This window comes from Hyaena hyaena, unplaced genomic scaffold (genome assembly GCF_003009895.1).
Source record: "Hyaena hyaena isolate Hyena2069 unplaced genomic scaffold, ASM300989v1 scaffold_704, whole genome shotgun sequence".
Lineage (NCBI taxonomy): Eukaryota > Metazoa > Chordata > Mammalia > Carnivora > Hyaenidae > Hyaena > Hyaena hyaena.
The window spans coordinates 459,288-581,183 of NW_024081336.1; the positions used below are offsets into that span (position 1 = coordinate 459,288).

At 35.4% G+C, this 121,896-nt stretch overlaps 1 protein-coding gene and 2 pseudogenes across 1 annotated transcript; all 3 read right to left on the reverse strand.

Annotated features, from left to right (window-relative positions):
* Positions 1–6,201: 6,201 nt before the first annotated feature.
* LOC120220528 lies at positions 6,202–6,472 on the reverse strand (annotated as a pseudogene).
* A 9,720-nt stretch (positions 6,473–16,192) lies between these two features.
* Positions 16,193–17,764, reverse strand: LOC120220529 (annotated as a pseudogene).
* Positions 17,765–59,953: 42,189 nt separating this feature from the next.
* Positions 59,954–120,408, reverse strand: ABCD2 (ATP binding cassette subfamily D member 2). Its single transcript, XM_039217665.1, has 10 exons — positions 119,470–120,408; positions 117,492–117,672; positions 107,218–107,339; positions 103,818–103,986; positions 103,075–103,169; positions 98,667–98,812; positions 77,536–77,681; positions 71,249–71,333; positions 65,745–65,870; positions 59,954–60,351 (listed from the first exon to the last, which is right to left on the reverse strand). Exons 1-10 carry the CDS (start codon positions 120,406–120,408, stop codon positions 60,132–60,134), a joined length of 2,229 nt encoding a protein of 742 aa, XP_039073596.1. The 3' UTR covers positions 59,954–60,131.
* Positions 120,409–121,896: the final 1,488 nt, after the last annotated feature.

The window sequence follows — 121,896 nt, forward strand, 5'->3', positions numbered from 1 at the left end:
TTTAAGCATAACAAATTCCATATAACACTTGCCATTTTACCAACAAAGTTCAGTGGTTTGTTCTTATTCTTGTCCATGCTGCTTTTGCTGTTTTAATCATTGGTAGATAGCAGTTGCTTCCTGAGGGGCTGAGAAGTAACAACAGACATTTGAGCCTTTGTATTTGGAGAGAACTCTTTTGTTTAGTCCAGAAGCCCTAAAGGTTCCCAGGCATCAGTCAAAAGGGGTGTTTCCCAACCCTGAGTGACACCTGAATACATGTCATTCACAACAAAAGGAGAGTTTCACTGTGTGCGGGCAGGAGATTAAACAGAGAGTCTTTTCAGAAATGAACAGAAGTACCTGCAATTTGGAGTTCAATTCATTTAACCTGTTACCAGAAGTCTGCTAATTTTCTTTCTTGTTTTCTGTTCCAAGTCATATCTGCAACAACTGTGACAAGAATAATTAAAATCAGCCATTGCTTCTATCTTCTTGATCATCTATCCAAACTCCTGTAATTATTCTTATAAAAATGCATAGCTTGAGTTTTGTTAATGATGACATTTTGAGCTGCATAGGGAGTTAGTGATATTATTTTTCAAAGTTTTACTTTTGAACTTAGATAAATATATTAAAGGTGTATAGTTATAAAAAATATTCACAGCAAAAAAAAAAAACCTTACAAATGAAACTATAAGGGAAGTCTGCATAAAAATATACAACTAAGAACTAAGTATGAAAAAGATTTTCAAAATTGTTATAGGAAATCTGTACAGAATAGAGTGAGGAAGCTGAACTGGATAACTTCTGCGTTGATGCTCTATAACATTTTTTCAGCTCTAGAAAACATAGGGTTCAGCCTATGTAAAGGGATAGTTGAGATTTATACACATAAAAAGTTATAAGGAAAACATCAGCTCAGAATATAACTAAAAAGTACAAAATGTGCTTCTTTGTGTGTGTTTGGAAGAGGAGGAGTGTTAACTAGAGATTATAAAAAAATATCGGTAGGTCATGGGGGTTTATTGGACAGAGCTGTAGATGCTGGCAGGAAACTGGTTACCCAAAGCCTTGAGGTTGAAACCAAGATCAGAATCTGATCTGTCTGACCCAAACTGGATGATATCTGGGAAGTTAAATCTGATTATGTCACACCCAAGCTTACATTTCTTTTATCATTCCTCACTGTCTACAAAGTGAGTCCAAACCCCATTACAAAGTCCTATGATGCCCTTCATGTTCTGAACATAAGTTACCTCACTACATTTATCTTCTAACCCTAAGAAAATCCACACTCCAGATTTGCCTCATGCTCTCTCCATGCTGTGTTCTTTTTATTCTTCCATATCTGTCCTGTATGGTTTTTTCTGTGTGTTTTCTTCATCTCACTTAACCATCTTGCAAACTTCTATTCATCAAACTCAGACTCAGTGGCTTCTTGAATTAGGAGGTTTTCTATACTCCTAGAGATAACATTCCCTCTTCCATTATTTTGTGACATTGTTCACAAAATAGATTAGGAATTATAGATATTTCTCCCCTGATAGTTGAAGCTACTCAAACTGAAAGACCACCTCATATTTATGTTTGTATGTGAATTGGTTAAGAATCCAAGTCATCTGATAGAAAGAGATCTATATTAATATTCATAACACTTCATCTTAAAAAATAAATATCTGAGAAATTAGATTAATCCATGGGAAACTGAATTTATAATTTGGATTCTGTAGAAGTATGTCTCAAAGGTGTGCCCTGCTATCTTCTGCCAGTCTAACAGCACAATCACTCCTCATTATAAAAATCTAATTTGCAGTGATGTTATGGGCAAATTACATAATGGAGTTGTAATTTATAATTTATTCTTTTTTTCCCAGCTTCCTTGAGATATAATTGACATATAACATTGTGTAAGTTTGAGGTTTATGATGTGATCATTTGATACATGTGTATATTGCAAAATGTTTACCACAATAAAATTACTTAACACATTCTTTACCTTACATAATTACCATAATATTGTAGTGTTCAAATTATTTGAGAATATTCAATTACAATAAAAAGGCAAGAAAACAAATAATATGAGTAAAACTCATAAAAGAGTGTAAAGCATAAATAGTAAGTAAACTATCAAGTTATGATATATAGTTTAAGTCTACAGAATGTAAGTGTAGTAGCGAGTAAACAAGTAGCATGTAAAACACAGGCAAAGTTAAAATATATATATTAAATATCAAGAATGAATTACTAATCTTTAACATACACCAAAAATAGATAAAATTGATAGAAATTGTGATGGAAAAAAGTATTAAAGACAGAAAAAAAGCATTAAGACCAGTTCATGATCATGACAACTTCTAGATAATAATACCACACATAATAATCCCATTCTGGTCCCGCATGTTCTTTTCTCAATCCAAGAGACACAAATAGTGACTCAACAAGCTAATTGGCCTAGTTTTCTGATAGAACAAATGTGTATCATTGCCCTACACACATCCCATCTGTGGGTGCCTTGTTCAAATCTCAACTATGATTCTTGTAATCACATTGTAAACCAGGAGATCTAATGCATCTGAGAGGGACACAGGACATATGAACTTTGCATAAGGGATTCAGATCATATACTATTCTCACTCACAACCTTTTCTAAGTGTATTAACATAATCAACCTCTTTTTTATGATTTCGGGCTGATGTCTTTCAATGATTTAATAAAACTATAATTTGAGCATCTTAATTTTGTCAGTAAGTCCTTCTGTTCCATGGGCCCTGAGATAGCTTGGTCAGTAGTATACTTGGAGACTACCATCACATCAAGATAATTCCCCATTAAAACTGTAGATTCTACTGGATTTGTTGGAATCACATAGATTGTTAAAAGACTAAGTAAAAGAGTAAATGACACAGCCAAGAAAATGATCTTTTCAATCAAGAATAAAATATTTATGCTAGCTAAATAATCATAAAACATTAAACCAAAGTCATTGTGATTGAGGAAATAATTTCCCTGTTACGTACTATTAAGAGCTATGAGCCCTATTGAAAGCAGTCAAAAGAGAAATGGTAGAGTGGAATTGGTGAATCCCTAATCTGGGGAGCAAAACATGAACTCTAATCTGGCTTCTGTCAATTCTTTCATGGGAGACTTACTTGAGTTGCTTAACTTTTCTGAGTGGTGGTTTCCTCATATGACAAATAAAAAAAAAAATCCAAGAAGGTATTTTGTAGATGTGATTAACATTTACGATTAGTTGACTTTGAGTAAAGAAGATTACACTTTATGGAACAAAAATAAACACCTAGATCAACGGAACAGATAGAAAGCCCCCCCAAACCCATGAATATATGGTCAATTAATCTTTGACAAAAGAGGCAAAAATATGTAACAGGAAAAAGATAGACTTCTTCCACAAATAGTTTTGGAAAAATTGGACAGCCACATGCAAAAGAATGAAACTGGACCAGTTTCTTATACCATACACAGGAATGAATTCAAAATGGATTAAATATGGGGCACCTGGGTGGCTCAGTCAGTTGAGTGTCCGACTTTGGTTCAGATCATGATCTCACGGTTCGTGGGTTCGAGCCCTGCGTTGGGCTCTGTGCTGACAGCCAGCTCAGAGCCTGGAGCCTGCTTCAGATTCTGTATCTCCCTCTCTCTCTGACCCTCCCCTGCTCACGCTCTCTCTCTCTCTCAGAAATAAATAAAATATTAAAATTTTAAAGTGGATTAAATACCTAAATGTGAGACCTGAAACCATAAAAATCCTAGAGGAGAGCACAGGCAGTCATTTCTTTGAAATTGGCTATAGGAATATTTTTCTAGAATTGTCTTCTAAGGCAAAAGAGATAAAAACAAATATAAACTATTGGAACTGTGTCAAAATAAAGTTTTTGCACAGTGAAGGAAACAACAAAACTAAAAGACAACCTACTGAACAGGAAAAGATATTTGCAAATGACATATCTGATAAAAAAGTTCATATCCAAAATACATAAAGAACTCATACAACTCAACACCCAAAAAAGCAAATAATTCAATTTAAAATGGGCAGAAGACATGAACGGACATTTCTCCAAAGAAGACATACAGTTGGCCAACAGGCACATGAAGAGATGCTCAACATCACTCATCATCAGGGAAATGCAAATTAAAACCACCTCACACCTGTCAGAATGGCTAAAATAAAAAACACAGGAAACAAGTGTTGACAAGGATGTGGGGAAAAAGGAACCCTCATGTACTGTTGGTAGGAAGGCAAACTGGTACAGCCACTTTGGAAAACAATATGGAAGCACCTCAAAAATTAAAAATAGAACTGCTCTATGATCCAGTAATCATACTACTGGGTAAGAAGACAAAAACACTAATTCAAAAGGATATATTCCCTCCTATGTTTATTGCAGCATTATTTACAATAGTCAAGATATGGAAGCAGCTCAAGTATCCATCTGTTGATGAATGAATATAGAAACAGTAGTATATATATACAATAGAGTATTATTTAGCCAAAAAAAAAAAAATGAAATCTTGCTATTTGCAACAACATGGGTAGAACTAGAGAGTATAATGCTAACGGAAATAAGTAAGTCAGAGAAAGACAAACACCATATGATTTCACTCATTTGTGGAATTTAAGAAACAAAACCAAGGAACAAAATGGGGGAAAGGAGAGAGGGACAAACTAAGAAATAGACTCTTAACTATAGATGACAAACTGATGGTCATCAGAGGAGAGGTGGGTGGGAGGGTGGGCGAAAGAAATGAAGAGGATTAAGAGTATACTCACCAGGATGAGGACCAAGTAATGTATAGAACTGTTGAATCACTCACCATATTGTACACATGAAACTAATATAACACTGTATGTTAACTATACTGGAATTAAAATGTTAAACTTCTACAAAAGAAAAAAAAGATTATACTTGATGATGTGGGTGGGCTTTACCCAATAAATTGAAGGCCATGAGAGTAAAAACCAAGACTTCTCTGAAAAGAAAGAATTCTACCTCAAGACATCAAAGTCCTGCCTGAGTTTCTAGCCTGTCAATCTGTCCTACAAATTTTAAGCTTGCCATCCCCCATAATTGTATATGCCAATTCCTTAACCTAAATCTACCTACCTACATCTATCTATCTATCTATCTATCTATCTATCTATCTATCCATCCATCCTCAACTAGTCTGTTTTTCTGGAGAACCCTAACTGATACACATTTCCTACTTCTATACCACAGAAATAGGAAAGTAATTTGAAAACTTCAAAGCGCTATGCCAATTTAAAGTATTATTATCCCATGCAGTGCCCAGGTGGCTCAGTCAGTTAAGCATCTGGCTTCAGCTCAGGTCATGATCTCATGGTTTTTGAGTTCCAGCCCTGCATCGAGCTCTGTGCTGACTGCCCAGAGTCTGGAGCCTGCTTTGGTTTCTGTGTCTCCCTCTCTGCCCCTCCCCTCCTCATGCATTGTGTCCGTCTCTCAAAAATAAAGTATTAGTATCCCAAATGTAACTCAGCTCTGTATTTTATTTTATTTTATTTTACTTATTTTAAATTAAATTTAATTTTATTTACTGTTTATTTATTTTTGAGAGAGAGACAGAGCATGAGTGTGGGAGTGGAATAGAAGAAGGCTCCAGGCTCTGAGTTGTGAGCACAGAGTCTGACACCGGGCTAGAACCCACAAACTGCAATATCATAACTTGAGCTAAAGTCAGACAGTTAACCAACTGAGCCACCCAGGTGCCCCTCAAGTATGTATTTTATTTTATTTTATTTTATTTTATTTTATTTTATTTTATCTTATTATTTTATTTTTTTGAAAGCCACTGACTTTATCGATTTAAAAAAATTTACAAGCACAGTGATTGTTTTGCCAAAAAAAAAAAAAAAAAAAAAGAGCCAAACAGCATAAAACAGAACAGAGGTGGGGGTGGGGGTGGGAGTGGGGGTCAGGTAAGGCCGGGAATCCACTCTGAGAAGCTGGTAATTGTTGACATGAAACTGGCAGGGGAAGGAAAGGGGAGATTCATGCAAAGGCGAGAATTTCAAAAAAAGTTGAGATGGTAAGGGAGAGAACTCCCAAAAGACCTTGGAGTACACCGGAGGCTGAGTACGACAACAGCAATCTCTTCCTTTGTGGACGACGGGAGGAGTCCCCTCGCAGCTGCAAACTCTGGAAACTCCATGCTGGGGCTGGGGGCTGGGGTCCCCAGAAAGCCTCACAAGAAGGCGTAGCACCGCTCTCGGAGGCACCCGAAGCAGTCCTGGGACTGCTCGGCCTTGGCACCGCATGTATCCTTCAGCCATTCCCGGAAGCGGTCTTCCTCTTTCTTGAGCACCAGAAACTGGCCAAGGACTACATAGGCCTTTTCAAAGCCCCTTTCCTTCAGCTTCTTGCCCAAGACTTCACCAATCCGGGCCAGGCTCCCCCACTGGCTTTACCCCCATGGGCTCGGCCACGAAGTCGCGGTGCTCTGGGGAGGTTGTCATCTTGATCAGGTTAATTGACAGCTCGCGCTCCCGTAAGGGGCTCCTCCTGCCACCCAGCAGCTCCGAGCGATCAAATATGTACCTTAAATTAATGACTGCAAATGTATCTACTATATGTTTCTGAAAAGTTTTTCTTGTAAAAGTATGCCTTAACTGATAGTTTGAGCAGAAATGCCAGTTTTCAAAAGGGAAGACAGTGAGGAGTATATGAATGATCCCTGTGAACGACTGTTTTAATTACTTATTTTGTGAATCTTAATAACATAGGTGAAAAGGGGGAAGAACAGTGTCATGCTCTATTGCTCCTCATCATTCAATCTAGTTGAGTAAATCATCTATTTTCATTTTAACATAAAGCTTTTGGTCTCAAAGCTTTCAGTAAAAATGAAATTTTACATTATTCATTTAATCTAAAAATATACAGAACCTTTCCTCAATACCACCATAATTCCCAGTTCTTCTCTTTGCTCTTTGTCCCACCATAAAACTTACCATTTTGGTTAGTCCAGTCCAGACAAGTAGGGATTGCTCCACCTGGTGAGTATGTCCTCAAATAAAAGCTCAACTATGAATTCTACTGTTTGTTCTGCTGAGTTCACCATGAGCACGTTACTCTTCCACCATCAGTTGGTAATCCAGCTGATCACCCACTTAGCATTATCCAAGCAAGTCATTGTGCAACATGCCTCTGCTATCATCACACCTCCACTTTCCATAAGCCTCATATCAGAGTTAGTCTTATTACTGTAGAAACAGCTCGTTTTGCATTATAAGCAATCTTTCTCGTTTATGAGACTTGGCTCAATGATTTTAGCTTTACTCCAAAACTTAAACCACCTTTAAAGGGAAAGTTTCACAAGCAGTAAATGTTTAAAAATACAATTCAGAATTGGAAAGCTATTCCCAAATGAGCATTTCTTAAATTATTTGTAGCAGTAGCCTCAGTAGATGAAGTAATTGGTCTTGGTGCTGTACAGTGATCATGTGAAAAAGAATAATCCATACCAGAATGTTTATGTTCTGATAGAGTCATTTAAGAAAATTCAACCTAACAATCATACCTCATTATTCATTGATTTTAAAAGAATATATATTCTTGAGACACCTGGGTGCCTCAGTTGGTTAAACATCTGACTTTGGCTCAGGTCATATCTCACAGTTCATGAGTATGAGCTCCATGTCGGACTCTGTGCTGACAGCTTGGAGCCTGGAGCCTGCTTTGGATTCTGTATCTCCCTTTCTGTCTGCTCTTCCCCTGCTCATGTGCTGTCTCTCTCTCTCTCTCAAAAATAAACATTACAAAAATTTTTAAAAAGAATATGTATTCTTTTTGTATATCCCAGAATCTATGGGCAATAAAGAACAGTTTTATCTATTAGACTTGCTTACAGATGTAATAAAATTAAAAAAAAAAACACAAATTGTGTTCAGAGTAAATATTAACTTGAGTGAACTTGCACAGTTAAGAGTTAAAACATAATTTTCTTCTCTAATCTTTATAAAACACTCATTAACTTAGAGTTATGATAAAAATGAAATGTCTATTTACTCTGTTGGGAACAATAATAAAAAAATTCTAAAAGTCTTTTTTTTCTATCTTTGTTCTTGGGCCTTATTTCTCAATATCCTTCCTTAAATTAGCAAGCCTGTTAGTGTCACATCTCAAAAGATGTTATTTCTCATCAAACTTATCCTGTAAAGTATATTCTTCTGAGTAAAGTCTTGATAAACCTTGAAAATCTTGCTGCAGACAGAAAATCTTAAATTTTAATCTCTAGAAATGTTTAAAATATTAACTCTGCCTAAATTCTAATGAGTCTTCTTTAATTATGCGTTATTTTTAAAATTCTCTAAAAACTGTCAAGATAAATTGAGATCTCCTCTCCATTTTGCTATGTGGCCTTATCCTCAGTATTCTTCTCTCCAAAGAGCTCGTTACTCAAAACGGAAAATATAAAGATAGCAACAAGAACTGTTATACCTGGGTAATTTTGCCCAGATAGTTGCAGGGTATTGTTGGTTTTGTTTTGCTTTTACAAATTCCTGGAAATCTGAAGTTTCTGGATTATGTATGAATTGCTAGAATTAAAATCTATAAGAACAGGGGCCATGTTCTTCCCTGTTCCATCATTCCACACAGAGATCTGGAAATTAGAGAGTGAAGTAAAAGGAAAGAATATATATATATTTTTAATAATTATTTTGGGTCCACTGGTGGTTCAGTTGGTTGAGCGCTGACTTCGACTCGGGACATGATCTCTCGGTTCATGGGTTTGAGCCCCGCATCGGGCTCTGTGCTGACAGCTCAGAGCCTAGAGCCTGCTGCAGATTCTGTGTCTCCCCTCCCCTGCTCATGCTCTGTCTCTGTCTCTAAAAATATATAAACATTAAAAAATAATAATAAATAAATAATAAATTATTTTTTATAATAGAAATTTTTTATTTTGTTTTGTTTTATTTTATTTATTTATTTTGAGAGAGAGGGTGGGAGAGAGAGATTGAATTCCAAGCAGGTTCTTCACTGGCAGCATGAAGCCTGACTTAAGTCTTGAACTTGCAAACTATGAGATCATGACCTGAGTTGAAACCAAGAGCCAGTAAGTAGTAGCTTAACCAGCTGAGCCACCCAGGCATTCCTCGAATTTTTTTTTTTTTTTTTTTATCAAAACCTGCTCTGATTCTGTATGAAGGCCTAGAACTCATAGACCACCTCTATCTTAACTTCCATTGCCTATCCTATAGGACATCTCCAGAGTCATAGATTATAGGAGGGTGCTTCCGTAAAATGTATTCACTTCTCTTTCTCTTTTTTTTTAAATGCTTATTTATTTTTGAGAGAGAGACAGAGAGAGAGAGAGAGAGGCAGAGAGAGAGAGACACAGAAACAAAGAAGGTCCAGGGCTCTGAGCCTCATGAATCGTGAGATCATGACCTGAGTCAAAGTCATACATTTAACTGACTAAGCCACACAGGTGCCCCCATTTCTCTTGATTTCTTTTTAGCTGTGCTCCTAAGGAACTTCAATATATTGATTAAGAGTATGAGGTTCTAGGGGCGCCTGGGTGGCTTAGTCGGTTAAGCGTCTGACTTTCGCTTAGGTCATGATCTGGCGGTTCGTGGGTTCGAGCCCCGCGTCGGGCTCTGTGCTGACTGCCAGCTCAGAGCCTGGAGCCTGTTTCAGAGTCTGCGTTTCCCTCTCTCTCTCTGACCCTCCCCTGCTCACGCTGTTTCTCTCTCTCCCTCTCCTAGAAATAAATAAAAAAAATAAAAATATTAAAAAAAAAAAAAAGAGTATGAGGTTCTAGAGTTGATAGACCCAAGTTTCAATACAGCTTTGTCCTTTATTGCAAGTGTGACCTCAAGCAAGTTACTAAACTTCCCTCTATTCAATTTACCCATTTGTAAAATAATAATCCTTATTCCAGAGATGATTAAATGAGATAATTCATCTAAAACATTTAGTGCTAGTTGACACCATGGAAATCAATCAATAAACTTAAGTATTATCATTATTATTACTACTGCTATAATTATATTTTTTTAACTTATTACAAACTCCATGAGAGCAATAATCATTCTTTTTTAAGCCTTGTATCTCCAGTACTTAGCATAGTATTTAATATGTGTTTTTTAACTGAACTGCTTTGATACTCTTCTTTTCTCCTGATTGGGCATGGGGTAGGTAAGAGATAATATATAATATTCTTAGCTGATGAATCATGAACAGTGATTGCCTGATCTATATTTCTAAACTAAAACTCAAATGCCCAAATTTTAAAGGGGGAGGAAGATTGGCTTATAACTTTAAACTGAGAATAGTGAAATTTGAGCAAAAGCTAATGAGGTTACTTGAATGTTTGTGTTCTGCTTTTTCCTTGCATATGCTGCTTGGTTTTTAAAACCAACACAGGTGGGTTGCCTACCTGGCTCCGTCGGTAGAGCATGCGACTCGGTCTGGGTCATAAAAGCAACACAGATAAAGAAAGAGATGACCAAAAAGAGAGGAGAAAGTGCCAGAGCAACAAGAAATTTAGTTACCATATTTCACCCTATTATTGTTATGTTGAGGGAATATTCCAGTTGTCTGTTTACAAAGCAAGTTCCCCCACCCACATGGAAAAAGTCTGGTGATTCTTCAACTGTGGCTAAATGCCTACCTTTCCATATTACCTGCAAGAAGTTTCCAAGAAGGCTTCCTTAAGGGAACTCACCATGTAAATGTATGATGAGAAGAAAAATTGTAAGATCATTAGGGCTTCCTCCTCATTGAGAAATTCTTGCTAAGTAAATCTTTATCTGTGTGTTTTTTAAAACATGCATGGTTTTTAAAAAAATTTTAATGTTTATTTACTTTTGAAAGATAGAGTATGAGCAGGGGAAAGGCAGAGAGAGAGGGAGACAGAATCTGAAGCAAGTTCCAGGCTCTGAGCTGTCAGCACAGAACTCAATGTGGGGCTCAAACACATGAACCACGAGATTACGACCTGAGCCGAAGTCGGACACTCAATCAGTTGAGACTCCCAGGTGCCCCTGTGTGTCTGCATGTTTTACACAGCATACACCTTGCTTTAGGAAGCACCATAAGTAGGGGCAGATAGTGCTATTTTTCATTTGGAATACACTGGAATGTTGGTTTTTCAAAATTCCTCATGCAGCATAATAAAAGGATTTAAAATGTCATATATAGGCCACTTTGAGTACTTCTCTTGGTGCTGTCAGCACAGAAATCAACTGATAAAATGATTCCACCAGACAAGGTGAGGCCTATTAAAACATTACATCATTCTGTATACAGCGAGCCAAGGAAGGATCTTCTCATATGGCACCTCCATGAGGAGCTTGTCCAGTGAACATTTCAGTGACGCAAGTGGTTATGATTCTACTTTTGCTTGAGAAAATACTTTGTAAGTTACTCATCCTGCTCTTAGGAAATTTAGACATATATAGTGAGCTCCACAAAACACTTGCGATCACCAAACCCAGCCCTCTTATTTTTGAAGTTTATCCAAGACCAAACTGGTAGAAAACTGGCACTAAAACCCAGGTCTCCTTTTCACTACCTCACACTGATTCCTAGTTATTTAATGTAAAAGTAAGTAATTTTATTTTAGGAACATTCTTCTGTTCCTTCTGTAGTATAATTAAGGATGTATTTCCAAACAATGATTCTCATGCCAGAAAGTCCCTCGATTTCATATTTATGTTCTTGACGTTATCTATTTAATTTTGTAAGATATAAAAGTAAAACATTTAGAATTTCTCCCTTCCAATCACTTCTCGGTCTTTTGGCTAAGATCGGGTGTAGAATTTCTCTCTTCCAGAGAAATTGTAACTTGGTAAATATGTATTACATTTAAGTTTTTCAAAATAGTAAAACTAAGTGAAATTAGTGCCACTCAGTGAAATGTCAGTAATTCATTTTGGGAATAGACCTAAACACCCATATTTTTTAGTTTTTAAAAAATTTTTTTAAATGTTTTATTTATTTCTTAGAGAGAGAGAGAGACAGAGTGAGCAGGGGAGGGTCGGAGAGAGAGGGAGATACAGAATCTGAAACAGGCTCCAGGCTCTGAGCTAGCTGTCAGCATAGAGCCCAACGCGGGGCTTGAACCTACAAACAGTGAGATCATGACCTGAGCCAAAGTCAGAGGCTTAACGTCAGACTGAGCCACCCAGGTGCCCCTATAGTTTTTTTTTTTCTTTGAAGCTTATTTATTTATTTGTTTATTTGAAGGTGTGGAGCAGAGAGAGGGAGAGAAGTTTGTTAAGCAAGCTCCATGCTGTCAGTGCAGAGTCCAACACGGGGCTTAATCATGAGATCAAGACCTGAGCCAAAATCAAGACTCTTAACCAACTGAGCCACCCAGGCACCCAAGATTTTTTAAAAATTTTTTTTAACGTTTATTCATTTTTGAGAGACAGAGCATGAGCAGGGGAGGGGGAGAGAGAGAGGAAGACACAGAATGTGAAGCAGGCACCAGGCTCTGAGCTGTCAGCACAGAGCCCGATGCAGAACTTGAACTCACAAATCATGAGATCATGACCTGGGCCAATGTCAGACACCCAACCGACTGAGCTACCCAGGTGCCCCAAACGTATTCTCTTTCTTTTGAAAGTCTCTAGGACTCTTCACTTAGAAACAAAATTTGACTACTCAGCCTAAAAGACAAAATCTCAATGAAAAAATCTTCCAGGGAATTGTCTTTGTGCTTAGCCATCATCAGACAAGTTCTTAGAATAATACCAAGACCTAGACTACCTCATATTCCTGTAACCTAGAGTGACAACTACAGGGTTTTTAAATTTGAATTTAAACCCTAACTCTGCCACTTAACAATAGCTCTATCACCTTAGGCAAATTAAGGAACCTTGCAGTGCCACTGTTTGCTTCTGCGTTAAGATGATAATTCCTACCTTTCAGTGGTGTTGTAATGACTGGATAAAGCAATATATATATAAACTGCCTCCAGAGAATGCCTAAGACATAGTAGGATCTGAATAAATGGTACTACTTGCATTATTACCCCTCAAACAAGAATCATTCCTGCCTTCTAATTCTTTCAGTACTTACAGATTCTCATATTTTAAATGACCAAAACTAATGCTGATCACTAGGTGGTCATATTTTCTCAGTATAACTTTGTAGGCTAATTTATCTCCCTGTTTAATTTTTGTGTGTAACCCATAGTTATCACATTTCTGGCATGTACTTATTATGGTAAGACTTTCCAGCTTAGTGCTTTCCCTCTCTAGAAGACCAGAACCCTTAATTATGCACTTTTCCCCTAGCCACATAGCCAGGGATTTAGAGCTCCTTAAGAAGATTAATTAAAACTGCTGCCATTCCTGCAGCAAAGCTTCTTTTACTTTGGACTGCTGAACTGAGGGTTAAGTATTTTATCCCAGAGCAAATCAATAGCAACACTGGATGTGGAAGCCAACAAGCTAGATTACCAGCCCTTTGTCCCACTGAAAGAACATCTCCGTTGACTGATTTTCTCTTCTGTGGGATTTCCACAATACCTTAGTGAGAATCTGCCTAGAGACAAGAGCACCTTCCTGTACTGTGATATGATGTATCCGCACACTCACAGACAATTCCCCATTGATCTTAACTGTACAAAAGGGAAGCCTGGCACACTGCTTAAGAAGGGCAAGTCAACCTAATTAACAATTGCACTTACTCCCAGCTTTTTTACATCAATAGTGCTTTGTCTATGTTGCTTAGCCCTTGAATACTTATGGGTGGGTTTCCTGCTTACAAATAACTAGCCAATATTTACCTAACTTAGGCTTATTAGATAATTTAATTTTGTCTATTTTTCCAGATCATTGGTGTAATAAGTAGTCTGGCCCAAATGTCAATTATTGCTTGCTCCTTGACACATAAATGAAAATACCTCCATATTCTTTGGTATACAGCATTATATTTTTTGTTTCCTCATGGAAACTGAAAGCAAGTCAAAATATATCCTTTTATTAAGAAATGTTTTGTGCTTTGCTTTCATAATATAGTTTTGGGCCAAAGCTCAGACTGAATTTACCTTATAAACCAATCTCTAAAATTATGAATTTAGTGTTTTAAAAGTTGATTGTCATTAATCAGAGTGGTAGAGAAGAGATTTTAGTAAACAAAAAGTCTCAAAATTATCAAGTATAGCATGTATAACATAAGATACATGCAAGTATTACCTAGAATGTGTGTGTGTGTGTGTGTGTGTGTGTGTGTAAAAGAAACTGCAGAGGTAAATTTTGAATTAAAGCAAAATTTAATCCTAATGTATAGACTGCTTATAAAGATATCTTACCCATGAGAGGTTATATACCATTTTTATGGCATTTTGATTTGGGCTCTTCAATAATTAAAAATATGTTCCCCTCAATATGAGCTCAATTATTAAATACGTTATTTTAAAAATGGAAAACACAAAGAGAAAAATAAATCATAGGTTGTACTGTTCAACCACCATTATGTGCTACCTCAAATCTTCAACTTGATAAGCACCTTTGCTTTACAAAATCCTTCAAACATTCCAATATTTATATCTTCAGTTTTAGAATAAAAACGAAAATGTAATTGAAAAATAACAGAGTTTATGCTTAGCAATTTGGAGATTTTGGATTACTCATTCTAATATGTCAATTTCAGTTCATCATGTTAGTCCATATTTAATAATAAGCCTGTAGAATTCCTACGGCTGTTTATTCCTTGTGATGAAATTCAAGATAGATTGTACCAGAAACAGTTTTCTTAACTATTCATAAATATTGAAGGTAAGAAAAAAGGATGGAGCTGAAGTAGAGTTCTTTACAGCTCATGTTTCTTGTCATCTAATGCTGGCAAACTGACAACATTATCCAAGAGCATGGTTCTCTAGTAAGTAAACCATGTTCAGATATGTTTCCCAGTTTAATACAAATACATGTATTCAGAAGAGGAAATTGGTTTGTTGATATGTCCCAGGCAGATTGTTTCCTGTTTTGGAAATCACTGTGCTCAGTTATTCAGAGCTGAGATGATTCTATTCATCCTCCATAAGGGGAGGCCAGCTCAGTGCAAATGATTTCAAATATTTCAGTACAATTAAAGCTCAAGTTGTAAGATTCACTGGATACCTAAATATAAAACATTTGTTTTTTTCCTATAAATTAAAAATGTTTATTTTTTATATGCTATGATATTTTATTTTTTTCCATACTTTGTCAAAAGAACTTGGAGTTTCTATTTCAATTTCCATTTAGGCAATCAATTTTATGAAATCCCTTCTGGTAAGATGAGATGTAATTTTATAGTTATAGGAAACTCTTAGCTACTCCCATTAGTAGAGGCAAAAAGTTTTTGGAAATTACATATTTGCCAGTAACTCCATTTTTCCCGATCACATTTTCCATATAACCTGCTACTAACAAGTAAAGTAATTGATATAAATTTTATATTACTCCCAAATTTTACTATGTTAATCATGTTGTACACCCAACACTCTAAACTCCCTTCCTTTGGTACATGTACCATACACTTTCCTTCCTTCTTTCTTTCTTTCTTTCTTTTTTTTTTTCCTGTATAACTTTTGCCCTGGCCACCTGTTTAAAGTAGGAGTTTGCAAAAGCATTACCACCTCCAGTTCCAGTGATTGGACCAAGCCAGGCTGATAACAGGCATTCCCAAGATGTTTTCTAATTTAGTAGGGAAGGGACCAGATGAAAGGAGGTATTTGTTAACTAAATGTACTAATTTAGGATTTATTTGTGATCATTTATTATTTAGTGTTTTTATAAAATGATTTAAAAATTCCTCCTTACATAACAAAAATAGAGTGTAACCTGTTGTTATATTTGGATCTGATAATAATATGGAGTTTAGCAATTTTTAGGTAGCTAAACATGTTTTATTCTATCACTGCTTTTTAAAAATTACTGAAGTACAGTTGACACACACTGTTATATTAGTTTCAGGTGTGAAACATAGTGATTCAGCAATTCTATACAATGCTTAATGCTGACCATGATAAGTGTAGTTTTCCATACAATGTTATTCTACTATTACAATATTTTTTGCTGCTAAATTATTGTTTCCATTTGGTCCTTGACTTGATAGGACTTCAAGGTGGGTAAAAAGCTACCTAGTGGCTGCAGAGAGAGGCTTAGGCATAAGCCCTGGCACCAGAGGGATGTGAGAGGGGTCCCTCAAAGGCTTCTGGGCTTTGGAAGCTCCTCGTCATGCTAGAAGGTGAGCCTTTTCGAGAGATACTTGCCCAGCCCAGCCTGGTGGCCAGCTGGCCTGTGGAGGTTAATCAGATAGTTATCCATCTTCTTGATGAGTTTCACCTCCTGATCTAGGAAGTGGTTCTCCAGGAAGTTTCAGAGGTAGAGGTCTGTGTGGCAGAACCCAGGCCATGCATATCCAAAGAGCCTGGTTCAGGTTCTTCTCCAGGATCACGGCGGCTTCCATGGTGTCCAGGGTTTTATGGCACTCATCTTAGGATGGCTTCTGTATGTCCTGGAAGAGGGAGCAGTTGCAGCACTGGTTTTGCACCTTCAAGTGATATTTAGCTCCCTTGCACTTCTCCTCAACCAACTCGTAGCTGAAGTGGCTCACTCTCTCCAGAGCCACATTGTTGCTGTGGAAATAGAAGCCCAGAGAGAGGTAGGTGTGGGAGGCCAGCAGATGCATGCTGACCAGGTGTTTGACAGTGTTTCCCATGTTGGTGAAATAGTTCTGACAAATATGGGAGCTCAAGGATGATCAGTAATAAGGAGCTATACTCAAAATAGGGTGTTGGCTGGTCCCAGTCCCAGACTGGCTGAGAACATGGCTCGATAGTTTGTGACTGGAAAAAAGTTTGGAGGCTGCTCAGAGGCTGATAGAAGGGACATTCCTGGGTCTGTTCTGTCCAAATACTGTTAAAGTAAGAAACAGATTCACAGGACTGTGGACACACTGCCTATTATAGTATTATTGACTATATCCTCTATGATGATCTTTTTTTCAAAGTTTATTTATTTTGAGAGAGAGAGAGAGAAAGAACAAGTGGGGGAGGGGCAGAGAGAGAGGGGGACAGAGGATCTGAAGTGGGCTCTGTGCTGACGGCAGAGAGTCCAATATGGGGCCTGAACTCACAAACCTTGAGATCATGACTTGAGCAGAAGTTGGATGCTTAACCAACTGAGCCACCCAGGCGCCCCCTCTCTTGTCCTGTACTTTTCATCCCCATGACTTACTTATTTTATAACTGTAAGCCTGTACTTCCCAATCCCCATCACCTATTTTGCCCATCCCCCCACCTACCAGTCACTAGTTTGTTCTCTGTATTTAAGTTTGTATTTAAGTCTCCTTTTGTTTTTCATTTGTTTGTTTTGTTTCTTAGATTCCACATATAAGTGAAATCATATGGTATTCGTCATTCTCTGTCTGTCTTACTTTACTTTGCGTAATACCCTCTAGGTCCATCCATGTTGTTGGAAATGACAAGATCTCATCATTTTTTATCACTGAGTAATATTTCATTGTATATACATATATATACACATCTTTTTTATCCATTCATCTATCAGTGGGCAGTTGGGTTGCTATCATATCTTGGCTATTGTAAATAATGCTATAATAAATATAGAGGTACAAGTATGTTTTTGAATTTGTGTTTTCATTCTCTTTTGGTAAGTACCAAGTAGTGGAATTACTGGATCATATGGGATTTCTACTTTAATTTTTTGAGGAATCACACTGTTTTCCACAGTGACTGTTCCAATTTACTTTTCCTACCAGTAGTGCACCAGGTTCCTTTTTCTCTGCATTCTTGCCAATATTTGTTATTTCCTGTCTTTTTGATAATAGCCATTCTCACTGTGTAAGATGATATCTCGTTGTGGTTTTGATTTGCATCTCCCTGATGATAAGTGATGTTGAACACCTTTTTATGTGTTTGTTAGCCATCTGTATGTCTTCTTCAGAAAAAAATGTCTATTCAAGTTCTCTGCTCATTTTTAAATCAGATTGGTTTTTTGGTGTCGAGTTGTAAAAATTCTTTATATATTTTGGATATTAACTCCTATAAGATATATCATTTGCAAATATCTTCATCCATTCAGTAGGTTGACTTTTTGTTTGGTGGATAGTTTCCTTTGCTGTGCAAAAGTTAGTGTAGTCCCAATAGCTTATTTCTGTTTGTGTTTCCCTTGCCTGAGGAGACATATCCATAAATATGTTCCTAAACTCTTGCTTCTAAGTTTGTAGTTTTCTTGTTCTAGAGTTTGATAAATGCCCTCAATAGTACATCACACAATTACTTTCTAAGATTTGAGCATTTGTTCACCTACTTTTGCCAACTCCTGCAATGACAGAAAATGGCAATTTTGCTGAATTAACTCTGGAAAGTGACCATTCCTAATGAGCAGAATTCAATGACAAGGAGATCATTTCCTTGCTGCTTTGTTTTGTTTAAGGCTTAGGACCACCTACTGAGTGGATGGGGGTTGGAAGGCTATTCGCAATTATTTTTTTTTATAGAAAAAAAAGAGTCTGTGCACCTGTCGCACAGCTGTAGTGACAGCCCAATAGGGACAAAGTATGCTGGGAGTGTGCTCAGCAGTTATTTCTCTTATGTGAGGTGTAAATGCTTTGCTGTTTCAGGAATTCCTATGAAAAGCATCAGGCCTAACAGTATCCTCAATGACTTGTTTTTGTGAGAGATTCTATCCTGACTTCATTTTAATTTGTAGAAAGTGATAAAGAGTAGCTTTTTTCCAAAGGCAATAAACTTTATAAAATAGCTTATAGAATGAAACATTTTAAAAGGGAAAACTGAGATGAAAAGAGAGAGAGTGATTTTTGAGCCATTTCCATTATCACAGAAATCTCTATAGAACAATGTTGCTCTGGAGATCCCTATTTTATAAAAATATAGTTTCAAAATTCTGGATACAATTATCAGGGTCACATCCAACTACATTTATCTTAGGTCTTTTTTTTAATGTTTGTTTATTTTTTGAGAGAGAGAGTGGAAGTGAGAGAGGAGCAGAGAGAGAGAGGGGACCAGAAAATCTGAAACAGGCTCTGTGCTGACAGCACCCAGTCCAATGTGGGCTTCGAACTTACAAACCCCAAGATCAAGACGTGAGCCAAAGTCAGTTGCTCAACTGACTGAGCCACCCAGGCACCGTCTTTTTTTTTTTTTTTTTTAAGTTTATTTATTTTGAGACAGAGAGAGTGAGAGAGGTAGGGAAGGGGCAGAGAGAGGGAGAATTTCAAGCAGTCTCCACACTGTCAGCACAGAGCCCAACTTGGGGCTCAAACTCACAAAACTGTGATATCATGCCCTGAACCGAAATCAAGATCGGCCGCTTAACTGACTGTGCCACCCAGGTGCCCCTATATTTACCTTGGGTCTTAAGGAGGCTTTCTGTGTTCTTATACTGAAATATTATTCAGCAAGGAAAATTAACAAAATGATTTACATAAACTTGAATAAACCTTATAATCATAATGTTGAGCAAAAGGTTTAAGATACAGAGAAAACTATTAGTATATGTAGAAGAAAACTATTAGTATGTGTACGTTTATACAAATTTCAATAAAAAAATGGGGCACCTGGGTGGCTCAGTCAGTTATGCATCCCACTTCGGCTCAGTTCATGATCTCCCTGTTCATGGGTTCAAGCCCTGTTATCAGGCTATTTGCTGACAGCTCAGAGCCTGGAGCCTGCTTCACATTCTGTGTCTCCCTCTCTCTGTCTGCCCCTCCTCACTTGGTCTCTCTCTCTCTCTCTCTCTCTCTCAAAAATAAGTAAACATTATAAATTTTTCTTTAAAAAAGTTCCATGTTTATTGATGCATAAACAGTTGGTTAAAAAACTTACCAAAATCAAGGAAATTATCATATAATCATAACTATGGTTATCTCTAAAGAAAAGGGAGGACACACTCTTTTAGGCATACATGGGAGCCCCTCTAGGTTGCCAGCAGTGTTCTATTTCCTAACCTGTGAGGTGGTAACATTTGCATTTTTCTATAAATTCTCCTCAATGTGTTATATTTTGCAATAAATATGGGCTAAAAATCACTGTCACAGTTAATTGAATATGCCTACATCTTTGAAACTGTCAAATCATTTTTAAACTGATACACTGAGAGATTATTCATAACTGCATGGAATCTAGATATGAGTGTACAGGCTAGATTGTTACCTTTTAGTAATGAGAGGAGATCGTTAATTTAAAAATGTTGGCAGTAGATTGTGGTAAACACACTTAAACAAAAATAACATCACTTTTTTATTCCCTGGGGGTGTGCATAAACTAGATGGCATATTCTTATTCAAGTGGCCAGATATTTTAAATATCTTTGCTGAGTTTGCTGTCATTTGCCTCTAGATATCATGTCAAATAAAAGATTAATGAAGGTGTTTATAGATTTAAAAGTGGATACTGATACAGAAGCAGTTATTAAGGACAAGTTAGCACAAATATTCTCCTACTGCCACTAAATGCAGACTAGGTTCAAAAATTTCAGTTGAAAATGCTTCAAATATTCAAAACAATCTCCTATGCTATTATAAACTGGACAGGTTTATAGGCTTTATCAGATACTTGTACAGCAAGGAGGATGATTCATACTCAATTATTCCTAGAACCTGGGGTTGTTACTTATAAGGTGGTAAATTTGGAAAAATAGCAGACTGCTATAATCTGGAGCCTGACTACACTTCCTAATGAATATCCTTTCCAATTATTAATGTCATTCCAACTTAATGCTCTGCTCCTCTCCAAATCTCACTATAGAGTTAAGCTTCTTGAGGTTTTTTTTATCTCCATGCCTTTAACTGTTGTATGAAGACTCCTTTGGTGACTAGTTAGAAAAATCAATTCAAGCTAGGTTAAGAAAAAAGGAAAAATATTTTAAAACTTAAAAAAGAAACAAAAATATGTTAAATAGTTACTATACAATATCAAATCCAGAAGAAAGAACTACTATTAAAATTTGGCTGTGACTCATTTCAGATTTTATGCATACCTGCACAGATAGTTTTTTCTTCACATGAGATGATACTATCTATATTGCTCTTCCAGTGGTTGGGTTTTGTTTTTTTTTTTTCCTTTAATGAATAACCTTGCAAGACAGTATTAAAGAGTACGTTAGAGACCGAGCTTCTCAACTTTGCAATGGCTGCATTAATGTTAAATATTTAGAATATTTCCAATTTAAACAAAAATTTATGGACATTATGTTGGGACCATGAGGATAATCTGCCATACAGAATCCAAGAAAAAGTTTAATAACCATCAGCAGGAATGGAGGAAACAAAGGCAATTCCACCGCAGGAATCCTTTGACTTTGCTTCCAGAGCTCTGTGATTAATACATCTCAGTTTAAAATCTCCAGAGAGTATATCAGATTGGTCTTGCAGGAGTCAGGTACTGCATTTGATCCAATTAGGTTTGACCAAAGAGCTAGGGTCGACGGTAGGAAAAAATATGGCTGTCAGGAAACATCATCTGAGGTGGGATCCAGAGCCCATGTCATATTTGATTTTGTCTTTCTGGTGCTTATGCAGTGTCTTACCATCTCCACAGAGTTGTGACAAAGTAGCTCTCTGTAATAAGTTGTCTTCCTCTCATTTTCCCCCTTTACTTTAGTGTTTTACTGACATCACATGCTTAATTAAAAGATGATTTGTGTGACAGGCCTGAATGAAGTTCAGGTCTAGTGGGGCTAGCTCCATCGAGCTGTAATGAAAGGTGGAAAAGGAAGTCTGTATGAGACCTGAGTCACAGATCCCTTGCCTTCAGTATCCAATGCACATGTCCCCATGCTTGCTTTCTGTAGCTCCAGAACTGCATGTCCAACTACTAGCAAACACCTCCGTCTACACATCCATTGGACACTTCAAATGAGCATTTTCCAACACCGAATTTACCTTCTTTTCACAGACTTCTGCTTGTTCTAGTTTACCTTAATCAATAGCATCTCACCGTGCTTTCCAGTCAGTCAGCAACTTCTGTCAGCTATTTATGCACTGTTAAATCATTCCCTTGTTCTCCAATCCACTGCTACTGCCCCGGTTTATGCTGCCATCTTCTCTAGCCTGCACAACTGCCAACTAATTCATGAAACTTCTCTCCTGCCTCGAGTTTCTTGTTGTTGTTGTTGTTTTTGTTTTTGTTTTTTGTTTTGTTTTGTTTTTAAGAGAGTGAGCACACATGGGAGCTGGGAGGAACACAGAGAGAGAGAGAGAGAGAGAGAGAGAGAGAGAGAGAATCCCAAGCAGGCTTCACTCTGTCAGCACACAGCACACACCAGGTGGGGCTCAATCCCACAAAAAGTGAGACCATGACCTGAACCATAATCAAGAGTTGGATGCCCAACTGACTGAGCCACCTAGGCCTCCACTCCTGCCTCTAGAATTACTTTTACAGTCAGCTCTTGACCCTGCACCCAGTGAAAGCAAGACCTTTCTTTGCAACTATTCTCTGTTAAGAATAAAGCCCGAAATCCTTTGCATAGTTCAGCACAGTATCGCACTGCACGGCCTGCTAGGCATTTCATGAGTTGTCCACTTCTTCCATCTTAGCCACTCTATCTTCTTACCCATTACCTTTTCTCTCTGTTTTCTTGCAGCTCCCTGATTTCTTGCCTCTAGAACAATAGTTCTGAACCTTGAATGCACATTAGAATCATCTGGAGAGGTTTAAAAATCCCACTAATTTAGGTGTACCAGACCAATTAAATCAGAACTCCGGGGGTGGGACCCAAGGCTAGGGATCAATATGTTTTTAAAGCTCCCCAGATTATTTCAATGTATGGCCAAGTTTGAGAGCCTCAGCAAAACTTTGCATATATTTATTCCCTCACCTTGAGCCAATCACCATTCCCCTCTTTGTTTATTCTTGACCCCCTCATCCTATTTATCGGACAGACCCACATATACAGGGAAGGCTTTCTTGACCACATAATATGAATTATGTAAATAGATGCAGATTTTTGAACAATGGGACTCTCAAGATCTCTGAATTCTTATTTATAAATTATCTTTTGGACCATTTGATATCTATATAATAAAGATCTGGAAGATGTAACTGTGTTTGTTGGACTAATAATATGCATTCATTCATTAACTACCTCTGTCAGAATTTGTGCTAATTGTTTGTCTAATTATCTTGTTTCATCCTTTCAGTAATTTTTAGGAAGTATTCAGATCACAGATTAAAGCTTAGACAGTTTAACAAAAATAGACTAAATATATATTTATATGTATTATATATTGTGTTTATAAAAAGCTATGTATTAATTATATCGTTTAAATATAATTATTATATATTATAATTTTAATTATATATTATTTAGTATACAGAATATATATTAATAGAAACTAAATATGTAACATATACTAAAGCTAAAGTACAGATACCAGTATGAATCATAAAACAAACAGAATATGAAATATTCCCCCAGGTTCTTTTTTTATCAGCATTATAAATGAAAGGTTTTTAAATCTTTTAAACAAGAAACTGTTTTGAAACGTATGTTTTAAAATTTTCAGATGATTATGGAAAGAACTATTCAGCAGCATAGCAGAAGAATAATAAATAAAAAATTTGGAAATGTCAACGAATGGTTTTGTGAAAACAACATTTTCTGATAAGCACATAAAGATTCAGATAAGAGAAATGGCAAATTATTTTGCTTTAAATTGGAATATAGTTCTTTGAGTCTTCTCGTGTATCTTTAAGAGGATACATTTCAAAATCAGCAGTTAGGAACAAAAGCTTAAAGGGGATTTCTGGTAGTTTTAATGCTACAGAAGTTTTATATCTACTGCATACAGTTTTATATCTACTGCATGGTTGATAGAATTAAGGTTCCAGAATCAGCACACACACCACGCCCTTTTTATTCACTATCCCTTCATTGCTTCATGATTCCCCTCCCCTCCCCTCAAATCACAATCTCTCTTTATTTTTCCAGCTTGCATTGTGTGTTCATTCACCTCCTGTGTGATTACCATAAATAATCAGCAAGATAGGACCTGTGTGGTACAAATGCCACACCTTTGTTGCGTTGTGAGCAACCACTTGAAGTGGTAGCAACCTAAACATTTGCACACTTTTTAAAGCCACAATGTCCTGTATTTAAGTATTTCACAAGTAAGTCTTTTAACATCCAATAGGTAAAATACCTCAATGCCACTCCATAGATAATACCTGACCCAAAAGTCACCTTCTGGTTGGCCACAACACTTGACTCTACATGCCTGGGATGGGTGTTGACTTCAGCAAGATGATTCTTTCAAATTAAAAACAAAACACAAAAAAGCAATTGTTCTTCCCTATTAAGAACTGAGCAGGGGAAAACAAAAGGCTTTGTTCAGTTGTAAATCGTGTAAAAACAAGGGTCTGTTACCTGCTTCTGCAAAGACTGAAGTAAAGCAATCAGCAACATGACTTTAGGGATTGTAAAATCCCAGAAAAAGAATATTATGCTACTTTATTGAGCCAGATATTCATGTGAAAGGAAAAATAAGATAAAATAAAAATAAAATACAATTAAAAAAATAAGTTCCCAGGAAATAAAAGATAAGTAAGAAAAACTCCCCTGATGGGTTTCTTTGGCCCATCCCTTCTTCACTGCCAGACTCAGACCTCCAATAAGTATTACTTTTTCCCTGTGCTTGTTTGTGTGCTCTGTGGGTCTTCCCAGCTGCAAGGCAATTTTTCATTCCCATTCTTCCCAAAGAAAATATGAGGTCAGTTACCATGTAATGATAAGTCCTCAGTTTTGGAGAGTTATAAAACTCTGATTTCCAAATCACTAATACCACTTCCTGCCCAGCCCCTCATATATATGGGGCCTGAGGTGTGCAAAAAGACAAAATTATACCATTAGATGGTACTGTATAAACCGGACCATTTCTGTAACTTAAAAGTGAAGAAACAGAGTCCAAAAGAATTCTTTTGTTCAAATTCATGCTAGTTATTGGTACACTAAAATAGGATTCAGATCTCATGAGTTCCAGTCAAGTATATTTTCCTATACTTAATTATTTGTCTTAGTAAGTTTATTTTGCTTACAAAATTTCATAACATCCTTTGAGATAGATAGCCGGAGATACCTGGATTATCATAAAACTAAGTCGTTATCACCAAAGAGAAGCATAGAATTTAATTGAAATTCCTAAACATTCATTTTGTATTGTACTTAATCACAAAGTTCACAGATGCCAGATTTTTTATTTCAATATCTGGCTTTTGCCAGCACAATCTCCCCTGGGTAATCTGTTTCTTATCATCATTTTGCAATGTAATTTTAACTGTTGCATTTCCTTTGATTTGGCACTGTCATCCTTTCCAATGTTGACTAACCATTGCACATTGTTTTCAAACAAGTTGGTATAGCTTCTCTGGAGGAACTAGTGAGAAAATTGAGATAGACTAACTGCTTTTCTAAAATAGCTGCCTCTTAACTCTCTGTGTTTTATGCAACTTTCCTTCTCCACCGAGGTAGGTGGCTTCTGGGATGAACTCAACTGAGCCAAATCTTTTCTGATAACTTGTCTTAAAAGGTCTTGAATCATGGGGCGCCTGGGTGGCTTAGTCGGTTGAGCGTCCGACTTTCGCTTGGGTCATGATCTCGCGGTTCGTGGGTTCGAGCCCCGCGTCGGGCTGTGTGCTGACTGCCAGCTCAGAGCCTGGAGCCTGTTTCAGTCTGTGACTCCCTATCTCTCTGACCCTCCCCTGCTCACGCTGTCTCTCTCTCTCTCTCCTAGAAATAAATAAAACATTAAAAAATATTTAAAAAAAAAAAAAGGTCTTGAATCAGGTTTACTTCTTGCTCATTAGCCAAATATCAAATAAATCTCTTTACCCCTTCTTCTTCAGGTGCTCTAATGACTAATGAATTTACATATAAACTTCATGAAGTCAAGGCATGATTGTTCTTACTTAGCAGCACTTAGTGCAATTAACATAGCCACGATATGGCATTAAGTGCTAACTCTTTAAGCACATGTGATGAACATCACCTAAATGCAATTCTAGGATACAATCCTAGGTTCTCCAGGGTTCAGGGCACCCAACGGGCATTACAACCTGTTACTTAGCTTCACACTGTACTCAGGCCAACTATGCTACTTCTTCAATCCCAACTTAATCTTTATATTGGAAACTATATTTACAATTTCTCCCCATTTCTAAGTTTAGATATAACTAAAATATTGCATATGTATCTTTAAGACTATGAGCTCCTTCTGGGTAATGATTATGAAGTATTTAACTTTGACTTCCCAGTGACTAATTGCCTAATTCTTTATGGTTCTTTAATAAATGTTTAATCAATAAATGAATGAATGAATAAGAAATGAATGAATGTGCTTGAAATCCTTCCCATACAAAGATAATGTTGTTGATACTGTACATTAAGGTCAGTTTTCTCTATTGTAAGCAATGTTTCCTTGCCCTTTCTTCATCTCTGCCTCAAAAGAAACTATCTCTTTTCTGCTATGGTCCAAGATTATAGGGAATTGCAAAGATTGCAGAAGATGCTGAGTTCATATTTCGAAATAAAGGAATACTAGTTGGTGTGCCCCAATACATTATTGGATATTTATTTGGGACAATGATCAGATTCCAGTTTATAAGCAAAACTGACACCATCTATTAAGAAATTATCTGGGGCCTAGGGTGCCTGGGTAGCTCAGCTGAGCCTCCTACTCTTGATTTAGGCTCAGATCACCATCCCAGGGTTGTGGATCAAGTCTTGTGCCAGACTCCTCACCAAGAATGGAGCCTGCTTAGGACTCTATTTCTCCCTCTGCCCCCTCCCCAACTTAAGCTTGCTCTTGCTCTCTCTCTCTAAAATAAAATTAAGAAGAAAAAAAAATAATTAAATAAATTATCTGGATTTTCTGGGGCCTGAACATTGAAAGGGAACATATCACTTTAAAGTCCAGAGGCTAGACTGGAACTCATCAAGGAAAGGAATTGGGAGAGTAGGAAGGAAGTACAAGACCAGCTGGTGCTAAAATAGACATGAGCTTCTAAATGCAACCACAGAGGCAGCTCATACCTTCTCCACCACAACCCCCCTGCCCCCCCCCCCCAAAGAGCTCTTGTTGCTCAGCAACCATACTCCTTTCCACAAGACCATCTCAGTTGCTCATAAAGGATTTGTGACTTCTCTTTTTTTTTCCTTTTACCTTGTAGGGACTGCCTTTAATAGTCAGCTATGAATCACATTTCAAATGTCAGCAAAAATGTACTATTTGTTCTAAAATCTGAACCCTACTCAACAGCCCATTTACTACACAGAGTTCTGTGTCACTGACCCCACAGACTAAGTATGATTGCTAAGGCAGAGTGTTTTAAATACACAAATCCTTTACTACTGATTCTACTTCTAGGAATTTAACCTAACAAGATATTCATAAATGTGCTCACATTGATCCATCCTTTACAGTGTCAAAAAACTGTGTTTAGGGGCACCTGGGTGGCTCAGGTGGTTAAGCGTCCGACTTCAGCTCAGGTCATGATCTCACAGTTCGTGGGTTTGAGCCCCGTGTCGGGCTCTGGGCTGACTGCCAGCTCAGAGCCTGGAGCCGGTTTCAGATTCTGTATCTCCCTCTCTCTCTGACCCTCCCCGCTCACGCTGTCTCTCTCTCTCTCTCTCTCTCTCAGAAATATATAAAAAACATTAAAAATTTAAAAAAAACCCTGGGTTTAAAGATATACATGAGAGATTGGTTAAGTAAATGATGATACATTCATATAATGGATACCTTCAATTAAAAATCAAGTTGTAAAATGGATATTATAACATTGTTACTATTACCATGAAAATGAGTGCATCATATATTCTTTTAAAGTACATGCTATTTAGCTATTTTTATGTATGTAATTATGTGCATAAGAAAAGTTAAATGTTAACAGTAGTTATCTTTGAGTAGTAAGATTATAGTGAACTTAGTTTTATTGATTTGTTTATTGATTTGGTCCTCAGAAATTATTTATTTTATAACTGGAAATCTATACCTTTTGACCACCTTTACCCATTTAACTTTTCCCCCACTTCCCACCTCTGGCAACTACCAATCTGTTTATTATATCTGTGAATTTGTTTGTTTGTTTATTCTTTGCTTTTCTTTTATTAGGTTGAAGTAAGTTTCTTTTATATCCACTTTGTTGAGAATTTTTATGATGAAGAGATGTTGAATTTTGTCAAATGCTGTTTCTGCAACTATTGAGATGATCATGATTTTTGCTTTGTTAATGTGATATATCATGTTGATTAATTTGTGAATGTTGAACCATCCTTGAATCCCTGGAATAAATCCCACTTGATTGTGGGGTATGATCCTTTTAATATATTGTAGAATTCAATTTGCTAATATTTGTTGAGGATTTTTGCATCTATGTTCATCAGGGATATCGGCTTGTAATTTTCTCTTTTCTTGCAGTGGTATGGGGGGTGGGTGGGTGGTCTGGTTTCAGTGTCAAGGAAATGCTGGCCTTGTTTGGAAGCATTTCTTCCTCTTCAACTTTTTGGACTAACTTGAGAAGAATAGGACTAACTCTAAGTGTTTGGTAGAATTAATTTGTGAAGATGTCTGGTTTGGGATATTTCATTTTTGGGAGTTTTGAATTTTTTTTTAAATTCAATTTTATAATTTATAATCATTCTATTCATATTTTCTGTCTCTGTGATTTAGTCTTGGAAGTTTGTGTGTTTCTAAGAATATATCCATTTCTTCTAGGTTTTGCAGTTTGTTGACATATAATTGTTTATAGTAGCCTCTTATAATCCTGTGTATCTCTGTGGTGTCTGTTGTAACTTCTCTCTAATTTTTGATTTTATGTATTTTGGCCCTCTTTCCATTTTATTGTTAGGTTTGGCTAGAGGTTTATTGATTTTGTTTATCTTTATAAAGAACAACTTTAGTTTCATTGCTTTTTTTTTGTCCCTATTTCATTTATTTCTGCTTTGATCTTTATCATTTCCTCCTTCTACTAACTTTGGGATATGTTTGTTCTTTTTCTAATTTCTTTAAATATAAAGTTAGATTGTTTATTTGGAATTTTTCTTGTTTCTTGAGGTAGGTCTCTATCACTATGAACTTCCATCTTAGAAGTGCGTTTGCTCTATTTCATAGTTTTAGAAAGTTGTATCCCATTTTCATTGGTTTTAAGGTATTTTTTTATTTCTTCTTTGTTTTCTTCATTGACCCACTTATGGTTTGGTAACATTTTTAGTCTCCTCATGTTTGTGGTTTTACCAGTTTTCCTCTTGTAATTGATTTCTAGTTTTGTGGCCTAAAATGTGATCTATCCTGGAGACTGTTCCATGTGCACCTGACAAGAATTTGCATTCTTCAGTTTTGGGGTGAAATGTTCTGTATATATTAAGTCCATCTGGTCTAATGTGTCATTTCTTTAAAAAAAAAAAAAAAACGTTTATTTATGTATTTTCAGAGAGAGAGGAAAAGAGCAGAGGAGGGCATAGACAGAAGGAGAAAGAGAATCCCAAGCAGGCTCCGCACAATCAGAACAGAACCTGACACGGGGCTCAATCTTACGAACCATGAGATCATGACCTGAACTGAAATCAAGAGTCAGACACTTAACTGACTGAGCCACCCAGGTACTATGTAATGTGTCATTTTTTTAAAACATGCATTATTTTTGAGGAACCTCCATATTGGTTACCATATCTTGTCATTCAATTTTGTTTTATTAAGGTATAATATACATACAACATTATATTGCTCTCAAGTGCACAGCATCATTTTATTTATATATTAGGAAATGATAATGGTAAGAAGTCTAGTTAACATGTTACCATACATCATTACAAATATTTTTCTCATGAGAACTTTTAATATCTACTCTCTTAGCAACTTTCAACTATGAAATACAGTTTTATTAACTATAGACACCATGCTGTATTTCTTATTTATTTATTTATTTAAATTCTAGTTAGCTAATATGCAGTACAATATTGGTTTCAGGAGTAGAATCCAGTGACTCATCACTTACATACAATACCCAACGTTCATCATAACAAGTGCCCTCCTTAATACCTATGACCCATCTAGCACATCCCTCACCCACCTCCCTCCACCAACCTTCAGTTTGTTCTCTATCATTGAGAGTCTCTAAGGGTTTGTTTCCTTTTCCCTCCTTCCCATATATTAATATGTTTTTTTTCATAAATTTGACATATGAGTGAAATCATATGGTATTTGTCTTTCTCTGAGTAACTTACTTTGCTTAGCATAATACACTCTAGCTCCATTCATGTTATTGTAAATGGCAAGGTTTCATTGCTTTTTGATGGCTGAGTAATATTCAATTGTATATATATACAACATCTTTTTCCATTCATGAGTCATTGGGCATTCAGGCTCTTTCCAAAGTTTGGATACTGTTGATAATACTGGTATAAACACTGTGGAGCATGTACCCCTTCAAATCTGTATCTTTGTATCCTTTGGGTAAATATCTAGTAGTGCAGTTGCTAGATCATGGGGCAGTTCTACTTTTAATTTTCTGAGGAACTTCCATACCGTTCTCCAGAGTGGCTGCACCAGTTTGCATTCACACCAACAGTGCAAGAGGGTTCACCTTTCTCTACATCCTTACTGATGCCTGTCGTTTCTTGTGTTGTTAATCTAAGCCATTCTGACAGTTGTGAGGTTGTATGTCATCCTAGTTTTGATTTGTATTTCCCTGATGATGAGTGACATTGAGCATCGTTTTATGTGTCTGTTAACCATCTGGATATATTCTTTAGAAAAATGTCTGTTCAGGGCTAAATGGGTGATGGACATTAAGGAGGGCACTTGTTGGGATAAGCACTGGACTAGGCATTATATGTAAGTCAGGAATCACTAAATAATACTGAAACCATTATTATACTCTATGTTAACTAATTTGGGTTTAAATTTAAAAAAACAAAAGAAATGTCAGTTCATGTCTTATGCCTATTTCTTAACTGGATTATTTGGTTGTTGGTGGTGAGTTTGATAAGTTCTTTATAGATTTTGGATACTAACCCTTTATCTAATATGTCATTTGCAAATATCTTCTCCCATTCTATAGGCTAAATTTTAGTTTTTTGGATTGTTTCCTTTGCTGTGCAGAAGCTTTTTATCTTGATGAAGTCCTATTAGTTCATTTTCACTTTTATTTTCCTTGACTCCAGAGACATGTCTAGTAAGAAGTTGCTAAAGCCAAGGTCAAAGAGGTTGATGTCTGTGTTCTCCTCTAGGCTTTTGATGGTTTCCTGTTTCCCATTAGGACTTTTATTCATTTTTAATTTATTTTTGTGTATGGTATAAGAAAGTGGTCCAGTTTCATTTTTCTGCTTATCACTGTACAGTTTTCCCACGCCATTTGTTGAAGAGACCATTTTCCATTGGATTTTATTTCTTGCTTTGTTGAAGATTAGTTGACCATAGTGTTGTGAGTCCATTTCTGGGTCCTCTATTCTGTTCCATTGATATATGTGTTTGTTTTTGTGCCAGCACCAACTGTCTTGATGATTGCAGCATTGTAATATAGCTTAAAGTCCAGAATTGTGATGCCTCCAGCTTTACTTTCTTCCTCAGGATTACTTTGGCTATTCACGGAATTTTGTGGTTCCATATAAATTTTAGAATTGTTTGTTCTACCTCTGTGAAAAGTGCTCATTTTATATTGATAAGGATTGCATTGAATGTGTTGATTGCTTTGAGTAGTATAGACATTTTACCAATATTTGTTCTTTCAATTCATGAGAATGGGATGTTTTTCCATTTCTTTGTGTCTTCTTCAATTTCTTTCATAAGTGTTCTATAGTTTTCAGCGTACAGATCTTTTACCTCTTTGGTTAGGTTTATTCCTAGGTATCTTAGGGGTTTTGGTACAATTGTAAATGGGATTGATTCCTTGATTTCTCTTTCTGCTGCTTCATTATTTGTATATAGGAATGCAACAGATTTCTACACATTGATTTTATAACCTACAATTTTGTTGAATTCACGTATCAGTTCTAGCAATTTTTTTGGTGGTCTTTTGGGTTTTCTACAGAGTATCATGTCATCTGTAAAGAAGGAAACTTTGACTTCTTCCTTGTCAATTTGTATGTTTTTTTTCTCTTTTGTTGTCTGATTGCTGAGGGTAGGGCTTCCAGTGCTATTTTAAACAACCATGGTGAGAGTGGACATCACTGTTGTGTTCCTGACCTTGGGGGAAATGTTCTCAGTTTTTCCCCATTGAGGATGATTTATATTTTCTGTGGGTCTTTTGTATATGGCTTTTATGATATTAAGATAAAGTTCCTTTTATCCCTACTTTCTTGAACATTTTTATCAAAGATGAATACTGTATTTTGTCATATGCTTTTTCTGTATCTATTGGGAGGATCATATGGTTCTTATCCTTTCTTTTATTAATGTGGTGTATCACATGGATTGATTTGCAGATATTGAACCATCTCTGCAGGCCAAGAATAAATTCCACTTGATTGTGATGAATAATTGTTCTAATGTACTGTTAAATTCAATTTGCTAATATCTTGTTGAGACTTTTTGTATTCATGTTCATCAGGGATATTGGTCTGTAATTCTCCTTTTTAATAGGGTCTTTGGTTTTGGAATCAAAGTAACCCTGACCTCATAAAATGAGTTTGGAAGTTTTCATTCCATTTCTATTTTTTGGAACAGTTTGAGAAGACTAGAGATTACCTCTTCTGTAGATGTCTGGTCAAATTCTAATGAGAAGCCATCTGGTTCTGGACTTTTATTTGTTGGGAGAGTTTTGATTACTGATTCAATTTCTTTGCTGGCTATGGGTCTGTTACAATTTTCTATTTCTTCCTGTTTCAGTTTTGGTAAACTGAATGTTTACAGGAATTTGTATGTTTATAGGAATTTGTCCATCTCTTCCAGATTGCCCAGTTTGTTGGCATATAATTTTTTATAATATTTTCTTATAATTGTTTGTATTTCTGTGGTATTGGTTGTGATCTCAACTCTTTCATTTATGATTTTATTTATTTGGGTCCTGTCTCTTTTCTTTTTGATAAATCTGGTTGGGATTTATCAGTTTGTATATTCTTTCAAAGAACCAGCTCTTAGTTTCATTGATCTTTTCTAATATTTTTTTCTATATCATTTATTTCTGTTTTAATCTTTATTATTTCCCTTCTTCTGCTGACTTTATGCTTTATTTCCTGTTCCTTTTTCTGTTCCTTTAGGTGTAAGGTTAGATTATGTATTTGAGACATTTCTTTGTTCTTAATATAGGCCTATATTGCCGTATACTTCCCTCTTGTGACTGCCTTTGTTGCATTCCAAAGGTTTTAGACTGTTGTGTTTTCATTTTCATTTGCTTCCATGTACTTTCTCATGTCTCTTTGACTTCCTGTTCAACCCATTCATGTTTTAGTAGGATATTCTTTAACTTCCATGTACTTTTAGTCTTTCCATTTTTTTTCTTTTGGTTGATTTCAAGTTTCATAGTGTTGTGGTCAGAAAATATGCATGGTATGATCTCAATCCTTTTGTACTTGTTGAGGCCTGATTTTTGACCCTGATTGTGATCTATTCTGCAGAATGTTCCATATGCACTTGAAAAGAATGTGTATTCTGTTCCTTTAGGATGAAATGTTCTGAGTATATCTGTTAAGTCCATCTATTCCATCTGAGTATATCTGTTAAGTCCATCTGTGTTACTCAAAGCTATTGTTTCCTTGTTGATTTTCTGCTTAATCTGTCCATTGCTATAAGCTGGGCATTACAATATCCTTCTTTATGGTATTATTATCAATGAGTTTCTTTATGTTGATTATTAATTGTTTTATGTATTTGGATGCTTTCAAGTTGGGGGCATAAATATTTACAGTTGTTAGATCTTCTTGGTAAATAGACCCCTTAATTATGATGTAATGCTCTTCTTCATCTCTTGTTACAGACTTTAGTTTAAAATTTAGCTTGTCCAGTGCCTGAGTGGCTCAGTTGGTTAAGCATCTGACTCTACTAAGGTCATGATCTCACAGTTCATCAGTTCAAGCCCTGCATTGGGTTCTGCCCTGGCAATGTGGAGCCTGCTTGGGATTCTGTCTCTCAACTTCTCTCTCTGCCCTTCCCTCCCCCTAAAAATAAATGAATAAACTTTTAAAAAGTTGTAATACCAAAAACTAGAATGAAGGCCTTGACATGTAAAGCAGCTTTTTATTTGTCATTTGATGAAATGACTACCTTTTTTTCTTTCTTGTTCTACTGGGATGAGATTGTATTATTGGATTTACATTAATTAATGGAATATGTCCCTGTGTATAAGGAATAACAGTTGAGAGTTATAAAATAAATAAATATATGGAAAAAATCAAAATATGACATTTCCTCTTCTACTTATTATAGTCCTTGAATATTAAAAGCAAAATAAAAAGTACAAAGCTGTGTTCTCTTTTTTATTGACTTAGTTTATCTGACAAATAAATTTGACAAATACTACAAAAGTAGAACTTATTATAATGCTTGACACTCATGTGTCCATAAATATTTTTTACCCAAGAGAATAAATATTTAGTAAGGAGAGCTAATGGTCATGAAAGCAGGATGGAAAGAATGTTTTCCTTTCTGAAAGAAATTTTCACTGATTCAGTGGGCCTTACTATCGCAGCAGCTGAATTCACTGTGTCATTGCTTTCAGAATTCTGTTGAACTCACGTATTGGAAGGACCAAAATGAGAAACAAACATTCCAGTCATTAAACTGTTACACAACAAAGATAATTTTAAAATTCTTACTCTATGTGTGTGTGTGTGTGTGTGTGTGTGTATGTGTGTGTTTAAAAATCTGGAACCATCATTTTGACTTTTAATTCTGAGAGATGAAGCAAAAATTTAAGAATTATCATATTACCTTTGGCTTATTATATAATTTGTAAGTGGGAGAGTTTTTGAGACTAGGCTTAAGCGTTTCAAGGCCCAGTAGAGCAGATTAATAAATACCAGTGACTAATGTTTAGACTTTAACCATGATCATGACAGTTTAAATCAACCTTTATTAATCACTTCTATTGTAATTCTAAAAGCAAAGAATATGAGTTTTGTGCCACTTCGGGAAAATATGTTTTATTTTAGCTTCAACACTGACACACAGAAAATGAAAGCATTATGTGTGTTATGAGACTTTTTAAATATATTAGCCAAATTCGTGTATGAATCAGTTATACACTTGGAAAACTGGGGAAACAGGTGAATGTGAAAAAAAAACTCTGAGTTGAGTAGGCTGACAGTGAAAACAATGAGATTAAGTAAAATATGTCTTGTCAATTAAAAAATGATCTATTTCCAAGTTTTGGGAGCAGTTTTCTGAGGTAAAGGGCATTTAAAAAATTGCTTTTGACACGTGTCTTTGGAATATTTGCAAAACTTCTTGGAAAAGCTAAGCTTGTGTTTAACAAGCAAGGAACAGGGAGGAAAAGAAGGGAGGTAGAAAGACTATTGAAATAAAATTTTTGTGGAGAGTCAGGTATGAGGTGTTATCAACGGGAAAGACTCGGGCAGATCGGTTTTGAATCCTAGCACCACCATTTTGGGGCACCTGGGTGGCTCAGTTGGTTAAGCATCCAACTTCGGCTCAGGTCATGATCTCACAGTTCTTGGGATCACAGAGCATCTGGCTCTGTGCTGACAGCCAGCTCAGAGCCTTGAGCCTGTTTCAGATTCTGTATCTCCCTCTCTCTCTGACCTTCCACTGCTCATGCTGTCTCCTCTCAGAAATAAATAGAACATTAAAAATTTTTTTTAATCCTACCTCCGCCATTTAGTGTCTATGATATTTAATCTCTACTCTTCAGTTTTCATATTGCTAAATGGATAAAATACTTACTCTCCAGGATTTTAAGTATTAAATGAAAAGTACTTGTCATAGCACATGGTATTTAATGAACTGTCAATCAGTGGTGATGATGGTGTTGACAATGAAGATAATAATGATACTGTTTTGAGGCAGTATGCTAGAGTAGAGCAGTGTTTTCTACAACTGGCTTATCAGTGCTCAGGCTGCACCATAGATCTTCAGGGGTTGGGACCCAAAAATACATATTTTTAAATATCCCTGGTGACTGTGTTAATAAGCTGATGTCAAGGATCACTGAAATTTAGCGAAAGTTGCTGGCATCTTAGTGGTGTGACTTTTGTGGTGTGAAGGAAGGAAACCTCAATCCTGTGATGTCTAAAAGTAACCAAGAAAAGAACTGTGAGTGATTTCTTAAGTGAGCTTGCATCCTTCTTTACACCTCAATGATCTCCAGACCTCATGTGGGACTACCTTCCAGCTACCTGTAATGCTAACATGCTAGTTTAAATAATCTCTTCAATTAAAAAATGGGTAAATAAACAGATGTTAGTTATCTCTGTAAGACTGATAAACACATTGAAAAAGCAAATAGGTAAACTTTTGTTGATCCATAAATAATATCTCTAACCTCTGAAGGTATCAGCTGTGAATTGTTTGGGACTCAAGTGAGACCTGAGGCAGAATTTCTAAACCCTATTTGCATTCCTGTTCCCATTAGTGGTTCTCTGATCCTATTCCAGAAAGTGAGATGTCACCGTGGGGTCCAACTCTAATTCTGACTCCATAGTTTTCTACTCTGATAAGTAAGATGTACCCATGACACTTCTCTGTATCCTTAAGTGGGTAAGACAAAGGCTAGAGATACAAATGCTGACAAGGGTGTAGAGAAAAGAGAACACTTTTGTACTATGGTGGGAATATAAATTGGTGTAGTGACTATGGAAAAAAATATGGAGATTCCTCAAAAAATTAAAAATAGGACTGCCATATATATAATCCAGCAATCCCACTTAGGGGAATATATTCAAAGGATATAAAACCAGGATTCAAAGAGATATCTGTTCACTGCAGCATTTTTCACAATAGTTAAGATATGGAAATAACCTAAGTGTCTGTAATGAATGAATAAATAAAGAAGAATATACAACGGAATGTTACTCTACCATGAGGGAGAAAGAAATCTTGTCAGTTGCAGCAACTCGGATGAAACTTGAGGGCATTATGCTAAGTGTAAAAATCAGGCAGAGAGGGGCATCTGGGTGGCTTAGTCAGTTAAGTGTCCGACTTTGGCTCACGTCATGATCTCACGGTTTGTGGTATTGAGTCCCACGTCAGGCTCTGTGCTGACGGCTGGCTCAGAGCCTGGAGCCTGCTTGGGATTCTGTATCTCCCTCTCTCTCTGACCCACCCCTGTTCACACTGTTTCTCTCTCCCTCTCAGAAATAAAGAAAAAAATTTTTTTTAATTTAAAAGAAATCAGGCAGAGAAACACAAATACTGTATGATCTCACTTATATGTGGAATCCAAAAAAGTCAAACTAAGGCAAACAGAGTAAAGTGGTGGTTATGAGGGGCTGGGTGTGGGGTAAATGGGAGATAATAGTCAAAAGGCACCAACTTCCATTTGTAAGATTAACAAGTTCTGGGGATCTAATGTATATCATATTGATTAGAGCTAATAATGCTAATTTATATACTTGAAAGTGCTAGGAGAGTACATCTTAAATATTCTCACCACAAAAATGGAATAATAATTATGTGACAGAATGGTTTTATTAGCTAATGCTATGGCAGTGATCCTTTTGCAGCATGTACACCTAAAACTTACACAACGTTATTTCAGTTAAACCTCAATAAAACTGAGGTAAAAAAAAAAAAGATGAAGCTCTGGAATATGAATGGATGTTAAGTGGATGAGAGAGAAAGCAAATGAAATTGCTTCACTCATTAAAAATGACTGAGAGGATTTCCTGAAATCTATGCATTTGCTTTCCATCTTGAGTCCATGCAATGTATTTATTTAGGTACTTTTTGCAATAATTTATATTCTCTGGACTCAAGTTAGTCACATGTTCTGAGATATAATCTATACAGGAGTATTAGCTACTGTGATACACTCAAGCATATCACCTAGGGCAAGAAAGTTCCATTATATGACACAATTTTTCAGTTTGACCTCTGGGAAACTGACAGGAAAATAGACTGTAACCCTTTGGCAGCCCTTTTTGGGGAGTATCAATGGCAAGACAGTAATAATAATAATAATAATAATGTACATTTATGTAACTATTACTTAGAAAAGGCTTAGCAAATACTATGTTACATTTTGAGTTTTGAGAAACTTTATTTAGTTTGACTTTTTAATCAAAAATAAAAAAGAGAGTAACAAGAAGGAATTACTTGCCCACATATACACAGACACTCACTGCTGAAGTTAGATTTTTGGTTCTAATACTCTTTCACTAAATGCTGTTCATGTCTTCAAGTCTACTATTTGCACTGTAAAAAGCTGATTTGATCACAATTTGTATGTAGTAAAGAAATATTGGCTCATTGCAATTTTTGGTGTTGATTCTAAAATTAAGTACAATTGTTCCTTTATAGAAGATGTTACTAATTGGGTCTAGGAACTAATTTATTGACTCCTCGGGCAGAAAATGACATCCTATTGCAGTCCTTAGTCTTTCATAATATCTTCTGGGTCCACATAGAAGTATTCTTCATTGGTTTTAATAATCCTTCTTCAACAGATAGTTAGAAAAAGAGAACTACCATATTTATCACAGAGGTACATTTCAAAGTTTCCTTTGTGAGGAATAAGGTAGAGGAAATGGGAGGCCTTATATAAATTCTGCAGCCATAATTAAAGGGGTAATAATAAAATTCTCATTGAATTACATAGGATGGGACTCAGATCCAATAATAATTATGCAGCGTATTTTAATAACACTCTACAATCACTAATTAGATAGTCTAAACATCTTCCCTCTGAGGTATAGTGAATATTGTCATCCCTGTTTTGCCCATGTGGAAATAATGCAGAGTGGCTCCATGACATGTCCAAAGTCATATGGGTGAGTCATGGTTAAGCTGAGATTAGAACCCACAGCTCTGTTATTCCTACAACTTGCTATTCTTCTTTCCCAGGTTAATGCTAAAATACTGTTCTTTATGGTTTAGGATTATCATTTCTGCTCAAATGTTTTCATAAAAATAATGCCACCTTATTGTATTTATAGCTTGTTTCTTTTTGCTAATTTAAAGAATTTGGCAGACATTCATTAGGCTGTCTGTCATGATCTTATAGCCATGTGTCCATTTCCTGCTAGGTATGAATAAAGGAGATGACAGGAGAGGGGTAGAGAAAATGAGATTTACACTGTAGGATATGTATGTATATATATATATATATGCGTGTATATATATGTATATATATACATATATATGTGTGTGTGTGTGTGTGTGTGTGAATATTTGTGCATGCACACTTATCCTAAATCATGAAAACACATATTCACATGTATACATACCCTGGGTAACCCATAAGGTCTCTCAGAATGACCAGTTTGAACTGAAATTGTTGGGAACTAAAATGGAGACACCCAAAAATATTTATAGAAATGAATTAGACAAGAGCTAGCAGCTACTTTAGACTGAACTAGATATAAAAAAAAATCAATTTTGGTCTTAGTTTCATTGTTAGCATGGTCATTTAGCCCCAACAAGCCCCTCTTCATACATTTTGCCAAATGTGAAACAGTCACATTTCCTGGATTTGGAGTGTAATTTCACCCTCCTCTGCCTTTTGTCATATTGTCTTTTACTCATTATTCTATCAGCAAAAGCATAGTCATCCTTCAAAACCCAACTGAAACATTACCTTGCCCATGAATGCTTCCTGAATAATTCCAATCAGGATTATTTACCTGTTGTTCATTTCTATATTGTTACTTTTATCTTTTTATGGGTTTTTTTTTTTGATTCTGGTACATGTAGTTGTTTATATATTTGTCATATCCCATATAGAGATAGTGAACTGGAGATCAGAACTAGGTCTTTTTCATCTTTGAGTTTTTGTCCCACAGGACACAGCACCATGCCTTGAATACATCTTTTTAAATGTCTGTCCCTTCACTTCTTTTACAACACCCTATTCATTTCTTCTTTAGTGATTATCATAAGTTGTAATGATCTTCTCTATTTATATACAAACTTATTATCTGAATCCTTCACTAGAATGTAAAGTCCATGAGGGAAGGGATCATGTCTATCCAATTCATCATTGTTTCTCTGGATGAAATAGGAGCTAATCAACAACTGCTTGTTTTTGGGTAAATTCTGCCTCTAGATTGTCAATTCCTTGAAATTATGGACTAATGCACAACTCATCTTTGGATTATTTGCTAATGTATAATAAACAAACGCTAATTAAAAATTACCTGTAAATTAAGTTTAAAATGTATAGATATCATCAAAAGGAAAAAGACAAACAAAAATAGTTCTTAGATAAGAAATTTGTGGAGAGTAGTTTCTCTTTAAATTTATAAAATAGTTTTCGAGTTCTACAAGGTGCTTTTTGAGAAGGAAAAAAATCAGAAGAATGAAATATGGTAATTTCAATGTTCAGAAAGATTTACACAGTCTTACTTCTAATTCCTATAAATTAGATAGTACATTTCCAAATGTCTGAGTTACGTGTCTGACTTCAGCTCAAGTCATTATCCTGCAGTTCATGAGTTCAAGCTGCATGTCAGGCTCTGTGCTGACAGCTTAGAGCCTGGAGCCTGCTTCTGATTCTGTGTCTCCCTCTCTCTTGGCCCTTCCCTCACTCATGCTCTGTCTCTCTCTCAAATAAATAAACAATAAAAACTCTTTAAAATAAAATAAATAAATAAATAAATGTCTGAACATAAACCTCAGAATAGTTTAAAGAATAATCACTTTCATATATATTCTTTATGTAAATAGTTATGAGTAATTTAACAACTTCAGACTATCAACCTTTACAATATGAAAATAATGACATAACATAATGTTATTTATACATATTGAGAAGTACCAAATACTGTAACTTTCAAAATAGCATTTTAGTTATATTGGAGAATTATTAGTTAGGCCTGCAAAGGCAAAGTTGTATGAAAGATGGAAAATAATGTTGTAACTTCTACTGATTCAAAAGAAATCTAAATTAACTAATTCGCCTTACTACAGTCTTTGTCTTCATTATCCAGAAAATTGCTCTACTTTTCACTGATACAGTCATATTAATATTTACTAAAATATCTTAATTTTAAAAATTATGTTTGAGGGGCATCTGGGTGGCTCATTCAATCCAGCTGAAGGGGGTAAAGATGTATAAAGACAAAGAGGATATGACACAGTAAATGGAAACAAAAACAGTTAGAACTGAAACCAAGTCTTATTTCTGTAATGAAGTAGAGAAGAAATAACTCTACCTAATTTTTTTTTAAATGTTTTTATTTATTTCTAGGAGAGAGAGAGAGAGACAGCGCGAGCAGGGGAGGGTCAGAGAGAGAGGGAGTCACAGACTGAAACAGGCTCCAGGCTCCGAGCTGGCAGTCAGCACAGAGCCCGACGCGGGGCTCGAACCCACGAACCGCGAGATCATGACCTAAGCGAAAGTCGGACGCTTAACCGACTAAGCCACCCAGGCGCCCCATAACTCTACCTAATTTGAGAAGAAAAATTTCAGTACAAAAATTGATGCTTTTTTAAAAATGTTGATATATTCCCTATGAAAATTAAAAACCTCCTTAAAATCCATTGTTTAATCCAGACTATCCATAGAACTGTGAGTTCTACCTAATCCCTTTCCAAGGAAAAGTAGGAAAAGGAATTTTCTTAATAATAAATTCTTCAGGTGGAATATGAAACAGAAGAGGGCATTTATGATTAATAATGATCTTCTTACATAAAATTTTTGCATTTTATGGTACTTTAAAACTTATTCTTAGATTTAGTGAGGTTCCTTGTGAAAATTAGAACCTTAGCTATTCTACGGAAAACCAAAGTAAAGGGGTTATTGTGTTCATATTTAACTAGACGTTCCAAAAAGAAAAAGAGAAGCAGTTTATTTTGTGGGCTTCAAGTATGGCAGAAATATCAACAGAAGGAAGTTTTGAAACAGCTGAATGCTGCCAATCATATTTTTAAATAGTATCTAGTTTATGTAGGAGCTGGGAGGGTTTTTTTTTTTTTTGCCTATAATCAAAACTTTATTGAAAAACTGGGACAGTAAAATAGGAGATCCCTGTTGTATAACGTACACAATGAAACATAATTACATTATCTTATTAGATTAACTAGAATTACTGAACTGATAAGTCTTTCTGTGATATAAGACAAATTCAGGAAGTTGTGGGGGTCATCAGTATTGCTTTCTTGTAAATGAACACCCTGCAAAGGAAGCTTGAGAATGTATTTCACACTCTTCAATGCTGCAATGGAATCTATTTAAGACCATGTGCCTGACTGAGTTCAACAGTTAAAACTCTAATGAAAGCTGTCAAAAAATGCAATCTTAATTGCAGTCTTCTTAAATGCAATATTAGGAACTATTCTGAGTTACTTTCCTAAGAATGTAATTTTGATTAGAGTTCTTTTCAGAGCTCCTAGCAATACTCTGTTACAGATGTAACCTATTAATCATCTGTCAGCACATGGGCACAAAATTCCAAGATCATGGCATGTTGTAAAGATTTCAGAAATCTGATGCAGGAGTTTTTAACCTGGGTTCCATAAACGGGCTTGAGGGGTCAGCAGACCCCTATAAATCATAAAGAAAATTTATGTGCTTCTGCATTCCTGTTTTTAACCAGATCATTGAGGGAGTTTGGTATATCTTAACTAGGGCCACTATTTATATTTTAATTGGGACAATACTTCTTTGTAAAGGGCTGTTCCAGATTTTGAAGAACATACAACATCCCTTGGAAACTTTTCCATGAAATGCCAGTAATGACTCCTTAGTCTTTGTGACAACTCAAACCAATCTGAATGTTTCCATACACTCCCCCAGGCCTTCTTGGATTGAAAATCACTGGATTTTATATAATCCCAAGAAAGATCAAGAAGCATTGCTCTCTGAAGCTTGGGCAAAGCATTGCTCTTTGATTGCCTCACTTTTGGAAAAGTGTTTCTTGCTTGTGGGATGATGATCTTGCAAACATCTAATTGACTGGAAATCTCAGTTAAATGAATTAACAGGTATTGTGGGAATATCTGAGAAAGAAGTGAAAGAGTAAAAAGAAGGCAGTATGAGATGTCTGAGTTTAAGTTCAAAAGTTCACATAGTTCCAGATAATGACAAGTTCATCTGTGTCCATGGAAGTGGATGGCTCATGTGGGTGGAGGTGAATATCATTAGAGATGAAGAGGTCAATGTTGGTTCCCAGGCTTCTTGGGAGCTTTCCTGTGTAATCTGAAACTGTGCCCTGAATGCGGAGGACAGGGAGAGACCAAAGAAAGAGGCTGGTAGGTGGTAGTTTTAATAATAACAAAGGGAACTAACATACAAGGCTGGTATAGGACAGCAGCAAGACAAATGAATCCCGATACCTCCCCCTCCTCCCCCAGATATTAAGTTTATAAAGAGGCCCTGACAGGCTCAGTAAGGTAAATACTGTGTAGGTGTTTTCAACACCACATCTCCATCTCAAGGCTATATCCTTGGAGCAACCTCTGGGAGCAGGAAAGGCAAGCAGAACCCACATTCCATGGACAAGGGAGGGAGTGAAGAGCTTCTGAGTGCCCAAGTCCAGTTCACAGGTCAATCAGTGGTCATGTCTTTTTGATGACATTTTTCAACAGTCAAGGAACAAAAATGGCCACATTCTTGAATGAGTTTTTCACATGTACATTGAAAAGACTCAGGTTACTGGTAGGACTTGGGATGAGAGGTGTTAGGTAATAGAGCTTTAAAAGGGGAACTTGACATTTGACTTTTGAAAAGATAATTTGACATCTCTAATAGTCAGGAAAAAGCTAATTAGAAAATTATTGGGTACTATTTTCAACAGTTTGACAAATATTAAAAGATTGATAATATTCAGCACAGGATACTGAATACTCAAACAGATATTCTTATGTGTTTCCCTAAAGGGAATACTACTATCTTTTTGGTGAGAGATTTGAAAATATCTATTAATTTCTCCATCCTGCTCTTAAGAAGCTATTCTGCAGGAACATGGCTACCAATATAGAGAGCCAAATGCACAAATCTGTTTATTGTAGTGTTGTTGATAGTGTTTTAAAACCTAGTCACAAAATATCTATCAATAGTGGAATAGCATTTATAATATGGAATGTGTTGCATCTACTGAAACAGGAACAAGTTAGAAATAAATGTTTTAAGAGAAAATATCCATAATATGTAAAAAAATCAAGTTATAGAATTATATGTGAAGTAAGCAATAAAAAAACAAATCCTATATTTGTTGGTATGAAAGCAGAAAAAATGTGGAAGATTACCACCAATTTGTTCACATGTGATATATCATCAGATAGGAACGGAAGGGGGAAGACAGAGATTATGAGTGCTTTTCTTATATACTTTGATTTTTTTGACTTGCTAAAGTAGGTTTACTTTTACCATTAAAAACATGATTATCAAGATGAACAAAATAATCTATTTACTCAAAAGAAATGATAATATTGAAAGGTATAAGAGAAGTATGGAGATAGCATTAAGATCCAGAAAAATTGGTGTGTCTTGAAAGATCGACAAACTACCTAAGGAGAGAACAGCCTAAGTAAACAACCCTAAGAATTTTTCTCATTCCTAATTATATACAAATACATTTATGTATAATTATATGTATTTATATATAAGGATCTTATATACATGTATAAGATGCATCTTATATATAAGATCCTTATATATAAAAATTTATATATATGACTACTAATACATATATAACAAAGGGAACAAATTATATTACATTATTATATTAATATATATTATGTTATGTATAATATATATTTAAATATTTATTTTATTTTGAGAGAGAGAGAGAATGAGCAGGGGAGGGACAAAGAAAGGAGAGAGACTCCCAAGCAGGCTCCGCATGTCAGTGCAGAGTCTGACAAGAGGCTCAAACTCAAATTGTGAGATCATGATCTGAGCAGAAATTCAGAGCCAGACACTTAACCAGCTGAGCCACCCAAAAGCCCCATACCTAATAATATTTTTAAGAAAATGATCAACCTACTCAAATTTTAAATTCAGATAGTCATGTAGAGCTTTTACTATAGTGAGATCTACCAAATAGGAAATTTACTTCTTTATATGTGCTGGGGGTTCATTAAAAAATATATATATTTTTTAATTAATTTAAAAAGTAGTAATCTCTACTTTTGTAACAATGGACAAATAGTATTGAGTATTTAACAGGTAGGTACTCCCTGGCACATGTCGTTTCCTCTCCTGCAACAAAATGTCTCTAGATATTGCCTGGAACTAGTATAATGTTTTACCAAACACAGCCCATCCCTAGCCTTTGGCTATAGATACAGTATTACATGTCATGAAAATAGATAAAGTAAAATAAGAAGCACAAGGTATTTATGAAAGATGAAGGCTATTATCTCTCTTAACGTCATGCTGCATGTGAATACCGTGTTTTGCAGAATGGGGATAAAGAAACTGTTTCTTTAGCTCACTTTGTCATAGTATTGCTGTTTTTTTTCCCCCTCCACCCATTTGAGCTAATGCATTATGGTTGGATCTATGAGCCTGGGCGTCATCAGTGAACTCCACCCCTCACTTCCAGTTCCACAAGAACCCTAGGTAGGTGGATAGGTGTGTGTGATAGGGTGGTGCCGCTGTCACATTCATCCATCATACTTCTGCTGATCTAGTTTTTGAGCCAACAGGAAGTTGCAACCCCATAAGGAATGAAGGAAAACCTACATCCAACTCATCTTCAATGTTTCCAACTTGACTTGATATTTAAGGGCATGGACTTTGGCATCAAATTCCACCTAGTTCCTAACTGTATGATTTGGACATGTTATTTCTTTTATCCTCTGAGTCTCAGTTTCTTTGCCTATAGAATAAGGATTGTATCCATACAGTCTTTGTGAAGATAAAGGGAGAAAATACACAAAAATTTTCTAGACCCATTTCTGCTCAGAAAATATTGACTCCTCATCTCCTTCTCATCTCCCTATTTCACAATGCTTAACTTTGACCTCTCATTTAATTTTCCTTTCACTGTCTATCACCTACTTTCTGCCCTTCCTGGCTGTTTTCCTTCTCTAAATGGATAGTCTTCTTTCTGGAAGAATTGGGATTCCTTTTTTTTTTTTTCTTTCTTAATATTGTGCCTCTTTTAAGTTTTAGCCACTAGAGGGCTGCATGCTAGGATACAATTCCACTCACTCTGACCATGCTAGGAAATCAGAGAATAAAATCTAAGAAAGAAGAGTCAAATAATAATAGTGCTGAGGAGGCATTAGAAAACATTTAATATAACATTATTTTAAATATGAGAGAACTAAATATTTAAACAAATACAAACAGGTAATTGTTATGGTTTTCAAATCACTACTTCTACAAATATACAGTTAATAGATAAATCTTGTTTACTCCTGAAAGTTTTCTAACTTTTAAATCATTTTATGAAAAAAAAAAAGATACATGTAAGGGCAAATAACCCTCCTTTAGCAACAAAGCCATTTTCTTTAATTGTCTTTTTAATTCACTTCAAATAATTTAAAATGCAAAGTAAAGACACTCATTCAGTTAAAAATGTAAAATATCTAGGGGGGGCTGGGTGGCTCAGTTGGGTAAGCATCCGACATCTGCTCAGGTCATGATCTCACGGTTTATGGGTTTGAGTCCCGTGTTGGTCTCTAGACCTGCCCAGAAGCTAACAGAAGTTATGATGCCATTGTTGAAAAATAGCCTCAAGCAAATGTCCTATACTATTAAAAGTATCACATAAAAATGCAAACAATTAAATAAAGAGATGAAAAATCCATTTAAAGTATCCAATCCAGATGGTACCCTTTATATTTATTCATCTACTTTTCACACATCTACGCATACTCCTTATGTCTGAGAAAGTGCTTTGTATTTCTGTTTGTTATTTTTCATTATTCTTTCATTTAAAAAATGTTGCTCTGTACTTTTGAGCATAAGCCAGACCCCACAGAATTCCACTATAGACATGCTGGTAGCGAAGAGACTTGTCTCTGTCCCTCAGAGCTGCACTGGAGAGACCTAAATAAGCAGAAGGTCCATAATTAACATTTCATCAATATGGAAGTGTTTAAATATATCCTCATGCTTAAGTCATATTCTAAGAAATGACAGTTACAAATCTTTCCATAAAATGCTATCTATAATTGGCAAAATTAAACTAACATTTGTATACATGTGAAACAAGCCAAATCCTGGTTTTAAGTGAGGCTGATGAGCATAGTGACAAATTCTTGACATTAGAAAAATGGAGGCGAGAGTTTTGTTGCTGTTGTTTTAATAATCCTCTCAAAATGATTAGTGACCCTAACACCAATTCTTTGATACTTGACCTTCATTCATATAGCCCTTACCCATAATGAGGGGTGGTAATTTGATTCGTTCATTCGTTCATTGGAGAAATATTTCTTGAGTTCTTACTATAGGCCAGGTGGAAGTCCAGGGTAAAAGCTAGGACCAAACCAACCAACCAAACAAAAAAGAATCAGAAGCAAGTTCTGTAGTCCTTATCCTCTTGAAACTGATGATCTAGTGTATGTTGGGGGAGGGAGGGAGAGGTGCCAAATGGACATAGATGTTAATCAAAGAAAGATAAAATTACAAATGTGACAAATGATAAGAAGTTCATATGTGATGTGAAGAAAATTAAAGTGGAGAGGAAGGTTAGAGAAAAATTCCATCTGGGGCTGAAGACAGGGTTGAGATCTGAAGAAAAAATAAGGGAGCTAGGCAAAGAGGCAGAGGAGTAGTTATCTGGGCAAGTAGAAGAAACTTAAAAGACACCATGATGTTTTGCATTTCAGGAAAGGAAAGAAGAACCTGAAGCAAAAGAAGGTGAGGTTTGAGAAAAGGTTCTGAAAGGACAGAATCCATATTATGCAGGGTTTTGCAGGCCAAATGAAGAATTTTAGTTTTTCCCAAGAATTATTAAAAAATCATTGAAAGAATAATATGATTAGATTTGCATTAGGAAAAGTCACTGTAGTTATTATGACTAGAATGGATAGGCCCAAGAGAAATATGTGCACATTTGGAGCATGAGACATGTATAACAGTATTCATAGCAGCTTGCTGTTCTTAATAGCACTAATCTAGAAATAATCTAAATGTTTATCAAGAGTGGAATTAGGAGCACCTGAGTGGCTCGGTCGGTTAAGTGACTGACTTTTGATTTCAGTTCAGGTCATGATCTCATGGTTTGTGAGACTGAGCCCGTATTGGGCTCTGTGCTCTAGTGAGAAGCCAGGTTGAGATTCTCTGTCCCCTTTCTCTGACCCTCCCCCATTCATGCTCTCTCTCACTCTCAAAATGGATAAATAAGCTTAAAAAAAGTATAATTAATAATTGTGCTGTATGTATACAATGGATTGCTATATAGAAATGAGAATGAATAAACTATGATTTTACATTGCAACCTGGCTAACCTCCATGCATATAATGTTAAATGAAAGAAGCCAGACTTAGAAAGATACATAAAGTATGATCCTACTTACATAAAATTAAAAGCAGGCAAAACTAATGTGTAGTGCTAGAAGTCAGGATAGTGGTTATACAAGGAGAGGGAAAGATGAGCTAGTTATTAGAAAGTGTCTTAGGTGGGGTTCAGGGTTGCCAATGCCCCATTTATTAACTTGGGTGGTGGTTAAACTGGTATTCAATTTGTGGTAATATAATGTGTATACATTGTATATTTATGTTTTGTGAGGTTTTCAGTATATATGTAGTATCACACTTAAAAACATTTTTTAAAATTTTTGTTTACTTTTGTTTTTAAGAATAGATCGATGGAGGGCATCTGGCTCAGTCGGTGGAGCATGAGACTGTTGGTTTCAGGGTTGTGGGTTTGAGCCCCATGTGTAGAGATTACTTAAAAATAAAATATTAAAAATAAAGAGAACAGATAGATGGAGTTATTGGATGGATATAGTAAGATCAGTCTGGAAGCAATGGCAGTACACCAAGTGGGAGATTTGTTTTTTTAAAAAAAATTAATGTTTACTTATTTTTGACAGGAAGAGAGAAACAGAGTGCAAGCAGGGGAGGGGCAGACAGAGGAAGATACAGAATCTAAATTAGGCTACAGGCTCCGAGCAGTCAGCACAGAGCCCAACATGGGACTCAAACTCACAAACCATGGTATCATGACCTGAGCCAAGGTCGTATGCTTAACCGACTGAGCCACCTAGGTGCACCCCAAGTGGGAGATTTCTAATGCTTTGCTAATGTGGCAAAGATGGAAAAGAGACTGATTCAAAAGCACTTACTTAGGAGGCAGAATGAACAGGATTTGGTGGTGAATTAGATTTGGAGTGTGAGGGGTGAGGAGATGATTCCTAGGAGTCACGGATTTAAGAAACAAGGGAAGCAGACCCCTGTTTGCCAGAAGGGATGAGGTAGAATGGATGTGGATGAGGATAAGTTTTCATCTTTGGTAGTAGAAAGGTAAAGGGTCAGAGACCAGTTATGAGACAAAGAGAGAGTTGGACTTGTTCAGTGAGCAAGAGAAAATAGTTGTGGAGAATGGGAAAGTGAGGAACAAGGAATATAGTGGGATTACTGAGTACTACTGAACTGTCTTTTGATCACCATGAATTTATAGTGAACATTTTACTCTGAAGAGTGACTTGCCAGCATTGTTCAGCTAATCTTGTCCAAGCATGAAGAGAATAGGCCACACACGATTAGAGATTTTCCAGATAGGTGTGATCAGTATAGTTTTGGGGCATTAAAATAATTAAAAATAGATCTGTAGGAAGTAGTGACAAACCTCAACTTTCCATCTTCATCGTAAAGGAAGGAGATCTTCAATGGGCAGCTGTTCTAGAGTTCCCTGGGAATGTGGGCATTCTCCTCTTGAGAAGGTAAGAGAGAAGAGGGAAGTCAGTGTGATGAGGGTACTAAGTCTCCAGGATTATGGTCTTCTCTCTAGGCATACTTTCTAATGTCACTGCCACCACAGTGACAAAGTACCATTTTCTCTCTCTATCTTTCTCTTCATTCTTATTTTTCTCCAAATCCCTTTCGGCATTTGTATGGAAGAAATAAGCATGAAGTAGACACACTGAAGTGTAGGGACTCTGACAGATTTGGGACTGGAGATACTAAATTGAAAAGAAGACTAGTGTTTCAGCTTGTTGGACACAGCAGTGTGTACATAGTTTCAAGCACAGTAACCAATGGACCCATGGCAAAGATAGCAAGTCCATTACAATTTCAGTGATATACCAGTTAGCATTTGGGCGTTAGGCAAAATTGCAGTTTTATCTTTGGCATTTGCCTATCTCCCTTTCTCTTTCTTCTGCCAATGCCTCACCTATTTATTCATTCCATCATTCAGTCATTTATTCCACAAACATATTGAGTAACCACCGTGGAGCATCAACTGAGCTACTTGTCTGCTAGCACCTCACACTTGTGGTTTCTCACCCTGGAAGTATCACCCTTCCCCCTAAATTAGCCCTCTGTCTTTCATGATTCTCAATATCAACCATTTTCTGGAAGGGTAATGATTAGATTTTTATTTAAATAATGCATAGCAGTAATATGTGTAAATGGTAATGGCTATAAACATATACCAGCCACTCTCCTAAGCACTTTATAAGGGTGAATACATTTAATCCTCACAGCATACTACCAAGTAAGTACAATTATTATCTTCTTGTTAAAAATTAGAAACCTAAGGCATGGGAAGGTTAAGCAACAGGCTCAGCAGGGAGGTGGCACTCAACCAAGCAGTATTTTGTAACAGCCTGTGTTCCTAATCACTCCTCAGCATGGCTTGTGGTAAGGGTTGGGGAGGAACAATTTCTTCTGCTCTTCAAGGTCATGCTGGCTGGACTAAGAATCAAGTTAGCATGAGACAGATTAACTGGAGAAAATAAAATTTAATAGCATACATGTGAGGAATCCATATAGACATGGAAATTCCAAAGACAGTCAGGCAACATGATGCTTATGTGGGCTATGCGGATGGGGGTGGGGTCTGAGGATACAAAGGGGAGAAAGACCATTTGCAAGAAGGTGAAAGGAGGTGTTTGGAAAACAAAAGTTGCCCTATTATGTGGATAAGTTTCTTAGGTAAAGAGGAATCTCTGTTAATAGCTCTCTTCCCAATACAAGCAGGTAGTTGAAGGAGAGGTAAAGAGCTTTTCCTGAATCTGTTGGGTTTTAATTGCTTTTAACTCAAAATAATGTTCACACCAAAGTTGTCCATCTTGGGACAGCCTACCCTTGGCTCTTCCTGAGGCAAGAAGAATTGCTGCATTCTTACAGGCTCTATTATGGGTTGGAATTGAAATTTGCTTTCTGCTTTGAATTGACCCTTTTGTTCTTAACCATCAGAAGTCCAGTGGTCATTAGGGTAAGGTTGTTCTGTTGGTACTGAAGTTTATATGAACATTAAAGAAAGTAAAGTTCAATTTGTAACTTATCTGAGGAAAGACTTCATCTTATTTATTTAATGAGGGTATAGGATTTTTGAACCTGGACATGCCCTACCTGACTTGAGGAGTGAGACCTACCCAGGGAAGCAGAAAGAGGAAGGATGCACGCTTGTGGTCACAGAGAGAGAAAACATGGAGCAGTTAGAAAAGTGGTCCAGTTAGACAGTTAATGGGATATCTAATTTCTATTGAATCAGTGAATTAGAAGAAATGTTTGTGAAATTTTTAGAATCAACATCCCATTGGGAAGATTAAAACCAGAGTATTACTTCCTGACATACTGCAGAGAGAAGAGAAGGTGGATGAGGAAAATACTAGGAAATCCCCAAAATGTTCAATTTTTCTTTCAGGAGAAAAAAACCCTCCACTTTATAGTTTTACCTAGCAGTATGGGCTTAATATACAGGAATCTGAAGGAAAGGGTGTAATTCTTTTTTTTTTTTTAATGTTTTATTTATTTCTGAGAGAGAGAGACAGCATGAGTAGGGGAGGGTCCGAGAGAGGGAGATACAGAATCTGAAACAGGCTTGAGGCTCTGGGCTAGCTGTCAACACAGAGCCCGACGCGGGGCTCGAACCCACGAACCGCGAGATCATGACCTAAGCAAAAGTCGGACGCTTAACCGACTAAGCCACCCAGGCGCCCCGTAATTCTTTTTGTATTTCTCCTTCAGCGATTTAATTCATTCTCATTAATTCATTTTAATTCTCTCATCCATGTTTGTTCTTTTGCTCTATTTTTATTCATTCACTCACTCATTCATTAATGCACCCATTGAACAAATACTTTTTAAGTATCTGCTATTATTGTTCTGAGTGCCATGAGTACTGCAGTAAATAAGTCAGGCAAAATTCCTAATCCAGTATTTGCAGTCTAATGGGGGCAGAGGTCATAGGCAGAGAGAATCAACTAGCAAATAAGTGAATAAGATAAATAGAGAAATAAACTATATAAATAAAACTGATGTGATTGAGGGGGCTATTTGGTTGAAGGCTATTTTGGATTGAATAGTCTGAGAAGATTTTGTGACAAATAAATGGTTGAATAAATGGGGAAGATAGACAGGTACATAAATAAATAATAAAAGTCAGCATGTAAAAAATGTGGTTATAGGATTTCAAATAAAGTGCTCTTTTTTGAAAGCATAAAAAAAGAGAAAAGTTGGAGCACCCAACTGGCTCAGTCAGTGGAGAATGCAACTCTTGCTCTCAGGGTTGTGAGTTCAAGCGCCACGTTGGACATGGAGCCTACTTGATTTAAAAAAGAAAGAAGAAGTTTTATATGGCTGAAAGAATGCAAGACATCCCTAAAGCTTAGAGTTAATAGATGAAGATGGTGAGGTAGGACATTTATGACTGAGAAAATAAATGAATAAGAGAGAAAGCAAAAGAGAACACCTTCCATGTCCAGCCAAGGAGATGAAGGAACAGAGGGATGAGGAGGGATAAGGAGAGACAGCTTTTTGGAAACAGAGGATATAGACTGAGCCCAGCTTATGCAGGGCCTGGAACATCACAGAACAAGTTTTAATTTAAAAAAATTATTCAAGCAAAAGAGTAGATTTATCCAAAGAAGATACAGAAATGGCCAAGAAATATATGAAAAGATTCTCACCATCACTAATCATCAGAAAAGTGAATCAAAACCAAAATGAGATATCGCCTCACATCCATTAAAATGGCTACTGTTAAAAAATATATCAAGCGTTGGTGAGGACGTGAAGAAATTGGAACCCTCCCGCATTGTTGTGTTGAAAGAAATGTAAATTAGTGCAGCCACTTATGGAAAATAGTATGGAGGGTCCTCAAAAACTTAAAAACAGCACTACTGTACAATCCAGCAATACCACTTCTGGGTATATATCCAAAAGAATCGAAAGCAGAGTCTCACACAGACAGCTGCACACCCATGTTCATAGCAGTATTATTCACAACAGCTGAAAGGTAGATGCAACCTGCTCTATCAGTGGAAGAATGGATAAACAAAATATGCTATAAACATACAATGGCTTTATGGAGCCTTAAAAAGGAAGACAGTCCTGTCACATGTCACAATATGGATGAATCTTAAGGACATTATGCTGAATGAAATAAGCCAGTCACAAAAGGACAAATTCTGTTTGGTTCTCCTTACATGAAGTACCTAATATGGTCAAATTCATAGAAACAGAAAGTAGAATGATGGTTACTATGGACTGGAGGCAGGGGAGAAAGAAGAGTTATTGTTTAATGGATATAGAGTTTCCAGTTTGTAAGATGAGAGGTTTCACAACAATGAGAATGTACTTAACATCACTGAATTGTAACTTGAAAATGCTTAAGATGGTAAACTTTGTTATGTTTTTATCACAATAGAAAAATATTTTTTTCACTACTTAAGTCCTCAAAATCATTGTGCTGTTTTCATACTAAACTTCTAGAATATGTGTGTGTATGTGTGCGCATGTGCACGTGTAAGGTTGCAGGACAATATATGTATCTGCTTGGATCTACATTAACCTCACTTATCTAAACCCCATGCTTGTGGATCCTGGAAAGCTGTTGTATGGAGCCACAGCTAGCCTGGACAAAGGGACTTTGACATTTACTCCCTCAGTCGTTATTACTCTTGAGATATCAATATCTGCATGTTGCAAAAGGCTGCTTTCTATTAGCTTTCCAAAAAGATGGCATCTTATCATAGGACCTCGTTTACCCCATCCTTATGTGAGTCCCAAGGCACTACAAACTTTTGGAGTTTTATACATTTACACGATGTTTAGGCCCAATTCATTTTTTTTCCATATAGAAATTGATTGAACTTTATTGAGAATTGTTATGTGGCCTGATATGTGATCAAATTTGCAAATGTTCCAATTGGGATTTTTAAAAGTGTGCATTCTATTTTTGTGTATGTACAGTAGAATTTCATATATACATATGTATTCACATTCACTTTGTATATATATTCATTAAATAAGCTTTTCTATTTTTTAATGTTTTTTTATTTATTTCTGAGAGAGAGAGACAGCGTGAGGAGGGGAAGGTCAGAGAGAGAGAACACAGAATCTGAAACAGACTCCAGGCTCTGAGCTAGCTGTCAGCACAGAGCCCGATGCAGGGCCGCGAATGAGATCATGACCTGAAGCCAAAGTCGAACGCTTAACCGACTGAGCCACCCAGGCAACCCAGCTTTTATATTTTTTAATTAGTAAAGGATTTATAGGCCCAATAAATTTTAAGTAAGTTTAATATATTCAATAAATAAAAGTTGAATAATGTATTTGATATATAAGGTTGCCTCCTATTTTATATGGATTAAACTAACTATAATTAAATGATTTGCCAAGTGAATACTATTTAATGTTTAATATTTCATTGTTTCATTGTTGCATAATCTATATTATAGGTATTAAATCACATAAGAACACGTAAGGTAAATAATCACTTTATCTTCCACATTGGGTAACAAGTATTGAGATAGAGCATATAATTTTAATTGTGCTTAATTTTAGAAGCCTTGTGTATTCACTTTTACAATTATTATTTATTTTAAATTTAATTTTCTCTTTGCCGTTTAGAATTATCCTGCTAGAGTTATCTGTATTTTGTGTTAACACAAGAGCAGTACTTTTCATTGTACACAACTGGTTCATTTACATGACCTGGACTTGAGAAGCTGTTTCTCAGGTTTCAGGGAAACGTATGGGAGCACCTACTGGCGAAGGGTGATATAGTCCTGCAGACTGGTTTTATTGGACCTTGTCATTTGGACCAAGTTGGAGGGCATGAGCATGAGGGAATGTTGCTGCCAGAACATGCTTATTGCTTAAATGTTGCAACAGAGTTGTCCTAGGCAGGAAATACAAGAATTGAGAAGATACTACAAAACAAATATGTTATTTACATGGGAACATAACATCTAACAGGCATACAATTGTTTACTCTTGATGTACTAAAATGTTTCATGAGGACAGAGACCAGGTCTGTGTTGTTCACTTAAAATTCCTAGTACAGGAATGGCTCAGTCGGTTAAGTGTCCAACTTCAGCTCAGGTCATTATCTCACAGTTCGTGGGTTCAAGCCCTGCATTGGGTTCTGTACTGACAGATCAGAGCCTGGAGCCTGTTTCAGGTTCTGTGTCTCCCTCTCTCTCTGCCCCTCCCCAGGTCGAGCTCTGTCTCTCTCTGTCTCAAAAATAAATAAAACCAAAAAATAAAAAATAAAAAAAAATCCCTAACACAATAAATGGTACCTTGAAAGTGTCAGTAAATATTTACTGAATGAATAAATGTTAACCAATTTGGACATTTCTTTCTCAAAACATTTGAAAATTTGCCCTTTGTTCTTTTTCTCCCATAGAACTGCACCCAACATTTATAATAAAAACAATGAAAGTACAATTTAAATGACAAATTTCTTTTTTAGATAAAAAAAAATCATGTAGAAACCTTGAGGCAGTTAAAAATATATTTACAACTTTAGAGTTTAAAACAATTATGATGAAAAATTGATCTAAACTAATTAAAAGGAAAATGATGGGAGTTGCATAGGCTTTGTAATCCAATATTGCTAAGTTCAAATTTCAGCTTTATAGCTTAGTAGCTGTATGAGGTTGGATGAATTACTTATCCTGCCCTCACTTTCCACTTCTATTGAATTAGTTTTGTGAAGATGTAATGAGTCAATATATATGCAATGCTTTGTGCCTTCTTGGTAAATAATAAATAGTAGCTATTGATTGTTTCTCTCAGGGTACTCATTTTCCTAATTTTCAATGGACTGTATGCTTCTTTGGACAGGGACCATATTTTATTTATTCCTCGAACCTAGCACAGTGCCTGGCAGAGGCTGGTACTTAATAAGTAAGTATGTATTGAATTAATAAAGAAAATAAATATTTAAGCAACTATTTGGGGACTATTGTTCTTAGCACTACGTAAGGTTGTACACCATACAGCTTGTAAATGAGGTGTATATAGACCCATACTCAACAAAGCCATTTAAAATATAGAAATAGGGTATTTTCACCACTGGAATAATTTGCAATTCCTTTGATTAATCAAATGTTTTTTATGATGATGAAGGAATTCGTAAGAAATGTTGAGCTCAAGCACATTGGAGACTATATTATAGAGTATTCACAAATAGCCACATTCTAGCTTAGCTACATAGTTATTTTTTACCATTAAGGGCATTTTTCTCACTTGCTTTCATCAACACAAGCCCTATGTATAAGTATAGATAACTGATTTTGAACATTTCACAACAGAAACTGTAAAGCAGTTTTGTACTTGGTAATCAGGAAAGGCACCAACAATGAAGAAGGGATTTGCTTTTAATAAAAATATTCTATACATCCATCTGAAAGTTCTCATGTGACAAACATGACACGTACAGCTCTGAAACATATTCGACATATCTAGGGGTACATCAGCAGAAATGTGAATACCCTGGGTTCTACAGAAGTACTTCACATTTCTAAATGAGAACCATATTTGCCCATGAAGTAATTATTTCAAAGGCATCTCTTTTACTCAATGGTCTAATCATCATTACCATATTCTACACACCTCAGAAGTGTGTAACATTTTCTGGATTTTGGGTCCCAATGTATAACAAATTTTTCTAGGCTTATGGAATCAAAAAACTATTCCAAAAGATATTAATAGGCTAAGCCTATTGCCAAATATGAAATTATACTTGGAACCAAAGTCTCAAATAAAAAACTAACATGTTCATTTATACCTTTACTGGCAGAGCATAATTTGACACAAAACCCAAATTATTGTCAAGGGAAAACCATCCTCATTGTAAACAAACGTAAACTTGGGCTGAATATTGGGAGATGTCATTGTCCTTGAGATTATCGGAGGGGGATTTTTAAACATCATCTTGTTTACAAGAATGCACACAATTTTAGACTCATGCTTGGCCTAACACTACATGCTGGAGAAATAAAATGCAACATTTTTATAAAATGCAACTTATTTTCCAAGTTTGGAAGTTAGCCAAAAGTTACACATTTAAAAATCAATCTCCATAAACTTATAGCTTTCTTTGACAAAAAAACAAAAAACCCATAAGTCATAAGTTGGGTAAATAGATAACATGGTAAAAGCAGTTTGAAAATGGAAATATCCTTTATTTTTCCTTTCATCTACTCTTAGCTGTATTCAGAGATGGCTATTTGATTTCTTAATCTCGCGTTCATGTTTTTTGTAAAATGTAAATAGTAAAATATGGTATGCCCAATGAACCATTTTGGAAACAGTTAAATGGCACATCAACACAAATTGAAATCACAATTGTTTTTTCCCCCTCCAAGTTGGAGGATATTGGTCCTTGATGAAAATTCAGAAAATAAATAGGCACAAAAAGCTCGTGTAAACCAAGTTTCTCTTAGAACTATAGCATTTAAATTACAGTGTGTACAGTTTTTAGTACAGAATTTTAAACATCCGTGAATCCTGTACATTATAAATAATGTATCTTATTTATCTCAGCTCATTGATAGGATATATCAAATAAGGGCTAATTACAAATCTAATATGTGTTTTGGCATTCATTTCTAGGTTTCAAAACACAATAATATCAGATCCTAAATGCTTTATTTTTCAAATCGTGAAAATTAAGGCATGGAAATTACGCATATGTCTCAAATGCGACTCTTCATTTTCTTCCTGTGCCTTTTAGAGTTAACTTAAAACACTTGCCTCTGACTGTTCCCTACAGTAGGATAAACTGGTTAACCACTAAAATAGAAGTTAAGATTAATGGATGACTTTTATCAAGTTTAAGTTTTGGCTCCATGCAATTTTTTGAACCTTTGACACTTGCCTCACTTTTCTAAAAGGAAGTAGCTATAACTGACAGCTAAATATGAGTACCTGAAGATACTAACAGAAAAACCTAGACAGATGTACTTATGGTTTTCTACTGACTTCCTTCCTACAAGATGGTTACATTTGTTGATAACTAAAAATGTCTTGATTAGCATAACAGAAATGAAAATGCGAACACGTCATGATGTTCTACTACAGTGATCTTGAATGCCTTCCAGGTACTCTAACACCTGAAAAAGTCTCAGAATCACTAACTTAGCATCTATTATGGTTGTGTCTAAATATGTAAATAAAATCCCAAACCACTAACAACTGATCACTCTCATCTTTCCTAGCCTGTCAACATGGTGGCACAGGCAGTAGGAGATTAAAATGCCGATTCTGGGTTTTGTATTTCCAAGTCCAGGGCACAGGACTAGATAAGCTTTATTTCACATGGACTATTGCATGCAGATTCTTTCTCATTACATTCAATATTAAAGTTTATCTGTAACCAATTATTTTCCCTTCTGATTGCTAGCTGTAGAGGTACATTGAGTAGGAGTGTATAGTTGCTGAAAATTTTGCTAACTTCTTGGTTCTTTTTAAACCACATCCCAATGATCTTTCCACTTTGTAGTTCACTTCTATGTCTTGTTAACAATAACCAAGTAGTAATAGCACTATCATTACCCAATTTATTTTCTTTTCAACATCTCAGTTAACTTTTATTGATATTATAGTCCAGTTAGATTTCGAGGATAATAGTTGTAAGTGGAAATAGCACTGAATCAAGGAATCAGGAGAACATTATTTGATCCTTGGATCTGTCCCTAAATAAATTGCATTATTAAGGCAAGTCTGAGTGTCAATTTCCTCAAAAGTGAAGTAGGCAAAGAATATTTGCCTCAGTAGATTGCCATAAGAATTAGAATGAAATGATATAAATGAGGATTGTAACTTATAAAGTGCTATTTCAATGTGTGCTATTACTACTGTGATTTTGAGAATCCCTATATTCCACGAGAGCTCTATTATTTATAAATATGATGGACTCCTCCTCTGAGCACAAAAATAAGCTGAGTATTTCTGGACAGAAGTTGCAGTAGATAATGATGCCAAGCAAAGTAACAGTCTGACACATACGTTGTTTGGATACTCCTTTTCTATACTGGCCATTCTCTTTTTAAAACAAAGGAGTTTATTAACAAATATGTAAGATTCTCTTTAAGACTAATTTGTTATGTGCCCACATTAAGATGCTCAAAATCTAAAATTTAAAGAGATGGCACTTTACACATGTCATAGCCATGCTTCTTTCTTTCACCCACTGTCATTAAAATAATTTTTTTCATATTGAAATTATTTATCAAACTGTCAGCTATTTTGTACACAGGTTTAGTTGACCACTAGCAATGATGAACATGAATTCTAGCTATTAAACCTAATAACCATAAATGGACTGAGATGTTACTCAAACTCCAATTTTATGCACCTGTTTTCAAACCAAATGCTGTTGTTAAGTTTTTCCATTCTCAAGATATGTCCCATGTTTGTTAAGAACTTCAGACACATGACATATACATAGTAAATCTGGTATTCATCATAAATTCACCTAGAAAATCTTGTCTTACAGGTGAGTTAGGCTTTCGCTAGGAATTAGTATAAGCCAGAATGACTAATCTCACACAATACATTTGTTTATTTTCCTCTGAAAAGTCAGATCATATATTTCCTTGAATCTAAAATCTTACAAAACATTCCTTGTTTTCTGTGCTTAGCTTAAACACAATGCATGCACTATAACAGAGTGTCTCTGAGCCTTTACCTAAAAATTAACTTTTAAAACATGTCAAAACAAATTAGGATGTCTCATCTTCGGCTTTGATTGTTTTCAGCACTGAGTCTTCTCCCAAAATTTTACACAGTTCATTGAGTCTCTGCTGCATTTTGGGAATTCCAGCTAGCTGAGATTCTAGCTTTTGTTTTTCTTCACTGAGTGTTAAACGGATAGCGGTATCCAATTGTTCAAAGCGCCAGCCTCCTTCACCATCAAACTGTAATAAATGAGTGTGGTATTTCCTGCATGATCAAAATGAAATAATGTAATATTAGCACTCATTGTGAAAAGCCATGTCACAATTTTATCACAAATTTTATCATTCCAGTTGAGATCCAAAGGCAAATTTTAAGTAAGGTAACTATTTTACATTTGATTTTCAAGAATCCCTGAAGAGGTTAAATATTGTGATTTTTAAACTCCAATAGTCATTAATCTCTTAGGAGTTCTATTGCTTATATTAAATTTATTTCATATTCTGAATGTATATGAACTTCAAAGGAAGATATGCTGTTTGTATCTATTTATCTCCATAACCCAGTATGGCCCCTGAATAAATATCAAAGCTTAGTTAGAATGGGAATAAGGAAAGCAAGCTAAGGGAAGAAAGTAAACTTTTAAATAAAAGGGGGAAATAAACTAAGAAATAAAAGGAAATAAAATACCAATTCATTAATATACTATCCTTTCAGAATGAATTATTCTACAGAAGTAAAAAGTCCTCACTAATAAAGTTTTAAAACATTTTTTTAAAGAAAGAGAGAGCATGCACATATGCAAGCTGGAGAGGGGGAGAGAGAGGAAGAGACAGAATCTTAAGCAGATTGCACATCCAGCCTAGACACCAACGCAAGGCTCCATCTCACAACAATGAAATCATGACCTGAGGCAAAATCAAGAGTCAGACACTTACCCTATGGAAGTACCCAAGAGCCCCAGTTTTAAAACATTTTTTAAAAAATGAACTCTTTGATAGAAATCTTTTAAAGATACTTCCATGCCTTCATATAATTTAGTATCCTTTCTCATGGCTCTGGTTCATAATTAGAAACTTCAGACAAGTATAGAGATTATTTTACTGATGAGACCGGAGACAATCCATGTTGTCCAGCTAAGATTACTGGTCTCTGGAATTTAGGGGGGGATGTGTGGAGAGAGTAATGTCAACAGAGTTGGCCTTGCCCGGCTGAGCCCCTGCATTTTGTCATTTTCTTCAAGTGGCGCATGTTCCTCTGTGTCCCCAGTTTTCCTGTCTTTTCCTTCTAGTTTTTGTTGTTTCTTGATCCCTTAATTTTAAGCTCTCATCTATCATTATTTAATATAATCAGTGGGCTTATTTCAAGTAGATTCACTTCCTTTTTTAAACTTGAGCTATGACTCAGATACCATAAACTCATCCTTTTAATAAAATTCAGTGATTTTTAGTTGATTCAGAACCTTTTGTAACCATCACTACTGTCCAAATCCAGAATATTTTCTTTATCCCCAGAAGACACCCCATGCCTATTAGCAGTCTTTCCCCCCTGCCCCTTCTGCTTAACCCCTCCCAACCATCAATCTTCTCTCTGTGTCTCTGGATTTGTCTATTCCAGACATTTCATATAGACACAATCATATAATATGTGGCTTTGTGTGACTGACTTCTTTCACTTAAAATGATTTCAAAGTTCATCTATTTGGAACATGTATTAGTACTTCCTTCATTTTTATGGATGAATAATATTCCATTGTATGGTTTGTACATTTTGTTGATCTATTCATCAACTGTAGGACTTTTGGTTTCATCTCATTTTGATTAGATGGTTTTACCATGTTGTAAGATGGGGAAATTAACCTGGATTAAACTGTGTCTAAAAGAGTAAAATCACTCTCAAGATGAAAGTTGAAAGTTCATATGTTTGATAACATATGACAGAGATTAATGATCTTTTTCTTTTTAATATATATTCCTAGGCTTTTCCTAATCTTGGATCTACAGCTGGGAGCAATTTCAGAATGCAGTAGTTCTGATCTTGGGCAACTTTTGTCTTCAATGTATAATGAAGGTCTGTCTCGTCCCTCCAGTCACACAACATTATTTGATTTCTACATAGGAGGAAGAAAATGTATGGGTGTTTTGTTACCTGAAATTCAAAGATGTGTTCTACATAATGGGCTAAAATAGTATTTCAGGGTTTGCTTTAGAGGATTTTAAAGGAAACTACTATATTAACTGAGACTTGGAAGCAATCTGCAGACTTCTTGCACAAATTGAGTCTAGGACAGTTGTAGGTATAAAGCTATAATTCTATCCAGGAGTCAAATAATTTAATAAGCTTCTATAATTTTTGAGCTTTTTATATACGGATACTGATTTTAATCTTTACAACCGATAATTACCACTTTGCTGTCTTGGAGAATAATACATTTTTCTCTCTTCTGAAATCTTTTCAGGGAAAATAAGAATTTCATCAAGGGAGGAAGGTTAATCAGAAATGATAGATTTCTTCAACTTAAAATCCCTGAATTAATTCATAATGCAGAAGTAACATAATTTTTAGTTTTATGGGGAAATGTATGATGAACAGCTATAACTAAAAATGTTTTTCTTATTAAAAGGCATACAATTACAGATTTTGTAATTAGCTTAAAAATATTTGTCCTCTATATACCTATTTAGAATGGCCAAAATCCAGAACCCTGACAACACCAAGTGCCAAGAAGACTGTGGAGCCACAGGAACTTTCATTCGTTGCTTGTGGCAATGCAAAATGGTACCGCTACTTTGGCAATTTTTCAGTTTCTTATAGAACAAACATACTCTTACTATGTGATCCAGCAATGGCACTCCTTGATAATTACTCAAAGGAGTTGAGAAAACTTGTGTCCACCTGAAAACCTTCATATGAATGTTTAGAGCAGGTTTGTTCATACTTCCCCAAACTGGAAGCATCCAGGATGTCCCTTAGTAGGTGAATGGATAAATTGTCTGCATCCAAACAATGGAATGTTATTCAGTGCTATGATTTCAGCTATATGACATTCTAAAAAAGGCAAAATGATGGAGGCATTAACAATTAGTGGTTTCTAGAGCTTGAGGAAAGTGGGAAAGTGAGGCAGAGGACAGAGAATTTTTAGAGCAGTGAAAATCCTCTATACAATACTGTAAAGATAGATATATGCAGCTAAAAATGTGTTCAAACCCATAGACTTTACATCACCAAGAGTGACCCTAATGTAAATTATGGACTTTGGGTTATAATGATGTGTCAGTGTAGGTTCATCAATAATAACAAATGTTTCACTCTACTGTGGGTGTTGATCATGCAGCTATGCATATGTGGGGACAGAGGATTTGGGATCTTTCTGTCCTTTCCTGTAAATTTATATGTGCATAAAATTGCTCTAAATAAAAGTCTTTAAAATCACAACAACAACAAAAACCTATTTGTTCCTTCAATTAGAAAAAAAAATGGCTGAATGTGTTTCCAGTGCCTTTTTAGGCTTTTTGTATAAGGAACTGAATGACAGAATAACATGATAAATTAATTGATAAGGGTCAGAAAAGTACCAGAACTAAGACATAACTCCATGTTATCCTAACGTGTGATCAATTAGGAAGCATGTCTGGAAATGACAAGTGTATACCAGAAGGGGCTCAACAGTTCTGGCATAGCTGTGTGTCATTGCTGATTCAGGGATTTTAGACAAATGTCATAACTGTGGTAGAGATCCAGTTCTTGTTGGTTTTCTCCAGGGAAAAGTCAGAGGAGTCACATTTATTGCCATGTACTCAACCTGGACTAGATTCAGACTGCTTCTGGAGAGATTTTATCACTCCAGATGCCAATTAGTTCTTAACGACAAGAGAGACAAACCACAAAGTTCTATAGAAAGGGTCATTTCATGAAATGCTCTATTTCCAGGTCTACTCTCTGCAGGGAAAAATTATGAAAAATCTGCAAGTTTGAATGAAGACCAGAGTGTTATCTTCTCAATGGGAGTAAAGAGTCAAAGAATTTTGAACAATGAATGCCTGATCTGAACTGAACACTCAGTCTATTCACAATTTTAAAGTAAACATTCTTTATACAGTGAAAGGTCCAGAATTAACTCAAATAAAACTGGTTACTCGGCCTAGTTTTGAAGTCACCTACATGATGGCAGCTTTGGCACAGAATGTGATTAGCCACCTGGTACAGACTACTCCAGCTAGAGAGAGAGAAGTCCTGCCCCTCCCTTGAGAAATCTGAGACTAAAGCATATAGAATCTGCTATAGTAACCAATACGTCAAAAGAAAAGATTTTGATTGATGAAACAAATATCAAAGTAGTGGAGTAGAGTATAAATGAACAAGTGCTTTTATGGCTTATATATAAGGTGCATTTTGAGCTCCTTATAATAAGTAGAACAGCATACTATAGTACAGAGTGATCATGGTAAGTTACTTTTCTCATTTTTCTAGTTCTCAGTTTCTTTATTGGTAAAATGGGAATAATTTGACTACCTATACTCTCTATAGGGTTGTTATGAGACTTAAATAAAATGAGCCTGTAACAGAATAGGTGCTGAATCTGCACTAGCAACTATTATTATGGTGATCAATCAATGGAAAAGTAGGGGAATGGTAAAAATAGTGTTGTCATTTCTTTAAGTAGGAGAAATCTCATTAGGTTTAATGGGGTAATATTTAGAAAATAATTTCATTCATTTTTTCCTTAAAACAAAAGCAAAAAAAAAAGCTTTTTCCCTCTGTATTTTCTCTAGCTTAATCATTTGTAGGAATATTACTTTGTAGAAGTCTTTCCTGGATTTTGAAAAAAAGGGGTAAAAAGATGATATAAAATTATATAAGTATATTCTTTCCTAGTACATACTATGGATTATGAATATTTTCAGTTAAAAAAACACACTTGATTGTTCCACTTTTTTTCAGAAGTATTGGAATGTGATAACAGTTTTTAAATAGCACATATATGTTATGATGTGAGGTTTGGGTATCTATACTACTAGTGTGCAACTTAACAGAAATATAGGTAGAATAAGTGAAGTATCCTATGCTCTATAGTGAAAGTTTAGGCAAAGTTACTCTTTAAAAAATTTTTTTTAAGTTTATTTATTTTGAGAGAGAGAGAGAATACATGCATGTGTGTGTAGACACGTGAGCTGGGAAGGAGCAAAGAGAGATAGGGAGAGAAAGAATCCAAGCAGTCTCAGTACTGTCAGTGCCAAGTTCAACATGGGGCTTAATATCATGAACTGTGAGATCATAACCTGAGCCAAAATCAAGAGTTGGTTGCCATTCGACTGAGCTACCTAGGCACCCCTAGGCAAAGTTACTATTTAAGAAATATAAAGAGGGGTGCCTGGGTGGCTCAGTTGGTTGAACGTCTAACTCGATTTTGTCTTAGGTCATGATCCTGGGTTGTGGGATCCAGCCTTAGGTCGCAATCCAGGCTGAGTGTGGAGCCTGCTTGAGATTCTCTCTCTCTCTCTCTCTCTCTCTCTCTCTCTCTCTCTCTCACTCTCTTCCTCTTCTTTTGCCCTGCTCCCCTGCTTGCATGCTCTCTCCTTGTCTAAACAAAAGAAAAAAAGAAAAAGGAAAGGAATAAAAAGAAAAACCATCTATTGCAAATTAGCATTGGAAACACTTACCACAGAGAAGGCCTGTGCGTTATAGATAGTAAGGAAATTCCAGCCCCTTTTGCAGCCTGAAATATCTTTCCTTCAACATCAATGCTGACAGCACTGGTACATTCATCCAGTAATGCATATTTTGGTCTTGAAAAAAAATAAGAAAAGTAAATTAATGGCCTTTCTATTTGAATTATAAAGCTTTACATGGACAAGATGAGTTGCAATGTTACCTTTATTTTTTAATTTTTTAAAGTGAGCTCTGTGCACAATGTGGAGCCCGAACTCATGACTCTGAGATCAAGAGTAGGATGCTCTATCAACTGAGCCAGCTAGGCGTTCTGCAATGTTAACTTTAAAGGAACAAAAGAGTATATGACATTAGTAAAGGTGACAAATGGTAAAGTAAAAGAGGAGTCATCCTCCCTCTTTGCATTAGGATATTACATCGTTCTTAAATTTTAAATAGATTTCCCGATGCCTACTCACTATACAATAAGCTTTATTGTTATGCATATGGGTGAATCATGGGTATGAGACATAGGAAAGATGAGGCAGGTCACTGAGTGCATTTTCCCATAGAAGGCAAGTTCATTCCTGGTGACAGGTTCTGACTAATTACATGAAAAATACATTACAGTAGCTATTTATCAAACAGGCCAAAGAGCTGTTAGCAAAGATGTATGGAGAAGATAACTTCATCATCAATGTAAGTACCAAAACATTATTAATGGAATTTCGTTGCTACAAGATTCTGTAGAAGTAGTATGCCTAATCTGACAAATTTACAGTAGGCATTTAACCTGGTAACATTGAGACTGCTTTACAAATTTTTAAGGGAAAAAATCAGTAAATATTTTCTGATTACATTCAGTAAGTTATTTTTCTTTAATATTTTTTTAATGTTTATTTATTTTTGAGAGGGAGAGAGAGACAGGGTGTGAGCAGGGGAGGAACAGAAAGAGAGGGAGACACAGAATCTGAAGAAGGCTCCAGGCCCTGAGCTGTCAGCACAGAGACCAACACGGGGCTCAAGCCCACGAACCGTGAGATTATGACCTGAGCTGAAGTTGGAGGCCTAACCTACTGAACCACCCAGGCGCCCCAGTAAGTTATTTTTTCTAGCTCAATTTTTACTTTGGAAATGACTGTCAACCACTATCAGAGGTACCTGTCATTTGCTACCATTTCCTTCTGTTTATTCTCTTCCTTTCATCTCATCCCCCTGCTTTCATCTTTCTCTTTTTCCTTTCCCTGTCTTCATTCAATACTATCTGGACTTTAGGTATATATTTGGTACTCAGCAACATGACATAGCTTGGTTAATGGGACCGAAGGTCAACTCATGCATTGCCATTTATTATTTATTTCAGAGCTGAAAATCAGTATCAAGTATTTCCCAGGCAATTTCCTCATGAAGATTTTTCTGATCTTTACAAATAAATGACGCTAAAAAGATAAACATTGAAACCAGTAGTAATTTCTCCTTCAGCTTAATTATTTAGCACTGTAAGTTGTTTTTCTATGATGGATTTGCTTATTAATAGGATCTTGTTACCTATTCCAGGGAGGGTAGTCAAGGCTAATAGATATAGGAGTCAAGTTAACTTTAATACCCATTTTGACTTTAACAACTGCTTTCCATGCAAAGAACTTAAAGATCACTGGAGATTCCCCATGAGATTAACAGAAATAGTTGTGGTGGTTGGTTTTTGGTATTAAGCATTTGGTTTAGGTATTAAGCATTACTTTTTTGACTCAGAGTTGGGTTACTGTTTTGTGGATAATTTTTTTCTAAGTAGAAAAGAGAGAGAAGAAAAGGAAGTATAAAAGAGATATTTGGGATAAATTTTTCTTCTTCTGTGTGAATCTCTTTTTAGTAATTTAGTTACTTACTGTACTGTGTCATTTTTCAGAGTGCTTTGAGCCAGAGAAGAGATGCCATCTTAGAATTAGAAATAAACTATATATCTTACATTCAGTTGTCATAGCAATCCTTAGTCTAGCAGATCTAAGATAGATTGCATACTTTCGTGTTCTCGACAGACCTAGGGTATGTGTGTATGTGTATGTGTGTGCATATGTGTGTGTGTATTTAACTTGAGCAATAGCTGGAATCTGAGCTGATATAACCAAATGAAATTACGTAATATTGTTTCTCAGATTTTCCATCCTTTTTCTTCTGGTGTATCATCAGAAGAGGGAGCTTTGTGAAGGATCTTCTATACCCCCCTTAAGACAGAACTTTTCTGATCATTCTTTAAATATTAAAATGAAAATCCTCTCAGGGGCGCCTGGGTGGCTTAGTCGGTTAAGCGTTCGGCTTTCGCTTAGGTCATGATCTCGCGGTTTGTGGGTTCGGGCCCCACGTTGGGCTCTGTGCTGACTGCCAGCTCAGAGCCTGGAGCCTGTTTCAGTCTGTGACTCCCTCTTTCTCTGACCCTCCCCTGCTCATGCTGTCTCTCTCTCTTTCTCCTAGAAATAAATAAAACATTTAAAAAAATAAAATGAAAATCCTCTCAAAAAGAGTATACTCCTGTCATACTGAGTACTCTCTGCCAATGTTCTCCATTTTTAGCTAGCTCAGGTCTTTCATATTGCAGTTCAAATATTGTTATTAATCCTTTGAGAAGGAGGGAAGGCAGTTTTTCATTATTATACTTTTCCTTCACTGGGTTTGAAATTTCTATTTCATTTTGTTTCTTTCTCAACAGATACTGCTTTTCAACAACTTGCTCATCCTCACTGATCTTTCTATACAGATCACTAAATTTTCCTTCTATTGATGTTTATAACTTGAGCTTATTTAGTCTCACTTTATATTCAAAATAGTTTAGATACCAAGTATCAACTACTTATTTCAAGTTACAAGTGGTTACAGATCTCTTTGGGCCTCTTGCTCTTTGTTACAGGGTTTATTTTATTAACACACTAACACAGTGAGAAATTTATGGCCACATTTTACATTCCACCATATTATATTTTACCGACTATGCTGGTGATCATGTTACTGAATATTTATGGACAAGGTTCAAACAGATTCAGGGTGATAGTGGGTAACAGCTGGTTATGAATGTCAAACAGTAAAGTTTACTCTTGAATCTCACCACATTATCTGAGAAAGGGACATTTTAAAATACACTGAACTAAAAATTCTGAGTTAGCCAATTTTGATTTGTATTTTTTTAGTTTGCCATGTATTTTTTAAAGTTTTCATTTAAATCCTGTTAGTTAACACACAGCGTAATATTAGTTCCAGGTGTACAGTGTAGTGATGCAATACGTCCATACATCACCCAGTGCTCGTCACAAGTGCACTCCTTAATTTCCATCACCTATTTAACCCACCCACCTCCCTTCTGGTAACCATCAGCTTGTCCTCTATGGTTAAGAGTCTGTTTCTTGGTTTGCCTCTCTCTCTTTCTCTGCCCCCCCCTTCCTTGTTTATTTTGTTTCTTAAATTCCACATACGAGTGAAATCATATGGTATTTGTCTTTCTCTGACTGACTTATTTTGCTTAGCGTAATCCTCTCTAGCTCCATCCATGTTGTTGCACGTTAGCTTGCCATATTCTAGAACTAACCATGTTATTTGGGCACTTGGGTGGCTCAGTCAGTTAAGCATCCAACTTTGGATCAGGTCATGATCTCACGGTTTGTGAGTTGGAGCCCGCGTTAGGATCTGTGCTGACAGCTCAGAGCCTGGAGCCTGCTTTGAATTCACTCTCTCTCTCTGCTGCTGCTGCTCCCCTGCTCATATTCTATCTCTCTTTAAAATAAATACTTAGAAAAAATTTTAAAAAGCAAATACCATGTAATTAATACAATATTTTTTCTCATTAAAAAACTCCAGCTAGATACAACATACATTATAAACACTGTATTTCATTTTTATGAAGTTGTGGCATAGGAAGAACCAATTCATGATGATAGAAATAAAAACAGAAATTGTCCGTGGGAGGGGTGCCTGGGTGGCTCATTTGGTTAAGTCTCTGGCTCTTGATTACTGCTAAGGTCATTATCTCACTGCTTGTGAGTTTGAGCCCATGTTGGGCTCTGTGCTGACAGTGCAGAGCCTGCTTGGGATTCTCTCTCCCTCTCTGATCCTCCACACTTGTGCACATGCACACACACATGCATGTGCTCTTTCTCAAAATAAATAAATAAAGATAAAAAATTGTCTGTGGGGGGAACTTGGAAAGGGGCATAAGGGGCTTTCTAGGATGATAGAAACATTTTCTTTATTTTAATTTTCTTTTTTAATTGGATGTTGGTTATCTAATATATATAAATTTATCAAAATTTTATCGAGAAATTATTTCCTGTATCTCTCTTTTTCTAAGTCCGTTAAGATGTGTGCTGGCTGGTTCCTTTTCTAAAATTTTTTTAAAAAGTTTATTTTATTTGAGAGAGAGACAGAGAGAGCAGGAACTGAGGAGGACAGAGAGAGAAGGAGAGAAAGAATCCCAAACAGGTTCCTTACTGTCAGCAGGAAGCCTGATGTGGGGCTCGAACTCATGAACTATGAGATCATGGCTTGAGGTGAAGCCAAGAGTTAGACTCTTAACAGACTGAGCCACCCAGCCACCCCTGGCTGATTCCTTCTTGCATTAGATATGCCTCTGATTTTGAAGAAGGAGAGCACTGCTAACCTTAATATGGCACTGAGTGGTAGAAAAGTTAATTTAGTTTTAACTTAATGATTTAATTCAGAGGTATTGAATGCCTACCTACTGTGGTCACCACAGTATAACAGTAATTATATATTCTTCACATTTTAAAATTAGTAATAAATCTACTTTCAAACTTAGGATATGTGAAAAATTTTTTTGTCATCTAGCATTACTCAACATAAGAAACTTTTAAAAAGTACTGACAGATTTCTGACACGTGAAAAAATTACTTAAGTTTAAAACCTATATATTCTAAGCATTAGTTTTTCTTTTTTCTTTCTTTTTTATTTTATTTGATATACAATGTTAACTTTAGTTTCAGGTGTACAACATAGTGATTAGACAAGTTTATACATTATGCTATGTTAACAATAAGTGTAGCTAACATCTGTCACCATACAATGCTATTATAATATCATTGACTATATTCCCTATGCTGTGCCTTTTATTTCTGTGATTTATTCATTCCATAACTGGAAGCCTCTATCTCCCAATCTCCTTCACCCATTTTACCCATCCCTCCATCCCCCAGGAAGATATTTATATTTTTAAGAAATGTTTATTTATTTATTTTGAGAGAGACAGACAGACAGAGAGGGAGCATGAGCGGGTGAGGAGCAGAAAGAGAGGGAGAGAATCCCAAGCAGGCTCCACACCATCAGCATAAAGCCCATTGCCAGCCTTAATCCCACAAACTGCAAAATCATGACCTGAGCCAAAATCAAGAGTCAGAGACTTAACCAAATGAGCCATCCAGGTGCCCCAAGGAGGAAGATCTTTTTAAACTAAAGATGAGGACACTGAATCCTGTTCAAAGATTTTTTTTAGTTTCAATAATGAAATGGTACTTACCTATGATAAAACATGCGAGCCATGCCCATTCTTTGCTTTTCCCCTCCTGACAGAACATCTTTCCAGTCCATAACAGCATCCCATCCTTAAAAATATATAAAAACATATATTTTTATAAGGCATTTGTTTGTTACTGTTTTTACCCTGGACAAGTGATCCCTGGCAAGTTTAAGTTATTAACACAAAAGTACCTGGTGTTAAGAAAAAAAACCCTCTTTTTAATGTTTATTTTTGAAAGAGAGAGAGCACAAGCAGAGTGGGAAGAGAAAGGGAGACACAGAATCCAAAGCAGGCTCCAGGCTCTGAGCTGTCATCACAGAGACGAATGAGGGTCTCAAACTCATGAACTATGAGATCATGACCTGAGCTGAAGTCAGACACTTAACCAATGGAGCCACCCGGGCATCTCAAAGTATCTGGCATTTTACAGAACATATGCTTGGATAAACTAGAGAGCCTCATGTATAAACATTTTGTTTTAGATTTCATGTTTTTTTAAATAGTACTAATTCCTTATGCTGACAAAACATCTTCTAAGGATTCTAAATACTGGAAGTTAAGAAATTTGTTTGTTTCTGAATATTTCCAAAAAGTTGGCACACTTATACTTATTGAGGAAGGTGGTAGGAGAAAAGACCAACAATTTGCATAGGCCTATTACACGGTCTACAAAGAGTAAAACAGAAACTAATTGAAATGACATCCATGTGCCTGCGTTTTCTCATTATATATCCCACAAGCTTATGAGCTAGATCGTACTGTTGCATTTTAAAGTAGGTGAACTGAAATCCATAGAGGAGTTGACATGTCTAAGTTTACACAGCTAGAGATCAGAGCCAGGATTTATATGTAAGTCTATATTCACACTACCTCTTAAAACATCTGGGTTTTTTTTTGAAAATTAGTTTTAAGTTCTTTTTTCTTCCTTTAAAAAAATTAATTTACTTATTTTGAGAAAGAGAGAAGGGGAGGGGCATAAAGACAGGGAGAGAGAGAGTCCCAAACAGGCTCTGTGCCGACAGCACAAAGCTGACATGGAACTGTATCCCATGAACCATGAGATCATGACCTGAGCTGAAGTAGAACGTTAAACCAGCTGAGCTGCCCAGGAGCCCCTGTCTTACAACATCTTAACTACTGATTTTCCAGTGGATATTTATACAAAAAGATATGCTTCTATTTTTAAAAAAAATCATTACATCTATATATACTGCTGTAGAAATGTACTTGGAATATTTTGATATGACAAATCAAGTTGCAGAATTGTGTGTATGTATAGAAACAGATACACACATACACATTTCTATAAATTATGACTGCATTTCTATAAATACACACACAGCATACACCCCTACAGGAATGGAATTATGAGATGTTTACTTTCTAAGTTACACATTTTTTGTAATACTGGAAAATGTAATGATTATTATTTTTATGGCTTATCTTTATTTTGTAACAAGAAAAATGTACTCCGAAATAAAACCAGGAGTGTCTGGATAGCTCAGTTGGTTTAGTGTTTGACTCCAGCTCAGGTCATGATCTCACAGTTTGTAGGTTCAAGCCCTGCATCAGGCTCTGTACTGACAGCTCAGAGACTGGATCTTGCTTCAGATACTATGTCTCCCTCTCCCTCTCTTTCTTTCTTTCTCCCTCTCTCTCTCCCCCCCACTTGCTCCCCTGCTTTCTCTCTCTCTCTCTCTCTCAAAATAAATAAGTGTTTTTAAAATAGAAAGAAAACAAAACCATGGGGCCTATGATAGAGATAGCCATATCAAATATTTATCCATGGGAATGTCAGAAAATAGCAGAGCAGAGTAGGCAAAGTCTGGTTTTCAAAGAGCAAAATTACTGCCAAAACTTGACACATACACTTAGGACAACAGTTGCAAATCCCAAGTGTTCAAGGCTTAATTTTCCCAGTTAGAAAAAATTCAGGCTCTTTGCCTTCTTCTTTCTGTCAGTTGAATTTTCACCTTTATTAAACTTTATAATAAGTAGAGTGTTGTTTTCTGTGCACTGGATTATTTTCCCTGTTTCCCAATGATACTCCCCAATTGGGACCATTGTTCATTTTCTTGGGTAAACTTCCAGGAATTTTCTGTTCACTTAAAAATATAGCCTTACAATTAATTTTATGTTAGGGGAAAAATCTCCAAATGCCATCTGATTTCAAGTTCTTGCTTCTAGTGAAAACTGTTGAAATATAAATTTTTCTCTATAACTGAATTTTCTAGCATTTATGAAACATAAGTAAGGATTTGACAAATAAGTTCAGATTGCTACACAGTGGAGAAATATTTGGGGCTTAAAAATTTTTTGCTCCTGCCAACTGAGAAGGCACAAGAGAAAAGTATTTGGGTCAAAGGAAACTTTAGCTTTTTACATATTTAAATAAATCATGTCTTCTGTTCCACTAAACCAAAAGTTTTCATAGGCAATATTGCTTGATCATAGAACATATAAATCAAACCTCTGAGTTATAGTATCACCTCTGATGTGGATTTAGTGAGACTAAGCCAGCTGAGAACAGTTTTCTTGTTTACTTGAGATGTACATTTTAATTTACTTCCTGTTAACATTTGGTAACACTTTTACACCTTTCTATTTTGTAATCTCTATTCATGGAATGAAACATAGGTTTTAATTCCATCTTTTATTAGAGCAAAGCATTTCTCTAAGCAAAGTATTAGCTAGTCTAAATAGAACTTCAGTACGCTTCTTTCAAAGTAAGTGATGTCCTTGCAAACTTAGATGCTTTTCAGCTTTGCTTAAAAATAGGCTTTGTGTTTTAAGCATTAAGCAAGTAGAGTAGGTTTCCTTGAAATTATTTTATGTGTAAGGATATAACAATTCTTATTAATATCTAAGAAGCTAGTAGAGAGCCTAGCCCAGTGGCAGAGCCTACTATAGAACATCGACTTCCAAGTGAGATCTTTATTTCAATCCCTGTTATAACACTTGCTGTGGGTCCCCTGAGGAAGTTACTAAAATTCTGGATTTTACCTGTAAAAGAGGGTTAGTAAAACCTCCATCATAAGACAGTTATAAATATTAAATAAGATGACAATGTGCATTGCTTAATATATTCTGCACAGTAGGTACTTAATAAACCATAACAATTACTGTTACATTATTAAGGTTGGAACATTCCTAAAAATGGTTCTTAAACTTCTCAATGACTTCTGAAAGAATAGAATAGCCTATGTTTATTATAAATGTCTATTTGGATTATTGGATTTCAAACTTACCCAGAATAACTTCCCCAAGATTAACACACAACATTTATTCTGCCCCGGTGTTTTAAAACTGGGAAGGAGCTGATCATATGAAACAAAAATATAATCTGCTTTCCATATTTTTAGCATTTATGAATTGTGATTAAAAACACCACAAAAAATAAATATAATAATACCTCTTCTGTCTGCTTCAATTGCTTATTATAAGGATCAAATGAAATAATATATATGAAATTTCCACATAAAATACCAAGAAGTGACACATAAAGACAAAATATCATAGTATAACTATTTCCTGTAGTAATATTACAATTAGTTACTAATTCTTGTGCATTTATTATGTGCCACTGTTATAAATGCTCTACAGAGAGTCTTTTTTAAGTTTTAATTTAATTCCAGTTAGTTAATACACAATTTTGTATTCGTTTCAGGAGTACAATATAGTTATTCCAAATTCCATGCATTACCCTGTGCTCATCACAGGAAGTGCACTTCTTAATCCCCAGCACCTGTTTCATCTATCCCCCAACTCACTCCTCTCTGGTAACCATCAGTTTTGTTCTCTATGGTTAAGAATCTGTTTCTTGATTTGTCTCTGTCTCTTTTTTCCTCCCTTCGCTCATTTGTTTTGTTTCTTAAATTCCACATGAGTGAAATCATGTGGTATTTGTCTTTCTCTGACTGACTTATTTAGCTGAGCATAGTATTCTCTAGCTCCATCCATGTCTTCACAAATGGCAAGACTTCATTCTTTTTTATGGCTGAGTAATATTCCATTGTGTGTGTGTGTGTGTGTGTGTGTGTGTGCGCGCGCGCGCGCGCGCGCACGCACGTGCGCGTTTATCATCTCTTCTTTATCCATTCCTCAATAAATGGACACTTTGGGCTGCTTCCATATCTTGGCTATTGTAAATAATGCTGGAATAAACATAGGGGTGCATCTATTCTTTCGAATTAGTGTTTTTGTATTCTTTGGGTAAATATTCAGTAGTTCCATTGCTGGATTACAGGGTAGTTCTATTTTTAAATTTTAAGGAACATCCATACTGTTTCCATAGTCACTGTACCAGTTTTCATTCCCAATAGCAGTGCCAGAGGTTTGGTGGCTTTTTCTCCACATCCTTGCCAACACTTGTTTTTTTTGTTTTTGACTTTAGCCATTCTGACACGTGTAAGGAGATATCTCACTGTAGTTTTGATTTGCATTTCCTGGTTGGTAAGTGATGATGAATACCTTTTCATGTGTCTGTTGGCCATCTGGATGCCTTCTTTGGAGAAATGTCTGTTCTTGTCTTCTGCCTGTTTTTATTTGGATTATTTGTTTTTTGGTATTTGTTTGTACCCCAAAACATCGTATTTTAGATACTACTCCTTCATCAGAAATGTCATTTGCAAATATCTTCTCCCATTTGGTAGGTCATCTTTGAGTTTTGTTGATTGTTTCCTTCACTGTGTAAAAGCTTTTTATTTTCTTATAGTCTTAACAGTTTATTTTTGCTTTGTTTCCCTTGCCTGAGGCAACATATCTAGACAAAAGTTGCTATGGCTGATGTCAGAGAGGTTACTGCCTGTGTTCTCTTCTAGGATTTTTATGGTTTCAGGTCTTACGTTTAGGTCTTTAAGCTACTATGAATTTATTTTTATGTATGGTGTAAGAAAGTGGTCCAGTTTTATTCTTTTTCGTGTTGCTGTCCAGTTTTCCCAACACCATATATTGAAGAGACTTTCCTTTTCCTCTCGAATATTTTTTCCTGCTTTGTTGAAGATTAATTGACCATATAGTTGTATGACTCTGCAGAGAGTCTTATTTGATATTCACAGAATCCTTATAGGCAGACATTTATCCCCATTTTGGGATTGAAGATACAGAAAAGTGGTAATTAAGATTTGATTCCAGAACTCTGACTTCAAAGCTCACATTCTTAATCACTCTACTTCTGATAGGTAAATGGGATAGGAAATAAAAGATTAAATCTATGCAAAATTAAACCTAAAATTCTAGTTTGCTATTTCAATACTTTTTCTAGGCTATCAAATTATGTTTTATCAACTTTTTGAAAGTATAACTATTAGTAATTCTTTTTTAAGCTCATATGTGTAAATGTTATTTCTACACTTCCAACAATGCCTTATGCATAAAACACACAGTACAGAAGGTTTCAGGGACACCTGGGGGGCTCAGTGGGATAAGTGTACGACTCCTGATTTTGGCTCAGGTCATGATCTCACAGTTCGTGAGTTTGAGCCGCACATTGGACTCTGCACTGACAGCGTGGAACCTGCTTGGGATTCTGTCTCCCTCTTTCCCCCACAGCCACCTTTCAAAAATAAATAAATAAACATTTAAAAATAACTTAAAAAAAAGAAGTTTCTATATTTTATCTAATTCTCTGTGTGCTGCTTGACGGAGGGGAAAAATGTATTGGTAAGACTAGGTCTGAAAACAAAAAAGAAGTTCTGTGATACCACTCTTCAAACTATTAAGTGTAATGGAAGCTGAGAACTTGACAGGAGAATATTTCTGCCATAGATTTTACATGCATCTGGATTGATAATGGTCTCAGAGACACTTGTATATTCAAATCTGAAGAAAACAAACTTTTAATTTTTAAAAGAAATGTGTTTTTAATATTTATTTTTGAGAGAGAGAGAGAGAAGACAGAGCACAAGTGGGGCAGGGGCAGAGAGAGAGTGAGACACAATCTGACAGAGCTCCAGGCTCTGGGCTGTCAGCACAGAACCAGACATAGGGCTCAAACTCACCAACCATGAAATCACAACCTGAGTCAAAGTCAGCACTTAACCGACTGAGTCACCCAGGCACCCCCAAAAGAACGGTTTTCAAATGCTAGCAGCAGACAATAAAAAACCTGTTGTGCTGTACCAAGCAGAAAAGAGGATGTCAATAATGGAAAATCAATAAATGCTATTAAGTCCATCTGTGTATTTATGTTCCAATAATAGCATATGTTCACATTAAAATATGCACTATTTACCTAAGTTTAGTTTTTGAAACAAAGTTAAATGAATTTTAAAAATGATAGACTTTACCTCCTTCTCTTTGAACTATGTGGTAGAGGTGGACATTGTGTAGAATACATTCCAGATCATGGTCTGTATAGCCTTTATCATGCATGTCATCCACAGAGTCAGGATAGATGACTTGATCACGAAGACTTCCAAGAGACATGTATGGCCTATAAAACACCAAGCACATAAGAATCCTAGTACAAAGTCAATTTAGTTTACTCAGTGTGACAATCTTGTGGTCTGAAAACTCAAGAGCACATTTTAAATACCATATTTCTAGAGTTATATTTATTACCTGGTGATGAGTATTTCTCTCTCAGGCATGACAGATAATACTCTGTTATGTTCATGTAAAAATCTATTGAGATATAGCCACAAGAAAAGTTTCCATAAGGAATATTTGGATATTTTCAGCACAGAAACACATATCTTGTTTCATTGTATTTTATAAATATTGCTTCTATAATTCATCTGAAATTATTTGAGTTAAATCTTATAAAATCTGAGGTTTTGACTCAGAAATGTGCACAAGCAAAGCTTTCAAAAATACCACTAATTAGCGGGGCACCTGGGTGGCTCAGTTGGTTAAGCGTCCAACTCTTGATTTGAGGCTGTGATCTCAGGATCATGAGATCGAACCCCCCGTCAGGCTTCATGCCCAGATTGAGATTCTCTCTCTCCCTCTTTCTTTGTTCTTCCCTTCTTACACTCTATCCCTCTCTCTGAGAAAGAGAAAGAGAGAGAGAGAGAGAAATGCCATTAGTAATAAAAGGAGTGCAAATTAAAACTACACTGAGTTTCTTACTTTTCAGATGGTAGAAGTTCAAAAACTTGACAACTCACTCCCCACTTCTGGCAATTTACCCTAAAGATATACTTCAAAAATTACAAAAATAAAAGTCTGTAAGGTTATCCATTACAGCATTATCCACAATTGCAAAATATTGAAAACAAACTAAAAGCCCATACAAAGGAGACTGAATAAACTATAGCACCTACACTATGGAGCTGTCAAACAGGATGTGGGCTGTCTCTATAGAGTGGCTTTCCAAAACAGAATTTTATGTGGAAAAGCAAAGTGCAGAAGTAGATGTACAGCAGGGTTTCTCAGCAGCAGCGTTATGAATATATGGAAACAGTAATTCTTTGTTGTTGAGGGCTCTCTCATGTATGTAGATGTTTAGCAGCCTACCTCATCTCAACCTATTAGATGTCCTTTCCCCCCAAAAAGTCTCCAGATATTGTCCCCTACAAGACAAAACCATCTCCATTTGTGAACCACTAATATACAATATTCTATCTATACAAAATGAAAGAAAAATGAGAAAGTATACATTTATCTGATTACATTCATAAAAAGGAAACACAGTAAATCAGAAACTAATAAAAGGAAACACAGTAAATCAGAAACTAATAAAATTGGCTACCTACTAGAGATTGGAGAAACAAGGCAGAATTAATAGGGGAGGGAGTGGCCTCTCTAAGTATCCTTTCTATAAATTTTACTTTTAGAATCATGTTAAAATGTCATTGTTCAAAAAAAGAAGCCAGTAAGGGTGAAGGAAGAAACCTTAAAATTAAGTACAAACAGAAACACATGAACTGAATGGTATATCAAATGAATAACAACTACAAGGAAGGGGGAGGAGGTAACTTGTGCTGGGCTTGTGCTTGGCTACACAATTTCAGTTGAAGACCAAAAGAACCACAAAGAAATCTTGAACCTTATTTGGCAAGTTTCTTGTTGGTAATAATGTAGGTGTAACAATTCTGAATTATTTTACCTATGTTGCAGGATTGACCAAAGAAGTAAACATTTTAATAATATTAGGAGCTAGGGTTCTCACTCTGGAACGAAGAAGATGCAAATATGGAAGGTGAGAAGGCAAGAAAAAACTGTAATATTTAATTTGAATTAGTGTCTGTATAAATTCATGCTTTAAACAAATCTTTTTCCTGTTCTGTCCATATTATGTCCTATAATACCAGGTATGTGTCCTGGTATTATCCTCTGAGGAGGAAACAACATCATTTACGTACTCTAGTGAGTTGAACTGTGGACCAAAGAAGATATGCCTGAAGACCTAAACCCCAAGTACTTGTGAATATGACCTTATTTGGAAAAAATGGGTCTTCACAGATGTAACTAGGCTAGGGATCTCCAGTTGAGATCATCCTGGATTAACCAGATGGGCCCTAAATCCAATAGTTGCCCTTACAAGCAGAGGAGAAACACAGGGAAGAAAGTTATGTGAAGACGGAGGCAGAGTTTGGGGTTGTGCTGTCACAGGCCAAGGAATGCCTGGCATGACCAGGAACTGGAAGAAGCAAGAAAATATTCTACCCTAGAGCTTCCTTAGGGATGGTAGGCCTGCCAACACCTTGATTTTGAACTCATGACCTCTAGAATTATGAAAAAATACATTTATATTGTTTTAAATACCAAGCTTTTGGTTACCCAGCAGAGCTTGGAAATAGGTAGTATTCTTGCCCCTCCCTCCCCACAAGGAAAACAATAACAACAAAAAGTGTAATCTGAATCATTGCATCAGGAAACTACCAGACAAACCTAATTTGAGGGACTTTCTTAAATTAACAAGAAAAGTTCCTTCACTCTATGTATATAACTGTCATAAGAAAAAAATAAAAACAGAGAAGCTGAGGAGGTGAGATTAAAAGAAACTAGAGCAACATGGCAACTAAAATGCAAATAAATTGTGAAAAAAGTTATTATAAAGGATAGTTTTATGATAACTGTAAATTTAAAAATTGAAAATTTAAATATGGGAAGTTGTTGGGGCTCCTTCAAAGGACATGACTGCTGGTTGACCATGAGCTAGAATGGGACAGTCGAAGGCTCCTCACCCCCTCGCATGTGCTTGGGATGTGTGCTCTGCCTATCATTCCCACAGCTGGAGCCGTTTCCAAGGAAACAGCATGAGAGGGTAAGGTGTTATTGGGACCATCTGGATGCTATATGTGATTAAATCCAGTTACGGCTTCTACATAATAAGCTTAAGATCCTGGTGGGTGAGTGCTGAGATCCACTCATCTTGTAGCTGCCCAGACAAGCCTCATGTGGTATGTTCCCTTGCTTATTAAACCTGCCACTTGCAAATTAGGAATGGTCTCTTCTGTCTCCTTTTGCCTCCAGGGACAGGGGCCAGTTTGTGAACCAACAAAAGTATAGATTGGTATAGATAATTATACCAATGTGGATTTTCATGGATTTGATCATTGTACTATGGTTATGCTAAAGAATATCTCTGCTCTTTGGAAATACACCCTGAAGTAGTTAGGAATGAGGATTTATGATTACTGCAACTTATTTTTTAAAGGGGAAGGGTGCAAGAGAAAGCGTTGAAGATTTTAAATGTAAATATATGTTTGTAGGTCACTCGTCTAACTATTTTCCCATAATATGCAAATGATTTAGTTGAAGGACAGATAACACAAGGTTATTTTACAAAAGGTTTAAATAATATTTGAAATAAAACTATTTATATTTTAATGATATGTTTATACATTCATGTAAATATTTTCAATGGGGTCTTTAAAATATAGGAATCGCTGGCTATATTTTAAAAATTGAGGGGCACCTGGGTGGCTCAGTCGGTTAAGCCTCCGACTTCGGCTCAGGTCATGATCTCGCGGTTCGTGGGTTCGAGCCCCGCGTCGGGCTCTCTGCTGACAGCTGGCTCAGAGCCTGGAGACTGTTTCAGATTGTGTCTCCCTCTCTCTCTGACCCTCCTCTGTTCACACTGTCTCTCTCTCAGAAATAAGTAAAAATATATATAAAAAATAAAAAATAAAAATTGAGATATAATTCACATATCATAAAATCCACCCTTGTAATGTACACAATTGAATGATTTTTTAATTCTATTCACAAGCTCATCTAACCATCATCACTAATTCCATAACATTTTCTTCACACCAAAAAGAAGCTTCATACCCAATAGCAGACACTCCCCATTCTTCCCTCCTCCCTGCCCCTGACAACCACTAATCTACGTTCCGTGCCCATGGATTTGCCTCTTCTGGACATTTCATATATATGAAATCACACAATATGTGGTCTTTTGTGATGGCCTTTCTGTTAGCATGTTTTCAGATTCATTCATGTTGTAGCAAATCATAGTATTTCATTCCTTTTATGGCTGAATAATATTCCACTGTATGAATATGTCACATTTTGTTAATCCATTAATAAGGTGATGGATATTCCAGTTGTTTTCACTATTTGGCTATTATAAACAGTGGCCATACACCTAGGAGTGGAATTGCTGGGGCATATGATAATTCTTTGTTTACTTTTTGGGGAACCACCCAACTGTTTCCTGAAGTGACTACACCATTTCTGGTCACATTTTTTTCTATCATGTCCCTATATCTTCCTCTCTTCTATATCTCTTCTATATCTTCTGCCTTCTTCTTTATCTTTCCCTCTCCAGTCTAACCATAATTTAAAAATAAAAAAAAACATAAATTAAAAATTTGTTTACATTATATTAAGCATTCATATAATGTGACAATATCTTAAGTTAATATCTGGTAATAATAATAGTAGCATAATATAGAAATTGACTATCAGAGTCAATGAGTAGTTTTTCAGCTGGTACTCAGACAAGTTAAGGAAGAAATCCATGGAAACCTTAGTAGGCAGTACTTTTGCTAATTCCCAAAGTAAATTAGAAGCACAGACATATTCTATATGATAGTATAAACCCCAGGCATAATTTGATCTGTAGAACAGCCATGACCCAATATGTAAGGGAGACTACAATGAATAAAATACATCTGAACATTCATTTCACAAGTGTTTCTACAGGATTCTACCATAAGACTTCATTAACTGGTAATATTGGATGAAATCATATTTTATGTCTACATTTCAGGGAAGACAGTATAGAGTCATAGTTGTGATAACTGGCTTTGGAGAGGTGGTTCTGGGCTGTAATTCCAATCTCACTATTTACTAGCAATGTGACCCAAATTCTGAACTAGAACTACCTCATTTGTAGAGTAACTTTATTCCATTTCTTATGAAAACTAAAAGAAGCAGTGGGTTTGTATAATGCTTAAATGAAGCAATGCAGTCAGAACACTTAGAACAGTGTAGGTACACAGTAGGCATTCAATAAACTGTTACAGAACAAAAATCATTTCTATTTAGGCTTAAGTTCTCTACCTATGTGAAAAAGCAACATTTAAAAAAAAAAACAGATGCAAAAAAATTCCTATTTAACCAGCTAAGAGACTTGTGGTTTTATACCACATAGTAAATTTGTATTATTTTCACAAAATTAATAAATAACATGTACCTAACTATGTAAATTTTAGAAATCATATTCTGTTAAATACTCAAGAAGTACTTCTCTTAGTAATTGGAGCACCACTTAGTTCACTGGAGCAAGTTAAAAGGGCCTCAAAGGTATTAATGCATGTAAGGCTTCTACATGCTTTCTTTGTAAGAAGGACTGGGAGGAGAAAATCTTTGTAACTTTTTTAAAAGGCTAATTTATATTATTTATAATTTCTTTATGCTTTTTGAAATATGTCAGTTCTCTTTGATTAATACATAGGGAAATTTATTTCAAAAGTGTTCTTAAGTATAAGACAAAGTAAATTATGTTTTTGCAATGTCAAAGTTTTTACTGAGTTTATAAGTCTAATAACATTTTGAATAAGCACTCTTGAAATGAAAGGCAAAGCAAAACAAGTCAAAACAAAACAAACATGGTGTTTAGCCATGATTTTTAAAATCAATCAATAGGAAATTTAAGCAAAATGCCAAACCATAAACATATCATGATGCAAAATGAGGAACAGCAAACGTGTTCACATAAGTTATTATTTGAGCTATTGGTAATCAAATGATATAACAGAGTACAAAAATTGCTACTTTGAAAATTTATGTGAAGGGAATACAGATGAAATTATATAAAAAATATATGAAATTATATATTTATAAGGATTCAACAAATATTGCTTTATTAAAGTCCCATTTCCTCTCAATTATTGTTTTAAAATCATGTAAAATGGTAAAAATAACACATTCTTTATGTGTTTAATGAGGTACATGACAACTAAGGATACTTTGATAGATTTTATTAATATACTCATTTAAAAATATTATGAAATTATAGTTACCATCAAATTATCTGGAAAAGCTATTTCAAGAAAAGTGGGGATGGTATTGAATGTCTTTGGAAGCATAAGAAATGGAGGCCCTGTATCCAATGTTTATATGGTTAATTTGCATTCAATCCTTTTTCAGCTCAAAGGCTTGGAATTTAACATTTTAAGCTAGCTCAAGTTCCTCTAGTCCTACTAAAGTTATACATAATTGATAAGCACTTAAAGTACCCTTTACTGAACTTTCCTTTCTAGATATATAGACCTATTCAGATTATCTTCTAAATATTTCAAGTGGATCAGTTACCATGTCAGAATGTTATTAGCTTACTTGCTCTGGCCCATCAGAAAAGGGATCCTGCAACATACCTACTAAAAACAACAAAAGAAATAGTTTGCTTATAATAGAATATTTCAAAAAAGAAACACTAACTGGTTTTAATTTACTTTTTTCTAACATTTAGAATCACCTCTATTTGCTGTAGAAAAGATATCGGAATAAATTCATAGGTATCACATTATAATTTAAATAATTATTATTTAAACAATTATCATGATTGTTTTTCTTTGTAATCTGGGATTACTTCTAATGCATGTATATTTAAAACTGTTGGCTATAATAGTAAAATTAAAATTATATCAGATCAAATCCATTCCCAGTGATTATGGCTTTTTATATTTATATTACAAATATCTCAGTGTACATTGATAATTTGTATTCTACTTCCCACTTTTCTGTATTAACATTTAAAAATCTGACAATTTGATTGTTTGGCAAAATATATTAACATTTATTAAGGTTAATACTCATGGTGTATCTATATTTTATTTTTCTTTAATAGAGATAAAACTAGAAAGGAGGAAGGGCGCCTGGGTGGCTTAGTCGGTTAAGCGTCCGACTTTCGCTTAGGTCATGATCTCGCGGTTCGTGGGTTCGAGCCCCGCGTCGGGCTCTGTGCTGACTGCCAGCTCAGAGCCTGAAGCCTGTTTCAGTCTGTGACTCCCTCTCTCTTGACCCTCCCCTGCTCACGCTGTCTCTCTCTCTCTCCCAGAAATAAATAAAACATTTTTTAAAATTTATAAAAAAAAAGTAGAAAGGAGGAGAAAATGTCAAGAATGTTGGCTCTGTCTCTTGTGCTTGGAGTCTCTGGAATGATCACCCAAAATACAAAATGTTTCATAGTCATCTGGAATTTAGTTTTTAACAATATTTATAAAAATTTAACAGCAATATTAACTATATTTAAACATGAGATGTGTTAAATTTAAGAATAAGGTACAGCTAAGTACTGCTGTGTTACCATAGTGATCAGAAGTTAGCAATCTGAAAGCCATAAAGTCTAGCTATTAATAATTCATATAAAGGTACACACTGGAACCAATCATGTCATCAATTTTTTCTCCTGAATAGCAAGAATTAAATTGGAGTCCTCAATGCATAAGTCATTTCTAATATTCTTAAAATAAATGTGTAGCAAAAAGAAAAAATACTCAACTAAAAGGAGATATTAACTATTATTGAAATTATATTTTTAGCATGTTATTTCTAGGTGCCAAAGCAGAGATATGCACAGCCCCTGATGAGCAGGGACTATATTTACTTCCAAGTAATAAGAATAGTGGAATCATCAAACTATGGCTAACGTGATGAGTATGCAATCTTCTTAAAAATCAACTTTAAGAGTATTTATCATTATATTAGATTACCATTTGAAATCCCTGTTATTTGACTTTTTGACCTACAAAAATTCTAATTCCATATGGTGCAACCTAATAATTGACTCATAAATTGAGGAAAACTTACAGATGCAAAGGAAGATTTTTTCCATTATTATTTTCATAAATTAACCCATAGAAGAGTTAAATATGAAAAAATATCCTAAATATTTTACCAAGCAAAAGAGAAATATAGGAAATTGGTTACATTTATAGATTCCTTTGAGACAGTTTTAAAAAACTGAACTGTACCAATTACTACACAGGTAGTACCAAAATGTATAATTTTCAGTTGTCAGCCAGTTGCCCAAAGATATTTATGCAAAGTTTACTTGCTTTTAGTCTAATAGTCATAAAGCAAAGGAATAGAAGTAAATTAGCTACAGCAATATTACTGAGCCTTCTTCACGGCTAAAATAATTTCTTTTACAAGGGACATGTTAAGTTACAAATATTTATCCCCATCATAAAAAGGATTATGTGGCATATCTAGTGCATGCAACAAAATAAATAGTTTGCTTCCTAATTAGTATATGGAGCTAGTATTTTGGCAGTAGAAACCAAATCTATGGAGATGTTCATCCACTCATTTATTCAATCATTCATCAGTGTTCATTGCTCTGTTACAATAAACTATTCTATAGATTCTGTAGATACCACCAGTGCCTTACAGATATGCAGATGCCCTTTCTAGCTTAAAGTCTATAAAGATTTGTTCAGTAGTAACTCAATATGGGCAAAGTCTGTTCTAGTAATAACTCTCACTCCCTAAGCCCAGATTTGTCTAATTTTGAGTCAGCAAGACCACTGTATGTGTAACCGACTGGGTAGGGGGCTCCGTGAGTAGCCCTGAATTAAGCATATCACATTCTTCCTTTATTCTCTTTCAGACCAACATTCCACTTAGGAAATGGTCCGGGTAGCCTGCATCTTACTTAAATAAACATATTCTTTGTCCTTCAGAGGCTCTCCCTATTTATGTTTTTGCACTTAGAGATTCGTTAAGAATCAAAAAGTCTGAAAACTAGAAACCCAGAGGAAAATGGTAATCAAGCTATTTAAACTTGCATTCCCCTATATTCTTACATAGGTCCTTTTCCAGGCTACATCTTCATTTTTAAATCTGAAAACTATGAACATTGGGGTAGCAACATGGATGGACCTTGAGGGTGTTATGCTGAGCGAAATAAGTCAGGCAGAGAAGGACAAATATCATATGTTTGCACGTATAGGAGGATTAGGAGAGACTTGAAGGAGGAACAAGGGGGAGAAGAAGGGCGGAAATGGTGGGGGAAAGGGAGAGAGGCAAACCATGAGAGACTCTTGAATGCTGACAAAAACTGAGGACTGATGGATGTGGGGGGGGGGATTGGCATGGAGGAGGGCACTTTGGGGATGAGCACTGAGTGTTATGTAGAAACTAATTTGACAATAAACTATTTGAAAAAAAAAAAAAAATCTGAAAACTGAGGCAAAAGAAAAGGAAAGCAAGCAAGCAAGCAAGAAGGAAAGAAAAGGAAAAAGCAAAGCAAAGGAAAGCTAGGATCTCACTGAAATTACTTTATTGACTATGAGAGCACTCTCTCTGCCATGGAGAAAGGAGGCAAACTAGGTCTAGCTCCCTCCTCATCTCACATGCCCCTGGTTCTTTAATAGTCATTCTTTGGTTTTTATATGTATGGCTTAAATGGTGGTCTTCTATAGCATAGTTCTTCTATCCCTTCAGATAGGAAATCCTAGCTGTGGGATATATTTATATAGAAACAATTCAAAGGGATGTTCAGATTTTTTTTAAAAAATTGTTTTTAATGTTTGTTTATTCTTTTTAAAATTTTTTATCATTTATTTTTGAGACAGAGAGAGACAGAGCATGAGTGGGGAAGGGTCAGAGAGAGAGGGAGACACAGAATCCGAAACAGGCTCCAGGCTCTGAGCTGACAGTACAGAGGCTGATATGGGGCTTGAACCCATGAACCATGAAATCTGACCTGAGCCAACCAGGTCACTCCAATGTTTGTTTATTCTTGAGAGAGACAGAGACAGAGCCTGAGCAGGAGAGGGGCAGAGAGAGAGGGAGACACAGAATCTGAAGCAGGCTCCAGGCTCTGAGCTGTCAGCACAGAGCCCAATGTGGGGCTCCAATCCACGATCATGACCTGAGTCAAATTTGGATGCTTAACCAACTGAGCCACCCAGGTGCCCCAGGATGTTCAGATTTTTAAGTATTTAAAAAACTCATTTGGCACAACATACCTTAGCCTGCAATGCGGTTTGTCAATGTTGGTGTTATTGGTGTTATTTAAGTGTTTTGTTCATTCTGATTAAACCAAAAATCTGTTCTGATGCAGAAGACAGTCACTTTTTTTTTTTTTACAACATAAAGGTTAAATAATGATCTTTAATGCCATAATGCATTATTAAAATTAATATTTGCTTGTTTTATATCTCTTCAGGAAGTCTGATTTTAAATTAAGGGACTATTTTTAGAAATCATTTAAAATTTTACAGATAAATGGGTTTTAGAAGAATAGGAAAGAATAAAGATAGTCTTTTTTGAATGTGATTTGAATATAGTTTAAAGGCATTTCAGTGTTACACAAGAATATAGTTTCCTTCACATTAACATAAATGAATGACAGCCAGTACCTATGCTAAATTTTATGCTAAAATTGTCTTGGATTGCCCTGCACCCCCAGCCTTATATGGACCTCTGCTTCTAAACAATAGCTTCATATTAGCACAGATTTAGCATTCCAAGCAAACAAGTGATACTGGCAAGGTCAGGCAAGAGAGTAGCTATTTTTCAGAAAAATGTGCCCTGCCACTAGCAATACCTAAGACAAAATGACTTTAGAGTCAGACATACCCGAGTTCAATGTTAGCTGTAGTCATCTGCTTGCAACCTAAGTTTTCTCATCTATAAAATAGGAATACTAACGCCAACTTTATGGGTTTTCATACAGAAAAATTAGAAACCTATAATATGTGTAGAATAGTGACTAATGCATAATAGTTGCCTGACACATTGTAAATTAACAAAAACAAAACAAAAAACAAAGTAATAAGTGCAGAGATACTTACCCTTGCTAAATATGCCCCAGGATCTATCAATTATTTCAAGAGGCCATAAGATTCTCAAATAAAAATCAGTATTAATTCACTTTATGGTAAAAATACATAGGCTAATCAATTATACCTCAATAAAAAAATAAGTAAAAATGCATCAGCTAAATCATTAAAGGCATGTGTGCAAATGCCATCACAGAAAGCATGGACTAAATGCTGGCACTGCTAAAAGAAGAGGTTTCATGTTATAAGCTCATCTGACTAAGTAAAACAATTGAAGAAGACAGAAATTTTTGAAAGTGAATGCAAACTATAAAAGAATCATAGTTTATTATTCCCCATAAATCTGGAACAGTTCTCAGGAGGATTTAATTATTATTATTATCTGAGAAAACATTTAAGGTCAACAATGGTTTATTTTTTTCAATCACAGGTAGATGTTTTTAATGTGATTATTTTGTTAATCTGAAAATAAGAGGCAGGGAATGCAGAGGAATTTATAGCTAGAGATTTGATGAACTCTAACTCTGGCTCTATTAAAGTCTCTAATCTCTTTGAATTTCGATTTAATTATTTAAAAGATTTTATTTAGCATGACTTATGCAGAGCATAATCAGTAAGTACTATTTATACATTAAAAGGTAGTCAGAGGTAACATTGTCTATATTTAATTTTCTTTACAGTCTTTTTAATCATGCTATCATTCTTACGTACAATCAAATTTAGGATTTTTCTGTTTCATTTAATTTATTTTTTAAAATTTTTCTTTTTTAATGTTTTTTTTTTAAATTTATTTCCAAGAGAGAGAAAGACAGTGTGAGCAGGGGAAGGTCAGAAAGAGAGGGAGATACAGAATCCGAAACAGGCCTCAGGCTCTGAGCTGGCAGTCAGCACAGAGCCCGATGCGGGGCTTGAACCCATGAACCATGAGATCATGACCTGAGCGGAAGTCAGACGCTTAACCAACTGAGCCACCCAGTCGCCCCCTGTTTCATTTAATTTAAAAATGTGGTTCATAACTATTTTACTTATTAAGTAGTATTTACATTTAGTCTAGAAGATTAAGCTACATGGTACTTGGATATACTCTCCTAGAATGAAGTAGTAAACAATTACTGAACTGATAAATAAAAAGCTTTTTATAATTTCAGAATATCTCCTGACAAAAGAGAATGAGAAGTAATGAGTATAATAGAAGTTATGCCATCTTCTGTTATATTCTTCAAGGAGTAATTACAGACTAAATTTAACATATAAGATTATATTATATATATAAGAAAAATGTGCCATTTACCCATAAAGAGGATATAAGTTCCTTAGGTGGAAAATAGGCAAATTATAGACCCACAAAGTACCAAAGAACTTTAGAAAATGTTTCAAAGAGGAGTGTCTGGGTGGCTCAGTCAGTTGAGCATCTGACTTTAGCTCAGGTCATGATCTCACGGTTTGTGAGTTCAAGCCCTGCTTCAGGCTCACTGCTGTCGGCTCAGAGCCTGCTTTGGATCCTCTGTCTCCCTCCTCTGCTCTCTCTCTTTCTCTCTCTCTCAAAAATAAGCAACGAATGTTTAAATTTTATTTTAAGAAAAGGTCATTCAAACACCTTCAGCATAAAGAACACTTTAGCACTGCTTAAGGACCTAGGGGATGGGCACTATTAATTCCAATGACGTAATATTAATAGAGGTGAGTCTAATAAATGTTTGCTTTTCTCACTTTGGTGGTATATTAGAGGAAGGGTGGATAGGACAATCTTGCTTAGAAGTGTCCAAAAAGAAAAAGGGTAATTGTTCGTGTACTTCAGTCTGAGGCATTTCTGATCTATTTAGTCATTGAAGAAACATTCAATTCATGACAACTGTTAAAATCCTAATTACTTTCAAAACCCAGGTCAAATAACATACTGTTATATCATGGTTTTCCTCCTTTTGAATATCTACAGCGTTTCTTGCTTTTCTTGAGGCACTTATTACTACTTTTATTGACATTGATTTCATGTTTTTATTTATAATCAAATTTAACATAAGCTCTACATTGAGAGCAAATATGTCTTACTCATTGTCTATCCTGCACAGTATCTTATAGCAGAACTTTTAAAAACACTTATATTTTAAAAAAAGAGTAGAGTATTGACAAAGAATAATATACATTAATGTTCCTAAGATATGAAGTATAATATCCTAGCCATTCTATACCTTTTTCCTGCTTTTTTTCCTGTTTTCTCTTTCTTTTAAAAAATGTTTAGTCAAACAAATCAAACCTTATAATACAGTCCTTCTCTCACTTTCCTAACCTCTTACTTCTCAAACTCCAAAGTCAAAGGTAGACAAAAATTTGCACAAGTTATCTTTTCATACACAATTATGGGAAGTCTGAATCTATTTCAGATCTGTTGAATGCTAAGTATTAAGGCATAAGGGTTTAGTAGTAAAAACATCATGGTTAAAATTTCTGTCCCAAGATATTTCTACCAAAGAAGGATAGTGAGAGCAAAAGCTCTGGGAACAGAATTACATAGTGTGTTGGTGTCCGACTGGAGACTATTTCTGAGAAAAGACATGTGATGTATACCAACGGTCCTCTGGATGATTAAAAAGAAAAAAAAAAGTAATATAAAAGAAGCCAAGATTTTGTTACCTTTTGTTAATAAACAATTATTTCTTATGTCTTTCTTCCCTCCCTTCTCTCCATTCCTTCCCTCTTTGTTCCTCTCCCACTCCTTCCTTCCCTCTCCTCACTCTCTGTGCCCCCAAACCCCATGAAAATGTTTCAGTTTCCCATTTAGGTGAATGTTAGCATATAATACTGTTTTGTTAGCTGGTGAACTAAACAAGTAAATGATTGGGTTTTGAGGTTTTAGTGGCTGAAGATATAGAGATGTAGTACAGAATTACTACATGACTAATGGGTCATAAATTAGTGGATTGGTGAATGCAAAAGTAGATCACAAATCCACCTTAGGTATTTGGGAACATTAATGAAATAGAATGAGAGGAAGCTGTTTATAAACTAATTTATCTAGCACAATTTTTATTTGTATTCTTGAACTAAGATTTTTTTTTATTTGGTTCTCATTATTAACATTGTTTAAGTATTAGAAGACAGTAACTGGGATGATATTGAGGAGATTTCACAATTTCTTAGGAATTCAGGTTTCCCAGCTTGCAAACTGAGCCACAGTAACATTCTCTGAAGATGTAATTTAAAATATGAGTGTCCTGGGGTGCCTGGGTGGCTCAGTTGGTTAAGCTCCCAACTTTGGCTCAGGTCGTGATCTCACGGTTCATGGGTTCGGGCCTCACGTTGGGCTCTGTGCTGATAGCTAGCTCAGAACCTGGAGCCTGTTTCAGATTCTGTATCTCCCTCTCTCTCTGACCCTCCCTTGCTCACACTGTCTCTCTCATCATTAAAAGTAATTTTATCTTGATTATATACCTTCTAGAAGTATAAAATTTTAAACATATATACAAAATTTCATATTTCTAGAGGATATATAATCAAGATAAAACGACTTTTAACAGTAATTATTTTAAAACACCTTTAGCCTTAAAAAATAGTTTTAGTTTCATGTCTCCTTAACTAAGCTGCAGTTGACCTTTTGCTTAGTCAACAGTAAATATCATATCTAAGAACAAGTTTCTCAGTGATTTATGTTTGTTGCAAAATAACATAGGGCTCTCTGAGGGCAAACACTGGGATTTATGTACTTTCTTTTTTTCCCACTTTTTAAAAATTTGGTAAAGTACACATAACATAAAATTTGCCATCTTAACCATTTTTTATGGGTACAGTTCAGTGGCATTTTTTTCCAGCTTTCCTGAGATAAAATTGATGTACAACATTGTGTAAGTTTAAGGTATAAAAATGTTGATTTGATGTACTTATATATAGCAAAATGATGATCGCTGAAGTGTTACCTGATGATTTTATCACTTGACATAATTATCATTACTTTATTATGGTGAGAACATTTTAAATTTATACTCAACAACTTCCACGTATATGTTATTGTTGACTGTCATTACAGCACTTCATAGATTCCCTGAACTTAATCATCTTCTAACTAGAATTTTGTGTCCCTGACCCACATCTTCCCATTTCCTCTACTCTCTGGCTCCTGGTAACCACAATTCTATTCTCTGTTTCTATAAGTTTGGTTTTTTTAGATTCCACATGTAGGTGTTATCATACAGTATTTGTCTTTCTTTGTCAGAATTATTTCACTTAGCATAATGCCCTCAAGATCCATTCATGTTGTCATGGATACCAGAATTTCCTTTTTTCTCTAGGCTGAAGAAGTTTCCAGTGTATACATACCACATCTCTTCTTTCCATTCAACTGTTGATGGACTCTGAGGTTGTTTTCATATCTTGGCTATTGCAAATAATACTGCAATGAACATGGGAATACAGGTATCTCTTCAAGATCCTGTTTTCATTTCCTTCAGTTATATATACCCAGAAGTGGTATTGCTGGATCATATGATAGTTCTTTTTAATTTTGGGGGGAGCCTCCATATTTTCTGCAATGACTAAGCCAATTTACATTCCCACTAACAGTGCACAGGATCCCTTCTTCTCCACATCCTTGCTAATACTTGTTATTTCTTGTCTCTTTGATAACAGTCATTCTAACAGGTGTTAGGTGATAACTCATTGTCAATAAGGTTTGCATTCAGTGATGTTACCACCTTTTCATGTAGCTGTTGGCCATTTGTCTTTGAAAAAAAATGTCTATTCGATTCTCTGCCCATTTTTAAATCAGACTGAGTTTCTGCTAATGAGCTATATGTGTTCTTTATATTTTTTGGATATTAAACCCTTACTAGATAAAAGATCTGCAAATATTTTCTCCCCTTCTATATGCTGATATATTCCCACCTATTGATTTTTGCTTTTGCTGTTTGTGCTTTAGGTGTTAAAGCCAAAAAATCATTCCCCAGACCAATGTCAAGGAGTTTTCCCCTATTTTCTTCTAGGACTTTTATGGCTTCAGGTCTCACATTCAAGTTATCAATCCATTTCAAGTTCGTTTTTGTGAATGGTGTAAGATACGGTTCCAATTTCATTTTTCTGCATGTGGTCATTTAGGTTTTTTTTTTTTTTTTTTTAAACCGTTGTTAAAGAGACTATCCTTTCCTCATTGTGTAGTCTTGGCTCCCTTGTCAAATATTAGTTGACCATATGCAGGGGTTTATTTCTGGGCTTTTGATACTATTCCAATGGTCTATGTCTATTTTTATGCTAGTGTCATACTGTTTTGATGACTGTAGGTTTGAAGTATAGTTGAAATCAGAAGTGCAATGCTTCCAGCTTTGTTGTTATTTCTCAAGATTGCCTTTGTTATTCAGGTCATTTTGTGGCTTCACACAATTTTTAGGATTATTTTTTCTATCTCTATGAAAAATGCAATTGAGATTTTGACCAGAATTGCACTGAATCTATAGATGGCTTTGAGTAGTTTGGACATTTTAGCAATATTAATTCATCCAATCCATGAACTTGGGATATCTTTCAATTTATGTCTTCTTCAGTTCCTTTCATCAAAGTCATATAGTTTCAATATACAGATTTCTCATCCCCTTGGTCAAATTTATATCTAAGTACTTTATTGTTTTCAATGGTATTGTAAATGAGATTATTTATTTCTTTTCTTGGATACTTTGTTGTTAGTGTATAGAAATGCAGTTAGTTTCTATATGTTAGTTTTGTATCCTACATCTTCATTTAATTCATTGATTTGTTCTGAATGTTTTGGTGGAGCCTTCAGGATTTTCTATATGTAAGATCATACCATCTACTAACAAAGACAATTTACTTCTTCCCTTTTGATTTGGATGTCTTTTATTTCTATATATTGCCTAATTGCTTTGGCTAGAAATTCCAGTACTATGTTGTACAAGAGTGGTCAGATTGGGTATCCTTCTCTTGCTCTTGATCTTAGGGACAAAGCTTTCAACCTTTCACTGTTGAGTATTATGTTAGCTGCGGATTTGTCATATATGGCCTTTTATAATGTTGAGGTATATTCCTTATATACCCACCTTGCTGAGAGATTTTGTCATGAGAGCATGCTATATTTTTTCAAATACTTTTTCTTCATCTATTGAGATAATTCTATGATTTTATCTTTTATTCTATTAATGTGGTACGTTACATTTATTGATTTGCATATGTTAAACACATCCCAGGAATAAATCTTGCTTGATCATAGTATGATTCTTCTGATGAGCTGTTAAATTTGGTTTGTTAATTTTATTGAGAATTTTTACATCTATATTGATCTCAGATATTGGTCTATAGTATTCTTATTTTTGTTATGTCCTTATCTTGCTTTGTTATCAAGGTAGTGCTGGCCTCGTATAATGAGTTTAGGAGTGATCTTTCCTCTTTGATTTTTTGGAAGAATTTAAGAAGACTTTCATTAATTCTTCTTTAAATGTTGGTTAGAAATTAGCCAGTGAAACCAACTGGTTTGGGCTTTTCTTTCCTTGAAGGTATTTCATTACTGATTTAATCTCCTTTCTTGTTATTGGCCTTTTCATATTTTATTTCTTCATAATTCAGTCTTGGTAAGTTGCATATGTCTAGGTAGTTATCCGTTTCTTCTAGGTTATCCAATTTGTTGGCATACATTATTCATAATAGTTTTTTTCAGAACATATATATTTTAGGTGTATCAGTTGTAATGTTTCCCCTTTCTAATTTTATTTATTGGAGTCTTCTTTCTTTTTCCCTTAGTCTAGCTAAAGGTTTATCAATATTATTTATCTTTTCAAACTATTACCTCCTAGGTTTGTTGATTTTTTTTTATTGTTCTTTTAGTCTCTATTGCACTTATTTCTGCTCTGATATTAGTTATGTCCTCCCTTCTGTTAACTGTGGGTTTTATTTTTTCTTCTTTTTCTAGTTCATTGAGGCACAAAGTTAAGTCTATTAGAAATCTCTTTTTGTCATTTTTAATACAGGCATTTATTGATATAAATGATCACCTTAGAACTGCTATCATAGCATCCCATATGTTTTAGTTTCTATTTTCATTTGTTTCAAGATTTTTTAATTACTCTTTTGATTTCTTCTTTGACCCATTGGTTGCTCAGGAGTGTGGTATTTAATTTCCACATATTTGTAAAATTTCCAGTTTTCCTCCTATTTTTGATACGTTTCATACTATTGTAGTGAGAAAAAAATACTTGGTATAATTTCAATCTTCTTAAATTTGCTAAAACTTGTTTTGTGTTATCTGATATTCCTAGACAATGTTCCATGCATGCTTGAGAATATGTATTTTGCTGCTATTGGATAGAATATCTGTATATGTCTGTTAGGTCCATTTGGTGTACAGTATGGTTTGAGTCCAATGTTTCTTATTAATTTTCTGTCTGAATGATCTGTTGTTAAAAGTAGGGTACTGAAGTCCCCAACTATTAATGTATTGTGTAATTTCCTTCAGATCTGTTAGTATTTGCTTAATATATTTAGGTCTCCACTGTTGGGTGCATATATACTACAATTATTGTATCTTCTTGATACATTGGACACATTTTCTTTATATAATGACTTTCTTTGTCTCATTACCATTTTTCACTTGTAGTGTGTTTTGCCTGATATAAGCATAGCTACTCTTGGTCTCTTTTGGTTTCCATTAATGTGGAATATCTTTTTTCATCCCTTCACTTTCAATCTATGTGTGTCCTTAAAGCTGAAGTGAGTCTCTTGCAGGCAGCATATAGTTGGGTCTTGTTTTTTTATCCATCCAGTCTCTCTATGCCTTTTGATTGAAGAATTCAATCCATTTACATCAAGGGTAAGTGTTAATAGGCAAGGATACAATACTGGCTTATTGTTTTCTGGCTTTTTTTGTAGTTCTCTGGCTCCTTTCTTCCTCTCCTGCAGCCCTCCTTTGTGAATTGGTGATTTTCAATAGTAGTATGCTAATTCCCTTTTCTTTACTTATGAATCTACTATAGTTTTTTGCTTTGTGGTAACAACCTAACTTCAACTGCATATAAAAACCCTACTCTGGGGCACCACAGTGGCTCAATCAGTTGAACATTCAACTTAAGCTCAGGTCATGATCCCATAGTCGTGGGTTCAAGCCCTACATTGGGCTCTATGCTGACAACTCAGACCTAGAAACTGCTTTGGATTCTGTGTCTCTGTTTCTCTCTGCCCCTCCCCCACTCCCACTCTGTCTCTGTCTCTCAAAAATGAATGATCATTAAAAAAAAAATTTTAACTCTACCCTTTCTTTTATGTTCTTAATATCACAATTTAGGGGCGCCTGGGTGGCTCAGTCAGTTGAGCGTCTGACTTTGGCTCAGGTTTTGATCTTGCGGTTGGGGGGTTCGAGCCTCGCATTGGGTTCTGTGCTGGCAGCTCAGAGCCTGGAGCCTGTTTTGGATTCTGTGTCTCCCTCTCTCTCTGCCCCTTCCCAGCTCATGCTCTGTCCCTCTGTGTCTCAAAAATAAATAAAGCATAAAAATTTTTTAAATCACAATTTATCTCTTTTCATATTGTGTATCACTTAAAGGTTATATGAATTGTAGTTTTTTTTAATATTCTGTCCTCTAACTTTCATACTAATATTTAAGTGGTTAACATACCATCTTATTATAGTATTAGAATATTCTGAATTTGACTATATATTTACCTTTACCAGTGTTGTATATTTTCATATGTTTTCATGTTACTAGTTACCTTCATTTAAGTTTCAAGAACTCCTTTCAGCATTTCTTGTAAGGCAGGTCTAGTGGTAAAGGATTCCTTATGCTTTTGTTTGCCTGGGAAAGTCTTTATTTTTCCTTAATTTCTGAAGGATGATTTTGCTGGGTTATACACTTTTATATGCCTTTGAAATGTCCTGTGTTGCTCAGGTCACAGCTATATTCAAGAACTGTATTTTTTATATTATGTAGGAAATCTGAAATAGCTTAAAATACACACATTTTATATATGATCTTATTTGAATTGAGGGTAGACTTCTATGATAGAATATTTTCCTCATGATTCTAGGCCTTATAACCAAAATAAAACATTAAAAATCAATTTACTTAACACATTAGTGTCTGAAACTTAAACTTTGGCAGGATAATTTAGTTGTCAGATTCAGAAGGTTTCCAAAGAGACTTTAACGCATCTAGAGAAAGAGAAGGATTCTGCTGTCACAAGATGTTAGCTATTTTGTGTTAAATGTAAGAATTCATGACAGTGCTCACATTCAATATTTTCTTATTGCTAACACATTTCTTGATTATCTTATACTTCAAGTAGCTTCCCACTGCTAACATAAATCTTACTTTAAAGTAAAGAACTCCACATAAGTTTATCTGCCTAACTATAACATGTGGTCTAAAAATTAGACCAGAGGGCAGGAAGGTGCAAGCACTTAATGACAAAAGAAAAGGAGTAAGAGAGACATGTGATGGCACCATACTTGATATAACTTTTACATTTGCTCTGGTTCTATACCTCCAGCCTAAGTGCTCTTTAAGGTTCCACAGAAGAGTCTTCTAACACCGTAGGAGGAAGTACTTTGTGATCTCTACCTAACCCAGGGTGATGACAGATGGAAAAGGTGAGGAGGAGTGTCTCTTCTTTGAATTTCATTTCCTCTCGTCTACAACAAATATTCCAGATTCTCTAGTATGACTTTGTATTTAGACATTTCTAAATGCTTATGAGGAAAGATGGTTAAAGACTTCAGAAGAAACCATGTTCCTTTTAAATATTTCTATGCTTACTTTACACTCATTCTTAGAGTAAAAATTTTTAAGATAGTTTCAAATCATTAACAATATAGCATAACAGCAGTAGAGACTATTTTGGCTCTTAAAATATAAGTGAACAATTTTAGAACATATGAATGTACACAGCTTGATGAAGAGATTAGTATACAATCCAAATATTATTTTTTTCTGTGAGAAGAGATAAGATGACAACTAAAGCAATCAAATTATTCTTTCAACTAGCTTGCTATTTCTTGAGATTAACATCTGTAGCCTTTGAGTGCTCATTATATCTAAATAGATGTGGAAATAAAAAGAAGTGGTATTGTCCTGGAAACTGTTATAATCAAAGCAATAATAAAACCTTTTTGGATAACTGAATTTTTATTTCCTTAATAGCTTCACTCAGTGAAAACATGCTTAAAGATTATAAACTGAGGAAGATAAGGAATCAATATAATTCAAAAGAAAAATGAAATGTTCTTGTGTTATAAAATATGTACCTACCTTTGTGGAATGTAGAACATATGTTGGGGAGGCGGTTTATAGAGAACTCCTTCATACACAGGCCAGAGCCCACTTAAAATTCTGAAGAGAGAACTTTTTCCACAACCATTGGGACCAGTTATCAAAAGATGCATTCCTTCTTGTACCTAGAGTAAGAAACAGAATTACACACTGCAATATTTAAAAGTGATTTCATTTGGCAGTATTTAAAAGCGATTCATTCTTTAAAAATTTTCAAACACATGATAACCTAGGACTGGCAAGGATTAAAAAAAATATCAGACTGAGAACATCAAATTTGGCTTTGACTTTTCTCTGATGCTAAAAGCATGATAAAAGAATCCAACTCCAAGCGAAATGGATCTTCTTGGAATGGGCACTGGATTTCCAAAATTTTAATTGAGGTCCTGTCATCAGATACTATACACATGTAGAAACGTAGCCACATGGAAGATAAGAAAGTATAAAATTTTAAATTAACATATATTAAATTTGACTTTATATTAATATTTGGCTAAATTTATACTGAATTCAAATACAACTTTGTTGTATTTGTCAGTTGGAATTATTAGCTATAAAGCAAAGTTTATTCTAAGATCCAGATGTGTAGTTTAATTTTCTACTTCAGCAGTCTGAAATGTTACACAATCACAAAAGCTCATCAGAGAGATGAAATGATTCTAATTCTGTTTTGTTCACAGATGGAGAAAATACATTTACCAAGCCAAGAGAGAGGAAAGCAAGAAGACTGTAATTTAGTTTTATGTCTAGGAATAGATTAAAACACATACATATATATATATATATATAAATCACAGACACACACACACACACACACACATATCACAAGTTATTTATCCACTATCAGTTGGATGCTTCTCTTTAGAATCTTCCATCTTATTTATCATTTAAATTTAAACAGTTAAGTTTCATGAGTTCCCATTCCACCCAATAGGATCAGGGATTTGTCTTACTGTGGTATTTAAAAGGTATTGTAAAAAACAAGGAAAAAGAGCACTTAAAATTTTGCTCTAAGAACACTGATAAGAACGTTTCCAGTAACAAATGATATTTTGTAATCAGTGATTAAAAGGTGAATACAGCATAGGGGGTGCCTGGGTGGCTCAGTTGGTTAAGCATGCAACTTTCACCTAGGTCATGATCTCGCCAGTCCCGAGTTCAAGCCCTATGTCAGGCTCTATGCTGTTAGCTCAGAGCCTGGAGCTGTTTAGATTCTGTGTCTCCCAATCTCTCTCTCTGCCCCTCCCCCACTCGCATTCTGTCTCTATCTCTCAAAAATAAATAAACATTAAAATTTTTTTTTAAAGTGAATAGAGCATCAACGTATGAGAGACAGAAATCTACTGTAGGCTTGTAGATATAGTTTTGTATAAAATGGACACAAATATCTAAGTATCAATGATATAGAATGTGTCATATTTAAAACTCAATGATGAAGGAGAACTTGGGTGGCTCAGTCTGTTAAAGGCCTGACTCTTGATTTTGGCTCGGGTCATAATCTCACAGTTTTTGAGATTGAGCACTGAGACTCTGTGCTGTTAGCCTGTGCAGAGCCAACTTGAAATTCTCTCTCCCTATCTCTCTGCCCTTCCCCCCACCAAAATAAATAAACAAACTTAAAAACAAAACACAAAAACTCAAAGGTGGAAAAACACTATATTACTTGCATTATGTCAGTATAAGGGATCACTTCCATGTCTACACATTGTGTGTAACATAAATTGGAATCTTTTTGTTGAAAGAAGGTGGTGGGAAGAGGAAGGAAGGGAAGGAAAAACGAAGGCTTGAGAAGGAAGTGAAGATAAAGGGGCCAGGGATATATATATAATAAGTATATGTAAAGGGGAAAAAAAGGTTCAGATTTATATTCTGTCTAAATAATTGGACATTTCCTTAGTAAGAGTGAATATTTACCATGTGCCAGGCCTTTTTCCAGGCACAAGGGATACAGTGCTACCCAAGACAAATTTCTGTTCTCATAGAACTTATATCCCAGTGGGAAAGATGGCAGGAAACATGTGAACAAAAATTAAGTAGTGATAAATACTTTTTATAATGGCAAAAGAAGAAAGATGTGTGTGGGAAAGATGGTAGCATTGTGGGGTTGGTGGAGTGTGTGTGCGTGTGTGTGCGCGCGCGCACGCGCGAGCAAGGAGGGGGTTGCTTCTTTTTAATGGGAGGTCAGGAAAATCCTTTTTGAGAAGGTAACATTTAGGCTGAGCCTGTGTGACAAGAAACAGCCAATCAGAGCTGGAGAAAGAACATTTCAGGCACTGAAGGCAGCTACCACTGGACGTAAGACAGGAGTGAGCTTGAGTCTAAACGTTTTACTATAGATATTTTGTCTACCTAATTGTAGCCAACTGAAAAGCTATTTTGATAGAATAAAGTTTGAAGAAAATCCTGGGAAGAACCCAGAAAGAACTAATTTTGTGATTTGCTGTGCTCTTTCACTAGAGAGAGGGTTAAGGAAGTTTAATTTTGTAAAAGCATGAATACTTGCCAAATGATTTTTTTAAAGGTATGTGGCATGGCAAAAGGCATATTCAAAAAGTATTTTCATAGCATCATTCTCTGTTAGGAATTCTCAGGAATTTAACACACTTGAGTCATAATAGAAGCTTTTTCTACATTGGTATTATTTTACTGGTGTAAGTTTTCTTTTGTTAAATAAATAGTGTGAAGCAAAAATAATTCCCACATTCATTGAATTTTCCTTACCAAATAGCTAATTCCACAATGCTAACAAAAGGATAACAACATTTTCCTCTAGAAACCTGTTTGTCAATGTGTACATGGGAAACAGAATTTTTATTATATTTGAGGGATCTGACACTTTTTAAATTAAACTCCCTGAATAAACAAAGCCAATTATCATAAAGTATAGTAGATTAACATATATATTTGTAGAACTTCAAAATTCATGACATTTCCTTAGATTCAGTATTTTTAAATTCATTTTATATAAAAAATAAACTGAGTCCTGAATTTTTTTTACAGAAAGAGTGTGATGTGTCCACAATAACATAGTTAGGAGGCGGTATAATTCAAGACCCTTAATACTATTTAATAAATGGAACAACAAGAATTGATACTATAAAACCTAACCTGACAAATTCTGTGTAACAAGTCATAAATTATAAATTGCTAAACCATTAATAAATAATTAAACATTCCATATATGTCTCTTCAAATATTTTATTTCAAGTCTACTTAAGACTATGGTGCATTATTAGCACCTAATTGGTACTCATATCAGATCCAAAAAATTAAATCATTCTGTAAGTCTATAAATAGAAAAATAAAGCCTAACCAAATTGAAGGTTAAATACAATTTCTCAGGCACCTGGGTGGCTTAGGTGATTAAGCGTCCAACTCTTGATTTCAGCTCAGGTCATGATCCCAGAGTCGTTGGAGTAAGCTCTAAGTCAGGCTCTGTGCTGAATGTGGAGCCTGCTTTAGATTCTCTCTCTGCCCCTCCCCTATTCATTCTCTCTCTCAAAACAAACACAATTTCTCTTATATTTATTAACACAGAATTTCCCCATGTTCAGTACTCATCATCTTCCAGCATCCTTATTCATTGGCAAGCACAATTTTAATAATTAAACCTAGACTGAGGTCCATGCCAAAATCATTAGTATGTGTATTGTCATGTTTGTAATTCTGTTACCAAGTCCAATCATGTCTTTGTAAATTTAGATGCCTTCATTGTAGTCATTAATGCTTATCAGTAAATTATTGTGTACTTGAATTCCAAAATGTTTGTTTAAATTTTACAATGCTTTAAATTAGGGCCTCAGGTTTATTGAGCAATTTTTACTTTTTGGTTTTTGTTATCAAGACATAGAACAATAAATAACAACTCTTAATCTCAACAAAATTAAAAACTAAAATCCAATCCATGAATCTTCTGATTATTTTTTGCTAATAGAAGACGTGATTATTGGAAATATAAATTATATTTAGAGAATATATTATAGCAGAAGTAAATTTGCTAATGACCTCTTCCTTATATTTTAGTACATATATTCAACATAGTCTTGTATATTTTGAGTAATCCCTATAAGGAAAAAATTAAAATTTATTTCCAGATATTAATTTCTGAGGAATTTTTGTATTGTTCCCAAAAGTTACCTTGAATGGGCCCTCAGTGCACTGAGAAATTTTGATTTTCACCCCGGTAAAAAAGCAGTAGAAATCAAATTTCTCTTTCTCTTTGCTTTCTGGGGAACTGCTTCTGTAACTGAGCCACTATGCATACCTTTCTTGATTTCCCCTCCTTTCCATATGCTCCTCCAAGAATTTAACATAAGGTACATGAATTCTGAGTTGTTTTGTATTAGTGTGATGGCAACAATCAGAAGATTCTTGAATATCATCTTACTTTGAAGTTTAGCCTGGAAGCCACCACTTCTCCCGTTGGTGTAATTATGGGAACATTTTCACAAATAATTCCATGATCCACATCAATAACTCTTCCTAAAAGTTAAGGAATAGTTTAAGTTATAAAAGCTATTATATATTGTATCTACATCTAAAAAAAAAAGGTTGAATGTAAATTTGGACATTCTCACGCATATATTTGGAAAATATTTCTCAGAAACATCACTGTACAATAATCTAATGTCAACATCATAATGACAGCATAATGAGATAAACTCTATCTGATATAACCCAGCTATATTCTTTACAATTGCTTATTTCATTAAATTAAGCTTCCCTACAGAAAAAAAAAAACAACAACACAGTGCTGCAATATGGGAATTAAGATGTGGAATAACACAATTTTTTAAAAGTGACAATTAAACTTAAGTTTAAAAACATAGATTAATGAGGAACAATAAAATGTTAGCTCTAATTCTGAATTTAAAAGCAAAGAATTCATTCTGCCATATGTTCAATTTCTAAAAATAATTCTAGAAATTTGTGCTAAATAAAATAGCGTAAATTTTTTATGGTAATGTTAGTCACCACTCCTCAAATTGTGACACTAACCTTAGAAATAATTGTCTAAATAAGTAATTATTAGCTCTTGGTAACTAATAAAAGAGATCTTCTAAAAAGTTTTGTTCTGTTGATAAAGTAAACATTTCAAAATAGGAAAACGTAAAACACTTGCTTTAATACCTTTGATTTCCAGTGTGTCACTGAGGGGTAATTCTATGTCAACTCCATTCTTGCTATGGTTTTCAGACTCTTGCATGACAGCAGCTCTCTTATAAATGCCTCTTTTTACTTCATCAAAGACACAAAACATATTATACACTCGAGCAGTATAGCCTGCTAATTCTGTGATCTAAAATCAACACAGAGACAAAATAGAGTTAATATACTCCAGATAGTCTTTTAAATAAATATGTGATCTATTAGCTTCTTGATTTAATGTTGAGGATCTTATTTCATCATACATGAAAAATTAATACATTGATAACTATAAAAAGTACCAGTTAAAGGCAGCAAAATAACAAAGTGTCAATGTAAATTTGATTGGAGTTATAAAACCCATAAAAAATTATTCAAGTCAGGGTTCAAAATAAAATGTAAAGATTTCAGAATGTTAGTGAAGCTTAAAGATATTTCAGTCAAATTTCTGATTTGGCTCCTATTTACATGACAAATTTTACTTCCAGAAAATTAGAAATTTTGCGAATAGCTTAATGTCATTCAATGAAATAACAATCCTTTGTTTTGATATCTTTTTTTAAAATGGAAGATTTTAAATATAAGAAAAATATGGGTTTTTTTCCTTATTGTGCAATGACTGTTTCTGAGTCAAATTGATTGTCAAAATTCCTAAGCTTTGCCAAAGAAAACACTGTCAGAAGATATCAATACTGGAAGTGAGCTGAGTGAAAAGCTTCAAATCCTTTTCAGTCCAAATCTCACAAACCAGCTTCTTTTCAAGCCAAACATGATTTACATGCCCAAAGAAAAACATTAAATCTGACTTTTATTCTGGGTGAGATTAAAAATGAGATAAATCTCTGTTTTAGTCCCTGAGGCTCAGTAAAATGGTATCTTGCTCTTACTCTGCCAGTTGTCCAATTTAGGTTGAATCTCCTGCTGTTTTTCTATTAAAAGAGCACCTTGTTATCAGGGTAATGTGAAAGGTGATTCATCTCATGTCAAGACCATCTTTCTCAGTGAAAAGAAACGCACAAAAGCCATTCCCTTATGGGAATATTTACTAGGAAATTGGCACCAATAAGCAAGGCATGTCACTAATAAATTGTGGAATAACACCACAATGCTGACATTTGTGTAAGATTTATGTGTGTGCAAAGCCTAAGCCATAAATGAGTATGTGTAGTTATCAGTAGCCTTCCACTACATGTCTCTACTGTATGAGAGGTCTGTATTTAGTACTTCAATTCTGTATATTAATGTTGTAACCAAGTAAGCGGTAATTTCTAAAATGTTATCTAGAAGAATTCCTTGAGTTCCCAAGTGGAGGAAAACAGCTAAGAATTAACAACATACAGATTCAAAAGAAACTCAGGTAAATGTATTTGTATAGAGGAAAAAAATCCAAAACGAAATGTGCGGGTTAGAGAAAGGCAGGAGGCAGTGAGTTAATATACTAGGATGCAGAGTGGAGTGGGCAGAGTGAGAATATGACTGTTGACAAATCACTTTGGGATACAAGGCAGGGAGTTTGCCCTAGGACTCATTCTAGAAAGGAATCTTGTCTCCTCTGGAACCAGCAGAGAGAATGCATGGTGCTTGCATGTGTAAAATTCTTTAGACATGAACATACTATGATCCCAAGTATATTCAGGGAAAATTAAGCAAAATGAAATTATTTCTTGTATTGGATACAATATAGAAAAGACTAGTCAGTTTCTGTGAGTTATGTAGCAAAGTATTTTAATATGAGATGGGTAAATTTTTGGTTTGTCATTTAACTTTAGTAAATGATTTATTACATCAAAAAACCTATCTTAAAAACTATATACAGATTATCAAAATTAGTATTTGGAAAAAAAATTTAAAGCTGAATTGTTTTGGTATGTGGCCCTAAACAATTGGTTTTACTTTTTAAAAAAAATCCATTTCAGTAAGTCAGTTGTTGAATGACATTGAAAACTTTTGTCAGTAAATCACAAACGTCATTACTCTTTTATATGGTCTATTCAAGGTTGATTTAATAAGCAGATAAATTTATAATATTGGTCTGGTGATTCATATTGATACAAAAGCCACAAGAATAAATTAATGCTGAAAATGATTGGCCATGGGAATATTATATAATTATCTGAAATAAATAATTTCTAATTTTAACCCTGTGATATCTGCAGGTTTACTATCATTCTTTCAGCAAGTATTTCTTGACCACATACAATATTCCAAGTATTAAAATGATTAGGAATGAAAGATGAGTAGATTGCTGCCTTCCACTCAGGGTATGGTGAGGAGATAGACAGCTGTCATGTGGTAAAGCACCAGATTTACTGGGACACGGAGAAGAAAGACCCAGACTCTGCAGGTAAGGTGGGGAAGAAGGTGGAATCACAAGAGAGTTTTTTACGTGATTGGTGAGGCTTGACTTGTCACAAAGGATGAGTAAAAGTTTGCAATGTATATAAATAATATTATCCACTAGCAGTGATTGAATTCCTAAATATGTGTTACTTTTATAATGATGATGATTTTTTTAATGTCTATTTAGTTTTGAGAGAGAGACAAAGAGTGAGTGGGGGAGGGACAGAGAGAAAGAGAGGGAGACACAGAATCCAAAGCAGGCTCCAGGCTCCGAGCTGTCAGCAAAAGCCCCATGCAGGTTTCAAACTCAGGAACCATGAGATCATGACCTGAGCCAAAGCTTGGATGCTTACCTGACTGAGCCACTCAGGCACCCCTGTTGTTTTAAATATCCTACATATATTGACTCAACAACCCAACTTTCATTATCTCCACTTTACAGAAGAAGAAACAAATACAGACAGGTTGAGGAACTTGATCAAGTTCACATAGTTTGTAAATATCAAAGCAACCTTTTAAATGTAGGTGCTCTGGTTCCAGAATCCATACCTAATTAGGCTTTTTAAAAATTTTTAAATAAATATGTCATGTTAAGGGCATGTGTGTGGCTCAGCTGGTTGAGTGCCCCACTCTTGATTTGGGCTCAGGTCATGATCTCACCGTTCTTGAGATCAAGCCCGCAAGTTGGGCTCCCACTGACAGGGCTGAGGCTGCTTGGGATTCTTGCTCTCCCTCTCTCTCTGCCACTCCTCTCCTGGTGCACTTACTTGCACTCTCTCTCAAAATAAACAAATAAACATTTTTTAAAAACCCAGAAGTACAGAATACTATACACCTCAAAAGGGGAGTTTCAATTGAGAGTGTAAGAATCAAAGAGTATTAACAACAAGACACTTGGGAATTACTGCCCTTTATCTTGATTATACTTTAGGAATTATTAGTGGAGAAAAGATGTTTCCATAATGCTAAGTTTATCTGATAATTTACATTTTTCTTGATTTTCAAATATTTTTTTTTACTCAAATTGACAAGAAATGCCGTGTACCTCTTTGTATGAAGACATAATCCTTTCAATAGCATCAGCTCCAGAGGCCAGTAAATTTCGAGCAGTAGTAAAAGCTTCTGTCCGTTCACTAACCATAGCTTGTTTTTGGCCATCCTCCAGATCTAAAAGCAAATTACAAAACTATTGAGTTTTTCAAGTAACTATTTTATTTTTACAAATGAAATGGGGACTAAAAAACCCACATGTAAATTTTTCATTAGTATCAGCAATTTTCTAGAAATTTAATGAATTACTGCAAATACAGTATTTATACCAGATTTTATTTAAAGCTTCCTTTTGTTTTACTATCTTTTTAGGAGAGAGTTAGAACAATGAAATTACCAATTAAGACTGTTTTCACTTAGCATTTTTTCAACCCTTTCCAAATTCAACATTTTGCCCTTCTTACAGTTAGGCAATAAAATACCAGTGATTTGGCCAATAAACTACTAATAACTGGAATGTAAGCAAATATTTCTAGTGTGGTTCCTTCAATAGAAATGCAGATTAGCTTATCTTCATAATCTAGACTCAGTTTATCTGTTTCACCCAAACTGTACCTACAGCATCTCAAACATACAATATTTCATTCACCCCAAACACAAAATTCTGTTTATCCTTTGGTATTTGCATATTCTATTTCTTCTGAAAAGGTGTATATACCATTAGTATATATACTTAATATACATCCCTTCCTTTTTTGCCTAGCTCTTTCTTTAAGAAAGTCAACTCTTTAAGACATATTTCCCTTGAAACCCTCGTCTGCCTTTTCTAATTATAAGCTCCGTAAGAGTCAAGGTTATTTTTTATTCTTTATTCCCAGTACTCACCAGAGTGTCCAGAACACAGTACATCTCAATGTGTATTAAATGCATGGATGAATAAATGAATAGATGGATGAACATCCTAAATTACTGTCAATGCAGAATTACGGTGAAGAGTAGGAGTTAGGCTAGGTTTGAATCAGGCTTTACTACTTATTGACAAATGGTGAGAGAAATAAAACAAGCCAATGATCTTGTTCATGCCTATTTTCTCATGTGCAAATGAAGGAATTAATACTAGTATCTTAAATAATTGTATCTCAAAGGATTGCTGTGTGGTTTAAAGGTGAAATACAAATGAAGTATTAGCCTAATCCATGGCTTCTAATAAGTGCTCTAAATGTTAGCTGTTACTACTTTCTCTGGTTATTACTGCATGTGTACTCAATTTAGTCTTATTCTTCTAAATTATTCTCCCCAGTCATTACTTTAAACTTCCCATCAATAGGATTCTCAATATGGTTCCTCTATAAATTATCTCCAAAGTTCTAAATTAAATACTGTAAATTAATGAAAGATATATTAGAATGATATAAATAGTCATAGGCCCATTTTGATATATATTTCTCTACGGTTTATCTCAAAGGGTTTTTTTTGTTTGTTTGTTTTTTGGTGTTTTTTTCCTACAACAGTCTAAATATACAAGTTGTGCCCTGCTAGCACTACGAGATACTTTTACGTTTACTTGCTCATAAATAGCTCTAGCTGACTATGAAAGGGTTCTATGCATAAGGTAAAATTCACTCAGCAGATATTTACTAAACAACTAGATTGTAAGAAATTAGGCACAGTATTATAAGACATGCAAGGATAAATGTGATTTTTAGACTCTTTCCTTAGGGGACTTAGTTTGGTAGGAGAGAGAAGACAAGTTCCTAAATAACTATGCAGGGCAGCCTATGACAAGAGTTAATGTGAGGTGTTTGGACAAGGCAAAAATCAGTTCTTCCTGCAAGACACAGGAAATGTTTCATGGAGGAGCAGACTGTGACAGAGGCCTTGAAGACTACATAGAATTAATAAATCACAAGCACAGCATAAGTAATGGCACAGAGAAGGGAAATTTCAAGCAATGCCAATTGGATGATACAGTCATCAGGTCACAGTATGGGTGTTGTCAGGCACAGATTTCACTTGAATATCAGAATCATCATGTATTCCTGGAGACATTTTATAATAATCCAATATGGTCCCTCCTGGCCCTACTGTTAACCGCTGCTCCATAGAACTACTGTTAGTTCTCTTGAAGTTAGAGTCCTTGAAGAATGTGAAAAGAAAGGCAATAAGTGCTGTTAGAAGTGAGGAGTGAGGGATGTGACTGGATAACTAGACTGGGAACAGAATGTAGATATTCTTAACACATTTAAATGTGTGGTAAACTTTAGATAGCCACAAAAAAAAAATTATGGAAGGATTCTCAGCAAGCTACCACAATAATGAATTGCTATTCCGTTAACGTTCTAAGAATAGTTTTGGCTCATAGAGAATCTGGCTGATGATCTAAAATAATTATGGAGTTTTATGAATTTGGGTTAAAAGGGGTTTGAGTAGCAGCTTTCATCAACAGTCTCTGTTAAGAAGGAAAAACACTAGCACAGATGGACTTGTGCTTGAAATGACATGGTACTTTCCATGTTGCTTTGGCAGATTAGTGCTTACTGGGTTTTCTTCATGCTTTTAGCAACAAAATTACAAATAGCTGTGGACAGATTTCATTTCACTTTTATTCTATTGGTTGCTTTTTGGCAGGTACGATGAGGACTGTGCCAGTAGTATTTGTCATGCATACAACAGCCAATTGCATAACTTCTATGAAAAAGCCAAATTCTCTAGTGTCAGAATATAAATTCATGACCTAAGGCACTCACGTATTTTGTATCATAGGTCATTCTATTTTCCTCACCAAATAGTTTAAATATTTTGTCAAATATTTCTCATTTAAGGATGTAATATTTAACATTGTATCTGCTCAGTTTAGTGCAATCTTTCAGCTCTGCTAATAAAAAGTATATATTGAAAGATGATAACATCTGTTGTTATTCACTGGAAAGATGAGAAAAAATTTAAAAACTAAGGTTATGTCATGATGCACTTGTCAAAACCCCTACACTGTACAATGCAAAGAATAAACCCTAAGTAAACTTCAGTTAATAATGTGTGCATATTGGTTCATCAGTTGTAACAAATGTATCACACTAATACAGGATGTAAATAATAGGGAAAGCTGTGAGAGAAAGGAGATATTTATTTGGAACTCTTTGTCCTTTCTGCTCAATTTTTCTGTAGATCTAAAACTGCTCAAAGAAAATCAAGTCTCTTAACTTAGTTAAGTAGGCTTCATGTCCAGCATAGAGCCTCAAAGGAGGGCTTGAACTCACAAACCTGAGATCCAGACCAGAGCTGAGATCAAGAATCAGATGCTAAACTGGCTGAGTCATGGAGGCACCCCAAGTCTATTAATTTTTTAAAAATTAAAAATGTATGTTATTCCTCTGTACTTTTCTCTCTGGACTTATAATTTGAGTTTATTTCACTTCATTTGCAGTTTATCTTTATCACGTTGAGAAATCTCAGCAAAATCTTATGGTCTTTCCCTGCTTCACACTGTATATAAAGATCAATTCTAATTGGGTTGAAGATTTCAATGTGAAATGAAAAACCAATAAATTTCTAGAAGATAAAATAGAATATCTTCATGGCCTTGGATTAGGCAAATATTTCTTGAATAGGACATAAAACCACTAACCACACATAAAAATGATTGATAAACCAAACTGCTAAAATTATGAACTTCTCTTATACACTGTTAAGAGACTGAAAATGTTAAGAATAGAGTGGGGAAAGATATAAGATTGTGTAAGTGTATGTCTGACAAAAGTCACATTATACAGTACATAAGAGCTTTTACGAATCAATAAGAAAACAGATAAGCCAATTTAAAAGTGAGCAAAAAACGTACTGACACTTCATAAGAAAAGCTATCTGGGGCACCTGGGTGGCTCAGTTGGTTAGGCGTCCGACTTCGTCTCAGGTCATGATCTCGTGGTTTGTGAGACTGAGTCCTGTGTCGGGCTCTGTGCTCACAGCTCAAAGCCTGGAGCCTGCTTCAGATTCTGTCTCCCTCTCTCTCTGCCCCTCCCCCACTCGTGCTTGCTCTCGCTCTCTCTCTCAAAAATAAACATTAAAAAGTTTTTTTAAGAAAAGCTATCCAAAAAAAGCTATTCAAATGGCTGATAAACAAATAAAAAGTGCTTAATCTCATTAGTCATTAGAGAAATGCAAGTTAAAGGCCACCATGATTTATCACTATGCCTAAAATGAAAAAGACTGACATCAAACATTGACAAAGATGTGGAGCAACTAGCAATCTCCTGTGTACTGTATGATACTGTTTATACAAGGTTCAAACCCAGCAAACAGTAATGAATGGTCAGTAGAATAATAACCTTTACTGAGGCATACTGGGAACAGGAGTAAGTAGGGATGGGGACAGTGGGCTGAAGATGGGAATAAAACTGGAAAGGAGCATGGGAAATTCTGGGATGCAGGTGAGTTTCTATTTCTTGTGAGTGGTAATGATGTATATGTGTTAACTTTGTGTCAGTTCACTGAGTAGTACACTAATGACTGTGTCCTTTATTGCATGTATGTTATACTTTAAAAATTATAGCTATGTAATAGGCATAGCTAATTACAGCTAAAAAGTATGTCTTTCATATGTTTTGATAATTACTGTTACAATAAATTAGTCAACAGGAGAGGAATTAGATCCAAATTGACCCATAATATAAAATTATATTCCAGTAATTCGACATTAGAATATGAGACCTAACACAGCAGGAGTTATAAGTATGATTTTGTTGGAGGTACACTTTAAGAATAAAAATCATCACCCATGTTACTAAGTGATGATAGAGTTTAGTTCCATTCTTAAGAGAGTGTCTGTTGGTTACTACTTCTGATGTGCACCTTACGCTAGCAGACCACCAATAGGCAGATACTATTGGTAGTGCTAGTGGCTTAGATGCTTTCTTCCCTGTTATATGCCTGTGAAAAGCCTGACAAGAGATACCTAAAGTAGCTTTCTTTGGCTTTGCCCAGAACTGTTCTTGATATGAACAGAAGAAAAATGGCCTATGACATTAAAAAATTGAGAGATGATACCAGATGGCCAACAGACATATGAAAAGATGCTCAAAAATCACTCATCATGGAGAAAATGCAAGTCCAAAGTATAATGAAATATCATGTCATACCTGTCAGAATGGCTAAAATCCAAAACACAAGAAACAAGTGTTGGCAAGGATGTGGAGAAAAAGAAACCCTCTTAATACTATTGTTGGGAATGAAAACTTGTGCAGCCACAATGGACACCAGTATGGAGGTTTCTCAAAAACTTGAAAATAGAAGTACTCTATAACCCAGTAATCGTACTTCTGGGTATTTACCCAAAGAATACAAAGGAACTAATTCAAAAGGATACACGCCTTTCTATGTTTATAGCAGCATTATTTACTATAGCCAAATTGTGGAAGCAGCCCAAGTATCCATTGATTAATGACTGGATAAAGAAGATGTGGTATGTACACACAATGGAATACTATTCAGCCATAAGTAAAGAATGAAATCCTGCCATTTGTAACAATACAGATGGAGCTAGAGTGTATAATGCAAAGCGAAATAAGTCAGAGAAGGACAAATACCATATGATTTCACTCATATGTGGAATTTAAGAAATTAAACAAATGAGCAAAGGAAAAGAGAGAGAGAGAGAGAGAGAGAGAGAAACTAAGAAACAAACTCTTAACCATAGAGAACAAACTGATGGTTACCAGAGGGGAGGTAGATGGGAGTCATGGGTGAAATAGATGCTGGGGATTAAGGAGAGCGCTTGTCATAATAAGCCCTGGGTGAGGTATGGAACTGTTGAATCACAATATTGTACACCTGAAACTAATGTAACACTGTGTTTAACTACACCGGAAGTTAAAATAAAAAAAATTGAGATGATGGCTCTCTGGAAACCATTTTCTTCATATCATTTCAATCTCTCTCTTGATACAAAATAAAGGGAGTAATATCCTCTAAAAAATAAAATAGAAAATATACATAATTAACTATATCAGTGTCTCTTTTCCAACCATTTGGTCACATGATTACTTAGTGTCAAACTGAGTTAAATCCTTTCTAGAGTGAGAGCCAATATAGTTAATATGGAGGCCACATGGAGAAGGGGGAAAGCACAGTGCACTAGGAATTATGAAGTGTCTTCCATCCTTAGTGTTTCCACTAGCCATCTGTGCGACCGTAGGCAATCTTGGGGCTCTGGAATAGATGATATGGAAGCTCCTCTTCTGATGTGAGAATGGCATGATTCCAGATGCAATTTTGTAATGGGAACTTGAAATAAACATGATCCTGTCCTTCACATAAGATTTCACTTAAAGTTGTAAGTAAATGGTATGCCAAAACTACTATAGAACTATTTTCCTTTTCTCCTCCAAAAAAAGAAAAAAAAGAAAAATTATGCATGCTCCTATACTTCTGATTTCCTAATCATTTTCAAACGCTTTGTTCCTTTAACTATGATAACCATGCCAGCCAACATCTATTGAGCATTTCTTATGAGGCAGGGACTATTCTAAGTTTTAAATATATCAGTTTTAATCCTTGTAACAACCCTGCTATAATTTCCCCCATTTTGTAAATGAAAAAATTGAAGCACAAAAAAGTTAAATGATTTGCCCCTAGTCACAACCTTATTTAGTAAGCAAAAGAGCCAGCATTTGAACCCAGAAAAGCAAACTCCAGTGCCCACATGTTATGAATATAATAAATATTAACAATTGCTTCTACCTAAGTTTTTACTATTTGCCAAGGACTGTTTCAAAGCACATTAAATACGTTATAGATAGTTTCATAACAATTCCGTAAGATATATATTCTTACCCCTATAGTTAACATGGGAAAATTGGGACATAGAAAGCTTATGTAACTTTCTCAAGGATGGATAAGTATTAAATAGCAGAGTCAAAATTTGAACAGTGGCCTGCTTCTTTCTTCAATCTATTCTCTTTCTTTTCTTTATTCTACATTTTCTCCTTTTCTCTTTGTCATTCCTCTCTTTTTATAAAAATTGATTTATTTATTTTGAGAGAGAAAGAGAGAATGCAAGTGAGTGAGAGAGGGGTAGAGAGAAGAAGAGAGAGAATACCAAGCAGGCTCTGTGCTGTCAGCCCATAGAGCCCAATACAGGGCTTGATCCCATGAACACTGAGATCATGATGTGAGTTGAAATCAAGAGCCACCTGAGACACCCAGGTACCCCTGCCATTCCTCTCTTATTCACCCATTTCTTTCCATGTGTTTTTGTCCTAAAATATACAGTACCATGGGCTTAATTCATCTCTAACATAAAGGGTAATGCAAGGCATAAGTGTAAATTAAGATTAAAGATAAGATTAGAACATAGGGTATGTAATTCCAAGACCTAAAGCCTCAAAGACATATCATTATCTAAAAAAAGTAAATAAATAGGGGTGCCTGGGTGGCTAAGTCAGTTAAGCATCCAACTTTGGCCCAGGTCATAACTCATAGTTCATGAGTTCGAGCCCTGTGTTGGGCTCTATGCTGACAGCTCAGAGTCTGGAGCCTGCTTCAGATTCTGTGTCTCCCTCTCTCTCTGACTATCCCCCACTCTCACTCTCAAAAATAGATAAATATTAAAATAAATAAATAAATAATTTTGTCTGAGTAAAATGGTAAACTAATATTTTCATGTATTAAATCATTGTAGGTCAAATATATTTAGTAAAAGTATACATATAAACATTATAAGTATACATACAGTAACTTTAGAAGTAACAGAAAATATTGAAGCATACTCTTATAATGTTGACATATGATCTCATTTTTTTCTATTTAATCATCATATTGCTTCTCTTTGTATAAAATTTTCTTTTGAAAAGCTTTAAGGGGTGCCTGGGTGTCTCAGTCGGTTAAGCGTCCGACTTCGGCTCAGGTCACAATCTCACTGCCCATGGGTTCAAGCCCCGCGTGGGGCAGAGCCTGAGCTGACAGCCAGCTCAGAGCCTGGAGTCTGTTTTGGATTCTGTGTCTCCCTCTCTCTCTGACCCGCCCCTGCTCATGCTGTCTCTCTCTCTCTCTCTCTCTCTCTCAGAAATAAATAAAAAACATTAAAAAAGAAAGAAAGAAAGAAGCAGCTTTAAGGGGCTCCTGGATGCCCAATAGGTTAAGCGTCAGACTTCTGCTCAGGACATGATCTCACAGTTTGTGAGTTCAAGCCCCGCATTGGGCTCTGTGCTGACAGCTTGGAGCCTAGAGCCTGCTTTGGTTCTGTGTCTCCTTCTCTCTCTGCCCCTCCCCCACTCATGCTCTGTCTCTCTCTGTCTGAAAACTAAAAAAGCTTTTAAAAATTTTGAAAAGAAGCTTTAAGAATTACTTTGTTTATCTGCATAAATGTAATCATTATCATAATTTCTATTTAAAAATTTGATGTTTCTTTAGTTTAACAAAGTATTTTCAGAATTTATAGGATTTGTTACATCACCTATAAAAGTAAGGTTGTTGAATTCTTTGCATACATTGTTTACTTCTAACTGGTCTCTGTGGGGTTAATTTGTCACCATTAATAGCTGCACATTCTCTGTTCTTTGTTGAATACTCCAGGGTTTTCTAATAAGACCAATGCTTCTAAGGACTAACAGAACTACACCATCATCTTATTGGGGTTGTCTCTAATATGCATTATATATGAAACCTTAAAAATACCCATAAATTTAAAGAGACCCAATACATATATCTGATAATTTTATCAGTTTCTTAGTAAAACTAATCTTAAGACCATAGGTTTTTAAGTGTCTTTTTTCTCTAATACTCTTTTGAAAAGTAATTATTTTATTTCATTACGGAAGGACTAAGTCTATAAATATTATTACTAACTATACCTTTTTCAATATAAACTTATTAAAATAATTTAAAAAAATAAAATTTTTAAATGGATAAAAGTCAGTTTCCTTAGCAGCCTAAATACACTGGCTATTAGATAGTTAAATTGTGGAGCATATTTGTTATATGTATAGCACTCATCACAAGTAAATGACAAATCTTAATTTACCAAGTGAACAATTTTAGGTTAAGAATGACCCATATTTGACAAATATTTTTGTAAGAATTGGTTAAAGTATTGAAGCACTGTTTCAAAACATTTTTAAAAAGGTAATTTTGTACGTGTTTTTATTAGATGACTTCCAACAAATAACTATTGATTCTCAATTCTATACCAAAAATAACTTTAATACAGTTTGAATTACATTATTCTTAGTGTTGCCTTTTGTTTTCTATGTAATAATTTTCACCATGTATCAAAAACTTCAAGAGTATGCTATGTACTGTAAAAACATTTTACTAAAGGCTCACAATTCTCTCAAGTAGTCTTTCTGATTTTCATTTTATAGATGAGGAAATTGAGTTTAAGAATGTTTAATTTACATGACTAAGGATACAGACAAGAAGAGGGAAAGCCAACAGTTGTCTTACTAAAAGCCCATGCTTTTCTCTAGTGCCTTCAACACCAAGGCCAATTTTGGTCCAGTGATTTTTAAAGAGGAAGGGGAATATTTTATATCAGAGGAAGAGCAGAAAATGATGCTTCTTTAATTAATTCCCTACTGTCCCTGCCAATTACAACCCAAACTCCCACCTTAGGTATTATACAACATTTTAATGTTGTCCTTCTTGCCCTAATCTTTTTTACTTAATTCCAAAGGATGAAAATGTTGGTAGAAACCATTGAGATGGTGATAGAATAGAATTAGATGCCTGCATCTAGCCAATCCCTACTTTCACAATGCCACTAAATCATGCTACCTGGGAAATTATCTATATTACCTACAAGTAGAGAAGACCTTGTTCTATGGCATGAAGCACTCCTTGAAACAATATTCCTGGTTCTTTCATGTAGTCACACTTCTTCAAATCACAAGTCAGGGCTAATCCAGCTATAGAATATTTATAGACTAAACGTATAGGGTATGCAGAACTGCAGTTTATAACACATGGGGAGAACTTGTATTATATACTTTTTGAAGGTATTAATTTGCTTTGACTTTAAATGCAAATGAGGGAATCATTTTGTATTAGGCAGAATAATTAAAATTGCTCAAGGTCAACTCCCAGAAATACTGCATCAGAGATCTCTGATATATCTCAGAACTAGAAAGGTGTTTTGAGACACTTCTTCTTCTTTTTTTTTTTTTTCATACTGCTGGTCTTATTACTGGTTGTTGCAAAGTCTGCCATTGTTTCTGACTAATAATGACTGTAGAATAATGACTGAATACACAGTTTCACTCACACAAAACCAGCAGTGACACCTTCAAGAGAAACAATCTTAAACATATACTTGAGATTGAGCATAAATGTCATTACCACCATCTGCAAAGCCAGTTGCAGTGATAATAGGTACAGCCACCATAATCAGTCCACTGCTGCTCCAAACATACTTCATCAAGAATTGCTCTATCATGATGTACCACAAACGTTTGGATAAAATGAGGTTCATTTGATCTGCTAAAGCTTTGTAACTTTTCTGGAGTTGCTTCATTTCTACCTATGGAGGGAAAAAGAATAAGAATTAGCCCAGAATGAGCTATAAAATGAAATGTTTGAGGACTTTTTAAAAAGATAAGTACATATTATTTTGTTTTACTTAGTATGTTATTATCCATGATTCTAACAACCAATAAATATAGATCAGTATCAGAATTACTCATTATTTTTTAATTTTGGTCACACCTGCATTATTAAAAAAAAACATGATACTCAGTCAATAGAATATTAAGTATAAAATACATATAACAGATTTATAATTATTATTTCAAAATCATATATTTGGTATTAAAATTAAATCATATCCCGTAAGACATGACTACGCAATGTAAGAACCTTATATTTCTTGATCACACCAAAAATACATAAAAATAAAGATGTGACACATATATGTGTAATTAGACTCCATTTTTGAACTAACTCAACTTACTGGATTTTTGTTTTAAATTCAAGAAGCCTACAGCATGCTATAATTTACATCACTGAGTTCAATGATTCAAGAGGAATGATGGATCAGTATAATTAATATAATGCATGAGACCAATTTTCAAGTGGGAGTAGAAGTCCTAAATTTGCTTTAAAATTTCTTCTTCCGGTTGCTACTACTTTAGAAGTATTTTGATAATTGATGCTTCAAAATTATTGCTGCTTGGTAATTAAAATATCATTTTCAACTTTAGGATTCCTTAATATTTCATTTGTGAAGTCGTTTATGTTAAGATTTCAGATTCATCACCTTAAAAATTTCCATCATACTTAATATTCTGAAGTTACTTTAATGCACTGCCAGCTTATGTAATTAGGCTAACTATTTTAGGGATCTGCTTCATGTTGAAAATCTTTAATATTTAAAAATAACATTCTGTAACTCCTTTTCTCATCCTCATTTCTTCTCTAACCTTAGCTTTTCCCTGAAAGCTAGACAACATTTCACTTCAATGCCTCGTTTTACTTGTGTTAAAATATGGTACTGAACATCAACTAATAGTAATGCAAATGCAATTTGTGAGACACATTCTCCTGCGATTCTTAGGACTGAGGTCACTCCATTGACCAGACATGCAAAACTGTCAAACTTGTCTTTCATGTGAAAGCCTTGGGTTATTTTTCCCTTCTTGAAAAACAAAAGAACAACAAGAATACCATCCTAAATTTTCCATCGTAACGGAAATGTGTTTACTTAGTTCCCAAACAAATATTTTCTTCTAATGCTCTAGAACTAGTTAGAATTTAAGTTTTAAGAAAATGCTTTAGAGGTAATTCTGAGCATATTTGGGTAACTGAGGCTAAGCAGACTGTTTTTCAGATTGTTGGATATTTTATTCTTATGAAACTTTAGAAAAAGTTTGCACTCCATAGTTCTTTAACAGCTTGTAATTCTAAAAGGTAAGGGAGTGTATACTTTTTTTAAAAAATATAGTTTATTGTCAAGTTGGTTTCCATATAACACCCAGTGCTCATCCCAACAAGTGCCCTCCTCCATGCCCATCACCCCCCTTCCCGCACCTCCACCCCCATCAGTCCTCAGTTTGTTCTCAGCATTCAAGAGTCTCTCATGGTTTGCCTCCCACCCTCTCCCCAACTATTTTTCCCCTTTTCCTCCCCCCTGATCCTCTGTTAAGTACCTCCTAATCCTCCTAAAAGTGGGGGAGCATATACTTCAATACAGGTTTAGACGTCATAGAAATCTAAAACGCTAAAGAAGTGGGTCCACCGAGAGCACAACAGATGGTATCTAGCACTGCAGTGGCAGCTGGAAAGTCTCACATTTCACCCATCACCTTAATTTCTATCTTACCTTATGTCCTCTGTAAAAGGCAATTTCTTCAACATTGGCTATAATTCTGGAGTGCACATACCGCAAATAGCCTTTTCTGTGAGCTTCTTCAGCCACCAATTTACCAAATTTGGGAGAGCAGGCTTTCAAAACTTTAGCAGTGGCATATACCACAAGTCCTGCCAATAGGGTGGGCCCAATTGGGCTCGCTCCTCTGGATGTAGCAGTCTGGATAAGCGTATAGGAGGTCAGGATTACATCTAAAATAGGCTTGGTCAGATTGGAGTACAAGTGAGCCACAGACTGGGAGAACATCATAATATCCTCAGTAAGAGACTGGTCAGGGTTTGCCAGCCTCCCATCCATATTGATCACCTTATAATAAGTCTGGTTTGTAAAATAGGTTTCATAGGCATGGTCTACCAGGCGAGTTCTGAAGGCCAAAGCCAATTTGCACTCCAGGTACCTTATTGCACTGTTAACAAAGGTGGCAGGGATGGCAATCATAAGCCACTTGATTAATTTGATGATGAAAGTCCGAGGCTTCTTTTCCACAATGCTTTTCACGATTTTTCCATCCAGACCAGCCACATAGATAGATAGAAAGGTTCTTGAGATTAGAGCCACTGAGTGAAGGCAGAGCCAGCCTGTTTCAGTGGTCACAAGTTTTGGAAAGAGAATTTTACGAAGTTCTAGTAGCTGTTTGAAAAAATCTGCATTCACTCCAGGACAAGGTTTTTTACAAGTGGTCTCGGTGCAATGCAGTATTTCTCTGTTCTCTGCAGCCGGGTAAACTGCTTCTTTTTTCTTCCTGTGGCCAGATTGCTTTAAACGCTTGCCAATGACGGGATAGAGTGTTTTCAGAGCATATGCCGCAGCCACCAGGCAGGCAGCCCTTTTAGCAGCACTCGATCTGGTCCATTTCACCCGATCAGCTGCTGCATTTAGCATATTTGTCATTTTCCTAGTTACCCAAACCGGCTTCAAACAGAATTGGTTTTAAAAGATCATGCTCCGCGGGAATCCCCAGCAAATGTTTCAGAAAGTCCTACAGCGTCCCATAAGCTGCAGCATTTCTCCTCTTCTGTGTTTTTGTTTTTGTTTTTGTTTTAATTTTGTTCTGCTGTGACAGATGCAGCAGAGCTCAGACTCCACTGCATCTACGGGGATGAATCTCTCAGAAGCTCAAGCTGCACCAAGCTGCCTCAGGCTCCTCCCTCGCAGGCTCCCCATTGGCCGGGAGAGCGGTGGGACCTCGGAATCCTCGCTGCCTCTCTTTGAACCTTGAAAATGAGGAGAGAGCAAAACGAATTACATCCTTAAACAGGAGTTCAAAGAGTTAAATGTCTATTTTTGGAGAGGTCGAATCAGGGCAGCTGCTGGCGACGAAACCTGCCCTGGCTACTGAGCATGCTCGGCGTCACTTAGAAACCCACAGAAGTTTCAGGATATACGTCTCTTCTCTAAGGTTTTAGTGGATACCACAAGGGGAAGAGCAAAAAGAGGGAGAGATTTTCAAAAGCTAGAAAACGAGATGAGGGAGATGGAACGAGAGAAATGGAGGAGAGACGAGAGGGCAACAATAAAGTGTCCGAAAAGGGTATTGAATGCATGTAAAATGGAGAGAAAAGAAAGTGACAAGTGTGGAGGGCACTGAAAAAAACAAAGTATCAAATACTTAGATATGATCTTAGGTGCCGCTGCCCCTCCCCGTCATTTTATTTTTTTTCTGTGATTCCACATGAAATCCTAGAACCTATTAGACAAGTTGTAATTTGAGGATAGTCTTTTTTGTTTTGTTTTGTTTGTTTGTTTGGTAAATAGGAGGGAAGTCTTCTACAGTATAAAAAATAATTATTTGCTATACTCCCATCCCTATGTTTACTTGTCCTTATAATAAAATTCTTCCAACTCCATAACAGCTATTTTTAGCAATGGAGTATATTCATTTACAATGTGACTATGAAATAAATGACTGCAATGTTTCACTTCTTCCATCTCCTTCCTTGTGTCCTTTAGATAGTTGTTACTTGTAGGTATGTGGCTCTATAATCAAAAGTTAACCATCTGGGAATCCAACCCCAGTTAGATGGTAGAAATAATTTCTCCAGAACCTTACTTATTTTTAAGAGATTTTGTTTGTTTTGTGTTTTTCAAGCTTTTGTTTTGTTTGCTTTGTTTGGGCTTTGAGATAATCTCCTGGTTACTTCCCACTTCCATTTTTGTTATTTGATAAAAACCAAGAGCATTAAACAAATTCTCTACATCTCGAATGGAGGACTTAAACTGCTAAATAGTTAAGCAAAATTTTGCATATTTAAAGAATATAAAGGGACTTTTTTTAAGGTAAGGATGAGTATACTCTTGAATATGCAGAAACATTTTTTCTTCCCCATCCACCCCCATACACAACATACACACACATTTCTAGTCATCTGGAAGCCTGGG

Bases quoted from the DNA above. Each gene is read 5' to 3' on its own strand.
- ABCD2 (XM_039217665.1), bottom strand. From the start codon at position 120,408: ATGACAAATATGCTAAATGCAGCAGCTGATCGGGTGAAATGGACCAGA. The intron at 98,813-103,074 runs GTAAGATGATAT...TTCTTACTCTAG, and splicing joins CTTCCAGGCTAAACTTCAAA to GTACAAGAAGGAATGCATCT. The intron at 60,352-65,744 runs GTAAGTGTTTCC...TTGATCATGCAG, and splicing joins ACGCACAGGCCTTCTCTGTG to GAAATACCACACTCATTTAT.